This window comes from Ambystoma mexicanum, chromosome 9 (assembly GCF_040938575.1).
Source record: "Ambystoma mexicanum isolate Mex_15411 chromosome 9, UKY_AmexF1_1, whole genome shotgun sequence".
NCBI lineage: Eukaryota > Metazoa > Chordata > Amphibia > Caudata > Ambystomatidae > Ambystoma > Ambystoma mexicanum.
Genome location: NC_090931.1, coordinates 137713487 through 137857665, shown reverse-complemented (window position 1 = coordinate 137857665; position 144179 = coordinate 137713487). Strand labels below are relative to the sequence as shown.

The 144179-nt window shown below is 44.7% G+C and overlaps 1 protein-coding gene across 1 annotated transcript; it reads left to right on the top strand.

Annotated features, from left to right (window-relative positions):
- Positions 1-24852: 24852 nt before the first annotated feature.
- LOC138487760 (uncharacterized) lies at positions 24853-81879 on the top strand. Its single transcript, XM_069614312.1, has 11 exons — positions 24853-25307; positions 33637-33758; positions 44490-44526; positions 46655-46698; positions 46851-47380; positions 50512-50617; positions 50929-51075; positions 62469-62529; positions 71957-72123; positions 77679-77799; positions 80245-81879. Exons 1-10 carry the CDS (start codon positions 25064-25066, stop codon positions 77796-77798), a joined length of 1578 nt encoding a protein of 525 aa, XP_069470413.1. The 5' UTR covers positions 24853-25063; the 3' UTR covers position 77799; positions 80245-81879.
- The last annotated feature ends 62300 nt before the right edge of the window (positions 81880-144179 follow it).

Sequence of the window (144179 nt, the reverse complement as noted above, 5' to 3'; positions counted from 1 at the left end):
TATCAAACAACCAATCCCTTCTTCTCGAAGATTTCCTTATGGCGGAGATTTATCGATGACATTTTGATAATATGGGATGGTACGGTGAGTTCTTTTCTGGAATTTTTTGAATGGATCAACCAACTGAATCGATATTTAAAGTTTACTTGTACACAGAGCTCAGAGAAAATTGACTTCTTAGATATAACGATCTGGGTTGACAAAACACAGAATAAACTACAAGTTAAACCTTTTCATAAGTTAACAGACAAGAATGCCCTGTTAAGTTTCAATAGTTTTCACCCAAAACATACACGAGAGAATCTGCCATTTGGACAATTCATTCGGCTGAAAAGAAACAGCACGCTGAATTCGACGTTCCATGTAGAAGCTGAACAATTGAAATTCAAACTGTTGAATAGAGATTACCCCAAAAAAATTGTTAAAAGAGCATACAAAAGATCCACTAATAACCATCGGGAGGCTCTATTAGAGTATCGTCCCAAAAATCAGAATAGAAATGATATTGTGTTTGTGAGTACTTATAATGAAAAAACAAATGAAGTCATCAAGATTATCAAAAAGAATTGGCACGTACTTACAGGTGGAGAAAGTCCATTGGAGAGCCCACTATGCGCGTACAAGAGAGCACCTAATTTGAAGGAATTAATAACTAGAAATGATATTTCTCAAAGACCTAAAGAACAACTGAGCATCACACAAGCATGGGGTCTACCGACATTAGTAGGGCATGCCCCCTGTGGTAAATGTGTCAACTGCAAATTTACCAGCAGAACAAAAGAGGTGGATTTGGGACTCCCACAATTGTGGAATCAAACGACATTCACCAATTGTAACTCAACACATGTGATATATGCAGTATGGTGCCCATGCCAAAAGATTTATATTGGCATGACTGAACGTAAAGTGACCACACGCATAGGAGAACACAGGAGTTGCATTCGCAACCACAACACAGTAGCCCCAATGGTAAATCATTTTATTATTCTGAACCATGATGCAGATGAATTGAAATGGACAGTCTTGTGGAAACTAAATAGAACAAGCAACCCTGATGCAGATATAAGGAAATTGCAGCATAAGGAACAATGGTTGATTGTTCTCACAGATTCAGTCACTAAAGGACTCAATGAATTTGAGAGTTGGAAACATTGATTGTTCCTCCTTGACCAAGTCAACATTGCGATACTTAGATAAGTCAGTATGCGGAGTGACAACAACCTTAGATAACAACATATACGGTACTTGGTTTGTGTCTTGCATTCTGAGGTACTCACACCCATTTACACACCCACAATGATGTGGTATATATACATACTAGTCAACAAGCCGGAAACACACCTTATAAAAATGTATGTGTGTGAAGAATCCGGACAGGGAGAAACCCAGAAGCCTACATTAGCTAAGCTAGAGTCAAGTGCCAGTCAAGGAACAAGTGGATTAGCTAGCGGCGCACGAGACAATGTCCCATAACTGTTAGCGTTGCGGTCAATACTCGGAATATTAGGCACGAAGGCTCGAATATACAACGCCTATACTTACCGACCATGAATTAGTTGGTAGTTTAGGCCGCCCGTGTTAGTATTGATTGTATTGACGTTCGGGACTGGTCACATAGGTGTAGAGGCTGTGGAGCGTCAAAGGCAAAAAAAAGTTGCACACGTGACACACGAGACGTGGAAAACGACGTGGTACGAGATGGCCTGCAAGACACGTGATACGGAGAGTACTCATGTGACTCTAGCTAACAAGGTTAAAGCGATGTGCCGGGAATAATAGAGTTAGCTACGTTGTAGCAGGACAGCGAGAGGATTGCCACAAGCTACAGATAACGTAAGTCTACTTCATACCATCTAGGTAGGAGTGGGACAAATAGAAACAGCAAGTGTGTGACTGAGGCGTAAAATAGATATAGATTGGTCTGACTCTCCACCTGTGAACTTTTCTCTTTAATTTTAGGGACTCTCTTTTTGAGCGTAACACAGGACGATAAAAACAGAACGTTATAGTGTCTATGCCGAAGTGAGCTCGAGGGAGTCTGACCCCGAATGCAGAAGCAAGGAAGCCAGCTTCGTGAACTAAGGAAATAGTTACAAATAAGAGCGGTGCCGCACTGACATCAGTTTTTTGCGAACTCCTTGTCAGTATACAGTATACAGACATCAGGTAATGACATTGCCCAGCGTTTAGCATATGGGTGTTGGTGGTAGCACACTTTACTATGGACCCCACAGAGTAAGTTAAGAGTGATGCTGCTACAGTTGTTGACATATAATCTTTGGTCAGTGAAGAGAGGTAACAGTAGGTAACTCAGACTAAGGTTACTGTACACGGTTGAGATGGACTAATAGTGTTGACCTGGGTATCCTCTGAGATGGTACTAGAGACATTATGAATAAACCATGGTCGATATGTTGACTGTTTTGGTAAGAGTGTGCAACTTTCACTCTGGATATACACCGATCGAGTGCCCTGTTTTTTGTGTTTTTCAGAAATTGAGTAGTCCCGCATAATTGCTTGGACTCTCCCCTTGAATATACCGGTGTCGAGTGACTCTGTGAAAGCACAACACGGTAAGCCTTAGTATAGTGAACTTAGACACTGACTAAGTTGATCAACAACAAAGAATGTTTCTCATTATTGACTGTTGATTTTTGGTTTATATTCCCCTTTATTTGTTTTGTGTGTCTCCAGGTTAAGAAAGAAATATTGTAAAATAAGCTATAGCTTGAGAGCATCCTTTATAGCGAAGGGTTGGGCAGGATTGAACCAACCATAAAAAGAAGTGAGAAGGTTGAAGGGTACAGATGGTCCCCCTGACGAAGTTCTTTAACATTGTGGTGAACAGGATTGTTGAACGAAACATGTTGGGCAATTATGGTATTGTGATTTTGTGACGATACAATACAAAAAGTATAAATTTATTTGGTCTTCACCCCCGGGTAGCACTAGTTGGGGTAGAATTGTATAGAACCAATGCTAGATGTTATCGGTGGTCTCCTTTACTTATAAGGAACCAGATAGCTACCGACCATTGTGTGTCTAGAGGCAGAGTGTTCTCCTTCAAAATATTATACAACACTTAGCTTTGTATAGGTAGGATGTCACAGAATTAAGCACAACACAGGTTGCTTTATTTATGGGTATGGTTCTTATGAGACATGTTTGTAATAGGATTTTTAGGAATTATTGTATTTTTAGAAAAGGTGTTTTATAAAATGTTATAAAGATATGTGATGTTGATTTAATAAAATAGTGATATATAAATAATGTGTCAACTTAGTATCTGTTAGCTATAAAGCACGAGGTATCTCTGGCCTAGGGGACACCTTAAGGGGTAACCAAAGACGTGAGGTGATCTTTTGTTGTATGAGTGTCCTTCATTGTTGTGTGAGGAGCCTGGTCACCACGTCGTTAATTTGGCTCCACGTCTCTATATGGTTTTTGTATGTCCAATCCCAAGATGCCATGCGGCCAAATGCAGCCTTACGTGCGGGACGTGCTCGGCCAGAAGGGATTGCATCTGCCACAGATTCATTCAATCAGCACAGGTGGAGGCCATACAGGCCGACAGCACATATATAGCAGACCCAAACCCCTCCCACAACCACTCCCACTCCAAAATGCTACCGGCAGGACTAGCGATGTTGGGCCTGGGGCACCAGATAGCACTGCAAGTGCTACAACTACAAGAAGACGACGAACAACAACAGGTACAACAACCGGGCGCACAGGGGAGACGGAGGAGAAGGAGGAGGAGGAGGGCAAGGCAGGGTCAGCAAGGCCCACAAGCACTGCCACTACCACCACGCAGGCGGCCCGCAATCCCACGCCTCCGAGCTGATCCGTTCAACCTCACTGCTGAGCAGATCCACACCCTCTACCGTTTGGACCGGGACACCATAATCGCCATTGTGGACATGACACATGCTGACCTCGTGAGCATGATAGATAGCCCAACCGCCATCCCACCCCTACTGAAGGTGGTGTCTGTACTCCACTTCCTGGCCACAGGCACCTACCAGCACACAGTGGGACAGTTGCATGGCATTTCACAGCCACTGTTCTCACGGACACTCTCCCAAGTGCACGATGCCCTCCTGAAGCACGCCGACGACCACATCACACTACCACGCACGTACCAGGAGATTACCAACGCAAAGGTGGGATTCCATGCACTTGGCGGCATCCCGGGTTGCATTGGTGCCATCGACTGCACCCATGTTGAATTGGTTGTCCCACATGCCATGGAGGTCCAGTACCGCAACCGGAAACAATTTCATTCAATCAATGTGCAAATGGTGTGTGACTCCAACAAGATCTTTACGCATTGTTGTGCCAGATTTCCAGGATCTACCCATGATTCTATGGTCCTGAGGAACACAAGAATACCACGCTACATGGAGCGACACGCAGGGCACAGATCCTGGCTACTCGGTGAGTCTCATTCCATGCATGACATCGTGGCCCATTTGATGCGTCAATGACCTTGCAGGAGGGGGGGGGGGCTACTTAGCACTATCATTCCACTGACACCCTTTATTCGTCCCATACAGGTGATGCCGGGTATCCACTGAAGAGATGGCTCCTTACACCAATCCGGAACCCACAGAACCAGCATGAGGAGGACTACAACCATGCCCACTCACGTAGCCGTGTGGTCATTGAACAGGCATTCGGCCTACTGAAGGCTCGTTTCCGCAGCCTCAGCAGGTCTGGCGGGGCACTCATGTACAGCCATGAGAGGGTTTCTAAGATGGTCATGGCATGTGTCATGCTGCACAACATGTGCATACGTAGGAATGTGCCCATGCCCCCTGACGCTGTACTGCATGCACCTGAAGATGATGATGATGAGGGTGGGGATGTGGAGGCACCCCAGGGAGTCCATGAGGCACAGGATGCACGTGCAATCCGACAGAGCATCATAGATGCATGCTTCTAGCAACCACGCATGGTGCCTATTACACGGAAAGGGGACCTGTGGCACTGTGTGTGTGTAGTACAGGCACATAGTGGACTGTACGCCTATGAAGGCCTCGTACGCAAATATCAATGTCCACACATGTCATTGGATGATAATGAAGTGCTGTATTGTTAATGTGATTTGATTCATACACCCTATGGACCCGCCACCCAGTGAAGCCCAACACACCCCCTCCACCCTACTTCCTCCCCCCCCAACACCAGTGTCCAGATATGCATGCTGCCCGTGGGTAGACGCTATTGCAAGCCCCCTCTACGGGTATCAGGGGCACCCCTGCCCGTGGAGCGCAGGTTCCTGCCAGATCTGCGTTGGGGGCTGCCCTGGACGGAACTTGCCACGGATGACGTCTCTGCCTGCTCGCGTCCATGCATGTCTCTGAGGGTTTGTGAGAGCTCCGAGAGCACACGGCGCACAGCAGCAAGTTCAGCACAAACGTCTTTGGACGTCGCATGCAGTTCCCCCCTCAGGCTCTCGGTGCTTTTCTCCATTTGTGCTCTCAGGCTCTCGGTGCTTCTCTCCATTTGTGCTCTCAGGCTCTCGGTGCTTCTCTCCATTTCTCCCCTGAGGCTCTCACTACTTTTCTCTATTTGTGCCCTGAGTGTCTCGGTGGATGTTTCCATGGCTGCCCTGGAACCCCCGCATTCATTTGCATGGTCCTTGAGTAGCGTGGACGCTTCCTGCTGTTGCTCGATCAGCAGGTCGAGGGACTGTTGCCTCTGCTGGGCCATGGACATTTGCGGTGGTGTGACAGGGGGGCTGCTCAACACATGTTGCCTTGGCACAGGACTTGTGGGGGTTGGCCAGTCGTCGTCTTCAGGGTGCCCCTGCGTGGTTTCGTCATGGTGTAGGGGATGGAACATGCAGGGGGATTGGGAAAGGTCATGGATGGTACCTACGTCGCCAGCACTGTTTTCCGTGTCGGAGCATGCTGGCATGACAGCTGTGTCACCTATGGTGCTGCTACCACCAGAGGCAGTGCCATCAGATACGTTCTTTGGGGGGACCTGTGGTGCTGGGGTTGTGGACTTGCTGGCTGCTGGGGTGCCTGTTGCAGTCCCCTCCAGTGTGCTGGCACTTGATTCCTGCTGCTGCCGTGTCTTGATCCTTGCACCTGAGGTGGAGGCTCTTGGGACGTTGGTCCTGGCCCTCTTTGCAGGCGTGCTGGTAGGGGTGTCCTGCAGCTCGTCGTTGGTATCGGACCCTGTGGTGGAGTAAAGAGGGGCGAGCGTTAGTTATGGGTCTGTCGGATTTGGAATGGCAACGTATCAAATGCATTGGGGTGGTACATGAGGCTGATATGGGACTGGGCCTTGGAGGTGGTCTCATTTTCGTGTGGATTGAGGATGCATTCATTTGGCTGCCTGCAGTTAGGGGGTGCATGCTGCACATGTAGGGGTTGTTTATGGCATCTTGATTAATTTGTTTATTCATTCTGACTTTTAGAGGGCGCTGTCAGGGCAAAGTATGTATTGCACTATGGGGTCACATGGTACTGCACATGTTCGTGGTTTGTGGATTTCGCATTGTTTCTCTTGGCAAACCTACCTGATTCTCCGGATGTCGGCACTCCTTTCTCCATCCCTCCGACTCCCTCTATGCTCTCCATTCCTATGGTGGAGGCGCAGATCTCCTCCCAGGGGGTCAACTTGATGGGCGACTCTGATCCCCCCCCGGTAGCTGTGGCGATGTTCCTGTTCGCAGAAAGTATGCTGCGTACGCGGATCCGCAGGTCGTCCCACCGCTTGCGACATTGCTGTGGCGTGCGGGGTGTTGTCCCCACCGCACTTACGCGCTGTGCCACAAGGGCCCATATGGCCTTCTTGTTGGCAAGGGCCGTCCTGGTCATTTGACTGGAGAAGACGACGGCGGCATTTTCCTGCAGGGTCTCGGTCAGCACGGTCAGTTCCTCTCGGGAGAAGTGGACCTGCCGCTTGCGATCACACGCTTTCTTGGCTACCTTTCCCATATTTATTTTTTTAACTGGGGTTGCTAACGGGTTGGGATGTGTGTCAGGGTCGGATTTTTAATGGTTGTGTTGGGATTCGGATTTTATAGTTGTGCGGCGTGCTGTTTCCCGTTCCGGCCACATGCTTTTACTTCCGTTTCCGTATATTTACGGTGCCCGTAATTTGCGGTGCCCGCTCATTACGGTGCCCGCTCATTACGGTGACCGCTAAGATGGGTGGCGGTATTGCACCTGGTGCAGCGTACGGCGGCGGTAAGGGCCGTTTTGGGGTCATTTCCGCCATCGCAGCCTTTCGGATTCCGCCATGGCGTAATGCTCGTGCCCGATGGGTCGTAATTAGCCGCACTTTGCTCCTTCGTGCAATGGCGGAAACGCTATTTACGCTGTTGCGGTCCGGTCAGTCAATTTCCGCAAGGGTCGTAATGAGGGCCATTGTGGCTTTCCCTATCATGTATGGGACTCAAACGATAGAATAATGTCATTCATGGGAAAAATGTTCTTGGGATAACTTCGAAATGTAATGCAAACATGCTCTGTGACAATAGGTACACCTGTATAAAATTGAGGAATTCTAAGTGGAATTTTTCCCACCGAAAAGCGTGAAAGATGATTAGAAGGATGAAACAATGCCGTACAGATCTGGGAGTTGGACTGCCATGCTCTGTATGAAGTATGTAATTTGTCTCTGTGATTTGCAAGAGTGCCACAACTGTAAAAATGTGCAATTTAGGTCAGAACTGATTTTTGGCAAATGTCACTGTGGCATGGCTCTGTACCTCAAAAAAGCACACCCCATAAAATGGAGTTCCCTCTTTCAGTCCAATCTGCTTCTAGGAAGCAGGGAACATACATAGGCTTACCTATCCAGTTGTCCAGCTTAGGCCTGCCCCAACAATAAATCCTGTGATGTCACCCACCTTATAAAGGGGGGGAAGCTCACAGAGACAAAGGACACACACTCTTCTGAATTATCTAACTCCTGCGTATCCAGACATTTCATATTCATCCTGCAGATTCCAGATCCACTGCCAAGAAAGAGCATAGCTGACCCTATCCAGGCCGAACCACCCTTCAGAACTAAACCTTATACCAAAATCCCACTAACTCAGGGAAAAAGGGGGGAAAGCTGTGGTACCCTTTTGGTGAGTTCCCTTGGTGCCGTGACCAGATCCCTTGAGTCCAGAAACCCTGTTGGCTGTCCCAAATCCCAAACTCCTGCGCTGATTGTGAGTATCTCCCTATCCCATATCAACACATAGCCTACCCTATCTTGATATCTTTTCTTGGTTCCACCCTGTAAGTAATCCCATCCATACACTGATACCTTGTTTAAGATAGTCTGAATCCTCTGTGTATCCTGTTTCTTAGTTTCATGTGTTGGCACCATTATCGCCCATCCCTTTAGTCCATTGCATAAATCCTTAGTCATATTGGAAGTAAATTAATTAATTTCCACCTAAAGAGACAGACAGCGTGAAGGGGTTAAGCAGCCGCTTAACCTGTTTCATGGGCAATGTTATTTTCTTGATAATCTAGTTACAAGTTACAAAGATATAGTTCTAGTAGCACTTCTCCTTTCCTGTTAAACCGATTTTCTCTGTCAACTACTTTTAATTTCAAAATCGAATTTCCTTTCACCTTGAAAATCTCATCCAGTTATTCAGCTAGTGTCCCTCTTTCACTTTCCTATTATCCCTGTGATGTGCATCTATCACCCAGCCTAAAAAAACGCATTCTGATTCTGACTATTTCACCCGTTTTTTTTTTCCAAACCGTTTTGGCATTTAAAACTGTAAAAAGACGACAATGCAACTTTCCAATGTGTGATTTTGGCTGCTCTGTGTTCTTACTCTGAAGTTGGTTTTGAACTGTTTGCCCGTTGTTGATACCTTGCCTGGTAGTTGCTAGTGTACTTACATCTCTGATACTGTTAGAACTCATATTTATCTCATTTATTCAATCTTACATGTAAATTAATTTTTACCAGTTCTGGGTGTTATTCATGCAATAGCAAAGGTTTTCAAAGGAAGGTCAGATTTTAATTCTGTTTGCTGTCTAGTATCCCTGTCTCCTTGCTGGTCCTTTCTATCCACTCAAAATTTGATTAATTGGGGTTTAAGGTAGAATTGCAGGGGGAAATCTTAACTCGGGTGCTATCTACCCGAACAGTAAAATTGCTCCTATTCATTTGTGCTTTGGATATGTTTGAGTAGAAGGTCAACCAAGTGTATTTCATCAGTTTACTTGTAATTATCACCCCATTGGTGATTGCTGCCCAATAATAAAATTGTGTGATTTTCTTTGAATTTAAAATAAATAAATATTGTATTCCCACCATACCGGCCTGGTTCATGATCCATTGTGACCTGGGGTATTTGTAAAATGGGGTGTGAGATGGGTTGGGTGCCAGCTCAGTCCGAATTCTAGGAAATAAAGAACAAGTATTCCAATTGAGTGCTACATGCTAGGCTAACGGCAAGAGTACTGGTCCGGTGTGTGCCGCCCGATTAGAATCCTTAACACATGTAACACAGGCTGAGAACTGGAGTTTGAGCACGCTATCCGAGGAATCTGATTGGCTGCGTCCCCAACACAGGGTGCTAATAAAACGTAGATATATACATTTCAAATTGCTAATTGCCAAACATTGCATACTACCAAAATGGACACATAATATTCTACCTGTGATTGAAATGTGGCAGAACAATTTCCTGTGGGCCAACAATATGGAGGAACTATATATATCACGTTGCTGTCACATTACTCTCATCCCAAGGACATAGGGTCGGATTGGAGTAGTCAATTACAATCTTCCACCCCCACGATGCAACAGGCTGATGTTGATTCAATATAAAGACACACCCGTTTAAACGATTACAGCATTCATACAAATTCACTCTACCACATGTCCTTTTTAATTTCTATGTTGCATAGTATAGAACTCGTTTATTGTGTTATTGACTGTATATTTTGATGTACCAATGAGTGCTAAAAAAAAAAAAAAATGTTAAAAAAATAGACTGTTTGTAATCCAAATTTACTTTGTGGCTAGAAATTGCTAGTAATTAAAAGACACATTTTTTATAACTTAGGCTATCGTCCTGTTAATTAAAATTCTCAATTCTGTATTTCTTTGGAGAATTACCTACTTCAATCTGATGTGTGATCCTAATTTTTCTCCTGTTGTAAATTGCAGTTTAATTTAATTTTACCGATTATGATTTCATGTGCAGCGCTTTGGCTTAAAGAGCTATATACATTGCAAATAAAGTGCAATACGAAAAAAATAAGTACATCAGACAGCACTATTACAGGGGTCCTCTTTTTGCAAGGTGCTGCTAAATGGCAATGGCCTGACCACATCACCTGAGCAATGCAGGTGGGATAATGCGTCAGTCACGTGCACATTTGCTGCTGACTTTTTGTTGTTGAGAACACTAGTCCTTTTTTAGATAGTAATATACAATGGCATGTGACTTATCTGGAGCCCGGAATACATATATCGTAATGTTTTTTATTTATTTTTATTTATTTGTTTTAATAAGATTTTTACAAAATTGAAGAACATAAACAATGGTCATTTGATATCCCTTGTGACTTAAGACATTTCTACTTAGTCCTTGTTGGCCTCTCGTGGCTCTTTGTGAGTTTGCAGTTTCAATGGAAGCAAGGTGGAGTTAATGTGTTGAAGAATTGTATATGTTGCGAGTAACCATGAGGTTTTGTCCCCCTCAATCAGTCTTGCCCAACAGGTCTCTTCATTCCTCAAAGAAAAAGTGGAGAAAATGTGCCGAAGGTGGCAAACTCTTATCCGACGTGTACTTGGACATGAGAGAAGCAGATGCCGAATAGATTCTTTTTCACCACTTGAATCACAGAATCGACAAGTGCTACTCACAGATTGGTCTCTGATAGCTAAGATTAGTTGGAAGAAGGTTGGGTCTTGCTCTCAGCAAGAGGACCCAAGCCTGTTTAGATGGAAAATTCTTGATGATTGGTTGGAGTTCATTTAGCTTCCTTGGATTGTTAAGAAGGTGGGACGTTAATTTGTTGTGAGCAGCCGCTTCTCCAGTCCTTATCCAGACCATTTCCTTGAGTCGCCGCAGAACTTTCACTGGGTTCTTGCACAGTTCCTCTTCGCAACTTCCTATTGAGAGGAGCGTGTCCTTATTCGTCTTATTCCAGCATGTGAGCATTTTACAACTGGGGCCCATGCTTTCTTGCTTCATCAAATTGAAGATTGATGAAGGCTTTGCCATCCTGCACTTCCTAAAAAGCATCAGTTTGTTACATCTCACTGTGCCTAAGAGAGATAGCAGGCTGGGTTCCTTACGTATACACACTACAGAGGAAGAGTTTGATAGTCCAAGTACAGTTCTCCAAAAAGGGGCCTCGAGTATCGGCCAAAGTGACGTAGGAATGTTAGGCATTACATCCGGTCCATAAGTCAAAGTTGGAACCACCTTAATTTTGTAAAAATGCAATACCGGAATCATCGAGAAGTAATCCATAGGGTATGTACCAACTGCACACTAAGGAGATATAATAAATCGTTTTGCCTTAAAATGGAAATAGGGAAAGCCAACTCAACTTCACCTGGATTACAGTAACAATGTAAGCATCCAGTCAACAAATATATACTTTGGGAAATTTCAGTGGAAGCAGGGAAACAGAGAGCATCACTGAGTAACCTGGAAGGCATTGGATGGGGGAGTAAAGGTGAGTGCCAATGGTTGTTAGAGCAATGGTGACTCGCTTGGGTGGAGCTGGGGTGCAGGGCAAAGGGTGGAGCACTGGGAGCAAGCCTTTTTGAAGTGTTTGCATTTTTGTTCTGCAGCAGGATGCACATAATGCATTTAGGCACATTGTGCTACTGATTCATGGAATTTTTATCGCCGTGCAAAGTTATTTTGCACTGCCAACAAACACCCTGATTCACAGAGTGGTGCAAAGTGACCTTGCACTGCCAACAAACACCCTGATTCACAGAGCGTTGCAAAGTATATTTTTGCAGTGCAAAGTCACCTTGCATTGAAAAAGTACTCTTAGCATCTCGCTAAATGGGTCTAATTCACGGTGCAAAGAGTGCTTTTGCAGTGCAAAGCGACCTTTTTTTTTTTTTGTAATGCAAGCTCATGGTGTCATGATCACTGCTTCCAAGGAGCCAGGATCAGCCCAACGTCCTTGGAAGCAGGCCCCTAACCCTGATCCTAGGCACCAGCCGGTCCCCACAGGGACCTTTTGGACCTTGTCCTGGCGCCGGTGGCACCAGGCTCATCAGAAGCCTCGGTCCCGGCACTGGAACCGCCGGGCTCATCATTGGTGTGAAGATGCTTGGGTGGACTTACCTGCGGCAGACCATGCTGCTGACTTGCCAGACTCTTAAAAGTCCTCGGTGAACTGGGACTACTTTTCTTACCTGGGTGGGGCAGCACCACTCCACTGGAACTCTTCTGGAAGCAGGAACTCTTTTCTTACCTAGGCGGGGCCGTGGAAGGAGATGCCTCATCACTCCAAGGCTATTTAAACCACACCCGATTGATGAAACGTGCTTCGCGTTATTCTGCATCTGCACGCCGTGCATTCCGGATTCTTCACGCTGCATCTGCACAAAGATAAACAGCATTATTCTACTTACCGGCACGCTGTGCATTCCGGATTCTTCACGCTGCATCTTCACCTGCATAGACAACAGCACTCACCGGCACGTGGCGGATTCCGGATTTCTTCTTTCTGCATCGTCGCCTGCAAAGACAGAGAAAGAGACAGTAAGAGCGCTTGCCATACTTACTCAATTCCAGGCGCTTCACTGCCACGCATAAAAGACTATAAAGACTAAAGGTGTCCAGAAACTTACCGGTCGTGCAGACAACGACGGTACTCATCCTCTGAAGTCAAGAGGCTAACGTTTCACCAGTGAAGGAACTGGCAACGGCACCCTGCACTAGACGCAGATGGAGAGCCCAGCATTCACCTATCCAAGGTGAGCAAGTTGACCTGGGAGGGGGGTTCAACAGACAAGCTGGGAGGAGAGAGATAGGGACATTCAACAACCCAGACCTTTAATCCCCATATTATTTCACCTGCAGAAACCTCACCCTTCGAGTTCGACACACAGTGCGAAGAGGTTCGACCCCAGAAGCCAACCGAATCCTGCACATCACGTTTCGTGTTACGGACACCTTCCTGCCAAGACCCGCGCCTCCGTGGGAATCAGGTGAGCGTTACAGAACGCGAAGCCCACCACTAAACTCCTACCCAGGCGCAATGGAAACTTCAGATACCGATCAACTAGCCCAGTTGCTTGGGGAATTAAGAGCAGAAGTACATGCAGCTCGCCAGGAAACGAGCTCTCTAAGAAGAGAACTGATAATTTCTAAGGAGCGAACAGAGGACCTTGCTAGGCAGTTGTTACAAACTCAGGCAGGACAGACACCTTTGCCCGTTCCAGGAGGGAGTTATCCTTCTGCATCAGCTTCAAATCCAGTGCAAATCAATCTGCCCGGTAATGTGCCCTTGGCTCCGCCCGAACGCTTTGCTGGTGATCCAAAGAAATTCGCAGTGTTCATCAACCAGTGCCGCCTGCATTTTTTATGTCGACCAGCTGCATTCCCAACGGACCAGGCCAAGGTAGCTTTCGTGCTTTCTTATCTCAGTGGCAGTGCTGCAGATTGGTCGATCCCTTTAGTCACCCAGGGTGATCCGGTTTTACACGATTTTCAAGCCTTCCAGTCCAGCATGGAGAAACTGTTCGCAAGACATGCACAAGGGCAGGCCTTGGACAATGAACTTCTCTCATTACGACAGGGTAACCAAGACCTCTTGGCTTATATAGCCTCTTTCAATAGACTCATTGTGGAAACACAATGGCCCGAGGACAAGAGAATAACGCTTTTCTACAGAGGCCTGCGTGGAGAGCTCAAGGATGTGCTAGCGCAGGTTGTGAATCCTCCACAAGAATGTTCAGACTATATTGACTTAGTTGTCCAACTAGACCATAGACTACAGAACAGGAAGGCAGATCGTTCCAGATTTGATACCCGAGTGTTTTCCAAACCACAGACCTCGAATAAGGGAGCTGACACTGTGGAACCCATGCAAATAGGGGGCATGAGAGGACCTTTAACCCAGAAAGAGCGGGAAAGAAGAAGGCAGCTGCAATTATGCCTCTATTGCGGTAATTCAGGACACTTTCTTCGGGACTGTCCCGTGAAACCAGCTAAGAAGACTGTAGGAGCCGCTGATACCTGTACCACAAGTTCTGAGCAGGGAAACGACCTCGCCCGACAAGAGTAGAGGTCCTCTTGCCGAGCGTTAAGATCTGTCCCGTGACCTCGCATTTCGTGATACCCATGGTCCTCATTAGTCCTGAACGTCCGGATCGTTTGCATGCAATTGAAGCTTACATTGACAGCGGAGCAATCGGTAACTATGTGGACCGTGAAATGGTATCAAGGATGAATCTACCCCTTGTCCCTAAGGCAGTAAAAGACGTCATCACTACTGTGGATGGCACGGAGATAGCCTCCGGACCAGTAACGCATGCCACCCAAGAAGTGACGCTGTTGAGTCATAATGGACACCGGGAGAGAATAGTGTTCGATGTAATCAAGGCCCCTCAGTTCCAGATCATTCTGGGAATCCCTTGGTTAGAGAAGCACAACCCTCAGATTGATTGGCGAGCAAAGATGGTTCAGTTTCCAGAGTGTTCTACCACTTGTTATCCTCGACCTGATGTTTCACTGGCGACGATCTCTTCTGAGGAGATTCTCAAATTGCCTCCCGAATACCAGGAGTTCCAAGACGTCTTCCAGAAGGATCAAGCTAACACCCTACCTCCTCATAGGTCTTACGACTGTCAAATAGATCTGATACCTGGAACAACTCCTCCTTGCAGCAGGATCTATGCCCTCACCGAGCCAGAGAACCTTCACCTCAGACAGTACCTGGACCAATACCTAGCTAATGGGTTTATCCGTCCTTCAAAATCTCCAGCTTCATCGGCTTTGTTCTTCGTTCCGAAAAAGGAAGGAGACCTTAGGACTTGCATAGATTACCGCGCCCTGAATCAGATCACTGTTAAAAACAGATACCCGTTACCTTTGATCCCTGAACTCCTGGACCAAGTCAAAGATGCCTGTATATACACCAAGCTGGATCTCAGAGGAGCCTACCACTTGGTACGGATCAAAGAGGGCGATGAATGGAAAACGGCCTTCCGCACCAAGTACGGGCTATTCGAATATCAAGTGATGACCTTTGGACTGTGTAATGCTCCTGCTGCTTTCCAATATTTTATGAACGATGACCTCAGAGAACTCATTGACGTATGTGTAGTTGTCTACATTGACGACATCCTCGTCTATTCATCATCTGAAGAAGAACATCAGAGACATGTTAAAAAGGTTCTCGAGAGATTGCGTCAACATAGTCTTTTTGCTAAGTTTGAGAAATGCGTCTTCAACGCAATGGAAGTCGAGTTCCTGGGATTCATACTGTCACCTAACGGAGTCCATATGGATTCAAAGAAAGTTGATGCAATTATCAAGTGGCCATCACCAACCTCTGTAAAAGGAGTTCAAAGCATGTTAGGATTCGCTAACTTTTACCGCAGATTCATTCCTGAATTTTCCCGAATAGTCCAGCCCATCACCGCTCTGTTGAAAAAGAACAAACGTTTTGAGTGGTCTTCTGAAGCGGAACAAGCTTTTCAAGATCTAAAAGCTAAATTCATTTCTGCACCTGTTTTAAAACACCCTCGCCCAGAACTACCTTACATCATGGAAACGGATGCTTCTAGTCTTGCTATGGGAGCAGTGTTATCACAAAGAGATTCGGTCACAAACCAACTACATCCGGTTGCTTTTTGGTCCCGCAAGTTTTCGCCTCCTGAGATCAACTATTCAATTACAGACAAGGAACTTTTGGCCATCAGATCGGCCTTTAAAGCCTGGCGGCATTATCTTCTAGGAGCCAGACACACAGTCACCATAATGACTGACCACCGCAATTTACAATACCTAAAGACAGCCAAAGCTCAGTCTTCCAGACAACTTCGTTGGGCTCTGTTTCTAGCAGAATTTGACTTTCTAATTACTTATCGACCAGGCAGTAAGAACGGAAAAGCGGATGCCCTCTCCCGGATGGGAGTAGATGAACATTTGATCAATCCAGATCCAATACCCATAATCCCAGAACAAAGGATTTTGGGTTTGGTCAGCACTCAATCTTTTGAAGACATCAAGACCACGGTGAAATCGCTCCTAACTCCGACCGATTTGCAGGACTGGCAATTAAAGGGAAAAGATTTCTCAGTAGATCAAGACCTACCATATTTCCGAGGACGATTGCACTTGCCCTGTGAGAAACTACAAAAACAAGTAATCTCCGGTTATCATGATTCTCTAATGGAGGGGCACCCTGGCATTACCAAAACCATGGAAAAGATCAAAAGACATTTCTGGTGGCCATCGTGGAAAAGGGATATTAGAGACTTTGTAATCTCCTGCGGTGTGTGTGCCCAGAATAAAAGTCAAAAGCAAAGACCAGCCGGCCTATTACAGCCACTTGACATCCCTCCCTGTCCATGGCATACCCTGTCCATGGATTTTATCACGGACTTACCTCCATGCTTGGGATATACTACCATCTTAGTAGTCGTGGATCTATTCTCGAAAATGGCTCACTTCATACCCTTGAAGGGTCTGCCTTCAGCCTCAGTATTGGCCCGGGAATTCTTGGCAAACATTGTTCGCTTACACGGTTTTCCTTCGGTTTTAGTCTCCGATAGGGGAAGTCAATTCATCTCCCACTTCTGGCGCAGTTGCTGTCGTCTAGCCCAAGTTGATGTAAGACTTTCGACCAGTCACCATCCCCAAACTGACGGACAAACCGAAAGGACAAACCAGACACTAGAACAATATCTACGCTGCATGCTCCAACAAACAGAAAACCCCTGGAAGGACATTCTTTGGATCGCTGAATACGCGTACAACAATTCGACTCATTCTGGAACCGGGAAGACTCCCTTTTTCTTGTTATATGGACACCATCCTAGAACCTCCAACCTGGATCCTCCCCAAGAAATTGAAGCACCTGCTGTGGATCACTTGCATTCGGAGATCACCTGTGCTTTTAAGGAAGCCACTGCCCATCTGCAAAGAGCTAAAGCTCAATTCAAAAAGGCAGCCGATCGGCACCGTAAAGAGGCCCCTCACTACGCTGTAGGAGATCAAGTCTGGTTATCCACTAAGCACCTGCCTTTAAAAGGACCCCGCACTTTCATCCCGAGATACCTTGGGCCCTACCTCATATCAGCCATAATTAATCCGGTGGCTGCCAAATTGGAATTACCTACGCATATGAAAATACATCCAGTATTCCATGTCTCCTTATTAAAACCAGTACAACCAGAAACCCGATTGACTGAACTCCCGGAACCCGTTTTGGTAGACGGAGAACTCGAATTTGAAGTGAAGAACATCCTTGACTCCAAAATTTCCAGGTCTAAATTATACTATCTGGTTGATTGGAAAGGATACGGTCCCCTGGAAAGGTCTTGGGAACCCTCAGAACACGTCCACGCACCTCGTCTGGTCAAGAGATTCCATCTGAATCACCCCGACAAGCCAAAGCCCCCGGAGAAGACACACTTAGGAGGGGCCTTGAGGGGGGATACTGTCATGATCACTGCTTCCAAGGAGCCAGGATCAGCCCAACGTCCTTGGAAGCAGGCCCCTAACCCTGATCCTAGGCACCAGCCGGTCCCCACAGGGACCTTTTTTGACCTTGTCCTGGCGCCGGTGGCACCAGGCTCATCAGAAGCCTCGGTCCCGGCACTGGAAGCGCCGGGCTCATCATTGGTGTGAAGATGCTTGGGTGGACTTACCTGCGGCAGACCATGCTGCTGACTTGCCAGACTCTTAAAAGTCCTCGGTGAACTGGGACTACTTTTCTTACCTGGGTGGGGCAGCACCACTCCACTGGAACTCTTCTGGAAGCAGGAACTCTTTTCTTACCTAGGCGGGGCCGTGGAAGGAGACTCCTCATCACTCCAAGGCTATTTAAACCACACCCGATTGATGAAACGTGCTTCGCGTTATTCTGCATCTGCAGCAGAACGCTCACCGAGTCTGCTCCAGCTTTTCTTCTTTAGATCCTGAACCTGCAAGAATTATACTCACCATTCCGGTACCCGAGCAACATCAGCACCTGCAAAAGATCAGAAACAACAGGTTAGCAGAACGAACTTTCACACACAGTGTTTGCTTACCTGATCCATCGGCAGCGGCCGTGTCTCACGCTGCACCTTCGCCTGCAAAGACAAACAGCACTATTTTACTTACCGGCACGCCGTGCATTCCGGATTCTTCACGCTGCATCTGCACAAAGACAAACAGCATTATTTTACTTACTGGCACGCCGTGCATTCCGGATTCTTCACGCTGCATCTGCACAAAGATAAACAGCATTATTCTACTTACTGGCACGCTGTGCATTCCGGATTCTTCACGCTGCATCTTCACCTGCATAGACAACAGCACACACCGGCACGTGGCGGATTCCGGATTTCTTCTTTCTGCATCGACGCCTGCAAAGACAAAGAAAGAGACAGTAAGAGCGCTTGCCATACTTACTCAATTCCAGGCGCTTCACTGCCACGCATAAAAGACTATAAAGACTAAAGGTGTCCAGAAACTTACCGGTCGTGCAGACAACGACGGTACTCATCCTCTGAAGTCAAGAGGCTAACGTTTCACCAGTGAAGGAAATGGCAACGGCACCCTGCACTAGACGCAGATGGAGAGCCCAGCATTCACCTATCCAAGGTGAGCAAGTTGACCTGGGAGGGGGGTTCAACAGACAAGCTGGGAGGAGAGAGATAGGGACATTCAACAACCCAGACCTTTAATCCCCATATTATTTCACCTGCAGAAACCTCACCCTTCGAGTTCGACACACAGTGCGGAGAGGTTCGACCCCAGAAGCCAACCGAATCCTGCACATCACGTTTCGTGTTACGGACACCTTCCTGCCAAGACCCGCGCCTCCGTGGGAATCAGGTGAGCTTTACACATGGGCTGTGGCCAGCACCATGTGGCTCTTTACTTCTGGAATGGCTGGCTTTCTTGTTAAGGCCCCTTAAAAAAAAGAAGAAAAGGAGTGCCACAAGTCTAAGACTTTCAGCACTGACCCTAAATAAGAAAGAATAGGAATACCAAATAATGTGTCTTTCTGGAAATCTATACACTAATTGCTAGACTCATTAATGGTGTATTTCAGGAACACTACAGGGGGTGAGTCACTGATTTAGTCTGTTCTTAAACGCCTCAAATCAGCCTTTCATCCTTCTGAGGTCGATAAATGAGTACCAACACAGGTTGGGTGATATTGGGTGCATATTTTTTCTATACAAAGCGCTTAAGCGTAAGTGCTATGTAATAACACATCATTATCAGTTGGTCACGGACGTCTGCTTGCATTCACAATAATTTGGTAATATGGGCCTACACACACTCATCTTAACGATTCATATGGCGATCCATTCTTGTATGAAATGTACATCACATTATAGTGATATCGTAAGCATATTTTTTGTAGTGTACAATGCTATGTGATAGCACTTCCTGTTTTGTCAACGGGTGAAATGTTGCGTTCCATCGCTTCCCGCGATATCACTTCGGGATGGGGTCAAATAACATCACTTCTTGTGATGTCACCAGGGGTCAAGGGTCATGTGATGTCACTTCCACCACCCCTGGCATTTTGGTGAAATGACGTCCCTGCTTACACCGACCCACTTGCATGCAAGCATGCATAGATACATCCATCCAAACAAATATATAGGGCCTCATTACAACTCCGGCGGTAGCTGTGCCGGCAAAACCGGCACAGCTACTGCTGGAATTGCATTTTTTACCGGCACCCGCAAATGGGCAAGAACCGGGTCATGCCGAGTTCGGCAGCGGAACCGGTAATTGCCAATTTGCGTGGTGCCGGCAATAAGGGACTCCCCATCCCCATTCTGCCCCATAGGGCTGAATGGGAATGGGATGTCGGATGCACCAGCCAGAATGATGCCGGTGCATCCAACGTGCTGGGCTCGCGGGTGCCCCTTTGCCCGGCAGGTCAGACCTGGCAGGCTGACAGGCACCCGCGAGCAGAGCTCGTAGTATGGCGGTCCAGGAACTACGGTACTAGCATGCTTACTGGTACCGTAGTTCCCAGACCGACATGCTTATAATGAGGCCCATAGACTCTTACCTGTGATCTGCAACACCACCAAGCCCCGGAAATGCTCGCCCTGCATCTCCTGTCAATCAAGTACAGGCTGGCACAAAGTACACTGATTATTCACAAATGAGATTTGTCGGAGTGCGAATTTCTACGCTTTTCTGGCCTGTCACCAGTGCACACAAGGTTTTTGCTATAGAGTCCCAGGTTCTGTTTTAATAGAAGGAGTCAGAGAGTGTGTAGAGGAGGACGTACCCATGTCAATGGGCTGATTACAACACACAGCTACAGATTAACATGTAGATTTCGATAATGATAAGTAATTTTGTCAACAGTTGTATGTTTATGATGAGAACCTAAAGTCACATCTTTATTTACTAAAAACAGGGGGCAGCCATGTTGTGCCACAGTCCAGCAGCTGTCACTGTACCATTGACTTTGAAGGCTTTTGCAACCGGAGGCTCTCAGATGGTACATATCGATCTGCAGGCTGGTCTAATTGATCAGTTAATTGGAAATTTGATGGCACTCCAGGTGACAACACGGTCAAATAAGCGATTCGACGAATTTGAACTTGCCTCATGACTTCACCCTTTGCCATAAAATAAAGAAAGAGGTGGGAAAAACATGACTTTCTCAAATGTATGTGGGCTAGCATTATCCTACCAGTCCAGGGCTAGCACCTACCAGTCCAGGGCTAGCATAATCCTATCCGCCCAGGGTTAGGATTATCCTACCAGTCCAGGGCTAGCATAATCCTATCAGTCCAGGGCTAGCATTATCCTACCAGTCCAGGGCTAGCATAATCCTATCAGTCGTCCAGGGTTAGGATTATCCTACCAGTCCAATGCTAGCATTATCCTACCAGTCCAGGGCTAGCATAATCCTACCAGTCCAGGGCTAGCATTATCCTACCAGTCCAGGGCTAGCATAATCCTATCAGTCCAGGGCTAGCATTATCCTACCAGTCCATGGCTAGCATTATCCTACCAGTCCAGGGCTAGCATTATCCTACCAGTCCAGGGCTAGCATAATCCTACCAGTCCAGGGTTAGCATTGTCCTACCAGTCCAGTGCTAGCATTATCCTACCAGTCCAGGGCTAGCATAGTCCTATCAGCCCAGGGCTAGCATTGTCCTACCAGTCCAGGGTTAGCATAATCCTATCAGTCCAGGGCTAGCATTGTCCTACCAGTCCAGGGCTAGCATTATCCTACCAGTCCAGGGTTAGCATTATCCTACCAGTCCAGGGCTAGCATAATCCTACCAGTCCAGGGCTAGCATTATCCTACAAGTCCAGGGCTAGCATTATCCTACCAGTCCAGGGCTAGCATAATTCTATCAGTTCAGGGCTAGCGTTATCCTACCAATCAAGGGCTAGCGTAATCCTATCAGTCCAGGGCTAGCGTTATCCTAACAGTCCAGGGCTAGCATTATCCTACCAGTCCAGGGCTAGCATTATCCTACTGGTCGAGGGCTAGCATTATCCTACCAGTCCAGGGCTAGCATTATCCTACCGGTCCAGGGCTAGCATTATCCTACCAGTCCAGGGCTAGCATTATCCTACCAGTCCAGGGCTAGCATAATCCTATCAGTCCAGGTCTAGCATTGTCCTATCAGTCCAGGGCTAGCATTATCCTACCAGTCCAGGGCTAGCATTATCCTACCAGTCCAGGGGTAGCATAATTCTATCAGTCCAGGGCTAGCATTATCCTACCAGTCAAGGGCTAGTGTAATCCTATCAGTCCAGGGCTAGCGTTATCCTAACAGTCCAGGGCTAGCATTATCCTACCAGTCCAGGGCTAGCATTATCCTACCAGTCGAGGGCTAGCATTATCCTACCAGTCCAGGGCTAGCATTATCCTACCAGTCCAGGACTAGCGTTATCCTAACAGTCCAGGACTAGCATTATCCTACCAGTCCAGGGCTAGCATTATCCTACCAGTCGAGGGCTAGCATTATCCTACCAGTCCAGGGCTAGCATTATCCTACCAGTCCAGGACTAGCATTATCCTAACAGTCCAGGACTAGCATTATCCTAACAGTCCAGGACTAGCATTATCCTAACAGTCCAGGGCTAGCATTATCTTACCAGCCCACGATGCTCTCTGTCACAAATGTTCATGTTTATTACAAGGCAGTAACGGGTCTCAAATATGTAATTTGGGAGCCTTATTACAAGACCGTCGGTTGTGGTAAAACACCTGTGGCCTGATTGTAAGGTTAGCAGTAGTCTTAAAACATCCAATTTTTTAGCATACAAGATGTTTCACCACTTTGCCTGACTGCAAGTTTCAGAGCTGAAGCTCACGTTTTATGCTGGCTTTTGTGTGGAGGCAATTACTGCCACACCGCAAGCAGTAATCTAAAATCCGCACAGAGGGGCTCATTACAAGTAGCACTGTTTCCGCTCATGACACTTTTGCAGCACCACCAAAGTATAATTTTTGGCAGAATTGCAGCACAGTAAATCCACTGATTTCTGGAGGAAAAGTGGCAGAGTCACCGTAATTTTGTTGCTGGGAGTAAATCCCACACTTTACACCAAAAATCATTATATTTCCCACACGATATTTCTGCCGGCAGTAAATTCACCCAAAATGTGAATGGAGTCCTATGGAGTCCTAAAATGGGGAATTACCAACACTTGAAATCCCCTGGAACTCCACAGGACCAAGGGGCGGTAACAGTAATTGAGTTTGGAGGTATTTCAGCAGATTTACCACCAGAGAACTGACAACATTTAATGAGGCCCATAGTCTTTTAGGACTCCAAGATGGTGTATAACCTGCAATGTATGCAACACATGAAATCATGCAGGCGCTTCAAGTCTTGCATGCTTACCACATGCGAAAAAGGTACTATTGTTGGCAATATTCCTAGTGGAAATACCACTAAACCTGTAATCAGGCCTGCAATATTTAAGAATACTGTGTTTATCCACTCTACTAAATCACGTGTTTCACAACTCTTTTATGCCGCCTGCTTTGCGGGAGAAAATGTCCTATGCACAAAAACATTGCCACGTGCGGTATTTACATCATGCCTCATGTCCCAATAGAGTCCAATTGATTTCCAAATGTGGAATAACAGAAGGGACGCATGACAGTAAATTATAATGACCCTTCTGGTTACCACATGCTAACTGGATGCTGTAAAAAATAAATGGGTTTGGCAGTACTACCGCATGCAGATTGAGTGGTTAAGCATGAGGAGTTGGTGGGAAGGGGTCATGGGATAATAAAGAAGCGAGTGGATTCGGGTTCATGGAAACTCTGTAGTCGGAATGTATAGGAGTTCTGCTCTGCGAATTCCTGCTGCTGTGTGAGCAATTAGCCAAAGGAGTTATTGCATAATGTTAGCGCTCTGTATTAAAGAAAAAAATATTGTCATGTTATTCCCACCTCACTGGGCGGTAGCCGTGCCGGTAAATACGGGAGTCATTAATTTTCCGGCGCCCAGGAATGGGCCATTATCGGGGCATTACAGCCCTGGCTGACCCGGTAATTGCCCATTCCCGGGCGCCGGAAAATATTAGTCCCCATTTCCATTTGAGTCCCATTGGACTCAATGGGAATGGGGAGGTCGGATGCACCGGCAGCATTTGTGAAGGGTGCCGGTGCATATAACATGGTCTGTGAGCGGGTGCCGTTCCGCCCGTCAGGTCAGACCTGGCGAGCGAAAAAGGCACGCGCTCGCCGACCTCGTAGTTTGCCGGTCCGTTGCCAACAGTGCCGGTAGTTTACCAGCACCGGCAAAATTGTAATGAGGCCCACTGTGTACAATCTGTGTTGGATGATGGATTGTGCGGATTAGCTCACTGCAGTAGTCCCCTTCCATCACAATATGTTATCTTCCCTGCTTAGTCCAAATAAAGCTTTTGGATAGGAAGCAAAATGGTGCCATTTCTTAAGGACAGCAGACTTCATTACAGGTTGGGTGGTATTTTGGTGGTCAAAATGCCGAAATACCACCAAACGGATTTGCGGCTACAGACACTTGGGGCCTCATTACACGGAAGGCGGTAATGGTTAACGGCCACCGTTAATGGTAACGGTGGCCGTTAACCATTACCGCCTTACTATGAGGTCCCTTAGCGGGTTTGTGCTTTAACGCCTGCTTTTTGCAGGCGTTAAAAACCAACCCGCTAAGGGACCTCGGAGCTAATTATGGCACCGCAAAATTGCGGTGCGGTAATTAGCGCCTTCCCCATTCCCATAGAGCCCTATGAGGCAGAAATGGGAATGGGGAAGGGCAATGGCGGAAGGGGGATTTACCGCCCCTCCAACCTTGGAATGGGGCGGTAAATCCCCTTTCCGCCAAGGCGGTGCCGGTATTTTACCGGCATGAGCCATGACGCTAATAGCGCCATGACTCACCGCCTTCCGTGTAATGAGGCCCTTGGTCAGGCAGAATTACCGCCTGATTGCAAGGGGTGATAGGCGTTGCTAGATCCAGATGTGTTCTCACCTCTGCAGGTCAGGCTCTCTGAAAACGGAATGCTCTGCTGTAGTCGCCCTGTCAGCCAGGGTGGCTTTGCAATGACAGGTATGCGTTGTTTTGACGCTTCAGTTCCTAGGAAAAGGGAGGGGTGCCAGAGGGCGGGGTAAAGTTCACGAGCTTCCTATTTATACAGGCCAGAGCTAATTTACTACACATAGGCTGGGGAGACCGCACGCGACAGCTCGGCTGATATACAGCAGGAGGTACCTCGGAAACGAGGCCCCAAGCAGGACCATTCTTGGTGTCTGTGGTGTGACTTAGGACAAAGTACGAAGAACACTGATACACTAGCCCAGGGATTTCGTGGCACTGCCGTCCTCTGCCCCCTCCTCCGCTGACTGTGAGTGGCCACTGGACTTGTACATGCAAGACGGGAATGCTCCCTAACCGCAGCGCGCACCCCGATTCTTGGCGCCATCAACCGCTTGGAGAAGGAGCACAGTACGGTGGTTGTGCTAGGGGGAATGGATCACCTCTGCCCGGTGACCCTGCAAGCCCCCAAGGCGGCACCCACCAGAGCCCCTCTTCACCGGGGTCTGGGCTGACGGAGCAGAGAAGCATGGGCATCGAGAGTGGCACGATCTCACCCACCACCTGCCCGCAGAAGCCCACCACCGCAGGTGAGGACAGAATCAACGATTACTTACGTTTTCATATTGTTTCAATGCTCAAACATTTACATTGGAGACAATAGGTAAACAACATGTAACTATGGGCCTCATCACGAGTTACCCTTAAATCCGGCGGTCGCGCTATTGCCACCGGATTTAAGGGTCTGCCAAATCAGGGCTTCGGCGGATATCTCCTCAGCTTTGAGCTGGGGGGAAATCTGCCTAAAATTCGCGCTATTAGCGCCGGCGGCAAATCCGCCGGCGATAAGAGTGCGAAAATTCCTCATTGAGCCCAATGGGGAATGGGGCATTCCCGAATGGACTCAGTGGGGAATGGGGAATTCCATTACCACCAAACCCGTGATCCGGCGCTAATAGCGCCGGGGGGTTTGGCGGTAGGGCTAGTACCACCGGCGGTAATACCACCGGCGTTACCGCCCAACTCGGCCCTATGTCTACACGTGCAGGGCTTCAATAGCATGAACCCAGCTAGGAAGCAAAGGGACTCTGTACAAGGAAAGGGGGAGATGCAGGGAATCGGAGAGTGGTGGTGGAGGGGGTGGAAGGCTGGAGGGAGTTCTGTCAGAGTCACTAATAGAAATGAGTGCCTGTGGGTGAGATGTGGCCATGCCAGTGTGCCAATCCAGAGTCCGCTATCATCCTACATTCATACCCCTTCTGAGGCACATGGCCTCAAGGTGTCAAAGGTCCCGTCACTGGGTATCAGGTAATGTTATCCCCACCAAAAATATTGCTGTATAATATGGTCGTCGGTAACGGCCACAGGCGACATCTTTCGTTGGGATAATATTAGGGTTTTTTTGGAGAGGGGGTGTCCCCCGCCCCTTTTAAAATAAAACAGGGGTTGCGGTGGTGTCCCCCGCAGGTTCCATGCCTTAATATCGCTGCAAAAATATGGCAATATTTTTGTATGGCGATATTTTTGCGGGGATATTAACACCCGGAGCCCGTCACTGCTAGATAGCGTTAACCGCTAACAGTGAACTTCTGAAAGGGCAGAGTAGGAAGGGAGGGGGTGTATGGGAACACGGTCATTAGCTCAATCTATATAATCGTATCCTGTGGTTTCACCGAGGGAAATCATTTTTAAGTAATTTACTTTGAAAGGGTTACTTGGAAAACACATTCAAAATGTATGGAGTTATGGATTTAGGGGTAAAAAGGGGTGGGGGCGTGGGCAGGGGTAGTAGAGAAGGGGAAGGGGATTATGGGGGACACCCACAAATCTAGGAATCACTTGGAAGCCATTGCTGTCTGTGAAATGACATGAGACCATTATAATGTGGACATTCAATGTTTAATAGTGGTATATTTGCTAAATACATGCAAGATTACTGCTGTGATGCTGCCTTAAAGCTGAGGGTAAACCCTCCAGATTCTTAAGGTATGTTATTCCCGATTCAAGAGTCCCATAGAACACCATTGGGGTTTGGAGCAATTACCACCAGTGGTAATTTCGATGGTGGCAATTCCTCCATCAATTTCTGGCATTAAAGTGCAGGATGTACCTCCAGACAAGCTATGGAAGATTTTCGGTCCACTTTGCTTCAATGGTCAGAATGTGGTGATGTGTTGCAAGTGATGGCCATTTCGTTACTGCCACTTTTTTTCCTGCACCGCTAAACCGGCAATGAGGCTAATGGGGTGGCACTTCAACACCAGGTGAAAGGAAGCTATTTAGAGCACCTTCCAGAACTATTTACAGCTGCATTGAGTCATTTTTCCAGGATATCGGCCTTGACATAGGGGAGACTAAGGTGGGAATGCTGCCATTTGTCTCATTTGTTAGTGACGGAAGATCTTTGGCCCATGTCTGTTACAATGGCACAAAAAATATGTTGCAAGCTGAGGTGTGCTATTAAACTCCTTGCAATACACAAATGATCATCTGATGATAGTGCGGTAGTGCAACTGGGCCTCATTTCGATGTGAGTAAATCAGTCCATCCGTGCACTCATTGGATGGGAAACTCCTCATTGACATGGCATGCAAATGAGGAACTATGAGGTCCATGTCACAATACAAGGAGTCCCAAGTACTGAGGGTGGAAAAGGAAGTCTCTTGTCCTTGGTGTCCCGCCTCCTTGCCTGCCTCGCTTCTTGGTACCACAAGAGTTGGAAGTGGCTGTAATTGTGCCCCCCAGAAGCTGGTAAAAGTATTCAAGCACGCGCTGCTCTCTGGCCTCTTCTGAAGACCTTCATTGCCAGTCTGTGAATTGACGAATCCTCCATGCAGACCCACGCTGCGGCAAAGGCACTGGTGCACGCGGCCCTGTGCCCCCACCGAGTATCCTTTGCACTGCATGCATCAGCACGCAAGCAGATCCAGGTAAAGGAGAGAAAGGGGTTAAATGATGCTGAATCCACTGGTATAGAGAGGAGTTTGGAAGAGGGTCTTGGGGTGTGCTGGGCTCCAAGATCAACCTGTCTGCAGGGCAGTTGGATGGCTCGACACTTTAACCGACTAACCACAATCTGTGCGGGTCTGCATTTAGATCCCATGCACCATGGATGAGGATGGCCACACCTCTGCAACCCAGAGGGCGTGGACGTCCATGGCTTACCCAGTGAAGCAATTCAAGCACAGCGCCAACCATTTCTGGGACTCGTATTTAGGAATATATTTGTCGCCAGCAGCTACTGAGTGGCCCAGGTGACAATTCTGCAGTGTTTCCCTGTGGGCAGATGTTTATAAAGACAGCCTTAACTACTGCCACTCTTAATGATAAGATGCTCTCCATGCGGAGCCATGTGTTGCATGGTCCTTAGATATTCTCTGCTCCTATTGTTGTTCCTTTGGACCTCCAAAGAACAATGCACAGGCATACACTATGATTAAAGGAAAAGAAAGGCTCTTATCTTTGAGGTTGGTCCACTTGGAGACGCCTCTAGGTGTGTTCCTTGTCTTGTGTGTGTCTGGTGTCCTAATAGCTCAGTTAGTATCCTGCTTGTCGCGTCTCAATGAAGTAAGCGGTGGAAAGCCAAAATACGCTCTAATTGGAACAGAAAACAAATGTTCATAGAGACCTGTGCCAAGTAATTTTCATCACCAAATTTTAATAACAAGTAACGTTGTGCCCGTCTGATGACACAAGTTTCGGCAGTTTGCCTTTATTAAATCAGGGCATATTTTTCTCATATTTTACTTGGCACACGTCTCTATGAACATTTGTTTTCTGATACAATATTATTAGACACTTGCTCTAACACCAGCATGACTGGCAAGACAGGCAGCGACTATAAGATCTGTTAAGTCTTCCCAACAGGTCCGTGGGGGCATTATGACCTTGGCGGTAGCCGTGCCGGAGTCATGAATTTACTGGCACCTGGCAATGGGGACTTACCGGGGCATTACAGCTCCAGCAGACCCGGTAAATCCCCATTGCCGGGTGCCGGTAATTATTACTCCCCATTCCAATTTGACTCAATGGGAATGGGGAGGCCGGATGCACCGGCACCATTCATAAATGGTGCCGGTGCATCCGTCGAGGTCTGCTTGTGGGTGCCGGTCTGCCTGCCAAGTCAGACCTTGCGGGCGGAAAGGCACCCGCTCGCAAAACTCGTAGTTTGCCGGTCTGGTAGCAACGGTGCAGGTAGCTTACTGGCACTGTTGTTACTGGACCGGCAAACTTGTAATAAGGCCTTGTGTCTCTGAAAAACAGGCGTAGCCGGTTTTATGACCCAAGTCACCAAAATGGGAAACATTGTTCCCATCACTCCCAGGAAATGCGCGCTGGATGTTATTGATATTTTGGAATTCTACATCTTGTCTAGTTAAGGCTGGCAGAGGCTGGGGCGCCAAAGCAAGCCTTGAAACTGGTGATATCGCACCCAGCAAAGGACAGACAGGTCCATGACTGCTGCAAGTAGACTTGCAAAGTGAACAGAATATGTTGAAAAGTGTTCTTTTCCAGCATCTGGATTTTCAACCAATGTCTCAGTGGATATCCTTTCCTTCTGCTCCTCCCACCGACAGATCATGAAGGGAAGCAAGCTGGTTAAGTTATTAACATCCACTAAACCACCAAGCTGCACGTAGAGAAGTAGAAAGACGGGTTGTCCCTCTGCAGAGGTCGAGTATACTCATCCTATTTGCATAGACCTGCATAATAGCCCATCAGTTAAGGGGTTAATGTGTTTAACATATCTAAGAGCAGGGATCTGTAACATGCAGCGCTCCAGCTATTCTCCACCAAACTCCCGTGACCCCAAACCTTTGATTCTGCTTTAAATTGGCCTCAGACCTCAAAATAAGATGACCCCTAACAGTTTCACTCATCCCCCAGTGGACAAAGCAAGCTGTCTACTAAAGCATCAAGCAGCAAGGTATTCCTTGAAAGCATGTGGCACACATATTCTCTACATCTCTGGCACAATTGATATCTTCTCCCTCCATGTTTCAGCTCAGACACAATTCCAGTGATGGAAAAATGTAATTAAAGGGCAAACATGACTATGGATTCTTCTTCCATTGATACTAAGATACCCACGCGATACTGCATGGCTTTAAAGCAGTTAGAGATGTTCCATGAACAACAGCCAGCTATCAATGCGTCCTGGGAGGATAGCTCAGCGGCAACGTGCTTGCCTTGGAAACAAGACCACAAGAAGCAACACAGGTTTGATCCCCGGTCCGTACTTAGAAACTTCTGGGTATTACGCGCGTTACAAATGCGCAACGAAGGCATATTCATGCATCAGCACCTCGATGCCCCTGGGCTGTGTGAGCGCTTTAAAAAAATAATACATTTCCAGAATCACATACCCAAATGGCTGTTTGTAAATTGAGCCCTATGTGCCTCATGACGAGTTTGGTGGTATTCTGGTGGTAATCTGGTGGTAAATCAGTCAAAATACTGCCAAATGGAACTATCGTTGCCACCATTTGGTTCAGTGGATTTACAGCAGGATTGCAAGTGACAGTAGGGTAGTGTGAGTCCATGGGGATTTCAGCGGAATTACAGCTGGTGGTAATTGCGGCCATTTTGCAGTTTTTTGGCAGGAAGGTGGTGGATTTACCTTCAGCATTTTGCTTGAGGAAAATGCTACACCATACCACCATATCTATATCAAGGCAGTATGGTAATCCTGCAGTAATACAGTGGTAATAGACTTACCGCCACAGGACCCCTTTTTTTACTGCACCGTCATTCTCTTTAAGAGGCTCCATATCTTTTTTTGCATTGACCAACATGCAGAAACCTACTCAGTGTAAATTCCCTTTGGCTATCTTATGTGTGAGCCATGGGTTGACACCTATAGTATCAAATACTCCCATAGAGCTTTATTTTAAATTAAAGTATTCCTTTTGTATAACAAACAACACACAGCAGGATATGACTCAAATTTCCTTGAGAAAATATTGTTATTTGATAGATTAAAACATCTCTATCACCATAGCTTTGTTTTGGAGTTAAAAAATAATGTGTCTACGAATCTATAACAATCAGGAGGGCCTGATCACGACTTTGGCAGTAACGCCGGCGGTATTACCGTCGGCGGTATTAGCCCTACCGCCGAACTCCCCGGCGCTAATAGCGCCGGATCACGAGTTCGGCGGTAATGTAATTCATCATTCCCCATTGAGCCCATTCGGGAATGACCCATTCCCCATTGGGCTTAATGGGGACAATGTGCACTCTTACCATCGGCGGATTTCCCGCCGGCGGTAATAGCGTGAATTTTCAGTGGATTTCCCTCCAGCCAAGAGCTGGGGTGAAATCCGCCGAAGTCCTGATTTGGCGGACCCTTAGATCCGGCGGTAATAGCGCGACCACCGGATTCAAGAGTTACTGTTAATGTTTTATTTGTTTTGATATACAGTCGTGCTTCCGCACCACCGATAATCCCAAAGTAATGCATTGGAGGACAGCTAAGAAAAGATGGCATATGAGGATGGACAAAATGTTTGTAGGTATTGTTTGATTATTTACCCACCCATTCAATGGCCATAGCCATGCTAAAATCCCTATGGCCATCCTACCCACTTTCTGCCCCTTCCCGCCCAAAACACATCCATCCTTCAGGGATCTCTTTGAGCTGACTTTTTCAAGCCTTAAAATCAAACTTTGCACTCGAATTGCCGGACAGGTTTTTTTTTCACAGCACTCTTCTGAGAACTAATTGTTTAGTTGGTACTGCAATTGCCTCCCATGTGCAATTAATATGTTTTAAATAGGTCTGCCTTAAGCCACTTAATCCGTATGAGTGTCCTTCACTGAAGTCCTGTTAAAAAAAGCATTAGCAAAGCCAACAGTTTTAGCTTGCGTACATATATTAGGTGTTTGCGGGGGACTGCTATCATAGTTACATCGAGTTACATGCACCATTTTCAAGCCGCTACCATTAACGGCCATTTGCTACAATTACTGCAATGCCTGGCAAATACCATTCCCACATCTACACAGAAACCAAAACTGTTGGCATTGCCAATGCTTGTTAATCAATACCTATGTGAACTCCACTTGACCATCATACCGTCAGATTCAGGAATATATATCATGCTCTAATAAAACAAAGCATAGCCAGAGTACTCACATTGCATAGCACAGTGCTTCAGTTGATTCTGTATATGGGAAATGTTTGACTAAGTTTGAACTGTGGGGGAGGGGGACATGCACTTTCTTCCAAGCTAGCAACCAATAACATGTGTTATCCTAATGCATTGATCTTCTTTTCAGGAGTCCAGTTAGTTTTGCTTGCTTTTTCCCAAAAATAATATGACAACCACCAGATTGACCATTCTAAGTGGCTGGTTGCTTGGGGAAATGTACTATATTGACCACCACTTGTTCCTGGATGATGAGAAGTGACTGTCAGTCAGCGTGAATTTGACTGCTCTGCAACGCCTGTTGATAAAGATTGCATTCACTTGTTTCCCAGCATTGTCTCTTAAGAGGCACGCTATATGATGTTATGTATCACTGGGGATCGCTTCATAATCACTTGAATCTGAAATGTTTCTTCCGTAGTGGAAACTCTGGGAGCTGTGTGATTCTCTCTGGATCTGGGGTATGCAACCTTTGGTTCTCCTGTTGTTTTAGATAATGACTCCCATAATACCAAAGACTATGCTGGAGCGACCTGATGGGTGTCGCAGTCCAACACATCTGAGGAGCCCATGCACGAAGACCCTTGACCTACCATGGCAGCGGTTGAGAGCAAGTTCTCGCTTTGAGCAAAAACCGATGAAGGTGTGGTGGTGTAGAAGCAATTCTTCCAGTCATCTAAACAATATATGCTGCCCCAAATCGGGTATTCACAAACATAAAGAGGGTTTCGCAAATAGCCAGGGCCATCCGTGATACGTCTTGTGGTGAGATCATCACTGCGTCCAGCTGTCCTAGCTCTGAATTGGTGGGATATTCCATATCATGTTCATCCTTGATAACTTCATCCAGCTGTCCTAACTCGGAATCAGTGGGATCTTCTATATCATGAACATCCATGATAGGTCTAATGGGGTGATCATCACTGCGTCCAGCAGTCCTAGAACTGAATCGGTGGGATCTTCTATATCATGGGCATCCATGAATGGTCTAATGGTGAGATCATCACTGCGTCCAGCTGTCCTGGCTCTGAATCGGTGGGATCTTCTATATTATGGACATCCATGATAGGTCGAATGGTGAGATCATCACTGCATCTAGCTTTCCTCGCTCTGAATCGGTGGGATCTTCCATATTATGTTCATCCTTGATCATTGCGTCCAGCAGTCCTAGGTCTGAATTGGTGGGATCTTCTAAATCATGGACATCCATGATAGGTCTAATGGGGTGATCATCACTGTGTTCAGCTATCCTAGCTCTGAATTGGTGGGATCTTCTAAATCATGGACATCCATGATAGGTCTAATGGGGTGATCATCACTGTGTTCAGCTGTTCTGGATGTGAATCGGTGGGATCTTCCATATCATGCACATCCATGATAGATCTAATGGGGAGATCATCACTGCGTCCAGCTGTCCTAGCTCTGAATCGTGGGATCTTCTAAATCATGGACATCCATGATAGGTCTAGGGGTGATCATCACTTGTTCAGCGGTTCTAGATCTGAATCGGTGAGATCTTCCCTATCATGGATGTCCATGATAGGTCTAATGGTCAGATCATAACTATGTCCAGCTGTCCTGGCTCTGAATTGGTGGGATCTTCAATATTATGGACATCCATGATAGATCTAATGGGGAGATCATCACTGCGACCAGCTGTCCTAGCTCTGAATCGGTGGGATCTTCCATATCCTTCCTCGAACCAACCAATGTTTGAACTTGCAAACAACTACACTTATAATGCAACTGTTGATCTCATGTTTTCCAGATCCGAAAAGTTGCACCGGCACGTCCCACAAGACATACGTTGGTGTGAGGGTGAGAATGCCTGTGAAAGAAATCCTCAGGAAAATCCGTACAGCGAACACCAAAGTGACCAGTGACCCGGAAGTAAGTATGGCATTCTTCTCAAAGAAAGCAACGATTTTGCTTGTGCTTTGTGTGTCTTATTGTCTAAGGCCGTGGGACAGGTCACACGTTTATATTCTTGCTATATTCCAAGGATCTGTGTTTAATGTATGTGTCAGGCATTTAGGCCCCCTAGCATAGCCTAAATGCAATATCTGTTTGAGTCGGATATAATGAGCACTGCTGCACTGGTTAACAGAATACTATGATCCAACACAGGGGTAGTACTCATTGGCAATCTCAATGGTAAAGTGCTTGTATAGGCCAGAAGTCTAGTTTGTCTATCTGAAAATCATGTTACTTTGTCTAACTTCAAAGGAGACACAAGAATTTCCAAAGTGTTCACCTGAAATCTATTGAATATTTAAGACCACATTAGAACACCTCATATTTATGTTGTTTAACTTTTGGATCGAGACTGAAGAAAAAAAAAGACAAGTTAGGTGGGCCACACGATGCTGCAAAGGAATGACAGCATTGCTGTAGACGCCGCAGTGACCAGAAGCAAGGCAATGAATGCGTGATGGAAGAAAGTGGCACCAATATTCTTGGCCAATACAGTTGGACATTAGGTGAAGATGCTTACTAGAGATCCCATGTACATGTCTGGGTATTAAACACTATAGGACTTCCTACTTAATCGGGCAAAAGTGTGATTCTGTCTGTGGGTCTCAGCCATGGTGGTTGACTGCCACCTAAAGAAATCTCGATTTGAGTCTCTGACCGACCGCTGGTGATCGTGCCATGCCCTTATGCTTAACACTATTGGATCCATCAATCAAAAAGCATCAGGCACAGAGGCAAACTTGCAGGTCCATCGGTTGCAAGAGATGGGGAGACCCGGCGGTCCATGATCCAAAAGGAAGCAACCTCGAGTGGCTTCTGCGTTGCCTTGCGCTGCTCTTGGATCTTCTCCAGTAACACAGTATTAAATTGAGCCCGTGAGTAACATGTTTTCCAGCGCTTCGTTGCCTCAGGGTTGTCTGTGCGCTTTTTAAATGAAATAAATAAGAAATAAATTAATAAATCAACAGACCCTCCATTGCAGAAGTGAAGTGTGGGGGAACCTCCATGACCTGCCATTCCCTCTAACTGAATTCACATGCAAAAGAAGGCGACGAGGAAGATTTCCTGGATGTTTGCAAAACACAGTCATCCACTTGGCGATGCATGTGTGAAAGCATAGTACATGCTCTGCGCACGCCTGGAGCCTTTAAACCCCTTCTGAAACCATCAGTGCTGCATCAAAGCAGCAGAGGGTTACAGTCAAGGAAGAATGGAGAGGTCAACCCTACTGACAGCACAGTTGGTTAAGTCAAGCAGACAATGAACACATGTGGTCCAAGTAGTGTGTGGGGTAAGGGGTTGGCGTCTCACACGTCCTTGGGTGCAGTTAGTCCGATCCTTTTCTTCTCGAATGTTCACACAGCCGCCAGTCCCAGACTCAATGGCATTGTTTGCGCTGCCACATACTTGCAATGCTTGCCACTGAACCTGCCACACTTTGCATAGATGCACAGATAGGCAAAGCGGAGAAGGTCTGCCGAACACGCCAGCTCTGGCAATAAAGGGACAGTGACTACACTAACCACATGCAGGAGCCCCCGGCACCTGAGGGCAACCCATGGTAGAAACAGAGGCTGGAACAATGCTATCTTCTTGCCTGTACACGATATGCTTCTCAGTGATGGATTTGGGTGATACGCCTTCACAGTGAAACCTGTGTGTGTGTGTGTGTATCTATGTGTGTGCATGTGCAAAACCAGGAAGCTCAACATAGTGGGCCTCATTATAAGTGTCCTGGTCTGGCAACTACGGTACCGGTAAGCTTCCCGGTACTGTAGTTCCCAGACCGGCAAACTATGAGTTGTGCTGGCGGGCAGAAAGGCACCCGCGAGCACAGCATGTCAGATGCACCGGCACCATTATAAACAGGGCCAGTGCATCCGACCTTCCCATTCCCATTTAGCCTTATGGGACCGAATGGGAATGGGGAGCATTTTTTTTCCGGCGCCCGCAAATGGGCAATTACCGGGTCCGGAATACCCTGGTAATTGCCCATTCATGGGCGCTGGAAATTTTCAGAAGTTTGGCGGCAGCCTGCCGGTTTTACCGCCAAGGCTACTGCCAAACTTATAATGAGGGCCAGCATCTTTCACAGGCCCTAAAGATGTGCTGGACAAGCCAAGTCATTTTGAACCGCTACTACGCAATTCCACGCAAACACTTGCACCAAGCAGCCAGTGCAAAAAGCAAAGACTGCCAAAATAACTTTTTCTCCTATACGTCTGTGCACATGTAGGTGTGAAATTGCACATGTCTGGTGCAATTCATGCGCTGTATCACCAGTGCCTTGAATTGGTTACGTTTTTTTTTTATTTTTTTTATTTATAGTGAATTAGCCATACATTTATCATACATAATTAATAAAACAATATAATGGCTTTTAACACTTAACAGCAAGGAATATTTTTTACAAACAAGAAAACTCAGTTAAACCAAGACATTGCAGAAAAATTCATAAAACAAAAAGAAATATAAAATAAATAAACCTCAGTACAGACCTACAACAAAATTAAAAACAGAGAAAACCGGTTAAAACACAATGCATCAATGTAAACCAACATATCCTCAAAACATTGGTTAAGTTTGCAGTATGCACTAAATGGGAAGTTCACTTGCTTTCTCCTTATGCTTGTTACCAATCGCCCAGACGAGAAGGGGGACACTATCGTCTCGGGAGGCCAGCTCAGGGGCAAAGCGTTCGCCTTGAAAGCAAGACGGCGCAGAGCAACACAAGTTTTAGATACTATAAGTAACCAATTATAGTTGAATGCTAGAGTGTTATATCAATCAATAACGCTCGTTTAATAGACAACTATCGACTTAACTACCCCACCACCCCCAAAATCTTCGGCTAGGCTGCCCTCAGCTCCTGAAGGATCGTTTCTATAATGACGAAACATTCGCACTCTTACAGCTGGCAATAATTCAAATTTAAAATTCAGCTCAGAGTTCAAATTCAATCGGCAAAGACGGCTTGTTTGTGTTTTCATTTATTTATTTACTGTAAACTTTAAAGCATATTCATTTCCAGAGCTTAGTAACATCGCTCAATTCCAACAAAGAATATTTTCAATACAGTTGCATTTCAAGCACACTGGCCAGGTGTTGTATGCATTGAGTAACGTATCCATGTACCCCTTGTGGTAGCCACCCATTTACAAAGGAAGCCATCTCAGGGATGCCACCCCCAAAGGAATCCCAACTCTTTGCAAGGTCCACTCAATTAAAAGGCCCCCATGGTTTCTATTAGAAACTCACAGTAGTTTGAAAAGAGTAAAACAGGGGGAAGTTTGCAAAAATAAGCGGTTAGGTGGAAAGGCAAAAAAGGAGAGGAATGTAAGGGAAAACAAGGGACAAAAAAAGGGCGAGAAGTGAAAGGGAGGGAGGAGTCGGTAGGGGGAGAGGGTAAAGGAGCCAATAAAGAAGGGCAGCAAGTAACTGAAAAAATCAGTAAAAAATAAACTTCAACATTTAGTGAGTTGGCTTGCAAGTAAAAGGCAGAAAAGGCCATTTTGATGAGTTGGCTTGCACTAACATGGATGAAATGAGGTGGGAATTAAGTGAGTTGAAATGAAATGGCTGAGATTAATATTAGGAACTGGGAATGACACGCGGACACAGAGGATTCACAGGAATTGCTATCGTCTTTTATTCAAAGTAAAAGGGGTTGGCAAATGCATCACTGTCCCTGCTCCAGGAGGTATTTCCCTACCTCAACTAAAAACGAAGTGCCCGATTCCTGGACTATTTGCCCGGTTCAAATTGAATTTACACTGCTGAAAAGTGACTTTGCACTGCCGACCCAAACCCTGATTCATGGAACCATGCAAAATGTATTTTTGCAGTGCAACGTCAGGGCAAAGTCAGCGCAAAGTCATTTTTGCAGTTGAAAATGACTTTGCCCTGACTTTTCACGGCAAAAATACACTTTCCACGGTTCCATGAATCAGGGTTTGTGTCGGCAGTGCAAAGTCAACTTTCAGCAGTGCAAATTCACTTTGAACCGGGCAAATATTTCATGAATCGGGCCCTAAGGGTCTGTCCGGTGTCAAGATGTCCAAAGCAAATTGTCCTGTGTCTGAAATCCTATCCTATCCCTATTCTAAAAGTAACTGTAAGCTACTAGAGCTGTTAGTTCGGCCTTGAAAATGCACAAATGTACCAAGTTCCAAATGAAAAGGATAACTCCAACAAAAGTTTCCAAATGGATAGTGGTTACAGTTCCAGGGAATGACTCCTGTCCCAAGGTTTCTCTCCTCCATAAACAATAGTTCAACAGGAATAACCAATTTCTTAATAGCCTCAGAGGACAACTACCTCCATAGGTATTTGCAATTCACTCCACAGACTTGGTTTTGTCTGGTGTACTCTCCGACCAGGACTTTCGTTGACAGTTCATACAATTCACAATCTGATGGGCATGAGTCTTCCTTACGATTTTCCTTACACATTTGCCTTTACCTGGTGTACTCTCCTGACAGAACTTTCTCATATAACACAACTCTACATGGATGTGGGTCCCAGACTCGCACGGTTTCCAAGGCCATGCCTTTTTGATGCATTCAACTTCCAAAAAGTCAGAAACCCTTCTTGCAACAGTCTCTCTCTTCTAGGGTGTCTTGCCGTCCCAAATGGCCTTTCAGCTCTTCCCAGTGTGTGACAATCCTCCTGGATAGCCCCAGCATCCCACTTTCCCCAGCTGGGCTCATTGGTTGTGTTTGGCTGCTTCATTCTTCCTCGTGTCGTACCATGAATGCTGCAGTTCGCCAGTCGATTGGGAGAATGCTCGACCTCTTCTCCACTTTCCATCTAGTCACCAGGCTTGATGGGCAGTCTCTTCCTCTCAGCCCTGCCAGGGCAGAGCACCTACTCTTCTGTACCTTCCCCTATGGGATGCCGACAACACCTTAGCATCGGGAAGCAGTCCACCTGCTCCTCCCCCTTCAATGCATGTCGCCTGCAACCAGGCTCTCCTCAAGCTTCTTGTGACGGGACCTGCTTGCTGGTGTCATGTATCTCTCTCCTGCATCAGTTGTCAGGGATTGAAATGCCCCAGCATTGCATGCCTTCTTCCAACAACTGAAACGTGGTGTGGGCTTCCGTGCTCAAGTGATCTTCAAAGCTCTATTCTTCCTCCTCATCCCAGTATTTGCAAAGGATTCATATACATAGGATTGAGAGTCAGTTCTTTAAAATCTATTTTCAGGATACTGTAGAATGCCATCACAAGTCTTGTAGGTTGTTGGGGGGTGTTAACATATTCAAAGCATGGAGGGGGTATCCTTAAAAGGAAACGGGTGAAACCATGTCTCATCTGATGATGCCTGTTTCCCCCTTGGGGGCCGCCTCCACCCATGTGGTCCTCCCTCATATAGCCGCCCTCGGGGTGAGGATCAGGTAGCCGCTGCTGTCTCCTGGCCACATGGGAAGAGGCTACTTCCGGTAAAGGAGTGATGACATCATCAGAGTCATCACATTAGACTTGTTTGAGGTGAGTTGGCTTGCAATAAAATGGCTGTGATGAGTTAGGAGGAGTTGAGTCATCTTGCAAAGATGTGCCTATGATGAGTTGGGAGCAGGAGAGTAGGCTTGCAGTGAGATGGGTATAATGAGTTGGAAGCTGGTGAGTAGTCTTGCAATAACATGGCAATGATGAGCTGGAGCAGGTGATTAGGATTGCACAGAGATAGCTCTGATGTGTTGGGGACAGGAGGAGGGGCAGGACAGAAGGCTTGCAATAAGATGGCTGAGACGATTTAGGAGGAGGTGAGTAGGCTACATTTCGGTGGCTATGATGAGTTGAGAGCGGGAGAGTAGGCTTGCAGTGAGATGGGAATTATGAGCTGTGAGCAGGAGAGTATGCTTGTAATGGGATGGCTCTGATGAGTTGGGAGCAGGACAGAAGGCGTGTAATGAGATGATGCGATTAGTAGGACTGAACTGAGTAGGCTTGCAGGGACGTCATTTGGAGGTCACCAGGTGTCACACATGTGATCCCTGTGGTCGTCTTTGCTATCCATGTGGTCTCTCTTGCTACCCCTACAATATACATATACATATTCTTTTTATTAATTGCAAGCTCATATGATGTGTCCATTGCCATGTGGCTCTTTGTTTCTGGAGTGGTTGGCTGTCTTGTTCAAGCCTATTAAAAAAAGAAAAAAAGGGGTTTCCACAAGTGTAACACTTTGAGCAGTGACACTAAATAAGAAAGAATAGGAACAACAAATAATGTCTTTCTGGAATTCTATACAATATTTGCTAGACTCACTAAAGGTTTATTTCAGGCACACTTCAAGGGGTGAGTAATTGATTTAGTTTGCTCTTAAACAACTCAAATTTACAATTCAGACAAAAATGTCTGAAAAACATTTAGAGTAGAGTAAGCATCCATTTAGGACTATGCATTTTGCTTTTTTTGCAAGTTGCAGTTATAGCATATTTTTTCGGCTGCTGTCTCTGGTACGATCATCACAAACCATCCCATCTCAGTGTCCTCACTCGGTCACTTGACAAAATCCTTGTGCCTAAAAGCATGTGTACAGTGTAGAAATGTTTGACCATAGCACATCAAGTGCCCTTCATTTCATTGTTCCATAATCAAGGCTTTGTTGTAAAGTGTCTATCTTTCCTATCTCCCTGGCATGTTGTTCAGGATATTTGTTTGCATGTATGAGGTAACCAGTGCCCAGAGTCATGTGAGGGCACTGCTTTCCCTGCGCTAGTCTAAATTCTTTATTACACAGTTATGAATCCTCCCAACGGTATATATGTTGCCAACCTTTGAAGCCTGAAAAGTAGATCCACGCAGGCTTGGTATATGGTCAACTTTGCACCAGACCTGCAGGTGAACTGGCTAAGTCTCAGTTACCTGTTTAATGGTAACAACTGCAGAGTGCAATTTGCTTTCTAACTTTGAGAACATTTAGACATGTAATTGTTACCTTTACTATAAACAGTAAGATATAGCTGGAAATGTAGCTCAGTGTGTTTAGTGCTTGCTGCTGCGATATGTGTGTGATCTACAGGTTGCAGGTTCAAATCCCAGCAAGGCCAACTCAGCCTTTCATCCTTCTAAGGTTTATAAATGAGTTCCAACACAGGTTGGCTGTTTTGTATGTATATTTGTTTGATATAAAGCACTTAAGCGTAAGTGCTTCATAATAACACATCATTATCATTTGGCCTTGGACGTCTCCTTGCATTCACAGTAAGTTGGTAATATGGGCCTATACACACTGATATTAACGATACATGTGTTGATCCATTCTTGTATGAAATGTACATCACATTACAGTGATATCGTAACCATATTTTTCACTTTACTTAGGAGCAATGCTATGTGATGCAACTTCCTGTTTTGTCAAGGGGTGAAAGGTCATGTTTCATCACTTCCGGTGATGTTACTTCAGTGTGGGGTTAAATGACATCCCTACCTGTGATGTCATAAGATGTCAAGGGTCATGTGGTGTAACTTCCGCTACCGCTGGCATTTTGATGAAATGACCTTGCCTTGACAAGTCATCTATACTTTCTGAGTCCTCATATGTGTATCAACTATTCAGTGCGAAATAGGATATTGCCTTCCTAACACCAGTGCATATATTTTCTTGTTTTTCAAGGTGATTTTATTTGGATTATTTAGACCTTCTGATATAATGTGTGTTCAACCAGGGAATGTCCTGTGTGCAGGCAAATTCATCATCAAAAGCTGTTGAATATGGTGGGCCTGCTCCTTTATCTTGCCAATGCAGATTCAAAAAAGCACTTATCAGCTTAACATTAAAATGCCACCTACCTGGGATGATATGACACGCAGGATTTGATAAGGTCAGTTGGACACTGTCATACCATCCTCAATAAAGCTGGAAGAGCAACCTTGAGGCCTGGGGCAGTGGAGAATGATAGGGCCGCGATTAGGGGGCAACGCTGGACCCTGCAGCCATGCCATGATGCCAGTGGAAGAGTACCTGCTCCAGCCATGCCATCACATCAGTGGAAGAGAACCTACTCCAGCAATGACATCACGCCGGTGGAAGAGTACCTACTCCAGCCATGACGTCACACCTCTGGAACAGCATCCTTCAGCCATGACATCACGCCAGTGGAAGATTGCCAACTTCAGCCATGACATGATGCCAGTGGAAGAGTGCATACTCCAGCCATGACACCAGTCCAGTGGAAGAGTACTTATGCCTGCCATGACATCACACCAGTGGAAGAGCATCTACTCCAGCCATGACATCATGCCAGTGGAAAAGTAAATACTCCAGCCATGACATCACACCAGTGGAAGAGTGCATACTCCAGCCATGACATCACGCCTTTGGAAGAGTACCTACTCCAGCCATGACATTGCTCCAGTGGAAAAGTACCTACTCCAGCCATGACATCACACCAGTGGAAGAGTACCTACTCCAGCCATGATATTACTCCAGTGGAAGAGTATCTACTCCAGCCATGACATCATGCCAGTGGAAGAGTACCTACTTCAGCCATGGCTTCAGGCCAGTGGAAGAGTACCTACTACAGCCATAACATCATGCCTTTGGAAGAGTACCTACTCCAGCCATGACATCACGCCAGTGGAAGATTGCCTGCTTCAGCCATGACATGATGCCAGTGAAAGAGTACCTACTCCAGCCATGATATTACTCCAGTGGAAGAGTACCTACTCCAGCCATGACATCACACCAGTGGAAGAGTACCTACTACAGCCATAACATCATGCCTTTGGAAGAGTACCTACTCCAGCCATGACATCACGCCAGTGGAAGATTGCCTACTTCAGCCATGACATGATGCCAGTGAAAGAGTACCTACTCCAGCCATGATATTACTCCAGTGGAAGAGTACCTACTCCAGCCACGACATCATAGCAGTGGAAGAGTACCTACTCCAACCATGATATTAGTCCAGTGGAAGAGTACCTACTCCAGCCATGACATCACGCCAGTGGAAGAGTACCTACTCCAGCCATGACAACACGCCAGTGGAAGAGTACCTACTCCAGCCATGACATCACACCTCTGGAACTGCATCCTTCAGCCATGACATCACGCCAGTGGAAGATTGTCTACTTCAGCCATGACATCACACCAGTGAAAGAGTACCTACTCCAGCCATGGCTTCACGCCAGTGGAAGAGTACCTATTCCAGCCATGACATCACGCCAGTGGAAAAGTACATACTCCAGCCATGACATCACACCAGTGGAAGAGTACCTACTCCAGCCACGACAACATGCCAGTGGAAGAGTACCTATTCCAGCCATGACATCACACCAGTGGAAGAGTACCTACTACAGCCATGACATCACACCTCTGGAACTGCATCCTTCAGCCATGACATCACGCCAGTGGAAGATTGTCTACTTCAGCCATGACATCACACCAGTGGAAGAGTACCTACTCCAGCCATGGCTTCACGCCAGTGGAAGAGTACCTATTCCAGCCATGACATCACGCCAGTGGAAAAGTACCTACTCCAGCCATGGCTTCACGCCAGTGGAAGAGTACCTATTCCAGCCATGACATCACGCCAGTGGAAAAGTACATACTCCGGCCATGACATCACACCAGTGGAAGAGTACCTACTCCAGCCATGACAACACGCCAGTGGAAGAGTACCTACTCCAGCCATGACAACACGCCAGTGGAAGAGTACCTATTCCAGCCATGACATCACGCCAGTGGAAAAGTACATACTCCAGCCATAACATCACACCAGTGGAAGAGTACCTACTCCAGCCATGACAACACGCCAGTGGAAGAGTACCTATTCCAGCCATGACATCATGCCAGTGGAAAAGTACATACTCCATCCATGACAACACACCAGTGGAAGAGTACCTATTCCAGCCATGGCTTCACTCCATTGCTGGAGTAGGCACATGAAGAGTACCTACTCCAGCATGACATCATGCCAGGAGAAAAGAACCTACTCCAGCCATGATATCGTGCCAGTGGAAGCTGCAATTTGGATGGATGAGTGGTCGGAGAAGAAGGTCGCTATAGCAACCTCCACAGGTCTGCAAGAAAGACACATTTCAGCATCCTCTTCTACGTCTTTAGGCTTGCCCAATATGACTGGTCATTTACACAAGACCCTGGTTTCTATTGGGAATATATATTTGTGTGTAATGGTTAATCGGGAAAGGCTTCATGGAACACTGTGGTCTCCAAAGGCTTTCTGGCCTTGAGAAGGCGTTCTTCGGATATTAGCTACGGTTTTAGATTCTTATTGTGTTTACGGTCAATGCTACCCAGGGACAGGCTGCAGTAGTAGCATTACACAAAAGACTATGGCACTCTGCACAGGGCTAGAATTTGCAAAGTCCATGTACGCCCCATTGTGGTCATTTGTTTGGGGTGAGGATCTAGAGGATCACATTTGGAAGTCGCCATTACATTTGAGGACGTGGAGCACGCATCACGTCTGAAGCGCTGTACTCTGTAACACAATTCAAACCCACATTCAGAAGTAGCCGTCCCTCGAAAATCGAGACAAGTTGCATTAAGGACTTCACCAGAATTGGGGAATTAAGACCCAGGGGCGAGCTCAGCTTTCGCTGCCATGTTTAAATGTATCAATGTTGCTTGCCTGAAATGACAGACTATTTATGTTCCCTTTCTATCTTTTTTTTAGGAATCTGTTTCTCAGGTGAAAACCAGAAGATTCACAAGTAGGTGACGACATTAGCTATAGATTGTCTACTTTTAACTAATGCAGTGGCGTTGGAACAGCCACAACCACGAATGATGATGTAACCCTGCTACCTTCATGTGAGCGCATATATGATAGACTTTGTAAACAAGCATCTGATGTATATAATTCTCTTCGGATGTTTGTGCATTGTGTACTGAGCATGCAAACACCCATCCTTACCCCGAGACCCAGCTACAATTCTAGAAGGTGAAAGGAAACATCTCCAGAACTCCCTTCAACCCCAATGGGCAGACAGATGTTGCAGCAATTCTATCATCACACCCAAGACCTGGGGCTGTCCCAATGAGTATGTTTGCTTAATGGTTCCAAACACTTAATGTTAGGGTGCGAGTTGGGAAAAATAAAATGAGCACCAAGCTCAACATGCAGTACACAGTTGACTTAGTGATGAAAGCATACAGCCCATTTACCACTGATGTACTTGTCAAATATAAAATTCCCTGGTTATTTCATTGTTTTAAGCATTGTCTTTGATTTAATGCAATGCAGCCAGGAATACACATTGGTGCTGTTTGTCCCCTACCCCTTTCTCTCAGGGTATTTTGAATTGTAAAACTGGAGTGCAAAAAACTGTTCATCTTGGAATGATAACTTTATGTCATTAGATCATTTATATGGTTATTGTAACTTTTGATATTGTGCTTTGTCCAGTAAGACACATTTAACATTCTTCACAATACTGCTATCTATACTAGAAGTGAGCATCAGAAATAAACATTGTAACATTTTAAAAGTGCCAGTACACTCATCCTGAGTATATCGGTGCTGTAAAAAGTGCAGTATGAATTGGTAATTCAGTTACTGGCGTGTTACTGCTGCATTACTATACCGCCATACTATGGGTTTGGTGGTAAGGTGGAGGATTTTTCTCCAGCAAGATGCTGTAGGTAAATCTGCCATCTCCTAACCATAAAATAATGACAAAACCACCAGCCTTAATTTCACCAAAATTCCCACAGAATCCCATAGACTCAAAAAATTGGGACTCACATCCTACCACCACTTGTAAATCTGCGTGATGAAATGCCGGTAACAGTGATTCAGTTTGGTGGTATTTTGGCACCGCCAAACTCGTAAAGAGTTTGTAATGATTTCATGTTCTTAATAACTGCTGTTGCAAACATGCATAGGTCCCCCACCCTGAAGATATGTGTTTCTTTCTCTACTCCTGCAGCTGTCAGCAATGGCTCACAGTGGCTCTAGCAATCAGGCTCCGATGTCAATATCATGCAAATGGAAAGAGACGGAGACATAGGGCTTCATTACGAGTCTGGCGGTAACCAGGTGGTAAAACCACCTGGTTACCGCCGGACTTGTATTACCATTCTGCCTCCATGACTCCCAGAATTACCGGGGCATTACAACCCCGGTGTCCCGGGAATTCCGGAGGCGGACTGGTGTTAATCCCCATTCCCCTTGAGTCCCATAGGACTCAATGTGGATGGGGATCATGGAAACACCTACACCATCTCGTGATGGTGCCGGTGTTTCCGCGTCCGGCCGCAGGCGGGCGGTGTTAAACCCGCCAGGTCAGACCTGGCGGGAACATCACCTCCCGCCTGCAGGAGTTGGGATCGGGCGGTCCGGAATTAACAGTGGCGGCAGGTTTACCACCACCGTTGTTTCCATACCGGGCGAGTTATAATGAGGCCCACAGAGTGGGACAGAGAGAGAAAGAGACAGAAAGACAGAGAGAGGCAGTGAAAGGCAGATAAAAAGTCCAGAGAGAGAGAGAGAGAGAGAGAGAGAGAGGGAGGGAGAGAGAGAGAGAGAGAGAGAGAGAGAGAGAGAAACAGGGAGATACAAAACGTAAACTTAGAGAGCGAACAAGGTAGAGAACAAGAGAGAGAGAGAGAGATCAGAATACTATGCGCTGGGTACAGCAAGTGGATGACACGTCAGAAGGGAATCTCTGAGCTATGTTCCTAGGCAGTCATACTCCAGACCTAGTGTAACTTCAAGTAGCCAAAATTCGGCTTTGTATATTTAAATAATTGCTTTTCTAGGCTTAGAGTAAAAATATGCTAACATTACCAGATTGTGAACATTACTTACTTAATCAAATGTCATTTCCCTTTATTTAGAAAAAGGAAGAGTGCATCCTTATTCTACAAGACGTCAGAGGCAGGTAATTATCACATGTAGATATTGCTTGTATTCATGTTTTCTGGATTTTCAATACAAATCTCTATGATTTGTCGCGTGATTTTCCATTTTGTTTCCAATTCTACAGTTGTGCCTTAGGCAGACGAATTCAATAAATATTTTTTGTAATTTTAGACCAAAGACGAAGATGGAGGCGGACCCGAAAAGAACATTGACGACGAGTTTGAGGTTCTCTATGAAATCCTGCAGAAGGACATGAACCGGGATCTTCGGGGCACAGATACGGATGCCCCCAACACTGTCTGGAGGAGTGAAAACAGGGATACGCTCACGCACTTGCTGGATCCGATCGGGCAAACGGCTGATTCTAACCTTGGCGACTGTCGCCTTTCCCCCGGACTCCCAGACGGTCCGACACCAGACCTTTCAAGGGTCCAAGTAGAAAGTCCTAGTAGCTTTACCATCAAGGATGCCTTTTCTGACTTCTACGGTCCTGACGCCCAGGACAATCTTTCCCATATTGGGCACCATCATTCTTCGTCTCAGCTTTCTAGTGGGTTTCCGGATCCCGTGCAGAGCATTCCACCATCAGAGCAAGATAAATCCACCTTCTCCTTCTTCCAGTTCCAGATCCTACAGGAGGAGCTGCGGCTCCAAGCCCTGCCACTGGAAGTACTGTTTGCTCTGGATGAAAGAGGCAAAGGGTATGACAAAGATTAGCTTTCCTCCTTCGTCTCTTCAGTCCAGGCATCTTTTCACCATTGGCACATCAGACCCCTGTGCTTCAATGTCATTGATTAGTGAACAATATAAGGGCAGCAAGGCCCCAGATCAGTACCTCTCAACCAAATCCTCTTCCATTCTCACAGATTTAAGGAGGGCTGATTAAACTCCAGGCGAGGGATCCAGAATAATCTCTATGCAAAAGATGCATTATTTAACATTAGGGACTCATTACAAATATGGCATTGTGGTTAAAAAACTGCTGTAATGTGACAGTACTTAGTTACCACCACATTACTGCACCACCAAACTACAAGTTTGTTGTTAAGGTGGAGAATGTACCTACAGTCTCACACTCCTGCACTGCCCACCTGGCAACCCCCGCACTTGGGGATTGTTTCTGTATCCCTGCAGTCCCCCTACCAGAAACTTGACACCTGATGTCTGTACTTACCCTTGCTCTTGCCACTTGCTGGCCTTTACCTTACTAATTGCTATTTATCTATTCCCATGTACTGCACTATCCCTCCCACCCATCCCATGCACATGCACGATCTGAATGACATCTGGCCAAGTAGGATCGTTGTCTGTCCTCCCTTTGTTCCCCATCTCTTGCCTCGTTGCGCCTTGAAACACTTGTGTATAGGCGCGTTATAAATGCCATATCATATCATATCCTAGAGCAAAAAGCTGGAGACGAATCCTCCAACTTAACGCCAATAATCGGCAAAATCATCAGAATTAACACTGGTGGGTTTACCGCGGGCAGTATTTCCACAAAATCCCCATGGAGGTATATGGACTTTGAAAATGGGGATTAACACTGCCATAGCACCTCTTGTCATCCTGTATGACGAAGTGGAAGTAACAGTAATCAAGTTCAACAGTAATTCACTGTATTTACTGCTAAATTATAACCAATGAGGGCTTTAGTCTATAGGGTACAAAATATAAATTTTCCAAAAGCTGGAAATGCCAGCATTAAGGTACAAATCTCAGTCCAAAGGCAAAATTAAAAGTTTACATAAGTTGGTTCTGCCAAGTTAAGTTTTGAAAATGTTCTTGCACCAATCAAAAGAGGGATGGCGACCATGTGGTACAGTGAATAACTTTTCAAGTAACTAAGGGGGTGATTCTGAGGTGCGTGTAAACGTGTGAAAGTTTTCTTCCATGAAGGATGGACACTTTTCTTACAAACACCATATTCTGATACAGGATAAAAGTAGTGCAGGGACATGAAATCTTGGTGTTTGCATGTGCCTGATTTACAGCTTCACAGCAGCCCTAGCAACCGCCAGGAATGCAGGGCAGCCTCATGAAGGAGATTCTCCCCTCGGCAGCACTGGTTTAGCAGGACAAAAAAGGAGTTAAAATAACACACCTCTGAGATGCCGTTAAACTCCATGGAACACATTCCCTTTATAAATATAGTATGTCTTAGACTGCAGCACCACTTTTGTAGTTTAATTAAAGTTTAAGAAAACATTCTTAAATTTAAAAAGTGTCAGTCTTCTAAGAAATGCTTGCAATGCCACTGGAGAACATGTTTTCCGCACAAGTGATTTATGCAGCTCCTGTTGCTGGAAAGCACATTTCCCCTCAATACTTGCAGCCACTTCAGAGGGGTGGGGCTGGAAACTGGAGGGGAGAATGTCGTATTTCCACACTCTTTTTATCACAAACTTCGAATCAGCCCTTCTATTTATTGTGGATGTTCGTTGTGTGCCGTAATTGTTTCACCTACTTCTAAGTGTTTATCTAGGAAAAACTATTACAGCGTGAGCGAGTAGAGTGGACAGCCACTGAAGGAGGAGCAGATAGCGCCACACGTAGCTTGCGCACCTGTGATGAGGAGCCACGTTGCACATCATGCGTGTGATTATGGCCAACGCCGACTCAAGGACACATCCTTAGGAGGATGAGAAATGAAACATAAATGTGGGCAATAATTACACAAAAAAATAATACCAGTGTCCAAGCGCTATGAAGCCATTTTCCCAATGGTTGCGGTGGTATTTAAAACACCAGAATCGTTACAGCATTATCAAGTCATACCGGGAGTCATGTCATGGAAAGACATGTCTTTAGTTGGGTATAAGGGACAATAATGCACAGAATGGCCGCCGCTGCAGGTCTGTAATGATATTACAGCATTCCATCCAATGGGGGTAGAATGTTGTGTTTTAAACAATGAAAGATAAGAACTAACATTGGAATGTTGAGACAGAAGACTTCTACCCCCCATTATTGAGCTTACCTTGATTTTTCTGCTATGGAATTGCCAAGATTCAATTGTTCTAATTAAGCAAACAATAGTGAAGTGGGGGGATTTACTTGCCGATAATGACCCTCGGGCCAACTTTTGCTTAACGCCTTGGACTGTTACCAGACAATGAATCCCACATTGAGGTACATATAGTTATTAGCGTCGCAGATATGTGTGATTTTTCGAAAGGGGATTTGTCTGCATGTGTCTCACAATTACCAAATTCCCTTAAAAAATCTCCTAAGGCAAATGGCCGCCATACCCATAGAACTGGTGTCCCTTTTCTATGTCCATGGGAGTGAAGATAGTAGGCCAGCAGGGAACGTGGTAAGTGGGACGCCTGGTAGATGGGTGTAGCGGGTTTGGGGTGAGGAAAGGTGAGTGGTGGGACCTTCGTGTGCAGTGCGGCGATCGAGCACGATGGTGGGTGGGGGGTGAGGACCTGCTGGCCCGCATGGAAGTGCGCTTTCACTATAACAAAGCATGCATTCCTGGCAACCTAACTGCTTGGCGGCTCTCCTCTGGGTGCTAATAGTATTAAGGTCAAAGGAAAGGGAAAGGTCAAATGCACACGGAAATAGCATCGAACTACTGGCAAAATACTCCAGAGGTGGGAGAACGATGACGGAAAAGGGAGGCGGCCGAGTTAACAGGAGATGCTCAGTAAGAGGCAATTAAAGTGTGGTCAGAGTCTTGACCTGTTGTGTTAACTCATCCATGCCAATGCAGGCCACTTAACCTTCAAGAAAACATTTCAGTCTCCAGCATCTTTCTGAAGGGAACCTGTGATATTTCACTTTTTTAATGCAAACGTTATTTTAAAAAAAAACGCTTGTGTTCTTGCAGATTGATTCACAATGCTGTCATTCATGGGAGACGAGCATTGGTCTACGCGCTTGCCAAACAGCTAGCAGCATTGAACAATATTGATATCAAGGATGCCACGAGCCAGGTGCGCTCCCCTCGCTTATTTATTTATTTATTTATGTATGTACTTATTGCGCTTACTCATTTTTGTATTCTCCCTCACCCACACCGCATTTGTTAATGTTCCCTCTGTGCTTTGTGTGTTAATGCAAAGATGAGTGAGTCAAAATACTAACAATACAACTAAAACCTGAAAAGCTCAAGTACAGTCCATGAAGATAAGGATGGCTATTGCTTTAACACCACCTCCTCCTTGCCACTCCTGTTTTCTGTGTCCTTGTCCAGATTGTGAAGAGATTTAAATGTTTATTTATTTATTTATTTATTTATTGCTAGACCGCCCTACATATGGCTGCAGGTCAGAACCAACACCTGATGGTTAGAGATTTGATTTCCCTCGGAGCCAATGTGAACGAGAGAGACCATTGTGGGAAGACGCCACTACACATATGTGCAGAGAACGGCTACTGGAATGTTCTAGAGGTGAGTAGAAATCACTGGTCGAAGTGAGTGGGAACGGTCAGGAGCGGTGTTCCACTGCTTTTATGTTTTACTGCTAACAGTTGCACTGCTTTCTGCAACCATCGTTAACATTCTGCATCTGTTCTTTATGAAACTAAAGCACACTTTTCCACTGTACTGCCTGATATCCGTTACAGCTAAACTGAAATCTACTTCAACTCAATTGGCTATGAACCAGCATGGATACAACCCTTCAAAAATGTGTTGCACGTTGCTCCCTTCCTTCCTATTCTGTCCCCCGCCGGAGTCACAGTTCCGCTACTTTTTAGGTACACTTCTATTGCTAGTAGCAATGTTTTCTACCTGGGTACTAACCATTTTCTGAAGACGATATGTTTAATATGCTAGTGCACTGGTGACTGGGCAGGTGCACGCACATACGCACGCACACACCCTCATTGAAGACCTTATCACAACACAAGGGGAAAAAGGCAGGAACAAACAGCAGCGTGTATCTCGGACATGGCTTCCTGTGAAGCCAGGAGGCCCCTCCTACAGGCAGAGTCCACATAGAGAAAGAGACAGGGACACTGATAAATAGAGACTGACACAAAGAGAGACACTGACGCAGACATCATGTGAAACAGACTGGCACAGGCAGAACATGGAAACACAGGCACACCGAGAAACAGATGGACAGAGACTTGACACTGATGGACAATGATACTGACAGAGAGGGATTGACTGGGAGAAACAGACAGAGACTGGCAATGAGAGAGAGAGAGAGAGAGACAAGAGAGAGAGAGAGAGAAATGGATGGAAGCTGACAGAGACTAACAATGACCGAGAATAACACAGAGGGGAAATGACAGAGATTACAACTAACTCATGGACAGAGACTGACACAGACAGGCACTGATACTATCACAGAGAGACTAACAGTGGTAGAGACTGAAACTGTCAAGAGGTGACTGGCTGACATTTTGACAGAGACTTACACTGACAGAAACTGGCCTTGGCAGAGATAGACAGGGAGAGACTGGGCCTCATTACGAGGTTGGAGGTAGCCTTGCCGGTAAAACCGGCAAGGCTACCTCCAAACTCGCAACCGGGTCCGGCACCCGTGAATGGGCAATTAACATGGTATTCCAGCCCCACCGGACCCGGTACTTGCCCTTTCATGGGTGCTGGAACCGGTACATCCCCATTCCAATTTGAGCCCCATAGGGCTCAATGGGAATGGGGACGTCGGATGCACCAGCATCGTTCACAACGGTGCTGGTGCATCTGACTTGCTGTACTTGCGGGTGCCGCTCTGCCTACCAGGTCAGACCTGGCGGGATGACAGGCACCCACGAGCACAGCTCGTAGTATGGCTGTACGGTAGCAACGGTGCTGGTAGAACTACCGGCACCGTTGTTACCTTACTGCCATACTTATAATGAGGCCCACTGACTCAGATGGAAAATGACAGATTATGATATGATATGATATGATATTGTATTTCTATCGCGCTCATACACAAGTGTTTCAGAGCGCGACAAGGCAAGGGAGGGGAACAGGGGAGAACAAAACAGCGATCTTACTAGGCCCAGTGACATTGAGAACGCGCAAGTGCATGGGAGAGGGAGAGGGGAAGAGTGCATGGAAGGGGGAGAAGTGGAAAGTGCGAAGCAGAGGAGAAACAGATAAATAACAATAAATAAATAATAAAGGCAACAAACAGTGGTAATGCAGCCAGCAATTTGCAAGTGCTAGGTTTAAGGCAGCAGACATGGTAGGTCTGATAAGTGCAGGAAGAAAAAGGGGGGTCTGTATGGGTACATATACAGACCCCAGTGCAAGGGGTGGCTCGGAGGCAGTGCGGGAGGGTGGCAGGATGAGCAGGTACCTGGGCCCAAAAGACAGAGGGTGGCCAGGTGCACGGCGCCAAGAGAGAACAGATCAGCAGGGGAGAGGGGGAGTGAAGGCAGAAGAAAAGAGGAAGGTCTTGAGGTGCTTCTGGAACCGGAGATGGTTCTCCTCAAGTTTTAGAGTGGCAGGGAGGCTGTTCCAGAGGGAGGCCCCTACCGAAGACAGAGATCTACCCCCAGCTTGTTTCTTAGAAAAACGACTGACCCTGAGTGAGTTGGAGGTAGAGGAGCGAAGAGCTCGAGAGGGGAGGTATTTGCGGAGGGATAGCTGAAGGTATTACTATGGATACTAGGAGAGACTGGCACTTACACTGAGAAAGCATAACATAGACCAAGACTACCATTGACCGGCATTGACTGATCCCAGCAGGGACTGACTGAAACCGGCCAAGACTGCCACTGGCAACGGGAGACTGTAACTGGCACACTGACTGAGATTGGCATTCTCAATATCTGACACTGTCAAAGAGGGACTAACCAGCACTGCATGTGACATTGAGAAACAGATACGGATACACTGATACTGACAGTTACCAACAGAGAGAGATGGACAGGGACAGCCACTCATCTACACTGACAGAAACAGTCATCAACAGAGTCTGACAATGACAGAGACAAAATGACACTGAAGGAAACGGGGACTGTCACTAATGGAAACTGAGAGAGACTGGCACTAAACGAATGAGAGTAAGACGGGTACAGATAGACTAACACTGCGATAGGCTGACAGAGAGAGATTAACAGAGACTGGTCCGAAAAGCCAGAGAGAAACAGAGACTGATGATAGCAGACTCTTAGACAAAAGACTGACATTGACCAAGACTGACAGTGACAAAGACTGACACTCCGAGAGAGTGAGAGAGACTCATATTGAGAATAAATGACACTAACCAAGACCACCTCTGGCAGTCACTGACTGAAACTATGTAAGACTGCCGCTGACAGAGAGAGACTGAAATAGACTGGCATTGACAAAGTGATAGAGACTGACACGGTCAGAGACTGACAGTTTCAGAGGAAGACTGATTGCAGTGATAGAGACTGAGAGACTTACGCTAGCAGATATTGACTCTGACTGACTGACACTGAGGTAGACTGACACTGAAAGACTGAGATAGACGGATACAGATAGACTGAAACGGACACAGACTGACACTGACAGAGAGAGAGTGACACTGCTGGAGGCTGACAGATACTTCCACTGGGAGTGACTGTGGCTGAATCTGCCACTGAGAGAGGCTTCGACTGATGTACATGGACACTGACACAAAATGACAGATAAAATGACACTGATAGAAACTGGCGTTGACAAACGTTGACAAAGACTGACAGAGTGACACTGACAGAGAGAGTAGAAGAGTGAGAGTGAAAGAGCACACAGGGACATAAATTGGTGTATTATATGTAGGGTAGAGTTAGTAGTGTGACAATGCACAATATTTACAAAATATTGTCATGGCAAACAGTAGTTTCCCAAAAGACGAGTCAGCCTACATGCATTATGGTACAACTGGAAAGAGGCTAAAAACCTCCATACTTCTCTCCCAAATTGGCAAATATACTGGACCTCATTACGAGTTTCGAGGTAGCCATGCCATCATTACTGGCATGGCTACCTCCAAACTCGTGTCCGGGTCCTGAAAAAAGGGAATTACTGGGCCATTATGACTTTTGGGGACCCAATACGTCCCCATTCCCATTTGAGCCCCAATAGGGCTCAATGGAAATGGGGAGGATGTTAAATACGGACCCGTTAATGACGGGTCTGTTGTTAGCATCCTGGTCTGCTCGCGGGTGCCGGTATGCACGTCTGGCAAGACCAGACGAGCATACCGCCACCCGAGAGCAAACTCGTAATGTGGCGGCCCTGTATGAATGGTGCCGGTACCTTACCGGCACCGTTCATACCGTGGCCGCCAGGGTCATAATGAGGCCCACTATCTTTACAATCAAAGGTGCTCCGTAACATGCTGGTGTAAGAGGAAGCATGATCGAGTCATTGCAGTACGGGTCTGCTACACCGGCAATGGTTGCAAGCTTTGTTAGGTCTTCACACAATTACACAAAGCTACCAAAGCATATCTACAACAAGTCTCCATATCCTTCCACTCCAAAAACTGGACAACAGCTCACTCCTTATTCTCATAGATCAGAAGCCTGTGATTGGAGGCGTGATGACTTGGTCAATGATTGACAATCCTCAAGCTGTCAATTCACAACGTCTGGTTACAATATTCCAAAGTTTTGCACCACTAGCAGCGAGCTTCACTTTGACTGTTTCCTGGGAAGTGAGAAGCAGGTCTGGACCAACCATAGCTTGCTGTTAAATGGGTCGCTTCGTGTTTTCTACTGACAGTTGGGGGCTGGTTGGCAGAGGGTTAATTCACCTGACTTCCTGAATCTTGATTGCAATGTCAGTGGGGTTTCATTGGTCAACCCACCGGAGGGCAGCAGGGTGGCTACGGAATTCAGTAAGAGGGGAGGACAGATATTGAGTGACAGGTGACAGGATAACTAACAGTACAAAGTTTGTCAGAGGGAGGGGGTCACGACATCCTGTGAGAGTTACGTTGGCGAATGGAGCCATGGAATAGCAGTTGGTTCTGGTAAGAAGTCTCCAGGAGAAAAGTATTTGGCATTCTAAAACTCCTTGGGCTCCCCACTTCAGGGGGGGAGAGAAACCCAACATACAGTGCATTACCTGAGTTGTATGTCACCATGCTGTCAACTAAGCGTTTTGATACAAGGGCTTTGTAGCCAATGTAAAGTCCCAGATGAGTTTGTAAGCTGACGGTGAAGACTCAAGAAAGTCACTCTCAAGGCTCAAGTCGAGGGTACACGCAGTTGGACAGAGTCTACCAACTTTTTTTTCAGAGGGTGGACTCAGTCCCCTTAGCAAAAATTAATCATTGTCTTCTTTGAATTTATGAATTAACACCAATCTCAGGGCTTGAACCAGGTCTAAAGGTTCACAGGGTGGACACTTAACCACTGCACTATTTAACCTGGTGAAAAATAAGAAACAACTGAAGGTGATATGTCACATTTCCGAACTGCATGTTCCAGGAAAAACATTGGTATTGGATCTTGGAGTTTAAGACATGGACACCTTTAAACGTTTTCAAAAACAATATTGACAGAAAATATCCTCTTTTGGTCTTGTGTGTGTGTGTTGATTTTAAGAAACCCACATGCCATTCGTCCCATGCAAATTTGGGTGGTTATGCAAAGCCAATTCAATGAATCGTGCATATTTCACCTTGGTATTCTAATTTCTGCGACATCGCATCCAATAATGTTTGGTTAAGAGTCCCCCCACTTCTTTTTTTAGTACTTGGCCCCTGGTCACTCTGTAGAGCACCTTTAAGAGAGAGAAATAATATTACTGAGAGCTACTCAGCTTCAGCACAAGAAAGTTCATACAGGGTGTGGGTTTTGAAAGATCACCAAAATATCCCTTAATGGTTGTTATTTGGGAGGGTGAGTGTTGACAAGCTCTCCATAAATACCCAGACAGTCATCAGCTTTCTGTTTGTCAGTTAAGGGCACCATTGTTCTATAGCCAAAACCCCCGGCATCATTTATTTATTAATTTATCTTGGTTGCCAGGTTACTCCTGAGTTGTGTATGAAGGTGAAACCGCCCGAATCATTTCTCAAATGTTGAATTAAGGTACCCTAAGGTGCCAGCAACATTTATTCATCATTAGTTGTTCAGGTGAGTATTGTCCGAGTTGTAGCGGAGTGCCTACCCAAGTGACCAGGTGGTGTTTCTATATAGCTCTGATGAAGTAATTTCCTCAGACGTGGTGCCAGTAGCCCAGCACTGGTATGAACATAGATGCAGGTGTCTGACCCCCTTCTTACTGAGGGGACAGGTCAGCGCCTGGTAATGGAAGAAGATCTGAAGAAAATGGGACAAGGTGTTGCTGGCCTCATCACTGGTATTCCCGTTAGTGCTGTTTGTTTTAGAGTGTGCTTTGATAGTTATCTTCCAGAGCCAATGCTTGTGGGTTTTCCCAAATTTAGGATCTGGCTGGCTGGAGATCTTGGGATAAAAAGCTTATGCAAATTAAGGAATATGAAAGCTCTATTAAATTTGAAGCTAAACTTCTGTGTAGCTGGGATATATTTGATGTATTTATGACTTGTATACTTATTAAAATTACCACTGACATGAAGATTTATGGAGGTCTGTCCTCTCTGTGAAGCTGTATTTTCAGCTCACAGATGGCACTATGTCGAACAACCCCCAGCTAAAAAATCCTGCCATGAAACCTTCCTACAGCGATGCCTCGCCTTCTAACTGAAATTGTCTACTGAGGTCATCAGCAGTGGAGTTATCTAATCCAGACTTTGCTGAAGGTCCATATTCATTCCCTACAGGGATATTGATCAACACAAAAGCTTTGTATTCTCTCCCTACATAGCCATTAACCACCTAAAAGACCTGTAGTCTGGTCCGAACCATGAAATGGGACCAAGAAATATAGGTCACTTAGTCTGCAGACAACAAATACCTCTTTCTGAGAAGTGGCCCATTGTCTCTCTCTGTTTTAGTCACTCTTCAGTTAATGAAGGCATTGCTTGGGTTTGTGATCTGTTCAATTTATGGTGTCATTTTTGCTTTTAGTATTTCGGCTTTGTATATTTGTATCCGTCTTTGGTATGTGATTTGTGTTCTGTTGATTGTAGTTTTGTCTCCATTCTTCTTCCACTTTCCTGTTAGTTTTCTACAGCGCTCTGAGGGGGGGTGTGAACCATCTTGCCATTGCTTTCTTTAGTGAGGGGGTGAATGTTGTTTCTGGTGCAATATCATTTAGTGTCTCTGTTTGACATTTTCTATACAGTACCTGTTTGGTAACATATTTGTAGGCAAAGCAGAGGATAGCAGAAGGGCAACGCGCTGGTCTTTGAAGCAAGACCATGCAGCGCAACAGAGGTTCGAATCCTGGATCTGCGCTTAGAAACTGAACTCGGGTACCGTATTAGGCACGTTACAAAAAACAATTAAAACCATTAAATGGTGCACTCCTTTCAAACTTAAAAGAGAGTTTTGCAGATAAGGACAAATGAGGTTTTGGCGCACTGACAAAGAGTAGGATGGTTGATGGGCAGCAATTGGGAGCAGTGTGTGAACACCCTGCCTAAAATGTCCACCTAAATTGGGTATGATGAGGGTTGGTTTGCTCCCAAAGATTGCGCACACAGCCAGAAATTAGAGTGCTCAATTAAGCGTAATTTAATGCAATTCAAGAGCAGCCGACACGTGTTTCAAGCATCAAGCTCTTCTTCCAAGGCTGCATGGTTTCTAACAATATTTTGTACATTTTTGACAATCATATATTGGGGTGACCAATGGTTGCACATCCGCCAGACCCAAAAACATAGAGCAAACATAGAGGTGGCATGTTAAGTAGGCATCACAACATTTCCCAACAAAGTTTGCCAATTTAGTTTGCATTCCAAAATATGGTGACATGTCATGGCAGTGATAAAATAAGCATAAAAGGATATACAGCCAATTGATCATTGATGTTCATCGAAACGTCGAATCAGTGCCAGGTATAAAGAAAGAAAGGACAAAAATATATTTACAATAAGATCAGAGATGGGAACGGTCCCGCGAGTACAAAACTTGTATACTTATTAAAATTACCACTGACATGAAGATTTATGGAGGTCTGTCCTCTCTGTGAAGCTGTATTTTCAGCTCACAGATGGCACTATGTCGAACATCCCCCAGCTAAAAAATCCTGCCATGAAACCTTCCTACAGCGATGCCTCGCCTTCTAACTGAAATTGTCTACTGAGGTCATCAGCAGTGGAGTTATCTAATCCAGACTTTGCTGAAGGTCCATATTCATTCCCTACAGGGATATTGATCAACACAAAAGCTTTGTATTCTCTCCCTACATAGCCATTAACCACCTAAAAGACCTGTAGTCTGGTCCGAACCATGAAATGGGACCAAGAAATATAGGTCACTTAGTCTGCAGACAACAAATACCTCTTTCTGAGAAGTGGCCCATTGTCTCTCTCTGTTTTAGTCACTCTTCAGTTAATGAAGGCATTGCTTGGGTTTGTGATCTGTTCAATTTATGGTGTCATTTTTGCTTTTAGTATTTCGGCTTTGTATATTTGTATCCGTCTTTGGTATGTGATTTGTGTTCTGTTGATTGTAGTTTTGTCTCCATTCTTCTTCCACTTTCCTGTTAGTTTTCTTCAGCGCTCTGAGGTGGGGTGTGAACCATCTTGCCATTGCTTTCTTTAGTGAGGGGGTGAATGTTGTTTCTGGTGCAATATCATTTAGTGTCTCTGTTTGACATTTTCTATACAGTACCTGTTTGGTAACATATTTGTAGGCAAAGCAGAGGATAGCAGAAGGGCAACGCGCTGGTCTTTGAAGCAAGACCATGCAGCGCAACAGAGGTTCGAATCCTGGATCTGCGCTTAGAAACTGAACTCGGGTACCGTATTAGGCACGTTACAAAAAACAATGAAAACCATTAAATGGTGCACTCCTTTCAAACTTAAAAGAGAGTTTTGCAGATAAGGACAAATGAGGTTTTGGCGCACTGACAAAGAGTAGGATGGTTGATGGGCAGCAATTGGGAGCAGTGTGTGAACACCCTGCCTAAAATGTCCACCTAAATTGGATATGATGAGGGTTGGTTTGCTCCCAAAGATTGCGCACACAGCCAGAAATTAGAGTGCTCAATTAAGCGTAATTTAATGCAATTCAAGAGCAGCCGACACGTGTTTCAAGCATCAAGCTCTTCTTCCAAGGCTGCATGGTTTCTAACAATATTTTGTACATTTTTGACAATCATATATTGGGGTGACCAATGGTTGCACATCCGCCAGACCCAAAAACATAGAGCAAACATAGAGGTGGCATGTTAAGTAGGCATCACAACATTTCCCAACAAAGTTTGCCAATTTAGTTTGCATTCCAAAATATGGTGACATGTCATGGCAGTGATAAAATAAGCATAAAAGGATATACAGCCAATTGATCATTGATGTTCATCGAAACGTCGAATCAGTGCCAGGTATAAAGAAAGAAAGGACAAAAATATATTTACAATAAGATCAGAGATGGGAACGGTCCCGCGAGTACAAAACTCGTAACACCCATGTCCATGTGCTCACAAAGATTAAAGAAGTAGTTTTACCTGAGGAGGCTTGGCACTAGTTCGGATACAACAAAAAGGAAAGATTTTTGATCCTTTTAGATGGAATAAATATTTGAAAAAGCCCTCATAAGCGGCTTACAAAGAGTTGCCCAATTGTATTGCTTGTCCAAATTGCGGCAAGTGGCAGAAAGTTTCTTGCATCTACTCTTACCTGTACATGTGAGAGAGAAATATCCAATCAAATTACGATTGCGGCTCCACTGCAAGCGGAAAAATTGCTAAGTTAGCCGCATTGCATAAATTAGAATTTGTGTCATTCATGAGCAAACATTTTTTTTATAAAAAACTCAATTGACATACTTATATGATCGCATATGCGTGTTCAAACTGGAGTTGTCAGGCGGACATACGCGATGTAATTGCAGAGATTGAGGCAGGCACGTGACGCCCGGTAGAGGGGGAGACAGGAGAGGAAGGATCTAATTAGTGAAAGTAATTAGCTCTCACGATTGCGAGACAGTCACCTGTGCATACCCCCAGGACAGAGTGTCCGTAGGGGTCGACGCAAAAGACCTGCACTTACCGGCGTTTCCGCCCGTACTGGTGGACTGGAGCCTCGCAGGTAATGGCTAAGCTCGTATTTACAATGGTGCAGGCGCCGTGTGGGCAGCTAGAACTCTCACGCTAACTCACGGCGGCCATGTTGGGTATGAAACCGAGGCATATTCTATGCAAAGGAATGTGCGAATGATATAGAATTAAGGGGATGGAACCAAAAATAAAAGAACAAAGCAGTGCTCACACAAATCGTAACCGGTGTGAGCACTGCTTACTGAAGTAAGCAATACTGAAGTAAGCTTAATTAAGAATATACTGCGCAGTTGAATTAAGCCTGATTTATATGTTAACAATATAGTTGGATACCAGCTCGTTGAGTCCTGTAAAGCCTGGTCATTGCCAACAATAGTAAAAAATGAATAACTACCTATTGGTTGGAGATCAATTAGGAGGAATGAAGCATAATTATAAGGCCCTCTCCATAGTCCTGTTACTAGAATGCATAATGTGCAAGAAAAATTAGGCTATTACAGGTCCACAGCAGGGGGTAATGTTTAATACAGCATAGTTGGTGGTCCCTGTGTCCCCCAGTTCTCAATGACACATGCATGCAGTTCAATTAGAATTAAGTCTAGACTAGTCGAGCCATGGGACAAAAGCAGTTACCAGTGTTGACTACACAAGACGGTTCCCATCATCATATATGTATTGACATGTATGGAGCCCCATACTGCTCTGGTGCAATAAATACGCACAGACTTCAGAGAAACACAGATAGTTCATGATCGCTGTTAAGGCCATTGGATAGAGTTCGATATTGACAGATTAACCGTGCTTCCAATTGTCTCAGTTTGAGGGTGAGATTACCTCCACCCCTAAAATTAGACAAAACTCCACTCATATGAACAGATTGAAATTTATCACAAGGTACAACACAGATAGCTCTGATTTGTATAAAATTGTTCGACGCCATTGGCATTTATTACAGTTAGATCATGAGATTTCAACATGGTTTGACACATTTCCAAATTTCATTTACAGTAAAGCAAGTAATCTCAAAAACATTCTGTCGCCTTCGTTTATGTCCAACCAGCAATCTGCCACAATTTGGCTTAGTCAGAGATCCAACCAAGGCTTCCACAAATGTGGAAGGTGCTCAATGTGCTGTTACGCATTTGAGACTTCACATATTGATTTTGGTAAACTTGGTATGTTCAAAGTGAAGTCTTTGCACTGCCGACACAAAACCCGATTCATGGAACTGTGCAAAGTTTATTTTTGCAGTGTAATGTCAGGACAAAATCATTTTGTACTGCAAAAATGGCTTTGTACTGACTTTCCACGGCAAAAATACACTTTGCACAGTTCCATGAACCAGGGTTTGTGCCAGCAGTATAAAGTCACTTTTTAGCAGTATAAAGTCACTTTTTAGCAGTACAAAGTCCGTTTTTAGCAGTGCAAAGTCACCTTTTAGCAGTGCAAAGTCACTTTGAACCGTGCAAAAAATTCCATGAAGCATGGATGTATATATGAAGTCTAACAATGTTGGTGTATTCAGCTCATTTGAGCTCAGCAAACCCTCCAATAATACAATAATACAGAGTGAACTCTGGATTTGTCGAGCAATGTTGATTTCTTGAAATAGTTTTACCCATAATGAGCATGCTTAAAATGACCAGACTCTGCTATCGAGAAGTGCGTTGCATAGAGGATGACATTTTGCAGTGTCTCAACATGACATACTACCAACAGTTGGATCCACTTGACATAGAAAAGGCTGCTAATACTTATTCTCTTTTTTCCAGATTTTTAAAAAGACTAAAGACGAAGGACTCACTGTTCAAGTGGACATGGTTGACAATAATGGTGAGTGTAAATACGACATTAAGCTTTAAGCACATAACATATAGATTGATTTTCAAAACATACCGGAGCTCACCCTCTTTCGCCTACTGGAATCTAGTTAAGTCAGGTGACAAAAACAGAAACAGATCTCTCCTAGAACTCGATCTAGAGGCGTTCGCAATGCTTCGGCAAGTGTCTGCATCAATCCATGAAACAAATACCACAACCAAGATATAGAGTTTCAAACTTAATACTGTGATCAACCGGGAGAAACACCTAACAGCTGCTTTAACGTCATGCATGCCGTTATTAACTATCGCTGGAATCCTCCCACCATAAGGGGGGTTAACCATGGGTTCGTTCTCATTAATATACCAATTTACATCAAGCAATACCCCTCCCTTTTTCATGTTGTCTATCATCATACAGTAGCTTGTCTGGACCAGATCTAGCGCTGCCTACTCTAAACTCCAGATTTTGGGAAAAATCATCCCATTTATAGAAGCTAAATTGCATAGGATCCTGGTGCCCACCGCCATGATGGGCACCTTGGAATTTTGTAATGCTACTTTATTTGCACTGCCAAAAACTGCCCGGTGTTGCTACCTATGTTTTCTCAGACTTTGGCTGTCCTTCATAAGCTAACTGGCTCCCTATTTGCAGTTATATTAACTTTAAAGTCCTATGCTTGTTCCATCTGGCTTTTCATGGATGTGGAGCTTCTGCCACAAAATTGAAAGATATCTTCCTTCTCGAGTCCTTTCGGTCAGTGAATGTATACCTGTTTCAAGTCCTGTGGTTCCGCAAATCTACTATGGGTGGCAGAGCTTTCTCTACAGCCACCCCTGTCCTGTGGAACTCTCTTCCTTTGTCCATTTGGACTATTGCAGATCATTTTTCCTTTCGAAAAGCAGTGAAAACCTTTCCGTTTATTTCTTAGGGGTGGGGAGGGCAGGGTTGTCTGTCTCTGCTCTTCTTGTTACCTTTGGTCGCACTCTCGTTTTGAGAGCCCCCAGCTCCAGGATACCTTTTTGGTCACAATCCCGCTATAACATAACATTTGTAGCTCCCACCTATACTTGCTAAAAATCCCAAATTATACAAGAAAAACACTCTTGGTCATTCAGTACATTCCAAACACTAAACAGTCCAAAGAGGAGGACAGACATTGTTGAGGTTGGTTGGAATCAACAGGAAAGAAGAAGCATACTTTCACATTGTGAAAATGACCTGCATTTGTCATTTATCAGGTTTTAGGTTATTTGAAACACAATCACAAGTGTGGCGGCACTCTGGCAAGTAACATTTTTTTATATATAAAGAAAGTTCAATTCATATCCCAGGCATGGTTGTTGTACAAAAATAGTCCTTTATTAACACTTCAGTGTGGACAAAGAGGGCAGCAGCAAAAACACAGGAACGACGTTTCACCCTGCACAGGCTTCATCTGGTGTACAAGTGACAGAAAGAGGACTGCACATTTATACAGAACATTTGACTTTTTAGTCCATCATCTCTGTTTTTAAATCATGGCCACTAGCATGCTGAGAGATTGACCCTTTATGTACACCTGCCGCCATGTTGGAATGAGCTCAGATACATCAATATCAGTATTTTGGCATTGTAAGTATAATTATAATACACAAGGTTTAATAATAAAATATTTCAGCTATTGTAGATTGCTGTAAGCAATACTTATTCGGCATAAAAGGAATACCCGAAATATAAAAGCACTTCATGATAAATTATTGTTCACTTAATATTTAAATATGTAAAATACACGATTTAAATATACTCTCTAATATGTTTGAGATATTTCTATAAAACACTTTACATTAGCATTTCACATTGGCTCACAGGCATGCTCCCTGATGGGTGATCTGCAAGTAAAGTGCAATGTGCAATGTGCAGGTATCATTTGAATCTGCTAGAGTATAAATATACTCTCTAACATTTTTAAGATATTTCTTCATAACATTAGGTACTTTGTGCATTTAAGTTGGCATTTCTTATTAGCTTATTAGCCCACAGACAAAGTCCCTAATGGATGCTGTATCAGTAACGTGCACTGTGCAGATATTGTTTTGAACTTGCATATTACTTAAAACATATATATATATATATATATATATATATATATATATATATATATATATATAAAAATATATATATATATATATATATATATATATATATTGCAAGAATAGTGCAGGGAAATATAGGCAGTAAAGAACCCTCACGGGCGCCTATGTCCCTATGTCTGCAAAAAGATGCTGGCAGTAAACCCTTGTGGTCGCCAGAATCTTATATGTTAGTAGAAATTGCAAATTAACTATGAATTCTAACGGGGGAGACTTACCAAGTGTATGATATTCATGTCACTATATGCAAAAAAAGGAGACTTTGGAGAGTCTTATAAGCAAAATGAACACTGAAAAATGTGACTAAATACTTAAGGCAGTTTTATATGATATCCTGCTACAATTCACTGGCAGTAAACCCTTGCGGGTGCCAGTGCCTTATTTGCCAATTTAACGTGCTAAGCAAACACATTTAATTGTAATTGTCCCAAGTGAGCTAAATGTATGTTGCAAAAATATTAATCTGACAGATCCTAAATCATGGAACCTATCATATTGAAAGGTGTTGATCAACAAATGATTCTATGCTCCAGTGCTTGTAATTTTAAAGTGCAACGAGCTTTGTAAACTATTTACAACCTTGTTATGAGTGCAAATTATCTGTTTAAAGTACAATGTGCTTGTTTGACCTCCTGACAAGCTGATGTTAACATCGCTCAATTTGATATGTGTAGCATGCAAATATTCTACCAGGTCATCTTATATTCTAAATGTTTGTGCACTTGATCAAGTGCTCAAAAAAAGTGCTGACGGAGTGCAAAAGCAAAAAAAAAAAAATATCAAGGATTAGTCAAGAAAACACCTACAAATATATATTACTAAAATGTGCTGTTAAAATAACCCAGTTTGTCAATACTAGAAATTGTTCCCGAGATTTCTCCAAATACATCTGTTTGTCTTTAAAGCCTTATAGCATTGAGTTAAGACATCTTAGCTTCCCACAAAAACATAGAGATCTTCGTCTCGATTGTGACCTCAGGGAAACTTTGTGTTGAAGTCCACTATGGATCTGGATCTCCGTTTGTCTAAGTTTCCAAAGTCTGTCCCCACCTCTTGGATGTACTGTCACTGTGTCAATAACAACATATTTGAAAGAGCTGATGTTACCCTAATGTACATATTCAAAGTGTTTAGTAAGGGGATAGTCATCATATAAAGGAGACAGAAAATACATTCCCCACTCAACAGTGATCTTTACATATCGTGTGATGCTGAAAAACCCTATTTATACCAATAGTCTTGAAAAAATAGACCTAGTACATTTGTTTTTTTATAATATCAAAAATAGTTTATTTTCTTTTATAAAACTAACTCTAAAAGAGTGTTTTCAGTAAAAAGGACCCCACAACACAACATACAGTGGATACATTTACAATACAAATTACTAGTTTCACTCACATCCATTCCTGTAACATGACAATACAATACATCAACATATAAAATTTATATAATGATTTAAACATTTCCAATCACTGAGTGTTATTAACTCAGAATAAACAGTCCCGACATGTTTCAGTTCCTCTTGGCACCAAATGCATGAACCTTCTTCAGGGGAAGACACTTTTAATTTTTTCTCCACCATGTAATCCAGGGCCCCAAATGTACTCTTTAAACCGTACTCCTCACAAGTAGGATTGCTGCAGTGTAGGTGTGCCTCAGTGCACCCAAATGCCCTCCGACCTCTTTCAATAAGTCTGATCCTGTTCTATAAATGGTTCTTTGGTAACCATGAACCTGATTCCAGCTATTACGCCATGCCACTACTCCTGCGTGGTTGAAGAGATTGTTTACATATTCTTCGTGCTGTTAAATTGTCCACAAAATTGTAACCATGCAATTCCATGTTTGCAAGTTGTAAGGAATCTGTGTCAGGAATAACTCGATGGAAGGTGAGGGAGGCGGCTGCCTTGGCGGCTGCTTGACGCTCCCTGAGGCTCCAGGTGTCGGTGACGAGGAGGTGCGAATTTCTAAGGGCGGTCCCGACTTCCTACCTCCAAGCAGAAGCTAGCCGACAGTGAGTAAAACACATCAGCAGACGCGCCCCGCGTGTGTCTACTGAGACGCCGGTCACATTCGACCACTGAGCCAACGTAGCCTCGCCAGTGCCACGCAGGAGTAGTGGCATGGCGTAATAGCTGGAATCAGGTTCATGGTTACCAAAGAACCATTTATAGAACAGGATCAAACTTATTGAAAGAGGTCGGAGGGCATTTGGGTGCACTGAGGCACACCTACACTGCAGCAATCCTACTTGTGAGGAGTACGGTTTAAAGAGTACTTTTGGGGCCCTGGATTACATGGTGGAGAAAAAATTAAAAGTGTCTTCCCCTGAAGAAGGTTCATGCATTTGGTGCCAAGAGGAACTGAAACATGTCGGGACTGTTTATTCTGAGTTAATAACACTCAGTGATTGGAAATGTTTAAATCATTATATAAATTTTATATGTTGATGTATTGTATTGTCATGTTACAGGAATGGATGTGAGTGAAACTAGTAATTTGTATTGTAAATGTATCCACTGTATGTTGTGTTGTGGGGTCCTTTTTACTGAAAACACTGTTTTAGAGTTAGTTTTATAAAAGAAAATAAACTATTTTTGATATTATAAAAAAACAAATGTACTAGGTCTATTTTTTCAAGACTATTGGTATAAATAGGGTTTTTCAGCATCACACGATATGTAAAGATCACTGTTGAGTGGGGAATGTATTTTCTGTCTCCTTTATATGATGATTATGTTGGTTATCCCCTAACCGTGTGAGAGAGGGAATGTTAAAACAAGGGGAACGGTAGACCTTTGTATAGATAGATAGTAAGGGGATAGGACATGTTCTGGTTATTGATTGCTTGCAGGTGCTACAAGATACGTAGCCTTGCTTCTATTTTTGTACTTCCAATGTACCACAAATTACATGCACATGTAATAACATAAATTGCAAACTGTGTGAAGCATTTAAGTTCTTTTTTTATTATGACTTCAATCTTGGTGCAAGGATGAATATACTTCAGAGTCTTTGTTCCAAAACGACATACTTTACACTTAGCACATGTAGAAAAACTGGGTATCCATTTAGTTAACCAATTAGTTGCTGTTTGTGTATTCATGAGTTGAAACATACTGAGTGACAATCGTGTCTGTATAGAAGGAGGCTTTCTGTAAGTAACTGTAGCATTTGATGGCAAATGATGACTGATATCCTTGTCTCTTTTGCGCAAGTGCCAGTATTTATTCAAGCTTTGCTTTGTTTCTTTTGCTCCTGAATTATAAGTAGTGATAAATGTAATAGAGTTGTCTTCTTTCTCTTGTGTATATTTCATTTGAAAATGTTCTGTTACAAGTATCATTTCCCTGGTTTTGTTACTGCTACGGTCATATGCTTTACTTAAGGTACGCTTGCGATATCCTCTTGCTAGGAATCCTGTAGCTGTTCTTTTGGCGTTGCTTTCCAAAACTGATTTTTCACTACAATTTCTCTTGATTGGCAGGAACTCGCCATATGGGATACTGTTCTTGAGACAGGTGGGATGTGCACTGGTTGCATGTAAGAGGGTGTTAGTACTAGTGTCTTTTCGATGCAATTTCATAGTTATGATGCCATTTATTATTTTCACTTTGATGTCCAGATAGACCACTTCTGACCGATGATGATGTGTCTATGTACCTTTGCCACAGAACAACCTTATCAGTTTATCTCTTTTGATCTTCATTTGAGAATAGGTCTTCTTCCCACATGCCCAAATACAAGTTGGCGAAAGTTGCGGCTACTGCAGTGCCCATGGCGGTTCCGCAAATTTGATTGTAAAAAACCTGGTCAAACATAATTGTATTATGGGCCAGGATAAAAGAGAGCATATCCAGCAGCATTTGCACGTGTGCCCGATAACTGAGGGATCTAGTCGACAAAAACCTTTTAACTACTGCAAGACCCTGGGAGTGTGAGATGCAAGTATATAAGGAGACCACATCTAATATTACTAAAAGAAAACTGTGAAGCCAAGGGATGTGGGAAATCTGATGGAGAAACTCTGTAGTATCCTTTGTATATGATGGTAGTGTTTCCACAAAAGGGAACAAAAAAGTAATTTTCAAGTGAAAATGGTGTTAAAACACTTCTTTCTGTACCCAACATATCTTCCCATAAAACCAAAATGTAATCTGTCAATGCAAAAAGCCTGCGTCTGCATGCATGCACCCCTAAATCCGATGTGCAAACTCACCTCCTGGTAACCTAAACTAATACGAACAGCTGTCTTGTGTAGTCATGTACAGTCTTGCCGGGAAGCATTTCGGCTTGAAACCGACGTTAACATTTATTTATATGCCAAAGGTTGCAAAAAATAACCTGTCCATCCACCTTTCAGTGGTCTGGCCATTACTTGCTCAATGAGTGCTGTAATACAAGGAGCACATTGTGAGTAAATCAAACATTCACTTCCAAGCTAATTAAAACAAAGAAACTCAGCTTAAATGCAAATTAATTCAATTCGTCTTAGTATTCTGCTGGTGCTGCCTCAAAAGACCGGAAATCCGCTTCAATGCATTTACAAACGTGATTGGAAGGGATATGTAAGAGCCCAGAGGTCATTTAAGTTCCTGTCCTTTTACAGATCTAAGGAAAAAAAACAAAAAAACAATGAGCCTTGCTACGAGTACTGCAGTGTGGTAAAAGGGTGGCAGTAATTTCTTTACACCGCCTTACTAAGAGTTTGGCGGTAAGGTGGAAGATTTACCTCCAGCAAAAAACTCTAGGTAAATCTTCCACTTTACCTTCAGATATTGTGAGATTAACACCAAATGATTACCGCTTTTGGTAAATCCTCAAAAAATCCCCATGGAATCTTATGGACTCCAAAGGTGGGAACTAAAACTACCTGAACGTCACTTGTAATCCATTGGTAAGTCCACGGGACCGAGTAGCAATAAGAGTTAACACATCTTGATTTACTGAAAAATGACCATCCAACTCTAAATGAGGCCAAAAAGATAAATGGACCGTGTGCAGCTTTATTCCGGGTGAACGGACACATGGTTTGGAGTTGAAGGGCACAGAGACCCTAGGGGCCTAATTCAGAGAAGTGTTTTATAATGGCAAACCCCCATTGGAAGACGCTCTGTGAATCAGGGCCTAGGTGTTCTTGGCACCTCTGGGCGTTTTGATGGGATTCCCTGGTATGTTGCCACACGTTGATGCGCGTCTGAGAGGCTGGCACACCTCCAGATGTTGCCTCTTTGTTTGCATTGGAAATGACCAGGAAGATCCAGTGGGGATCATGCGCAATGAAAGTTTTTATTTTTGTACATGGCGGGCAGCATTACTGATCACTGCCGTGGTGGTGGGGGGGGGCACATGTGCACACGGAAGCAAACCTATTGCAATTTTCACAAGTTTTCAAACCCAGAGCCTGCCCGGAATCCTGTGTCAATAGCAGCCTACGCTACAAAACTATCAAAATCAACCGAAGTAGGCCACTAAGAAAGCCTGTTTATGATTTTGCACTGCAAAAATACACTTTGCATCGCTCTGTGAATCAGGGTGTTTGTTGGCAGTCCAAAGTCACTTTGCACCAGTGCAGAATCACGTTGCACCGTGCAAAAAATTCCATGAATCAGGCCCTGAGCCTGCAATGCTAACACAGGAAAACCGCAGTATGCTTCCCAGATAAATCCACAAGCTATAATTTTGACAAAGTCGCAGAAACAACCTTTGTGACTAAACAAGACACTGGGGGTCGTATTCCTCTATTCATGTCTCTCTGCTCAGTTTGTTTAATGGGTGAGGCTATTGTACAGTGTTTTTGTATGACCTATTTTCAAAATGGCCTCTGCATGCTAAATCTGCAATTTTCTATTTCAAAATGGCCTCTGCTGGCTGTCATGGCAATTCTTGATAGAGCACAATAAGAGCTCCCATTTTCCAAGAGATAAAACAATTCTCCTTAAGGGAGTCACACGAGGGGAGTTTCAATAACGGAAGAGATCCTTACACAGTTTGACAGGAATTCCCAGCAAACCACGCCTTGGCGCCAATCTTGCCCTTAATAAAAGCAGCTTAATGGCCCGGCAGTAAAGTTAGCGTGGTTAATCTTTAATAGCCCAGTGTTTTCGTCGTAGTATTTCAGGTTTACTAGCATAATTAATGGCTGTTGTCATGCCAACAAGAACGACAACACTGTAATACGCAAGGTGTTGTATAGACACAATGTCAACAGTATAGAGCAATAATAACCTTGAAATAAATCTCTGCCTCCACCTCTGCCTTGCACTTCCCCCACCCCTTTCCCCTGGCACTTTGTGCTGTCGCACTTGCACGATCCAATGACACAAGGCCTAGTTGGATCTAGGATCGGTTGTCTTGTCTTCCTTCTGTCTCCCCTCCCTTTTCTTGTGGCACTTAGAAACACTTGTGTACAGGCACAATATGAATGCCATATCATATATCATATCCCATGCAAGCATGCATTATGCGCACACACACAATATGAAGTTTTTGTTTTATCACACATCTCTAACCAGTTCCTCCAGCCAATGACACATCCCTGAAGAAGGCCTTTGCCACTCTGCAGGATGGCCTACCTCATGCAGAAGGCTGAAACATGTCTGGGGTTGCCTGCGGTATCATGCAGAAGGGATGTGACCAAACAGTTTGGGCTGCACTGCCCATTTCCGGGTAGGGCCAAGCCTGATTTGCATATGGTCTTTGCAGGTGATACTGAATAATGATCGTCTGGAGGGTTGCTGAGCTATCAGCTGTTTTTATTTTGCTGCCATGTGCACTGTCATGAAGTAGGAAGCAGGGGGAGGTGGCCATCACACATCTCCCTAAATCCTGGCTTCTGCTTAGCCCTGAGTGCCAAGATTTAGATGATCCTCGCAGGCCATTAATGCAGAGAAGTACAGAAGCACTACATGCTGAACTGGCCTACAGCCCCCCACTCGCCGGCCAGCATGCTCAATGGGCCCGGCAATGGCAACGGGGAGGCAAAACACCCCTACCCTTCCCAGCGTTAGCTGGGGTACGATCACACAGGGACAGGAGATTTACAGCATAGATCGGGCTGGCCCAGAAGCGCTCTGCCATTAAAGGAGTGCTCAATGTTCACTGGGCCTGCCCTGCAGGATTCTCCATCATGGCTGGAAGTCCAGTGCCTGTTTGCCCATCATGGAAAGGTCTGCACTGGTCACATCTCAACGAGATATGCGCTCGCCCCACTGCTTCGCGCACCCTAATATTTAAGGGGTCTATTGTTAGTGTAGCGCGTCATGTTCTTTGGAGAGAAACATCCTGTGTTGATCATTTTTCCGCAGGTTTGACCGCCTTACAGTGCGCTATTCAAGCACAAAACAAAGTAAGGAAAGAACTTCAGAGGAATGACCTGACCATGGAGGCGCACGAGTTTCTGCTTCACAGAAAGGACCAGCTATGCCAAGCAGTCAGCTGTTTACAGAGCATGGGAGCTGATCCTCTCGCACAGGTAAGGAAAATGTGTCAACAAATATTTGATACGATATATTGTGTCACTGTAATCACAATATATTTAAGGTTTCAAGACACATTACATAGAAAAGTAAAAGAATATGTCCAACTCCCGGACTTGGAAACTTGGCGGGTTTTCATGCGATCCCTCATTAATATTCATGAGGAAAAATGCGCATACATTTATAATCACTGGGCCGCTTTACACGTTAGGTGGCCGCGTAATGAACGGTGCCGGTATGGGACCGGCACCGTTCATTACGGGCCGCCATATTATGGGTCTGCTCGCGGGTGGAGGTAAACACGCCTGGTCCACCCGCGAGCAACCAGGATGCTAACAACAGGCCCGTCATTAACAGGCCCTTTGTTAGCATCCTCCCCATTCCCATGGACCCTATGGAGGCTAAAATGGGAATGGGGATGTACTGCGTCCGGGTCCCGCGAAAGGGAATTACCGGGCCCTCCAAGGTTGGAATGGCCCGGTAAGTCCCCTTTTGCGGGACCCGGACCACGAGTTTGGAGGTAGTCATGCCGCTAAAAATGGCATGGCTACCTCCAAAGTCGTAATGAGGCCCATTGTATGTAAATGTATCTGGTGAATATTAATGAGAGGTATCATCTAAATCTGACATGGAGCCAGCCCCCGAGGCCTGGGGTTGGACAACCCTGCGTTAAGACCTTGTTGATGCAACTATGCAAAACGTCAGCTTGGTTAAACAGACATAGCTCGCTTTCCGTTCAATGCTTGTATGACCCACTGCTAATGATTACATATGCACACCTACATCCAAAAGCTACACCAGATTGTACAAGCCCCTTGCCAGGGGTGGACTACCCAATAGGAAACTCTGGAGGTTTCCCACTAGGCCTCTGCACTCTGGGACTCTCTTGTGTGGTCACCTATTTTATTTCCGCATTTTCTCGTAGGAAAAGGGTGGGGCTTGCTGACAATGTGTAACTTGGGCCCACTTTGAATATTATTTCCAAGGCCGCTTTTGGTTTCCAGTCCACCTTTGCCCCTTGCACCACACTATCTGTCCATATAATTTCTATCCTATTCCTGCTTCCCTTACCTTCTCACCCGTTTGCTAATTAGACTATGCCACTACCTGAACAAGCCGTTCACCATAAAGCCACTATGATGTTGATGGGACAATAACATAACAAACACACACATGCATACACAAACACATACTTTGTGTCCCTGCAATCACAGCACCAACAACACTCTCTATTTAGACAAGCGCATTACGAGAAAGGACCTCATTTTGAGTTTGGTGGTGTGGTCAAAAACAGTGGTACTGCTGCATTACTGCACCGCTGAACTATGGGTTTGGAGGTGAAGTGGAGGAAAAACCTGCAGCAAAATGCAGGAGGTAATTTTGCCACCTTACTGTCAGAAAACATACATTTATGGGGAATTACCGCCAGTGGTAACTAAGTCAAAAATCTCCATGGAGTCCTTTGGACGCCAATAAATAGGAACAAGCACTGCCTATCACCACTGGTGATCTGGCATGAATTCCTCTGGATCAAATGGCGGTAATGGTAAATACACTTTGCGGTATCTGGGTGGATTTTTGGTTGAGATGTCACCAAACTTGCAATGAGGCCCTTTATCACTGTGCCCTCACTATTATTTGGTGGCAACTGAAAAAAAAAAAAAAACAGTAACAGTATAACTACCATTTTTGCAGTCTGTGTGTTTCTGATCTTTTGAACCCACCATAAGAGGATACCACCACCATATGCTTGGGGGGTATCTGGCTGATTACAAATTACCACCGGTGTAAACAGTAATTCTGTTTGGTGGTATTACTGCAAGGGACAGCACCAAACACTTTAGCTTTAGACTCAGATAGACTTGAAATGAATTGCTTCTTGCATCTGTTCTGGCAGCTCAAACGTGCTGCAATCAGGTTACACAGTCTTCAGAGATCAAATATTTGACACAGGGTGATTGTTTTTGCTATTTTTCTTCTATTTAGCAAACACATACATGGAATGCTTACAGGACAATTGTTTAGAACATGTGCACATTAAACACAGTTCATTTCCTTCAAAAAAGCATACAAGTCCAATCTCAGTCATCTCCCGTCCTTCAAAAAGATCTCAAGAACAGATATAGGGCCCGATTCATGGAATATTTGCCAGGTTCAAAATTAATTTGCACTGCTGTAAAGTGACTTTGCACTGCTGAACAGTGACTATGCACTGCCAATGCAAACCCTGATTCATGGAACCATGAAAAGTGTATTTCTGCAGTGCAAAGTCCTGGCAAAATTAGCGCCTAGTCATTTTTGCAGTAAAAAATGACTTTGCCCATCAAAAATACACTTTGCACGGCTCCATAAATCAGGATTTGTGTCGGCAGTGTAAAGTCACTTTTCAGCAGTGCAAATTCACTTTGAACCGGGCAATTATTCCATGAATCGGGCCCAAAGAGTGCACACACTCCTAAATTATTCCTGCACAGGTAGCACCAATAAAATAAGCAAGCATTACAAACACGCACACATTAGCCTAAATCCACACTTTCACGTCATATCTTTAAAGTGACAATCAGCCGTGCAATTGTACCATTATTTCACTGCATCCCGGAATGAGGAAAAACCAAAGCTTGTCCCCGAGCCGTCTTATAACACTACACGCGCAGTGATCAGCTGCCCCTGGCGCTCAAAAACTCAACTTCCGAGCCCCGTTTGCCTTTGTTTTCACATTTAAGCATGTTAGGTTGTGTTAGGCATAGTGGTGCATGGGTAAAGGGGGCGGCTTTGAACGCTGCCAGGTTCCTTCACTGGTGCAAATGGTGGGTGATTGCAAAGAGGAGGGATGCATAATGCTGAATGCTGGATATCACATGATGCATTTTCCTACGTTGTGATTCGTTGATCCTTAATAGTAACTTGGAGGATTAACCCTAACTCGTAAAATGCACTATTGTTTTGTGGATGCTTCAAAGTGCACTTTTTAGCGCAAGGGTCTGCAACCTTTGGTTGTTTATATGTTTTGGACCACAAATCCCATCAGCCCTAGCCATCGTATTGAATATTCAGAGAATATGGGAGTCATAGTCAAAAACATCTGGAGAACTGCAAATCAAATCGTAGAACCCTGTTAAAGGGAATGCTTCGTGAATCCGAAATATGCACAGTGCTTGCACAAAACACACTCACGAGTGTTTTTTTTTTTTCTTTTAAAGAAAACGTTTTTGTTTTTCCAACCAAGTACACAAACAGGAATGAAACATTCAATGTTGTCAGAAAGGCAATGACATTTCATCTTTATAAACACACACACAACACACCACACACCACACACAGACACCATGCAACTATTATTCCTTTCGTCCAAGCTGAACGCAATAAGATAGTGTTCACATTTCTGCAATGAGCTTAGACATCAATTTTAGCTATATGTATTTAAACGTGTACACCAACCAATCACGCTCTACACATTTGAATAAATAAATAAATAAAACACGTTCCAGGCATGTGTAAAAAAACACGGACACGCTTATTCAGACATGCACACCCGGTAAATACACACAAAAACACAAACATTCAGAACATTCCATATTTCGAGATGCAGAGAAATGTGCGAATTCAGAAAGTTGAACATTCTGTTTTTCCTGGCAAGCAGGTTTCCAAAACGATCAGGAAGGTATACAGTGTTTACATCGAATCTTTTATGGTGAATGACATTTATTTCGAAACCTTTATAACGATAACTTTTATAGTGAATGCATTTAGGATGGGGGTAAAGGGTTAAATATTTTTTGGGAAATGGTCTTGATGGGTTTTTAGGGTTGGGAAACAGGGGTTTGGAGGGGGATCCCCCAAAAAACAAAACCAAAACAAAACCAAAATCTAAAAAATGCATTCACTATAAAAGTTTTCAAGATAAAAGATTCGATATATGGGCATTTGTTATAAATTACTTCGATATACAGACGTGTAACCAGTTAGGCAATTCACAAAAAAAAATGCTATCAGGACCACAGAGGTGTTAATATAATATAAAATACAAATAGAGCCGCACACACCCCCATAAATTGTCCATGCACAGTCAGCGGCACAACCCTGTGAGCGCATACAACAAGCAACAATCTAAAGAAACACTGCCCGTCAGATTCCCAAAGTTTCTTTTGGTGCGAGTGATAGGATACAGCAGAAATGGAGCAGCCTCGTCCACAAAGTGCCTCTGAACGTGCTCACCTCAGCTGCGCCCATTCTGATGCCCTTTCCTCACCCCTTTGCCCATTAGCGCAAATCCGGGTGCATTTCTGACATTTCAAAGTGTATCCTGAATTCACAAACGCGATGCGCTTTTAAGTGCGGCTAAAAGAGGCACATTCCCCTGCACCCGGTCATTGCTGAGTGGCTTGGGAGGGTTTAAGCCCTCCCACTTTGAGGCGGAAGCAATCTTTCTGCTGTGTCGCCCAGCTCAGGGCTCTAAGAACAAACGGTGTGATGGCAAGAGTGTGAGACATCACAAGTTGGTGAGCAGTGTCATTACCGTGACTGCAGCAGCAAAGGTAAGGTGGCCGAGGACAAAACCCTGCCAGGGAATATCAATAGACCCCCTCTGATGAAGCTAAAGGCTTACCTGCTGGGCTCAGCTTTTAGATGACTCAGAGCCTCTTTGCGAAACTAAATGGCCTCTGAATAGGAGCGAGGAATGCACCTAATGGGTCAGAGGAAGGTGAAATAGCTATTCAGCCACGTAGACTCACAGGAAGGGTGGGGTGGGTCAACAGGGCAATGGCTGTAATGGAAAACTCACTACCCGTTTCAAAACTGCCATCCAGCCACCCCAACATTTTGAGGCTGGCCCGCCTCTTATGCCACAGTTGCATTTCCACCCCCAAAAGGTGATGGACTTTTTTTTTTGTGTCCTCACGTATCACAGAGACAAACCCTTTAAATGCCTTTCTCTGTGAAATGTTCTCCCAGCAGCCACGTAGTATTAGTCACAAAGTAAAACTTAACTCTCACTATAACACTAATTCACAAAACTCCCTGTAAAGATTTGGCAGGACACATCATATTTGAGATTTCACATGTAAGGTCGGCATCCCTTCCACACTTTCTTTCTTTTGGAAGCACAAAAACATTTCTCTTCTCACTGATAATTCTGCATGAAACACTAGCAAATACGTTGAAATGTGTGAAGAAGTAGTGTGAGATAAGGCTTAAGGTTTCCTCTCAAAGACTGGACTAAATCAGGCAATTCCCCTTCAGCAAAGACTTGATTCCAGCATGAATTGCTTTGCCATGTGACTCAGGAGGACAGCTCAGGGGCAACGTGCTAGCCTTGGAGGCAAGACGACATGGAGCACCACCGATTCGATCCCCGGGTCCATGCTTAGAAATCTCTGGGTATTAAGGGCGTTATTAATAACCTATCATATCATGGACCAATAATACATGCTTAGTGACGCCTGCTATGCTCTGTTCTGCATTAGCCACTGCAGGGTGGCATTTTGGAAGCATATGATGAGATCATGCCAGGGCACTCACACTATGTTTATTTCTCACCCTTCTTTAATAGGATTGCTCATTCCTCCCTCTGCTGCCTCTACTGGATGGGGTAACCTGCCCGCTCTACCCTTTTGGTGAAACCGACTACTTACCTCCATGTTACCCAAGCTTCTATCGCTACACTGCATAAGGTAGGTGCACCCATTAAGAAGGTGAGCAGCGAATTCCCTTGTGTCCCATCTGGCACCCCAAATATTTCTTAGAGCATCCCCCATTCTCCTAACAATGTTGGAATAATGCTTTGGACATCCTCCTTTCCCCCAAAGGGAAAGATTCTAACTCACCGTTCTCCTGTATGGGAAATGTAATCTCTTCCTCTTGTGGCCAGTCCCAAAACAAACCTAAAATAGTCAACAAAAACCCCACTGTTCTTTATAAGTCTTCTATCCTGCGGAAATCCATGTTCAACCATTGGGACTAGAGTTTGATCAACAATAGTTTCAATGTTTTTAAATACACCAAATCCTTCATGTTGGTACCCTGAGATCTTTGGAACAAGGGACAGCGCATGGGGCAGAGACAAGGAGAAGGAATTCTGTGCGCAGTTCTGATGCTGTCCTAGATCAGCACGACTCATTAGCCACCTATTCTGTAGACTCTGTGAGCAGAAAAGTGTAAACAAAAACTCACCTTTAAGGAATAGGAGGCATCACCTTGAGACCATCTGAGATCCATACCCAGGGGTAGACCCAGGATCACAGTGAGTTGATGGCTTTCTTTCCTCTGTCTTTTGAGTAGTGGGTAGGGAAGTCAGTGGTAGCCTGCCAGCTAAAGAAATCAGCCACACCCTGCACACTAACTCTGGGCTCATTAACAGGACCTTAAAATGTAATGGATTAGAGATAGAGAAGTTTGGACTTTTATTTGTTAATAGGATCTTACAGTTGCCTGAAACTCCTACGACACTGGGAAGATTTAGTGGAGAACGCCTGTGCAATACAAGCTGAGTGAGGACTATTCGTTGAATGGAATCCATGCTTGAACAGTGCTGTTCCGCATGCTGACAGCACTCCTTATGTCAGCATAGAACATATTGCAGTGGCAAGCAAGTGGTGCCCTGGTGCAGTGCCTGCATTTCCAAAAGGGCATCATACAGCCAACGTTTGAGGGCGACAATGTCAGAATGCGCACACACACACATCTTGATAGAGACGCTTAGACCCCCTGCCCAAGATAGTGGGACCTGCTGCACACATTGAGAGTGTGCTGGATAACACTGCTGATCTCAAGGCCTGCCTGTCTACTCTGCAGTGCTAAGATCTGTTCCCCTACATTGTGAAGCTTTGCAGATCATGTGTCATTGCCACACTGAGCGCATGCAAATCCACCCCGTGCCGTCCTATGTTATATATGGTCAAGGAGCAGACCATCAGTTCACCATCATCCGCCTGGGTGTACCAAAAATAAAGACATGTTAAAGTCCAGACACTTGAAAGAAACCAAACATGACACCTGAGTGGCCTCGTGGTGACAGGCTCGGGGCACCAATGAAAGTTAGCAGTGTATAAATAGCCAAGCTTGCCAGCTTTACTGGGCGGAAGATGTTTCTCAGTAGGAGGCAAATGGTGCCCCCTCCTTGAAAGAAAATAAGCTGTAGACACAATGCAAGACTCTGTGGTCCATTTGTTATGAACTGACATGAGAGGAATACTTGGCATAACCATTTAGCATTAAACTCAGATAAGCATCACTTACAGAGGTGGGGAACGACTATATGACAATCTTCAAACTCTATGCATAAACCCAAGGTGCAACTTTGGCCGGTTGGCCAAGTTTCCCTGTCTCTCTAGTAAATCTGCAGCATGTAACGCAGCACACAGCTTGGAGGGCAACAAGTGAACCAGGAAGCATTTAGTGTATTTCCAGCATCTCTTTGCCAAAGTCCAAACCCTAGAGAGGTCATTTTAAGCAGAATGGAGGTCTGTTTATTTGTATTTATTTGTATGTATTGTTTTATATAGCACTTTAATCCAAAGTGGGCATTCTGCAAATACATCAGTGTTCACTTTTAATAAGTAATAGCTATCCCTGAGGCATTCTGAAATGCTAATATTTCATATACCTACAATTCTGTACATCAGATCTATAACTGATTTTTACCAAATTTTGTATTTGTTAATGGAGAAATCCGATTCAATAAAGTATTCATTCATTCATGCATCCATTCATTCATAATGTTACCATACTGCCTTTGTCAACATTCAGAAATCGTGGTAAATTTAAAAAAGGTATATCATAAACGTATATCCCACATATACTTGATTTATGAGATTAAAAGATGACCGCGATGGAGTGGCCCATACACCTAAAAAATGTCCATCTTAAAATACACTCATCACAGGATTTATTTTGCGGCATGTTCATTGCCTCTTCTACTAATAAAAATAAATATGGCAGTCATAGCTGAGGAAAAACGCTTCTGAAAAAGCCTGTTTTATTTTCCAATAGCGTTGTGTCTTCCGTATTGTTCACTAGTTCATTGTATTCTCATGAAGGAATAACATAGGTTGTAATCACTTAGACTGCTGATGACTTTAGTACTAACCCTACTCCATTGATGTCTTGCTCTATTCCAGGGAGAAGCTACGGATCCAAGGTGTTGTTAGTCACCATTTGGAGAAATGTCGGCTCGATGTCTGCAAGGAAACTTGCCAAAGTCGATGGTCAGATTGGTTTCCATTGAATGGATCCGGAGCCAAGACCTCTTTATGACCAACAGGCTTTGGCCCCGAATCAGAAATGTAATAGTGACTTAAACTGTGAAAAAACTGTCAATTTACACTGTGGTGATGGGGAGCTAGTCTGCCAGACTAACAAGCTAGCTGTGTGTAAGACGCTCTCAATTTCATAAAAGTGTTGCACCTTCATGAAGATTGATTAGGTGCACCATAAGGGATTGATCAAGAAGAGTCACTTGACAACATTTCGTTCAGTAAGATTTATCGGGAAATCGTGAGGTGTTGTAATGCCAATTGCGCAGTTCAGTGCATTAGAATGTGCCAATGTTTTCCGCATTGGCAAAGCTGTAATTCATGAAACCGGAGTTTTCAATATGCCAAAACCTTCTTGGGAAGACCCACCTATTGGCGAACCAACATTTTTCTAACAATATGAAACTACATTGATTAAAAACATCTAAATTTACGAAGATTTAAATTGATTTGGAAAAGGTATGATTTGCCATCTCCTCCTGAAAGAAGAAATGGACCGCTTTCTTTCAGTTCTCAAAGTATGAGCATATCTTCCTTGTTGTTTTTGGAATTACATGCATACCCAACCATCACAAAAGTAGTGCAGGAAATTGGCAGCAAATATAATAAAAATGTCAGCTGATGCTCTGAACCTCTCTCCCCCAACCTCGGTAGCATTCAATGCAATGATGGATTATAACTAACTATGATATTCAAGGGCTTGGGCGCTCTCTGACAATCCTTGAGGAATGAACCAAGCATCGAACAATCTCAGATGCCTTTAAGCAGCCTTTATGATCCCGAACAAAAGGAATTATACCCAGCCCATAATGTGTTTAATACATAAAGCAATCATTTTGACTGTTCCCTCTAATGCAAACATTTATTCAAAATGACTGCATGTGGCATAACAACTCACCCAACCCCATTTGAAAAATGTTGGTCCAGGAATGGCAGAAAACTCTGGTTTTAAATGAGCTGGTTTCTGTGAAACTTCACTTGTTTGCTATAATAATTAAGCACATTTGTAAATAATCATGCTACAGAATATCAGTTGATGCAACTCTTTCTTGTTATTTTCATTCTTGTGTTTTTTTTTTGTGTGTGTGTATGATAAACCTCTATCTTTTGACTGGCTGCCCTTTTGAGCTCTGAGAGCTTCATTCCCCGGGAGCCAGAAGGCATATCCGGAAGGATATGTTGTGGTAATAAATGAAGGATGAGTTCTGAAAAGGTCAAGTCTAATCCGCAATTCTCCAATGTGCTTCTCCTAAACATGGGCATCAGCTGAACTGTAGATAGGCACGTGGGTACCAAGGAGTAGCTACTACTAACCCTGCGTGGGTACGAATTAGCTACTTGGCTGGCTTTCTAACTCCAGTGATTTTCAAAATCTAACTATTGACCTGTTCAAAGTGTCTGTAGCTTTAGAATTTACAAACTTTATTGGTTGTGTATTTATGGTTACATGTATCAATGTTCAGTAACTTTGAGTTTCTAATAAAGATTGTTAAAAAAAGCCATGCAATAGCAAATCAACCTGGTTCAAAGATCGTTTGTTTTTACCTCCTGTGATGCCCGTAAAGGGTCAACTAATTCTGCGTCCGGTACGTCGATGAATTTAATGGCCCTAATTCGAAAACCTCCTTAAGCATGTAGTACATCATTACAATCGATTTATACTCCAGTATTGTTAATTTTCATAACAGTATTGGCATTAATACCTGGCACTGACGAAACTATATAGGGATGATATGCTATGATATGATATAGCATTTATAACGCGCCTATACACAAGTGTTTCAAGGCGCGACGAGGCAAGGGAGGGGAAACAGGGAAGACAGAGACAATGATCCTACTAGGCCAGGTGATATTCAGATCAGCATCTGGGATGTCAGCCCAGATCATATTAAAGCGGTGCCACCACAATGTTTGAGGCAACAGCTGAAGCTTAGACCAATACAATTGTTTGCCAAAGGTAATGAGAGCTTTGTACCGTCATATTATGCAGACAGAATGCAGAGGAAGAAGGGACTGTTTATAAGTGTCGTAAATGTGAACAAATAAATTGCTTTATTTGTACAGACCTCATATGCACAGTAAGGGTCAAAGTTGGGCTACCCAGAAATACAAAATGGTGGAGGAGACACAACAGCAATCAAATGAAGATATAAAGCTGGTCAAATTGCGAGTCTTCGAACTTTGAGTAAATATTCTCTGGAATAGACATAACAGAGAGGCTCTGTTGATGTCAGCTCACATGCACTCACATGTGAAGCTGTTCAAGATTAATCAGCATATTTCTGTTTCCTCTAAAGAAGACATAGCATACTGTTGTGAAAACATATATTGAAAGTAACACATTTCACTTCCAAAAGCTTTTTGTCTACATGGAGATGAAGAAAACTGTACAGCGAGGAAGAAATGACTTCTGTAGTAAAATTACCTAGACTCAGAGGACCAGATTTTCAAGTGATTAGATGCAATAGCGCATTTCATTACTTGCAAAACAAACATGGTATCCTCTTCATGAAGGGCGCCAGAATGTCCGCATCCTAGATGCACACCTTCAGATGGCCTGTCACACGCCTTTTGCACATTTGCAAAGGTAATCAGGGGTTTCGGGGCATGTGAATATGCACCCCAAGTTCAGAAACGAGATATGCTTTAAAATCAGCAGGAATCAAGCAGATTCTCATGCTCTTGCTTGGAACAGGTGAAGTGGGGGATGCACAATGCATGGAGCCCCGACCCCTCTGTATGGTAGGCCCAAAAATCTGTCTACCAAAAAATCTATTCAATGAGCAATAAACGTGAAGGAGTTGAAAAAAAAACACAAAAGATGTATTACATGCAGCCTCAGACGGGAATACTACAAGCATCATTCAAATTGGCATCATTAAATGGCGTTTTTTTTTTATAGGAGTGAGTGACATCATAGCTTTGACAATGTTTCAAAATTCATGTACATTTTCATTCACTAATTGGCTGCCATTTACAATCCCCTACACATTGCTATACGTTACCTCGCCCTTTGGCCTATCCTACCTTCATGACCAAATTAATAACCGCCTTCTAATAATGATCTAATAATCAGGTTAGCCAGGTTTCTTGGTACTCATTGGCTGCTGTACACAAATACATTTTTCTTTTTTTATTTGTTTATAAGTGTTTTGATTCAAACCTAAATGTATAAACCCTGCACTATATACAAAAAAGAATAAGACAAATCAAATACGAAATACAAGAAAAACATCCTCATACATAAAAAGCTATATCAACTAAAAATAAGTATCCCAAAACAACATCCCACAAAATCAACTGAAAGCACTAATTCACAAAGTATTCCATTGCAAAGTGAACTTGCTGTTCATTAATATCCTTGTTGTCCCATTTGTTTCAGTATCTGAGCAAGGAAACAACACAAGGACAGGATCAAAGTCTGCCCTTGGCCACCCATTAAGCTGGACCACATGCATTAATTTACAATTTCCGTCCCCATATCTTTTCCTTTCATGTTGCAATGCCGGGCAGTCTACTACTAGATGTATGATGGATTCCTTAGCATCCTCGTTTTTACAAAATCTGCAGATCTGATTGATCACACCCGGCCCCCACTTACTCGTCCTTTCCTAAGTAAGGATTTGATTTAACCTAAATCGTAGGTAAATTGACCTTAGTTTAGGGCAAGGAAAGATTAGAATATACTTTTGGTGAGAAATGTATTGTATTCATTATACAAACTACATGTTCCCTTCTGATCTGAGGAGGCCACCCAGTCCTGTCTGTACAGCTTGTTCTTTACTATGGCCAGACTGTAGGAGAGCTCTTCCTTCAATGACCCTATCAAGGAAAGTGTTTCGTACATTTTTGTGATGGTAGCCCTAGATTGTCTAGTCTGGGCCTCACCCAAACTCTGACAGAGAGACATAGGAGGTGGATTTAGCAATGTTGCATACTCCGCCATTTTTTTCTACTAGCACCCATTGAAATCAACCCAAACTTCTGCCTTATCACTGAGTTCAGGATTGAGTTAGACAACCTCAATGTTTTCTTCAAAAGTGTTCCCTGGATGGAATTAAGAAAGTCCCCCAACTCAAAAAGGGAGAGATCCAACCCGTAAAGTAGTGTGGCCTCCACACTGGAGATATATTATTGAAGCAGAGGCTTAATTGAGAAATGACATAATTGGGAGTAAACCCTCTTCATTTTTGCCAGCAAGGGCAGACACTTCCCCCTAATGAAAAGTTTCCAACTCTCCCTGGAATACGTGATGGTAACATGATAGTCTAGGTATCTGATGGATTCCACCCTTTCAAAAGGATTACCTCCTACTCTCCACATCATGGCTTTGGGACGTCTCTTGGTAGAAAAAAACAATTACCTTTGACTTTTGGCCATTAACCCTAAGATTGTTCTGGGCTGCATGTTCAAAGAATAGGTTCAATTTCGTCTGAAGACCCAACAGTGTCAAGTCAAAAAGGACGAAATCATCAGCAAATATAATGCAGCCCAGTGACACTGAGCCCAACTTGGCAGGATTTGTAGTGCCCCCTCTCCCAGACACAACCTAAATCAGCGAGATATATTATTATTATTATTATTTGGAACTTGTTAAGCGCAACGGTCGCCCAACAGCATCTTGGCGCTATAGGAGAGACAGATGTCCAAAGATAGAGAGAGGCCAACAAGAGGAGAACCGATTTAAAAAAGAAAGGTTTTCACAGCTTTCCTAAAAGCCAGATGACTGACCAACTTCTTTATAGGAGATGGTAGCTCGTTCCAAGCAGTGGCCGTGACTATAGAGAAGGAACAGCCACCTATCCTGGCACGATTAGAGGATGGCACAACAAGCAGATCTGCCAACGCCAAGCGAAGCTGGTGACTAGGAAGATAGCGCACAAATTTAGAGATTAGAAACTCTGGACCAACATTGTGAATGGAACGATGGACAATACACATGGCCTTAAATTGGATGCGCTGACATACTGGAGGCCAGTGCAGAGAGCACAGCACAGGGGAAATATGTGCCCGATAAGGGGAGCCGGTGGCTGTCCTAGCCGCCAGATTTTGTAGGCGCTGTAATCTCTGAATAAGACCTTGCGGTTGGGCGAGATATAAAGAATTACAGTAATCCAGCCGAGAAAGTATAATGGCAGCTACAACCGGGGGACGAAGGTGTTCTGAGATGAGGGGCAAACATTTTTTTAGAACTTTCAACTGAAGGTGGCCAGTTTTGTATACCATGGCAACCTGACTCTCCATAGAAAGAGAGGCAATCAGCATGACTCCTAAATTCTTAACCTTCCCGGTGGGAATGAGAAGGTTGCCTAAAGATGTAGGCCAGAAAGAGGACACCCAAAGTGATGGATTGGGGGGGGCACCCTACCACAAGAAGCTCCGTCTTATTGCCATTCAGTTTGAGCCACTTTTGGTTCATCCAGTTCCCAACAGCAGTCAGGCACATGTTGCCATCTCAGCCTGATCTAGGTCTAAATGGATCAAGATGGATCAAGATCTGAGTGTCGTCAGCATACGAATAGCACCTGACGCCGAAGGACTGGATGAGACCAACTAAAGCCCAGATGTAGATGTTAAAGGGAATCGGCAACAAGGAGGAGCCCTGTAGCACACCACAACTAAGAAGACAAGGAGTGGATAGAAAAGGTGGCATAGAGAGAGTCTGGGTGCGATCCGCCAGGAACGAGGTGAACCAGACTATTACTTGACCAGATATACCCATCTGGGCAAGGCGGGACAACAGGATGGGGTGATCGACCGTGTCGAAGGCCGCTGATAGATCAAGTAAAATCAGGGTGCCCACCCCACCTGAGTCCACCAGCCTGGCCATATCGTTCTGGACATAGGTCAGAACACAATCTCTGCCTCTACCAGGTCTAAAGCCAGCTTAAACAGGACTAAGAAGTGAAAAAGATTTGAAATAGGAAGAGAGTAAAATAGAGATCAAAGATTCCAATAGTTTAGCAAGGAAAGGAAGGAGTGAAATAGGACAGAAATTAGTAAGGACTGTAGCGTCAAGGGTGGGTTTCTTTAGCAGAGGGATCACTCTGGCCGCCTTCAATTCTGGGGGGATAATCCCCGACTGAAAGGAGTTGTTAATGGCAGTAGTGATTTCCCCTAAAAGAGCAGGAGAGATAGTTTTCATAATAACCACCGGAATAGCGTCAAAGGGGGAAGAGGATTTGTTCTTATGAATGGCTGCAAGGACTGTTTCTTCAGGAAAAGACGGAAAAAGAGACCAAGTGGGCAGTTCCAGTGGGGATGATTTTAAATTAGGTACGATATTATAACCATCTGAAATATTTTTTGAAATATTATGGCGGATGTCATTAATTTTAGTACTAAAAAAGTCAGATAGATCATCGCACAATTTTTGAGTAGGTCTAACACTGTAGGTGAGATTATCAGAAGAAGACAGGGCCTTAACAGCAGTGAACAGCGCCTTCGGTTTACACAGAGTGATTTCAATTTTTTTGGAGACATAAGCTGCCTTAGCTGTTTTAATCATACTAGAGTAAGATGACAATTGCTGTAAATATGGCCTTAAAATGGGATCATAAAATGTGCGACAAGCGCATTCAGACTGTCTAAGTTTAAGCCTCTCTGCCTTCAGAGATTCGGAGAATCATGGTTCTGACATAGGTTGAACAGGGGGGTGGGGGGTGCACCACGCACCCCTGCCACAAACCCACGTGCGTAGCAATTGGGTCTGTCATGGCTCCCTCCCCGTTCAACCTCACCCTAACAGTTGTGTTGGTGTGAAGCAAAGCCAGCAACTGCACTAGCATTACTGGGAGGTTCATACCAAGAGGTTTCTTCCAAAGCCTAGCGCTGCTTACTGTGTCAAAGGCTCTGGACATGTCTATTGATGCCATGTAGACAGTCCCTACCTTTTGTTTTTTGACAGATGCTAAGAGGTGCGACGTAACAAAAGCATTTAAAGATGTTCCCTTGCCAGTGCGAATCCCTATTTGATACTGTGAGTACAAACCTTGTGCTGTTATTTGTCCCTTCAACTCCCTTAGAAGGAGGGCTCTGAAAATCATGCTGGACGAATCCAGCAAGGCTATTGGTCTAATGTTTATGGGTTCCCTCCTGTCCCCTTGATTGTAAATTGGGATAATAGTGGATTCTCTCCATGTTTCGGGAACTGTCAGAGTTTGACTCACATAATTGAACAGGTCTCGCAAAGGACCAGCTCAGAGATTTGTATTAGTTTAAATTAATACAGGCGGTGTGTTATCAGGACCCGGCGTCTTTGATGGTTTAGCCCTACCGATTACCCATAAGATGTCATCAGTCTACCACTAGAGAGCCAGAGAGTCGGCTCCAAATATCTTAATTGGTTTTGGCCCTCCTCGCCGGGTGGACTGGCATACTTGTTGGTAATGTAGCCTTCCCACTCCTGTGCAGTGATGTTACACTCCAGACAGTTCTGTGCACCTTTGGTGACTCCCCCCATTGTTTTCCAGAAGTTTACATTATCCATCTAGATAAGGGTGATGACTACCTCTTGGTTCTGTTCGACTAGTTTTTCCCAGCCTATGCGTTAAGTGTGAATTTGTATTGGCCCATTATCCTTCTCTTAGCTGCCATATACACAGATCTATCGGCTGCTGTTTTGAGGGAGTTTCTAATGGCCTCCCTCTTTGCCTGTTTCGCTAGCTTTAACTTTAGGTCAAAGGGATGGTTATGAGGTTTCCCTTCACTAATTTGACCCCTATTGGTAACACACCTGATGCATTCCAGTAGGGTATGTGTATAATTATTAGCGGTTAACCTCCGACCCTTCAGCTCCAGTTTCTGCTATTCTTTTTCCCATGTGGCAGGAAAAATCCAGTATGCTCTAGCATTCCCCTTCACAACCCACCCCCCTCTTTCTGGGGAAATGAAAGCTGTTTCATGCTGAGTACAACAAGCTGTTTGGGGGAGATGTATAGCCAGGCTAATCAGGAAATAATCACTCCCTCGAGAGTCCCCCTTTTCTATTGGGTCACACAAATAGCCCAGGTCTTCTGAAACCAAAAACCTTTCAATCCATGATCCCCCTCCCTAGTCCACGTATGGAAGTCTCTCACCTCCTGTTCCCCTGGTAAACATACCCGGAAGTCCCTCACCTCAAAATATTGTTTCCATACTGCACCCTGTCGTGCGGATTGAGTAGGCACATTCACAGCATTAGCCAACCTTCCTATGTGGTGTGATGTTACACATATGGCATTCAAATCCCCTCCCAAACAATATAGTCTTTAACGCCCCTCCCAGGCAAGTCTGTAAACTAGAGATGTAACTCCTGCTGTAGATCTACAATTTTAGTGTTGGACTGGTTGTAGTAAAGGTTGACGATTAGCAGGTTGGTTTTTACACCGGGCAAGTAAAGTTTGATGGCCATAAAGTCCTTAGAGTTCACCTTTATCTCATGATGTGATCAATCGCTGTTTAGGTCTACCGCGATTGCCAAAATGCATGAGGGTCTACCTTGCGGTCCCCTGATAGCCAGTTTGTTGTAGGTGTAGAACCCTTCTAGTTCAAAAGCAGTTGTCACCATGGTCTCCTTTAGCATTAACACCCCTGCCCTTTTTAACTGGAAGAAGATAATCCCTCCAGTTTATGGTAGCCACAAATGCACCAGGATGTCAACGTCAGTGCCCCTCCCTCAAAGGCTCAGCTTTTTTGCCTTAACTTTTTTGAACATTTCAAGCACAGACTCCAGCCAAGTCCATTTTTCTAGATCCATCTTTTCCAATGTCTCTGAGTTGTTACTCATTCTATTTTCAAGGGGGCGGTTGAGTCTGTGCAGGAGCTAGGAAAAGCCTCAATTCCCTCCGATGTGTTTAATTGGCCTAGTTGATAGCCAATGGAGTTTAGTTTTTCCCATTGTTCCAAGCAATTTGTCCAATAGGATTGGAGGCGTAATAACAGACAGATCTTTCAGCACCCTTCTTAGGAAATCCTATCCTCAGTATGTCCTCCGATATCAAGGCCCTCAGTTGTAGAATTGCCTGAAAACTCTTTATTATTTGGCCTCTCTTTATGTTCATAGGGCTGCAGATGAGTGAGTTGATATTCCAGCTCATTGTCGTACCATGGAACGTGTCTGTATCAGCTTTCTGTGGTTCAGTGTCCACCAGCTCTTCCATTAGTCCCTAAATAGATTCCACCCTTGGTGTCAGAGCCATAGGCAGACAATCAGGAGGAGGTGCCTGTCCTTCTGGAAAAACACGTTGACTGTTTCTTTAGATGGAACGACCAAATTGGGGGTCTCCGGCTTGTTCATAAATGCTGTTATTTTGGGTTTGCCCTCCCCCCTTTTGTTGCCTATGCCAGTTCATTTTTGATTTAGCTGCAGTGCCGTAGAATCTGAGAGCTCGCCTGTCAAGGAATGGATGAACTGTCTAGAGTTGCTCCTCTTGTTTCCATTTGGTGCAGGCATATGTTTGGTCTTTTTTTCTTTAAGCGGTTTTCCTTTCTTTTTTTGTCTACTTACTCTTACCCAGCCCTCTCTGTCTGACTCTTCTTCTGGCGAGTCATCAATGACATGTGTTTCGGGCACTGAGCAAGTGTTACATTCTCTAAGACTTATTTCAACAAATGGCTAGGGGCTCTCTGGTGTAACCACAAGTGGCGTTAGGGGTTGTTGATGGTTTTCCTCAGCCGTCCTCCTCTCCACCTGCGCCTCCTCTGATTGTTGATTCTCATTGTTAGTTGGTTCCAAGTCCCCCCTCCTACTCTGTTGTTGTGCTGCCCCTGTGATACCTTACAAAGGCACACATTTTCCTGATTATTCACAAGTAGTTTGTTTAAGCCTTGATCCAGAGAGTTTAACTTTGTAGCGTTGGCTTGAACAAGCTCTTTCACATTGTCGTAGAGCCTTGATAAGGATTCCAGCACCAAATGAAGTGCTAAAATTAAAGTAGGACCCAATGTTTCCATTTGCGGCAAGACGTTAGAGTCTCTCCTTAGTGTTATTTTTTTTTGGAGTGTAGTAATTGTCGTGTTGGAAAGCGGTCTGGATTACACCGGGTTCTCGTAGGTCCCGATGCTCTCTTAGTGAGCCGTTTAGTGGCTAAGAGCATAGTTACAGCCTCTTCTGTTTCTTTGATTACCTGTTTCAGTGGAAAAAACAGTTTTCCCTGAAGTTCGATGAGAACGTGCTCTTATTCCCTCCATGTCCTTACAAAGTTTCTCAAATGACGAATCGAACATGGACTCCTGGTCCTTAGTTGGGAGGCACTGATCCTAGATGTGCTTACCCGAGTCGCCCTATTCGGTGGTGTTATTCCCGGTAGGGGCTCCAGTTGAGAGTCAGGATGATACCTTTACTCAATTCTCACGTTCCCCTCTTGTGCGATGTTAGATGGTGCAAAAGTTACTCGATTTAATGAAGACATGGCTCCTTTGTCCATGGGGGAACAGAGCTTTGAAGTTGGATGAGGCCCCGTTGCCTGTCCGGCCTCTGCACTGTCCTTGGGTCCCTCCACTGAGGACAGATTCCTCTATAATGGCCTCGGAGTACAGATTAGGCGTAGCATCTGCCCCACAAAAGACATCCACGACTGGGGCCATTTCTTCATGTGTTGTGACTTTAACCCCCCTTTATTCTGTAGGTATCAGCTTCACTCTGGTTAAGTCATTCCCCTCAGGGCCAAGTTAGGGACTAAGCTGATTTCTGTATTTAATTTTGCCAAACTCGGATTAGAGCCTGTATTTGGATCCGGAGTGTGCATGTCGCATAATGTTTCCAGCTCTTGATGGGCTTGTAGGGCAATGCGCCCTTTCTCTGTAATTTTTAGCTTCCCGTTGCGCAATTTAGACATTGTAGATGCCTTATGTCCATACAAAACCTCCATTTAAACAACATTGTATTTATGACTGTGGCAGCCGCAGTCAAAAATAGAACGTGGTTGTATTTGTAAATACTGCAGCATTTAAAATACAACAACGTTGTATTTCTGACTGCGGCGGCTTTTGCTTTGATTCTCCTGGGCTCCCCCAGGAGACTCAAAGTGAAAGCTGCCGCAGTTAGAAATACAACATGGTTGTATTCATGTATGCTGCAGTTTTCTTTCTATGTTTCTCGGGCTCTGGGCAACGTAGAAAGAATACCGCAGCATATTTAAATACAACAACATTGTATTTAGGTTTGCTGTGGTCTCAGCTTTGAGTCTCCTGGGTTCTCCCGACCCGGGGGAGCCCAGGAGACTCAAAGCTGAAGCCACAGCAAATATAAATACAAGTTATAAATGCTGCAGTTTTCATTCTACTTTGCCCAGAACCCGAGAAACGTAGAAAGAAAACCACAGCATACTTAAATACAACCACATTGTATTTCTGACCGCAGCATTTATTTTCCAGTGCTTTTAAAAAAGAAATTTAAAGCACTTACCAGCAGCAGGTTTTGTTGATCTCTGCTCTGCGGCAATAATGAAGCAAAAGCCACCCACTGGTAGCTTTTGTGTATTACAGCTGTCTTTTGCTTCATTAGTGCCGCAAGAGCAGAAATTAACACAAGCACAGGAGGCTCATCCATTTCACAAAATTGATGCCTCCTAGTTCTTTAAATCTCTGACTTTGAGCCTCGTTTGCTCAAAAGTTTACATAGCAACTTTCTTAAAGATTATTTTTTATATATATTTTTGATGATGGCCCATCTTTTGAGCCAATAACATTTTTGATGGCACTACCCCTTTAACGACAGGTCCTTGAGTCTCCCGAACGCCACACAACAGATCTCACTTTTTCCTCAACGCAGTTCTTCCTTTATACGCTTTAATACGGTATGCAGGGTCCGGGCTGCCAGGCTGCTGCCAGGCTACTGCATCACTCGTAGCACCATGCTCCACGCTTCGCGAGAGCGATTTCGAACAAACAGCAGCTCCTCCTTCGTTATGCCGACACTGTAAACAGACCCTCTGTCAAGCATACATTTTGAAACATCTGAATCGTTTCCCCATTGGCTATCCCACCCTCGAGTGTTTCATTTTGGGGATCATCCTTCTTCTTAAACCAATCATTGTATGAGGTGCAGACAGTGTGGCAACAGAAATGAATACCCCATCCCTTTCTAGTGAGACCGCAATATTGGCTCCCTCTGAATGTTCTCAGCCTCGTGACTGTAGAAAATGACAGTTAATATTGCGACTTCCCTTTGAAAACATGTTTCATCTTCTGGAACATATCCTTCTGTTCTCATCATGGGAACACACAATCTCCTAGGAGAATACTTCCATGTCATTATTCCAGGCCAAAGGGCGTTTCTTGAATAGGCATATGTACTGTGTGTGACCATGAACGTGGCGTCTTGGTTTTATGAACATGGTAACTTAAGGGGCATTTTGCAAACTTTACTTGACATGTAAGAACATTGCTTTGTTATCATTTCTCCTGTGTTGAGCTTGGGAACCTGCTGCGCTCTGCGCTTCTGACCAATCTCTGCGCTGCTTTTTGGCTCTCCCTTCGAGGGTTCTGACCTTGCTTCCTGCATCGCCTGCAACAAGCAGAAATGAAGTGTATTTCATCACGAAAATCCAAACGCTTTCTTGAGGCCTAGTTTTCTATCACAAACGCTGCTTCTTACAATGCTAATCATTCTGAAATGACGCAACTTCCCTTAATAACTACCAGCTTGTCAATTCGTAATTACATATATATTCCCCACTATTTCCTATGCTATTGTCTATTCTGCTTCTATACACATCTTTCTCATCTGCTGGGAGTGTCTTTCGACTTTAGGTCTATACTAGTTCTACTAGGCTTTTTCATTCTAATCACTTCCGCCATGTTCCTATGCGCTTTGCATCCTTGTTATGTTGGATGCTCTGGGTCTCTGCTTCATGTTCCTTTATTGCAAGCGCTCAGAAATACATCTGACTATTTTTAATATTCTCATGGGTCCTAAATATCATTACAATGGTGAAGTGACTGACATTCTGTGTTTCTGATATTAAATGTTACAGGGATTTTCTTAACTTGTACTTCCTCTCGCATTTGGGGTGATGGACTTGCATCCATACGCTATCTTGCATTGTTTCTGAAAAGGAACAGCAGCGTCATGAACCGCTGCTGTCCCACTTGCACACCTATCCCTCCAACAGAGATAGAATTTGTTTTTAAACCTTTGTTGTTTTTTGACACATAGGGCCTCATTACGACTCTGGCGGAGTGGGTTTACGCCAGCGGTATTCGCGGCGGACCCTTCCGCCCTACTACGAGTTCCCGTAGCGCCATGGAACCGTTTTCCGCCTGGTTTTTCCGGGCGGAGAAATCCATGGCGCTACGGGACCTTGTTGTTAATTACGCCACCGTATTTTACGGTGGCGTAATTAACGCCTTCCCCACTCCCATTATACCCTATGGGGCGAAAATGGGAATGGGGAAGGGTAAAATGGGGAATGGGGATCTACCGCCCCGCCAAGGTCGGAATGGGGCGGTAAATCCGCCAACCCCCATGGCGGTATCGGCAGCTTTCCGCCGTGCTCCATGGTGCATATTGCACCACGATCTCCGCCAGGGTCGTAATGAGGGCCATAGTCCTGATAGACCTCTCGGACGGGCAGTCTCTGCTATGCCCCCAACACTAGTGTATGTAAGTGGGCTGACCAGCACGGTCTTTGTGCTGCTTCACAGCCCCCTAAAAAAGGGGCAGGTCACCTTTGTGACCTGTGTATTTCTTGAAGGTGCGCAAATAAAGAAAGTGCGTCCTTTTCAATTATGGAATCTACCCCTTCGAATATTTTACTGTTTCTGGGATGATTAGTAGTTTTTATTGACATGGTCATATGTGGCCTTTGCACTTCTATATATGGGGAAATGGGCCTTTCACTGCGCAGTTAAAGGATACTGCAAGGGACGGAGAGGTTTTGTAACAAATTATAAGGTCTCAGAACTCTGGGGTTACTGCCAATACCCTTTTTTTTAAAACTTATTTGGAATACCTGGTTTCTTTCTCCAGCTGAAGCAGTAGATCTTCCATTTGTCATTTAAGTATTGATTGATTTATTTAGCAGTTTGATAAACATGAAAAAGTGCAACAAACCGCTTCAGGTCTTGAGGCGGGTGTCACTGAGTAGTTGGGGGAAAGACATCTCAAAGGAAGTCACATCACAATGCAACAATGCATATTCCTAGAAAGTTGTGACAGTGGGTAGAGGGAGAGAGTTATAAAAGCAGCAGGAGCAGTTGAATTGGAATAAGTCTGTAATAACAAGGTAAAATACGAACCACGATATAGCACACAGTGGCCATATACTGGACAGGTCAATCTTTGATCTGCTCCTCAGGCAAATGTGTGTAATGTTGAGGTTACTGTTCCATCCACAGCACCTGAGCTGGGGGAGGATCCACAAAGAGAGGCGGAAAAACATTGCATTCATTGTCATGTGCCGAGGGTGCGTGTGGTCTGAGTTGTGTCCATCATCCACAAGCCCTACCTTTGAGCAAAGGCCAGGGTCCGTAGGCAAAGTGTAAGCTTTCTTTAGAAGCTCCAGAGCACCTTTTCTGATGTTGGATCTCAGGGAAGTTGGTTTCAGTTGTTGGAGCCAAAGAGATCCTGTGTTCGACCGCTGCGGCAGTTCCTCTTGAATTTAGGGATGGAAATGAAGACGTGAGAAGGTGCAGATTTAAGGTTTAAGTCCAGGGTGAGTTTTTTGCTGCTCGTGTGGAGGTAGCTAGGGTCTGTGCTCGCTAGACTTTTATGGGGAAAGTAGAGGGTCTTCCAAAGGAACCTTTGCTCACTGGCAGTCAACAATGAGTCTCATATAAAGAGTAATTGTTCCCCTGGTTAAAGATGGATTACACTTTTATTGAACCTGGGCTCGGTAGAATTGCCGTAGTCAAGTGTCGAGAACACCAAGGCCAGTTTCACCTCAGTTTTTTTAGGCATTTCATACTATGGAGCCGGATTTCCATATGATGCACGAGTCACGCTTTATTGTATTTTCATTGAAAAAAAGATCCATCGAACATTGAAACCATTGAAGCAAATGCATTGAAAATAATTGCATCGAAATGCTATCTTTTTTCATTAAAATGATATATCCATCGAAACTTGTCCATCAAATATAGGAATGGGGAAGTTTCGAGCGATATGTACTTTTCAAAGTAAAAGATAGCATTTCGATGCATTTATTTTCCACGTTAAAACGTTACATGGAGCTGTCCAGTGCTGACATTTCAGTGCTGACTTTTTGATGTTTATTGTATATTGAAGGGAGTGTTCTCCCCCAATGCCCCAATGCCCCAACCCCCACCCCCCTTAACCCTAACTCAACCCTAACCCTAACTCCAACCCTAACTCTAACCCTAAACCTAACTCTAACCCTAAACCAACCCTAACCCTAAATCTAACCCTTAATCTAACCCTTAATCTAACCCTAAATCTAACCCTTAATCTAACCCTAAATCTAACCCTAGCCCTAACCGTAACCCAACCCCAACCTTAAATCTAACCCTCACCCTAGCCCTAATTATCCATCAAAATAATCCATCAAAATATATTAAATGAATATGCTTTTCGATGGAAAAACAATTCAATGAATACATGTTCGATGGAAAGTCCAGAGACCACGAGTCACAACTTCTTCCCACATAACAATCACCTTAGGAGGTCTGAATTGGCCGCATGTACCTATAGGTGAACGGCTCACACCACAAAGACATGTCATGTTGTGCCATTGCAAGACTCCTTCTTGTCCTATTTACAAAATCTGTCTGGTCGATTCTTCTGAGCGTCATTTTAAATTCTGTGAAGTGCATAAATAAGGCATAAAGCACAGCGTTAGCCTTACTTTCGTCTTCCAGTGTAGAAGGGGAATGACGCAAAGTGCATCTCCGCCGTGCGTTCTTCCTCTGCCTTGGATGGACACCAGGGGCCAGATTACAGAAACTTTGCACTGGTGGAAGTGCAGAAAGTGCACGGTATTAGCACTAGGGCAAAGTTTGCCCTATTTTTGAAAACACTGGGACACATTAGCAAACTATCACACCATGACAAGTGCAGCTTGGGATGGTGTAAGCACAATGGCAAAAAAATTACCTTAGTACAATTAAAGAGACATTTTCAATGAGTTTTTTCACCAGAACACAGTTTGCCTTAGTGCTAATACCATTTCGTATTAGCACTAGGGCAAACTTTGCCCTGGCGCTTATACCATGCCAAACTGCACTTGTCATGGTGCAATAGTTTTCTAATATGTCCCATTGTTTTTAAAAAATAGGGCAAACTTGTCGCGGTGTTAATACCGTTTGACTCTGCACTTGCACCGGTGAAAGGTTTCTGTAATCTGGCCCCAGGTTTTATAGTTCGTCATGCTGTCGTAAACCCAATAGACTCCCATGGAACCCGCTCTGCATGTGCACATATTGAGCAGGCAGAATCCATGGCACTCCATTAGAAAACACTTCCTGCCAAACATGTCCCGGGAGGATACCTCAGCAGCAATGTGCTCTCCTTAGAAGCAAGACGACACGAAGCAACACAGGTTCGATCCCTGGGTCCGTGCTTAGAAACCTTTGGGTATTTAAGCGCGTTATAAAAACCCAACTAAGACAACAAAAAAAAAACAATTACACAACTAAAAAAATAAAAAAATTCCTGTAACAGCACCTCGAGGCACGCGGGCTGTGTGTGTGCTTTAAAAATGCAAATAAATAAATAATCAGGAGGGGCGTTAATTTGCTTACAATAAACAGTGCATGAACGGCAGAGTAACAGCTTAACAATTACACTATGTTTTGCAAATGTTGCATGGAGTGGTCCCAAATGAAATATAATTTCTAATGCTGGTGGCCCTCTGCATGCATTTTGCATTTTATTTCAAATGACCCTCTCCGCCCCAATGTAAGGATGATTTGAAGATGAGGGGGTCTTGCTTTGATGGATGGTCTATCCTTTAAAACGGTTGCCATTCTTCGCGCTCGTTTGGAAGCCATCCTCTGGTTTGGTCAACGTTAAAAGCCCCATGTCCCCTCTCGTGCCCACTAAGCCACAGCTGATCCTTACCCCTTTCCTTTGGCAATTTCCCACTTCCGCTCTTTACCTGTTGCCACCCCAGCCCTTCCCCAAATCCCTCTGACACTCTCTGGCACCGCTCGTGGGCATTCAGTATCTGCCTTGGCATGTTCTTCTATCTTTCGTTTTTATAGGGGGGGGTGTGCCCCCCGCAGTGCCACAGTAAAGAGTGCCACTTTGTTTCTTTGTCCGGCGCATGGCATAACATTGCTTGTTTCTCCTATTGTTTGTTATGTTAAAGAAAGCATGACAAAATATATTATAAATAAGCATACTATTACAACTATAATGTATCCAAAAAAAAAAAAAGTGGTGTGAATGGGATGACAGCTGGCATATGTCCTTACTCTATGGTTCTGCCAAGGTTGAGAACATTCATTTTTGCTGAAAGTAAGCTTGGTTACTCATCTTCGCACCCATGGGTGCTATACTCTCAGAGTGTGTTTATGCACCAAATCATTGCCTCTGTAACTAGAAGTCTCCCCTGCACTGCCTCCAGTCCTTCCACGCACCTTGAGGCTGTATCTGTAACCCCACAGCCCCCTTACCTCCTTGCACTTAGCCAGAGCCGTGCTGCCCTGGCTGCACTTACTCAGAGCAATGGTGCCCTGATTGCACTTCCCCCTTCCCTCTCCCTAGCACTTCCCTTCTCTGCCTTCCCTCTGCACTTTGCGTTGTCGCACTTTCACGATCTGAATGACACAAGAACGAGTAATACCATGTGTCTTGTCCTCCCTCTGTCTTCCCTCCATTGTCTTGTCACGCCTAGAAACACTTGTGTACAGGCGAGTTATACATGACATATCATATCATTGTGCCCACATGAGGGGTGGGCATCTTTCAGGTATCAATCAATGCACTTTCTATGTCTCCAAGAGAGAAAACTAGACTGTAAACTAAGCCACATTGCAGAATGTTGTGCACACTGCGCACTGAGGTCCGATTCTGAACTCCATATAAGTCAGGAAGAGTGTCATTTCATGGTGGACCAACACTTTTCATATTTGTCCCATATTGGGGCCTGATTTTGAGGTGCATGCAAAAATAGAAAGGTCTTCTTTCATGAAGGCACCATATGCTGTGAAAGTAATAATGCGGTGGCATGGCATCAAAGCCTCGACTTTGGCATGTAAACCAACAAAAAATGGTGGGAACCTCCAAAATCCGACACCACGAGGTAAAGCAATACATATGAAACAGGTAGTGGTGCCAGAAACAAGAGAGCAACTGAAGGACAAGGCAAAGGGTGTTACATCAAATCATTGTTTTCTTTTATTATAAATTGTGATAAAAAATCATCTTAAACATCTTTAATTAATTCATTTTTATAAAAAACATCCTATATAGCAGACATTCATACATTCATTCAACTAATGCAACTCTAAAAATAATACATTTGAATTTTTTTGTATGGAAATGTGAGGCAAATGCAACAACAGTTCCATTATTTAGATAAAAGTTATACTTTCAAAAAAGACAATTAATGTTATCAAAAAAGCATTCGGTTAAACAAATACAATTTCTATATAAAGGGAATGTAAAAAACCCTTCCAGTATTTTAATAATAGTGGTTCACTACAGACAAAAAATATCATGTGCCTGGTTTACGGCCCGATAATATCCCTGGCAACCGCCAGTAAGCAGTGCAAGGGAATTGTCCTTGCAAAATCTGGGTTTTGGATGTAAACAAAAAAGGAGTTAAATTATGTCACCTGTGGTGTGTTGTTAACATCTGTTACCCAAGTGTTTCCTTTAATAGCTAGTGCCCTCCTCGCCTACTGCCACTGATGGCGATGGCAATTTTCTGATTTTTGGAAAGCTCAAGGAGAGTTTCGTAAATCAGGAATGTGGCAGATTTTTGAAGACTGCACGTAGTGACCCTAGTGAAAACACTACCCCCAGAATGATACATTTTATGAACTTTTGCAGCTGGTAAGCACGACAGCTACCTCCAACCAAATCAGAATGGTGCTTTCCAATGTACATTTTAGCACAGCTCTGAATCAGGCCCTCTGTGTAGGGTTACAATGGAGCAAATAAGAAAAGTATCCTTACATCAAACAGCGGAACTTTTCTTATTTTAAATGGAGCTCAGAATCGGGTTCAGAGGGCCCGATTCACAGGTTCCTGAACACATAGAAATGTGCTGTTCCAAGCACGAAGAACAGTTTTCTCAAAAGCAGTATATACTGATAAAGAAAGAATGTGGTGTTCTGATATGAAAATGTCGGCTTTTGCGTGTGCCGGATTTATGGCCTAACAGTGGCCCTGGTGACATCAGGAATGCCAGCCAGGCACTGGAAGGGCATTCTCCTCGTTCAGCCCTAGTTTTGCATGTCAAAAAATGGAGTTAATGCACTTCCCGATAACATCTGCTGCACAAGTTTTCCTTTCATAATTAAGACTGGAACACCACTTTTCTAATTTACTGAAAGCTTAGAGGGACTTTCCTTAATCAGAAAAGTATCTTTTTTTTTTTTCTTTTAAAATGCGAGCAGTGATGTTTCTGCACCCGCTGGCCCAAAGCCGGACAGCTCCCCTCCAAACCTTGCCCTCAACTCGGAATGGTGGGGCAGGAAACTGGAAGGGCGACAGTCTACACGACCTTTCTCACAAGCTTAGAATCAGGCCCCATGTGATATGACCCTGGTGAGAATCAGGCCCGGTGTGATATGATCCTAGTAACGGAAGGAACTTTGTTTTGCCCTTCGGCTTACATTGCATCGAAGGGCGAGGTACACATATGTATGCAGACATTCTTGTTTTTCCATTCGGATTCATTTTCACTTTCATATTTAGATTCCCTTCATGTTCTCAGAGGAGACAAGGAGCCGAGGAATGGCAGGGTGTGAAGACGTCCTCATTCTAACCTCGAGCTTCATAGAAAGGTTTCTGCAGCTTGTTCAGGTTTGTTTCTTTCAGAATCAGCGTTCATAGCCAGTGTGAACAGGCCATGGTGGAAGAAGCATAAGTGAACGTCCTGTGTTGCATATACGGCTGCTTACAATACTTCACAGCACCAAGGTTAATAAACATTTGTAACCACTAAGGCAAACTGAGCTTGGAAGAGTGATTCCTGGGCTTGGACATGTTATCTACAGTGTGAGTACAGAAGTCGCCAGTCATGCATGTGACTGCCAGCTGTCCAGATAGGGCTGATCTGCGACCAGCCCTCTGGGTGCAGTCATGACTGTGGGAGGAAGGTGCTGCTGAACATTTTACAGGCCCTGTCCACCGTGGATGCGAATGACTGCCTTTAATTGCTTTGCCTCTACTGGGGCAGCCCATGGCCGGATAGGGAAAGAGGAGGGTGGCCATTACATGCAGCGAGGCACCCCTAAATCATCAGTGGGCCAGCTGGCGAATGCCTGGCCTGCTTAATGGCCAGTCTGCCCCTGCTTCGAACACAAAGAAAATGGACATCGTAGGCAGTCACAATGCAAGCTTCACTCACATAAGAAACACCAGAGCTAGCAAGCTTTGCAGACATACTCACACACACGAAGTGTAAAGCACAGACATATGCCTCGCAAGCCACCTCTGCTGGACCATTGACAAAGAACCAGCCAATCAGAGCAATGTTGATAATGCACAATACAGAACAAGGAGTGCCAAAGAAAACGGTGCTAGTATTGCCACAATAAGGACGCTCACAGAAGCAATGGCATTGCCCCTTTCAAAACTGCAACCCTGTAGAGAGGCAATTGTCCTGATGTAAGTAACACAGTCCAGCTGAGAAATGCACATTGGGCTTCATTACGAGTATGGTGGTAAGGCAACAACGGCACCGATATCGCTACCGGCACCGTTGGTACCGTACCACCATACTATGAGTTCTGCTCACGGGTGCCCTTGCAGTGACCAGGTCTTACTGTGTGGCCGTACTGGCACCCGCGAGCAGAGCTTGATGGTAGCAACGGTACCGTTAATAACATTTTGCACCATGGCGATATACCATGCTGCCAAGCAATTCATGTTTAGTTCGTACAGCTTTGCTCAACTCAACGGGTGGTGTTTTGGACTTCAGGCTGAAAATCAACATGCACATGGAATAGATTCAAATCCCAATTTAAAAAAACTTGGCTCTATTTAAAAAGTCTATGTTGTTGTATTTGTTTTAGAAGTGACTTGTATATCGCATCTTCTACAGGGATCCCAATTGCCAGCGATCATTTGCTGAGGGAGGCCCACTCTTTACAGCACTGGCATCCCCCTCATAAGGAGACAAGGACTGGCATCCCCCTCACAAGGAGACAAGGACTGGCATCCCCCTCATAAGGAGACAAGGACAGGCTTAGATTCATGACCTTGCACAATGAGCTTGTGAAAATGATGGATAAGGCTATTAGTTCTTGAAGGAATGTACTACTCACACTACATCTTGTGTGTTGGTTTTGATTACAAGTGAGGTGTAGGGAGCAGTGGAAACCCGGATGCCAGTTTGCAATGATAATTTGCAGAAGTGCCCATCACCTCTTCAAAAGGCATGCCTTAAGGAAAAGAGAGAAGCTTAATAAAGAAAAGGCCTGTTGTTCAGTTGGGGGACTGGGGAGTGGGTTGGCGCAATCACAATGCCATGCTGAAAAACGTGCTTCAAAGGCTTGACCTGCTTATTGGGAGAAAATAGCTCAGGTTTTAGGTATCAGTGCTTGCTACCCTTTGCAACATTTCTATGTCATTTACTTATGCAAGTGCCAGGCAGATATCAGCAGAAACCCCCTGATCCCAATTTGCAATGTAGAGATACACACATGTAATAAAAAGCGGAACGGACAGTAATTACCCCATTTCTCAAACTTGAATTCTTAAAGGGTAGTGCACCATCAAAGGACTTGCTCAAAGGCCCAAAGAAAATATCATTGGGACAACACAACTATTGAAGGACACATGACACCCATAACAGTCATGTCAAGAGAAAAAAAGCAAGGTTTCAAGTAGGGCTGTACCGAATAGCATATTTAGTATTCGGCCGAATACCAAATAGTTTGTCAACTATTCGGCTATATGAAGCCGAATAGTTGCTTTATTTAATAAATCACGTTCCAAACTTTAAAAAACACACTTATTAAAAAAACAAATAAAGCACCATTGTAAATGCATTCTATACTTTTTTTTCTCTTTGTTGTATTTAATGTAGCATCTTTATTTAAAGTATAAAAGCCAGACATAAAGCAGATTTAACCAAAATGAAGGGACCAAATGTACAGAAGATGGTTGCATATTCAGTGGCAGTTAAACTAAGAAGCTTAACAAATGCAAAAGGACTGCCTCTGTGAATCAGATGCATTGCATTCTCTATCCAGTTGTAAAATTGATGCGGTCGAGTTTCGAAACTTCTTTGCAGCTCACAAAGAAATGTATTAAATGGTTCATGTCGGCTCATGCAGGACACAAGTCAATAGGAAATTTGAAATGCATGAACTCCATCTCACAACTATTCACCCCGACCCAAACAAATGCTGCTCACTTTTCACTTATCCTAGCCATTCTTTCTCGCAATACACAAACATATGAAACTTATAATTTCCTGATAAAACATCAGATAATGTTAAACTCAGGACTCAAGTACTTAAAAAAAAGGGGGGACTATGACATACGCAATCGGAAGTGACATGACAGGAACTGAAAGTATCTATGCACATTTCTGTCAGTTTTTTTTTTTTTTTCAACTGGAAAAGTGCACATTTCATGTGAACATTAGCCAAAAGAAAAGATGTTCCTGTATTGTTGCAGTCTAAGCATAAATGATGAGCACCTTTTTTGTCTAAGAATCTTTACCAAAACATGCCCTAAAGAGCAGATTACAATATAAGATATTTTCCAGCTGTGTGATAGCAATTTTGTCTGGTCTAATTCTATTCCGTTTTGCAAACTCAAGTCTATATGTGCCGTTCTGAGTTCACATTGCATTATATTCAGATGAGAATGTCAAAGTATTCGGCAAGAGCCGAATAGCAAGAAACTATTCGGCTGCAGCCAAATAGCTTTTTTTCAGCCGGAATCAGCTGAATACTTACTCAAAGCCGAAGTTCGATACACCCCTAGTTTTAACAATCAACTTTTAGCTTTGTTAGAAGAACCTTGAAGTCGCAACTTGTCGAATGAAGGTTCAAGTCCCCCTAGGGCCTGGGCGCTTGCACTCTGAAGTTTAGCTACACACTTTTCAAAAATACATTTCAAGGTTTAGTCCTAAATTATTTTTACTATTCACAACATTTTTTGTATATTTCTCTTTGTTGTCGGAGATTTGTAGATCGTAGTACAAGCCTTGATCACAACTGTGCTCATGATTTGAAGCTGGACCGTCACTGATTATCATTTTAGAAGTCATGACATTAGGGAAAAGGCAAAGCACACTTTAAGATAGTTGTAGATAGCAAGAGAACCCCTGCTCCCATTTGATACCGATAGTTTCCGGGTAGAGTTTCACTCATTACACGCTTATTTATTTGTTTATTTGAGTTTTTAGTAGGGCACTACATGCCTGAAGGCCTCAAAGCACTTTAGCCGAAAAACATCTGATTTCTAGAATGAGACCTGTTTCTCAGTCAGCAGACCCTTGCACTTCCACCTGGGGGATTCAAGCATCAAGTAAATCAGCAAAGCTTGCAACAGGGGGTTGTGCTCCTCCCAGCAAAAACATGGCTCCAATTTTGAGTTCATAATGCCTAGCACTTATCTCACAATTTATTTGCATTCATCTATCTATCTAGATTGTTTCTTGTATAGAGCCATTCATCCATAGGCCTCAAGGCGCCCACATAGACAAAGACAGGGACATACAACATAAATCAGTGGGAAACTAGTATTCTAAGATAGAGTTGGAGCTAAATGGCTAAACTGTCCCTCCATCGAACATCCCTTCATTGTTATGACAACTGCCTGTTGGATGGCAGCAGAAATCCTAATCCCAATCGTCAGTGATAGTTTATTGATGGTGTGCACTCGTTTCACCTTTTACATCATTCATGCCTTGCAAAAAAAGGCAAGGTGTTCTGCAGGCATACTAATTAGCTCAGTGGGCTCATCACTGGAGTGCACAGCTTGGTGGGCCGAGGCTACACATTAGTCTGAAATATGACATGCTGTAGAGCTTCGCACTGGACAGAAATAAAATACATCTTAAGTTCTTAATGCCCTGAAATATGTACAATAGTTGTTTCATCCCATTTGTATGACTTTTGATTTTTAGATAGTATCAGAAACCGTGAGTTAATTTGGCATTGATAGTCTGCAGCTGGAGCTTCGCTCAATATCTTGGGAAACTATGTCATAGAAAAAAAAACAGATTTTCTCAAGATAGATATATGCGGTTATATTTGATTTTATCAACCACAACTACAGAGTGGTAGATTTCATCATGGGCAAAACTCTAAAAAGCACTGACTTTTTCAAAATTTGTTTTAATTTTGGGGGGGTCAGCCCAATCCAGCTGATTTTCTACCATTATAACCACCTCAAACCCATCCCGACCCATTTTAACCCCTTACCCCATTTCCCTTTATATATTTATTTAATCTTTTCCGTTGTTTTTGGGTGTTACTGTCCGCTCTGTTATGTACCACTCTGTAATGTTTGCAATACAATGACTGGATACCATATTTACTTAGGGTGCAGTCGTGCATTGAACTGTGTTGGTGCAAGTCCACGAACATTCAGAAATTCCTGCATCCAATGTGGAGTCTCTGTGATGAAGTCCCCTGTCTGATTATGGAAACCTCTAATGGGGTGACCTCAAACCGGAGAGGATGAGAGAGCCATAGAGGGAGGAATGGGTGGTCATTATTACTCATCCAGATCCATATGGCAGAGGATAGTCAGAGGGCGTTCCCTAATAATGCTGGCCATGTGTGCCCGCTAACAGGCACCCTGGCTAAGGAAAAATCAAAAGCTCGGCCCTTTCCATCAAACCTTGGGGCGTAAAATAAATCAACATTCCCTTTGCTGGCAGAGCCCGTTCATCGACATTATCCCAAAAGTGCCAGGCTATTATGCAAGTCTATGCAAAAAGGACAAGCATACTCGTCCTTGGTACTTAAGTGGTTAAGGTGGGACTATTCGGAGTGGACCCCGGATAATATAGAACACCAAGCAAGACGGGTTCCAAGCCTGTGCTGGAAATACACAGCCATTGCATGTTTTTGGGGAATTCATTTGCAACCTCTCTGGCATGCTCACGTAGATCGCTGATGTTCACCAAGGACTCCAGCATTGCTGGAGAAAGTTAACGGGAGACCAAGAACTCTAGGGACACTGCTGGCAACACCCCTTCTAGGAAGACAGCAAGAATCTAGAGAGTAGAAGAAACAAAGCCAAGTGCCCCCTGCTTAGCATTCCCAGCTAAGGCAGTCACTGAAACTTCACTGCACAGGCCCCATGGCTCCATGAAGATACTGTCAAAAGCCATAGTAGAATCCAAGATGGCAGACCCGTTACTTAAAGGTGTATCCTATCATCACCCTAATCACTTTATGAGATCAGGTGAACGTGTTACCCAGCACCAATCCCAGCCCTTTACCAGTTTGCCAGCACAGGTGCAAACCCTCATGGAGTGCCCGCCCACGTAGAAGGGTGAAAGGGGTAACCTGAGCTCTCTGAAAGGCTGGATGTATTGCAAAGGTCCTACCAGAAGGTCTTTGGAGATGGAGATAAGGAGCCTAGAAGGTGTGAAGAGCCTGGAGAGGAGGAGGAGTTTTGAGAGTGGAAGAGATGGGAGAATAGTGGGGTAGAAGGTTATGGAAGGATGTTTTTTGGAGAAGAAAAAGCAACACGAGAAGGAAGTGGAAGTTGAGTTTAAGGGGAAAAGAATCCAACATCAGAAAGAAGTGGGAGGAAGGTTTATGGGGGGAAAAAAACAATGTCAGAAAGAGGGAGAAGAGTGTTTGTGGAAGAAGTGATCACTGACAATTAGAAGAAGGAGGAAGGCAGGGCTAAGGAGGTGAAACATCAACCATAGAAGGCAGCGGAAGGAAGAATTGAGATGGATGCTTGTGAAATTCAGAAGATGGGTTGCAAGAAGAAAAGGGAGGCGGTTGACCATAGTGAGACAGATGTGGCAACAAAAGGAAAGTTAGGAAGTTGTAATCATTTGAAGTAGATTGGTAAACAGCAGGAGGGGTGGCAAGAAAGGGTAAGGAGTAAGGGGTTGAACCAAAGAAAAATGGTGCAATTTAAGACAAGAGGTAAGCTAGTAGGGACCAGGAGGATGTTGACGAGGTTCAGCATGTGCACATGGTGAGAGATACTGAGAAGGGGCAAGGAGGTTAGATGGTCCCAAGAGAGATGTTACAGGGAAGTTCAGGACCATAAGGGATTGGATTCATGGTGGGGTACAAGCATGTGGCACAGTGATGTGAAACCTTAACCATAATATTATGCCATCATTACTATTCAAAACTGAGAGACGCATTTCACAAAAAAGTGCTAAGCCTTAAATTAATAATATATGTGACTAAATGAGTAGGTAGGGATCAAAATAACACCATTAAGAAAAAATGCATGTTGTTTTCTATTTGGCATCTTTAGCCCCATGAAGATGTGACAACATTGTACATTAGTCCATTAGGAGCCCAAGAAGTAATAATACAACACGATTTAGAACCCCAAAAAGAAGGTGAAGGCACATAAGAGTGCACATGAGAGTGCTTGGAGACTGTCCCTGGATGGTAGTGGTGCTCGGTATAAATCAACATAACATACGGTTATTAGATGATCACTAGAGTTTATAAAGAATGGCAAATACTCATTGTAGAGAAGCAAACAGGATTGGCCCTTGAAAAAGGAGAGAATCCGAAACGCATTGAGAACACAGTATTTGCACAATCCGACAAGCAGAATACATTGTTTTTGATCAATGAAAATTTAATAATTGTTTAAAAAAGTGTTTATTTTTTATTTTTTATTATTGATGTAGAATTACTTGAAATTTGATTTGATAGATATTAATGGAGATTTTACAATGTGCAATTGATAGATTGGAAATTGCAATGTGTAAAAATAACACTGTTTTGATGTATTATTATTAAACATCTATGTTGAATTTGTATAGAGTGTTGTAAAATAATAATTGAAGAGGATACCCTGGTTTGGAGTGCTGGGGACTAACAACAAGTGTTCTCGTTGTTAATATTATTGACTACAGTGATGGGGAGGGCCCGGGCTAGCATAGAGACGCCTCTAGGAGAAAGGTTTCTTCGGGTCACAGTTATCAGGCAGCCTTTCTTAAATCTCTATGAAAGCTGCAAATAGTTCACATTTCTCACCACTACCTAATGCTCCTGGGAATGACTGACCAGCTCTGCCTGAAGCTTGAGGGCAAAACTCCACCTCCTACAAGACAGTGGGCCTCATTACGACTTTGGAGGTAGCCATGGCGCTATTGGTGCCATGGCTGTCTCCAAAACTGTGTCCGAGTTTCCTGAATGGGGAAATACCGGGCCATGCCGAGTATGGAGGGCCCGGTATTTCCCCATTCACGGAACCCGGATCATCCCCATTCCCATTCGAGCCCCCATAGGGCTCAATGGGAATGGGGAGGGAGCTAACAACGGGCCCATTACAAGAGGGCCGTTGTTAGCTCCCTGGTTCCCTCGCAGGACCCGCTATGGACGCCTGGATAAACCAGACGTCCACATCAGGTCCCGCGAGAGAACCTCGTAATAGTGCGGAATGCGTTTAATGGCACCGGCACCATTACCGGCGCCGTTAAACGCATTCCGCACAACTTGTAATGAGGCGCACGAGAAAGCCTGAATCCTGAATGAGTGGTTATGAGAAAGGAAGGTGTGAAAAACCTTTAGCCCAAGAAACAAGTGGAGATAACAGAGCTGGAGGAAAGGACTAGAGGAAAGAAGGAGGGTACTGGAAGCCTGACACTCAACTTAAGTCTATACACATTCTTAGTTAACAAAGACTGGTCTCCCCAGCCTGAATTTAGTGACACGTTGGTCAATGTTGAGATAGAGTCTTTAATAAATTGGCTATTATGAATCCATCATTTTGTCTCGAATATTGTGTACCCATTGCTGAATATTTCATTAAAACTTTAAGTATTCTGAAAGTTCATCTTGATCTCATTTCTGACAACTTATGGCAATCCAAAAATAAAAATCTTTGTGAATCAAGCCCTGTGTAAACATATATTTATTAGGCAGGTTTGCATTTCATTATCAGGTTCAGTTGAGGTTTCAACGCAAAAGGAGAAGGGTTATTTCACTGAAGGGAGTTCTCTGTGAGGCAAAAATGCCACCACACGATCACATGACCCTAGTTGATGATTGATGGAATATCAGTCTAATATAAACGATGGCCCAAGGGAACGCCTTTACTAATACGCGGACTCCTTTGAACCTTTACCCATCCTTTCTTCTGAGAAAGAGATACGAGCATGTCATTTAGCATTTCTTGAATTCCGAAGCGGATATGGGTAAAAAAACTAAGATCACGCAACATAATAATATTTGCATATGTCTCTCAAGGGATTTTTTTTTTAAAGGCATGTGTTGAGAAAATGGTATGTGCTGCTTAGGTTTTCATCAGATTAGGTTCTCCAAAACCTGCTTGACATGTTTGTGGCTTTTTGCAACTTGATATCTTTTGACCAGAGAGGACAGTCGAGGCACACAACCACCACACCTGCTCTATCCTTGTATAGGTCTATGTTCCAGAGCCACCTTTATTTTGTCTGTACTATTGAACTCCTTTGACCCTTTGAATATATTTGTATATTTATCTCCCCGACCAGAAGTTCGGTCAAGGCCTCATTTTTATTTCATAAAAGAAGAGTTCTGTATAAGGTTAATCCTGAGACCCCCTAACACATTATAGTACATGCTGTTTAGCTCTGTGTCTTCTTTACTTAGCTGCAGACACCCGTCTTAATCCAACGACCACATACTTTATAACAGGAGTTCTTCTGGATGCTTACAACTATGAGTCTGTTCTCAGAGAACTTTTGTATCAAGCCAGTGCAGGTGTAGGCAGTCTCTGATCCATCGACACTAGATATCTACCCGTTTGCAGATTGATCAGCTGGCATTGGTGAGTATCCAGAGCCGGACACCACAGTCCATCCTAAGACCCCACACCTTAATGAAATAGTAGTGAGATATCCCAAACCGGATGAAAGTGATGGAGTGCTCCAAAAGCATCAGGACGGGGCTTGGCATATGGCGTAAGGGGCGTGGCCTAATGGTAATTGTTAAGTATTATTTGGGCACACAAGCAAGTGAGGAGACGTTTGCATATGTTAATTCTGCAAGGTGAATTGGCCCTTCCCAGTTTCAGGCAATGCTGAACATATTGTTCTAAAGTTGATATTTAGTAGTCAAATCGATCATTTAGGACGGTTTAAACATACGGAATTTTCCCAGGAAAGCAGCCTGAGAAAGGAAGGTAACATAATTCCCGCAGGATCACGCAATGTTTGTTATGTGGCAAGCTAGGATTGGAATCCGGGCATCCGGGTTCTAAATTGCACACTTCCAATATAACAGCTCTGTGGCCAAAAGAGGCGAGCATTGGCAGATCCAACAGTTTGGGATTTTGTGTAGGCATGAGATAGGCATTTGCTAGGCTCTGCCGTAATGCTACCAACTGCAATAAGATGGCAACAGCTCGAAAAATGGTGTGGGTGCATGGCCCTTTCATGTTAATGGTGATACACAAGCCAAAACCTTTGGCTTTTCGATTTCTTGTTTTTAACAGGACTTAAGTGCAAGGAACAGATTTGAGGAGACATAGGGCCCAGTCAGAGTGTGGCAACAATGTGGCCATAATGAAATGACCGCCACTTTTCCCACTACACCACTACACCAAAGTCCAAGTTTGGCCTTGGACTGAAAGATGTACCTCTATCATAATGCTGGGGGTAAACCCTCCACCTTAATGCCCAGAAATCGGCATAGTTACCGCCATTGTTAAATCTGCAAAAAAATCCCCATGGAGTCCAAAAAAGGGAATTTACTCCACCTACCACCACTTGTAATCCTGCGGTAAACCTGCCGGACCAAGTGCAGGTAATGGTAATTGTCTTTGGCGGTAGCCCACCATAATTTTAATAATTCTACTGAACTACCACCAAACCTGAAATGGTTTCCATAGATTGGTATCAATCAAGTAGTTGGAGGTAATTGGTCAATTGGATAAGAAGTTTTTATAACACCAAGTCCTTATTTACAGTGAAAATTAAGCCGTTATCCCCTAAAAGACTGCTGAGTACTTGTTAGGGAGAATTCTCCAGAAAGGTTAATTTCCCTTACCTACTGAGTCCCTCAGCAGCTTTGCTGTATTTCTAGGATTTTTTTTCTTTTTACCTGGTAAGAGTGTGAGCCTTTTTTCCCACTCTTACATGCATTTTGCTGTGTGTTTAACATTTTTTGTGTTCATAGACTGTAGAGCCTCACCTACTCCATAGGTATCACCTTTTTACTGTGTGTCATACAGCCCCTTTAGTGAAGTGACACAGGGTTGTCTTTTTAAGACTTCTCACTTTAAAGTCCATTTTCTGGGACTGACTACTGTCTCCCAGAACTCACAGACCCAGTACAAACTATCTTCCACGGAGTACTGGAAAGGGTTAATAGTTATCCGTTGTTGTCTGTTTCTCATGGAACATTATTTTGTTTCCCTTCCTTTAAGATTTGGCTGGTGGCTGTGGTTTCTACCATATTTATCCTACCGCGGTCTATGAAAATAGCCTTGGTACTGTTTTAGGCTATGTTAGTAACCTCGATGTTTAATCCGCTGGACTCCATTTACTTTTATTTGGTTCTGGCTGGGTTTATTCGCCATTTCTTTTTGTAAAGGTCTTTCTCGTGTTTTACTCTGCGCGCCAAACCAGGTTTGGTTCCTTTGTTTGCCATCCTTTGGCGGGCTTCTGCACAGAAGGTGCCTGAGAGTCTAGGTAGACAGGATGTGAGGGAGGGGTTTTAGGAGACCCAAGTTGCACTCTTGTTTCATTGGCTAGGTGACTGTCCTGCCAGGACAGCCACCCTGCTGTGTGATTGACAGCCAGGCTGTGTGAATGGGAGAAAACTGCATAAAGAGCAGGTGACTGGGACTTGGAAGGCAGAGTCGCCACTGGATCGAGAGAACCGAAGAGAAGCTGAAGGAAGAGGACTGCTGCAACTACTGAACCTCCCGGGAAGCTCTGTTTCAGGTCTGAATCTCCTAAACTTCTATGACAGAGAAGATCTGCAAGGAATCTTCTTCACTTGAGCTGGTGGGACCAACCAGTTTGCCAAACACCAAGCACGGCCACCATCCCCTGGATGAATGTTCTGTGCACCGCTGCAGTGAACCGGATAGCCAGGCAGACCAGACCCTGTTTAGGTTTTAAGGAGCAAACCTTTTATTTGTTGCTTTGCTCTGCTGCTGGTTTCTTCCCTGGGCAGTGCAGGACCCTCCAGTCTTCCTCCTTCGTGTCGGTCTGACAGTCACTTCAGGAACCGTGAGCCTGCAGGACCTGCCAGGAACTTCTGCCTCAGCTACAGCATTCTTCTTCTTCTAAGGTACTGTTCAAACCCAGTTGTTCGTTCCGTAGACCGCGGTGAAAGTATTGTAAATCTTTGACCAAACCGAAGGCTTGTACTTCTCTACTCTTTTAATTAACTTTTTTTCCGACCAACTTCGTTACAAACTCTTGGCAAAGACTTAACTGCAAACTACTCTGAACTGTGTGATCCTCTGCAAAGACTCAGAACCATTAGCATTGGCCAAGGCCTATTGATTTGCATCATCCTTGTAGCAAGCCTTTTCTAGATTGCCCTGCCTACTAACTTGTTGGTGCTGCTTAATTTTGTATAACCTTGTCTTTCCCTCCCTGTTTAAATTGCTGGAGCGTCATTTGGCTCACACTTCATTTTGAGCTTAACTTGTCAAGAATTGATTGGGTGTTGTGTAGTATATTAAGAATGTGATTTATCTGCTGCTTTACTTAGTGAACTGTTTTTATAAATGATTGTGTAAATAAATGTATATTCTTTTACGCAGAAACCTTGAGTCAGTGTTTGTTTCAGCCATAGCAATTGTTGTCCTTTGTGTAACTTCTGATACTGCTCACTTTACTCTTGAGATAAGTCTGGCTGCTCAGCCATCGCCACCACTTTACTGTGTAGTACAGACTTGTACCAAAGGTGAATTTGTACTTACACTTGTAGTCTTAATTGTGTGTGGTGTTCCCAAAGAGTACTGCATATGATTCTGCCTAACAGTAGTAACACTAGCAAGTGCTATAACATGCAAATCTTGATGTCATTGTGTGATGGCTCTAGCAGACAGAGATTTGAGGAGGGTGCATTTTGGGTAGTTGCTACGATTTGCCTTAGGGATTAGCATGGCCATGGGAGGTCAATGGTTCCATAAATTAAACAGACAACACCCACAGGCTCTGTGTCCCTCCTCACATCCCACCTCTCTCCTAGAATGCAATTGTTTCATCCTGTAGGTGCGCTAAATCTCAGAATAATTTCCAGGAAAGGCTGTGGCGATGTTCTCATCGCCACAGCCTTTTCTGGCAATTATCTCACAGGAGCGCTTGGTTTGCAGGTACTTCCTGTCACTGAAAAACAATAAACAATGCTTGTGCCAAATGGCTGACTTCAATAGCTCAGCCAAACTCGGTTGAACCGTTCTACTTGCTCGCCATACTGTATGGAATAGTTGCTAGCCTGATTGTTCTTCAGCAGGCTAGAAGCGGGCATCTATGGGTAGGCAAAAAGAGCAGGCAGGGACTTGGAAAGGGAAGCTTTGGCTTTCTCTCCCTGGACTGGAACCATGCAGTGAAATGCAACCTAATCTTCAATCTCTCTTGGCAAAAGCTGGTAGGCATTGGCAGAATTTGTGTGTTTTTCCCAAAACCACAGAAACGGATTTTGTAAAGAAATATTTTCATTAATTACATTTTGTCAGACTACTATTCACTCAGCATGTGCAAAAGGAGCATACATTAATCGGGATGTCATCACCGTAGTTATGCTGCGGTCACGTCAGAGGTGTTGGGACGCAGTTCCGGAATGTAAGGAGCAACGTCATACCGAACACTAAGGGAACGATTCACAAAGAAGTTACTATGAGAAACAATGAGTTACAACTGATGTATTCAATAAGTTACTGTGAGTGACTGTGACTTACTGCTGATTTAGTCAAGAGTAAGCCAGAGTAACTCATACACAGTATGTTCTTTGTCATTCACCCCTATGAGAGGTAGCAATACTTTCAATTCAATGTGACCTCATTGAGGGAAATGTAACAGCTCACTCCGTAACAGGACTTCCACAATTATTATTGTAAGCACTTTCAGTGACACAGGAGACATCACTGCAATGGTCTTGCACACCAGTTGTCATTCCTACTCCCTGGGGCAAAACATAATAATTGTTTTAACAATAATTCCTGTTATTTGAAAAAAATCTCAAGATATTGACAGGTGCCCCCCCCCCACTGTTCTCAAATAGAAACAAAAAATTCACAGTACTTTATGAACGCAGTCTTCCAGCTTCTGTCTTTATCTGAACAATTAATAATGCAATCATATTGTCATACTTATTCAAATCAAACACCCACCTGTCTACCAAGATGTGTTAGAATTTGTTGCAAGGTGTTGTTTTGCACTGGGAAAGCCTCAGGGTAATGTGTAGCGTAATCTACTATAACTAGGATGTACTTATTCCCAAGTCTTGATGCGGGTAATGGTCCCACTGTACCCATCCCTCTTCAGGAGAAGGGGACGTCTATGGTTGGTAAAGGTTGTAAAGGAGTGGGAGGAGGCTTATGTGGAGCTGTCGTTTGACACAAGTAGCACGTCATGACAACATTGTTTATGTCAGAATATATCCATGGTCAAAAGAATCGTCTCACTGCTTGTCCCTGGGGTTATGCTGTTGCCAAATGTTGGCAGGTGAGGTGGGCTTAGGCGATTACTAACACTACCCTGTGGTGAATTCTGGGGATTGCTATTTGGGATTGAGCAATTTCCTCGCTGGTGGTGTCTCCCCTACATAGTAAGCCTTGTCTCAAAAACATGAATTGTCCATCTTTCTTTCTGCCCTCCTCTTTAGAGACGACTCTGAGCAAAACTTCGGCCAACACTGCGTCATTGCATTGGGTGAATGCCAAATCTGGTATTATTTCAGTTTCTCCCTCCTCATTACTTGGTTTGGGTAATCCTAGGTTTGGGTCTTGGTCTTGCTTGGCCTCCTCAAAACATGTGGTCCTTCTCTCGGTGGAGTTTAACTCTGGTACTTCTAAGAATTAGGGGAATAGTGCACTCTCTCAAATTCCCTGATCAATCTTCTCCCTGGTTTTTACATGATAAGCATGTTTACCAGCCATTACATCTAGCTGATGCTTCCAAACAAGCTCAGATTTGCAAACCAACCGGATGTATGTCCCTTTGGGGGCTGCCAAGATTAGATCAGTGGGAATCAGTTGTCTCTCTGCAGGTTCTTTAGTTATATCCAGACTGCTGGAGAGGTTGGACCCTATAGATTTTGTAGCAGTGACAGATGGGTAGAGGCTCGGTTGCATACATTAGTGAATTTAAGGGTTCCTAAATTGTGTCAACTAACTCGTATCCCACTCTGACACCATTTGTAAGGGTGCAGCAGGAGGAGACTGGCACACAGTTGGCATGCTTGTTGCCATACATGTTTATTATCAATGAAAATGAAAGGCAAAACCTAACTTTCCCTGACTCTAAGATGACTGTCCTTAGTTCAATAAAATTACTAAGTGCTTGGTCGGAATTTAAGTGTAAATCAATAGTCCACTGTCCTGTGTCAAAAAGCCTACTTCTGTCCCTTACACCTGCAACTAAACTAAAGAGGTAATGGATGTCCTTTGTCCAGAAGAATGACTCAGTTTTTCTGGACAGCAGATCACAGTTCCACTGATGAAGTGAGATCATTACCTGAGGGAATGACTCGCTTCGCCAGGTCTCAACTCCTTTCAGGTTGCAATGTCCACAGCTTTAAAGTTCTCAGTTCAACTCAAAGACTAAAGTTCCAGTGTAAACATCAACATTCCTTATTGCCAATAGTGGTTTCTTCACAATGGGGTTTTCTGGAGAACTCCTCCCTTCTTCAGGCATCTTGTAGACTCAACTACCAAAAAATAACTCTTAAAGTTTTCCTCCACATACAGACCACCAGCTGGAATGACTCTCTTCCACTGGACTTTCTCTTAACTTGGTTCCACACTCTCCCAGTGTCAGAGGGAATTACTCCCTTCCCCTGACTGTCCTCAGGCTTCTAAGTGCACGTCACAACAGCTGGGGGAATGTCCCCCTTCCCCTGGCATTCCTCAGGCTTCTAATTGCATGTCACAACAGTTGGGGGAATTTCCCCCTTCCCCTGGCCTTCCTCAGGCTTCTAAGTGCATGTCACAACAGTTGGGGGAATGTCTCTCTTCCCGTGGCATTTCTCGGCTTCGTATTGCACTTTACAACAGCTGGGGTAACGTCTCACTTCCCATAGCCTTTTTCATACACTCTGCTTGTTGTGGGTCCCAGACCCAGGTTTCTTTTTTGGTTCGTGCAGCCAGACCTTTTTCACTACCCTGCAAGTTACTGCCACGAGGAAAATGCAAATGGAGGATCGCCTCCTGTTCAGAGAGCAGTTCCCAGACCTGATTTGCTTCACTATATCTGGCTTTTGCTATAGCCGGTTCACTATGCTGCCAGGTATGGTAACCTTTCTTGTTTCTTCTCAACATTGTAGTTGGGTCCCAAACAATGGCTATGCAATGTCTCTTATTCCCCATTACGATCATGGTAGCTGCTGTACCCTCTGGTACAGGGGCTGCCAGGATCCCCTCTGGCAGTCTCAGGGTCTTCCATTGATTCTGACAGGTTCCTTCCTTCTTCTATCATGTTTGCGCTGTCCGTTGTGGCTCTGCAGTGTTTCTTCAGGGTCTGGCTTTCAAGGACCTTGTGATCCAATGGCGTCTCTCATCTTTCTTTAGTCTCTGGTCGGCCTGTGAGCATCAGACTGATAGGGATGCCCGGGCTCCTATACTCGCATCCCTGTCAGCAGCTCCTTCACCAGTGGGATGTCCTTGTGTGCGGTGCCTCAAGGGAGGGTCTGACACTCTCGTCAGTCCTTCTTCAATTTTTAAACATGTGCCTTGATATCTATTACACTCAGCCAGGTTCTGAGGAGGGTTCCTCATGGTTCTAGCTGCCTCATCTCAATACGTTTCATTGGGAATTTGATGAAGTAATCTCTGTTCTTACTCTTCACAGTAGTGGGTGCACTACTAACCCACCAAGCAAAGATGAGAGTGGGTAACATGGTAGTGGAAGGAAAGGAAGAGGGTGCAAAAGAAGTGGGTAGAGGGCTGGAATACTGTGTTTCCCTTGGATTGACATCTCTGTCAATAGAGGGGAGTCTCTGCCCATGAGATCTTCCAGCTGAGTACCTCCCCCAGGGGGGCTATCGGGTACCGCCTCACCTCCCTGACCTTATGGGAAGGGGCTGTCCCTCAGGGAGAAATGACTACATCCAAGGATTCATCATACAGGGCACTATGAATTTAGCATGGAGCTTACTGAACGGGTGGTCTGTTCATCAGAAGAGTCTTTCTGAGATGGAGTACCCACAACATTTTATTATTAATAAAATTCAAAAAGCCAGAAGACAATCCTTCACACTCCCACTCTGCTCCTATTGGGACAGACTGTCCCATACCTTTATTTGAGAAATGTCCCAATAAGCAAGTTCTCCAAAGAGGCCAATATGGGTTGGCAAATGCTGTCCACATCGTGGACTGCCTGGCCTGTAACTGACTTACCTCCAGTCCTATTGACCCAGAAGAGACATTCCCCTGTACATAGAGTAGAACAGTGCCTACATGTAGTATCCTCTACTACCAGATTCACGCTGTTCTGAATCCCCTCACGACCCGTTCCACCACCTGAAAGGCTATTAATAAATAGACTATACAACACATCACTGTTAGTTCACAGTAGCAGAATAAGGGTGTCACTGAAATGAGGACAGCTCATGGTAAATCAGTGCCTGTCCATCTAATGTCATGAGCAGTCCTGTGTGGAAAACTAGGGGTGGCACAAGTGATATTGACAGGTGCATGCCATGCACAGTCATAATGCTGTATCAGTGTACAGAAGGTGAGCGAACCATACATTTCATATAGATGGGTAAGTATTTAACAGGAGAATTACTTATTCTGGCCTGCCAATGCAGAACTGGTACAGTGTCAATAAACAGCAGTGAAAAATAAGGTGGCTGATTACATTCGTACCACCATCTGGTGTTTACTTAAGGGAAGAGTACTGACGATGGATCAGCAACGGAATGATCCCAGGTAGCCCAGTACATTCCTCAGTACAGTATCATGGATGTGAGTGTTCAGTGCTGTATGTCAGAGGGCTGCTTGCAGCCACTCTACTGTTGGGTTTTTCTCATGAAAAACCACAGTAAGCAATCCAGGCGAGCCGTCGCAGCACCATAAGGTGAAAGCAGTTTTATTGGTTCACACTTACAAGCTCCACACAGAATTGACATACTTACCAACATGTCCCATTCCAATCTGTGGGTGATCATCCAGTCCTGATTTTTTTCTTCACATTCTTGGACTTGTAGTTCCACTTTTCCCATTATAAAACTCGGACTACAAGTCCCAGAATGCAAAGTAAAAACAAGACTGCATAAACACCTGCAGATTGGAATGGGTCATGTTGGCAAGTATGTATTAATGCTATTTATATATTCGTATTTCATTGTGAAAAGTATTCCAGATGAAAAAACATGTCGGTGAACATATCTATTCTTGGACAGTGGATATGGCGTGGGTCATGTGTGACTAATGAATGGTCACGTGCATTCTGCTCTTGCTTAAGCCACTTGTTGTGAGATCATCCTATAATGTACACATGAGTGATGTTTGTGTGATGTTTGTGCACATCGCCCTTTTTCTTTCCATGAAAGGCCATTTCCTTGACACATATTCCCACTAGTTTGACTCCAAATTGTCATGAGATGCAGCCAATTTAAAGACATCAGGATGCTGCCCTTGCAAAGTCAAGCAGGTCACAGAGGTTGCTTTTTAGTAGACGAGGGAGAGGATGATTAATGTCCACTTAAAGCACTGTGCTCTAAACTGCCTACTGAAGACTCTACATAATATGTTATTCATTATCTTATACATTGGGAAACATGTGAGAGATTTGAAATGTACATTTCAGCACTGCAGTTTGCTAGCCCTCGTGAAAGGCAGAGAGTTAGGAAGGTACAGTACCACCACGAGGATCCTGATGGGCCCAAGGCGTTTTCATCAGAGCCACGTCTGTCAAATGACCATTGGAAGCACCATTGTCACATGGCCCGTTGTCCCGCAGGAAACATCTTTGTAAAGTTCCTCTGCCCATAACATGTTATACCATCCAGTAGCTCAGGCTTGTTTTGGATTTTATGATCATGTTTGAAGCCAGACTTGCTCTGTGCCAGACCATCTCGGCCAAGTTCAGGACCAGCAACTGCTTTGTGGCACTGACTCAATATATTTATATCTATAATTATCGAGGGATTTTTGGATGTGCTGTGCATAAAATGTTTCAAAGTCAGCAAAAGCCCACCCCAGAAAAAGCTCTCCTTGAGAAGTCCATTCACTTTTCACAGATGACTGTGGGTCCTGGACTATGCTTGGAGATTCCCCCAGACATTGAAGCCCACCCCAGAAAATGTTCTCCTTGAGAAGGTCATTCATTTTTCACAGATGACTGTGGGTTCTGGACTATGCTTGGAGAGTCCACCAGACGTTGAAGCCCACCCCAGAAAATGTTCTCCTTGAGAAGGTCATTCACTTTTCACAGATTACTGTGGGTCCTGGACTATGCTTGGAGATTCAAACCAGACATTGAATCCCACCCCAGAAAATGTTCTCCTTGAGAAGGTCATTCACTTTTCACAGATGACTGTGGGTTCTGGACTATGCTTGGAGATTCAAACCAGACATTGAATCCCACCCCAGAAAATGTTCTCCTTGAGAAGGTCATTCACTTTTCACAGATGACTGTGGGTTCTGGACTATGCTTGGAGATTCCCCCAGACATGGACTTCCTCTGAATATTTCAGCTTTGCCTTATTTGACATCTGTCCTCTCTGCTGAAGCTCGATTCTGTTGAAATGTTCAAGTGTGAAAGGTGCTTCATATGAGAAACGCATGTCTGTGAAGTCCTCACCTCTCTTGATCCAGTATTTTGAATATACTACCATTTCTCATTTTTCACATCACAGATCATAGATGAGAACCATAGGACATCCCAAAAGCCGACAATCACTATACGCTGTGTCAACACTGCACATCATCAACACACTGAAATTAAACTTCCTTTGCCCCATGTTACAAATCCCCCTCAGTCCACCTGGACACTTGGAAGGGCTGTGACACATATATGCTGTTTGTCATGATCCAATAGAATGTTTCTCAATGGGTCACCTCTTATACATTATGATGTAAATCTGACTTATTTCGCAGTGTGCCATTACCAACCGACACCTTCCATTTGTGACTTTAAATCCATGTACTGAAGGTGGGAAAGATCTCAGCTGCAACACATTTCTTTCACCATCTTGTGAAAGAAGCACATCATTGAGCTCACTCCGGCACCTAAGTGTAGAGAAAAGCAAAGTGTGAAAGAATTAATGTGTATAAACAAACTCATTTGATTTATCTTTGACTGGATAGCTTATCCACCCCCTATAGATAACCCTACAGCCCTGGCTCATCTTGATGCTTGGGTATCCCCTTCTGTGGGTGTACTTTTCGCCTGGATAGTAATAGACAGCAGCCCATAGGAGAGAAATGCTGTAGGTGAAGAGTCACGGTTGGAGTTCTTTAATGGTATAGCCAGTGTTGAAAGCTCCTTCAACAAGTAATCATCTCTGTTAGGTTCATATTAGTCATCGTTCAGTAGATAAAATTGGAGAATATTTCAAGTTTATGTCCTCACACAATGCAATGAAAAAAGAAAGAATATGGCCATCAGAAAGATGCATTATATTACCCATGGTATATAAGCAAGGGGTCACGGGTTCGTCTGAAGTCTGAAGTTTGATTGTTTCACTGGGAACAAGTTTGATAATAGTAATTGTGGCTGGGTGACACAACAATCAAAAACTTCGGTTTACAGGAGTCACCCATCTGAAAGTTACAAATACCCACCTTGTAGGAGGCCCGATACCATAAAACCTCAATGATGCAGGGGAGGGGGGGGTTATCAGTAGGCTGTGCCAGCCGTGTATCAACTGCATGTGATAAACACATCACCACAAGGCCGCCCAACACTGAAGGAAAATATCACTTAATATTGACTGATCAGACACAGCATGGGGGCTTGCCTTATGAAAGAAACACAGTGTTTGCTGCTGCTGCCTCTGCACTCAGGTAGTCTTTCTTTTACCTTCATCACCAGCTGACTTTGGAAAACTCTTATATCCATAGCCACACACGCGGAGCGTGTAGCGGAGTGTGGAGTAGAGTGTGTAGCGTGGAGCGTGCATTGGGTTATCCTCTGTGCTATGGATCTCTTGGTCGGTATGGATCCTCCACAGTATTTGACCACGGGGACCCGAACTTGAAGAGTTCTTTGTGCTGTCTACTGCCTGCGGTTCTTGTGATACCTGTTTTACCTGTGCTACATCTACCGAGGTTCTGACTGACTCTCTAACGGCTGTCTGCAATTGACAACTGTTTGCTTCTGCTGCTGATATCTATCTGTAGGGGTGTGCGTGTGTGGATTTGGGGGGGGCATCTGCCTCCTGCTATCTGTTGACCACACGCTGCTACTATGGGGACACTCAGCGCCACTTCAGCCGCGGCTGCTGCTACCTCTTCTCTTACTCTGCCATCAACTGCCAAAGCCCGTCCTTGCCCAGATGATTTTGGGGGCTCAGGGCTCTTAATTGTTGGTGACATGAAAGGAGTGGCTCGTGGACTTACAGCTGTGACTATATCTGTGGGGGGGCCTGAGTTACTATGCAGTGCACTGGGTTTTCCATTTTTCTTGGATGAGCTTATTGCTTCCAATCACATTTCTACGAACATGCTCACAAATACTTTGGCTCCAGTTACGGAGCTTGTCCTTTGGCCCCAGCCACCTGAGTGCATAACCAAATCCTGCCAGTGGAAGATATATCGCTTTGGAGGTAATAAAAGGAAAAAAAAACAGTCAAATCTTCAATCTGCCTGACATCCCCTCACAAAATTAGAGATTATTATCCTAAACTCACGGTTTCAATTGGTTCATCTGCTCCATCTGCAGCTACAAATTCTACTATGACTCTAGTATTATTATCCCCTACTCCCTGTGAACTAGCCAATCAGTGGGAGGCAGAGTTATCTGCATCTATTCCATGTCTGTGCTCCAAGCTCATAAAGTCTGTATCATCTGTTTTGGGGGCTGGTAACATAATTCTGGAACTGCCCCCCACTTCCCTCAATCCCACTCCCAGATTTTTTTCCGCAGCCCTGTTTCCAGCGAGGGGACAAGGGGACATAACAGTGGTGGATCTTGCTCCAGCTGTTGCAGCAAGGGATCAAACCACTTCTTCCGCTGTCTCTCTGGGTGAATTTAGCAGATCTGCTGGTTCTGCTACTATCACCAATACTATGGATGCGTGTATGCACAGCAAGGTGGTGGTCTCTGAGGTTGTCCATCCTTTTATCACCCTAATGGGTATACATGTGTCTTTTCCACCAGAAGACACTTTGAATGACTCTGCTAAATCTGCTGAGATGCAGGGGGACACACACATACTTGATCCGCTTACTAACCCCCACACCGCATCTACCCCCTCACAGTTGTGTAGTTGTAGTCGGAGCAGTTGTGATTTGGCATCAATGTTCACCGCCTTGGAAAACGTACTGTCCACTCTTCTTGCACGGTCGGACACAACTCTGTCCCATCTCGAGTCTCAGGATATTGCAATGTCCGCCCATGCTGCTGCTCTTAAATCATTGGACCACACTGTCTCAGCACTCACTGCCCTAGTAAAAACCCTCTACAAACAGCATGATCGTGGGAATTTGACCGCAACCCAATCTGTCAAACCTGGATCTTCTGATCGGGTTGGTGCACCAATATTTCAACCTGTGGCGCCCAAGGAGTCCAGTGACGCCGCAAACAATAGTAAATCTAACAAAGGCCAAGCTCGGACAAAAAGCAAAGTTGTCTGCCAAGCAATGAAATATACTAACAAAAACCCTACTATTTCGAAGCGCTGCCTCATGCAGGACACAAGTTGTACTATTGGCAGGTTTATTAGCGAGCCACTCTTGCCTCTCTTGCCTTCTGTGGACAATGGCTCTATTGATACCAACTTCTCCAGGATCTTAAGTCTAAACACTGCATTGTCTAATGTGGATCATATTTTATGTACTGCAAAACATCTGGATAGGAATAACTGCGCTGTTCAGACCTCCTTTTCTATCTCAGAACCTAATTTGCCTCTAAGTGACCCCTCTGTGGTGCCTGTTAATACTAATAAGGCAGCCCATTAGCCTCTGCCTATTCCTCCTTTTGCTGGTACCAAGAAAGGGGGAAGGGTTTTCAATATCTCAAACGATTACTTGAATCAGACTCAGATTCTAGAGCTCTTCCATTCCATTATTCTGCTCCGCTGAATCTGTAGCAACGATATCAGGGCTGTCCTTCAATGTGAGGGTGCAGGCTACGTCTAGTCCTTTATATATCAATGGACTTGATGGTTGATTATGTGTCGATCATTCACAGTTGTTTTTTTGGCTATGAATGTACTTCCATGCACTGTAATATTCATCCTTTGTTAACGCATGGGGGCGGCTCGGTGGTTGGGCCCAAACCGTTAACCAGTAAACATATTAACGAAACAGGGCCTTTTCTCCCAATTAATGCTCCAGCTGTTTCATCAAAACCTCCCCTGATCCTCTTAATCTCCCAAAGGGCTGTGGGACCTCTAACACAAATATAGGGGTAGCAGCCATTGGCACCACTGATGAATATACTCACTGGGAGTGGCTTGCAGGGATGGTGCTGCAGAGAAATCTGAGGCATCGCTAACCACTCCTCGATTTTCATCAGCTGGAACACTAGAGGGAATAGGCATCTGTTTGAGGATGAGGGGTTGTTTGGGAATGTGGACTGCTTTAGTGTCTTAGCCCTGCATGAAACCTGGATGATTGACCCTTTGTTACTTGATGGATAGGCAATAGAGCACAAGTTAGCAGTGAAAGGGACCCTGGGTAGACCGAAGGGTGGCTTAATTCTTGGGGCTAGAAAACCTCTGTGTTTGACAGAGATCCATTGTGACTCACCGAATATTTTGATTGGCAGACTTTCTGAGATTAATTTGCCTGGAGCAGAGGGCATCTTGCTTATCAATATATATGACCCTCCCTATGCCGCACCGCACAGCCCAATGAAAGATCTAGTGGGGTGGCTTGATTCTGAGACCAATGTTATGACTACTATTATGGTCTGGGGTTTTAACTCTAGAATTCCTAGTAATCAAGACTCGGAAATTGGGCAGATGGTAAAGAATGGCAGTGGTCGTAGGTGTGAGTCTACACTTGACCACAGTTGCTCTAGGGGCTTGAGTTTTGCTCCCCTACTCACAGGGATATGATGGTCCAGCGTCGTTGAGTATGCCTTTTTGGCCAATGATGCAGCTATAGTTATAGACATGGGTATTGAACCAGGCCCAGAGAGGTATCACTTACCTGTTATCTTATTTCTGGACTTGGCGTCTCCCAGCCATAAAGACCTCAACACAGGGTCTGTAAGTATTAATCAAGCTATGACGAGTGAGCTGGAATCCCACCCGAATTCAGGCTGCACTGGCAACTTCACGATGGGTTTTACAGGATATTCCTGTCATCAATCAAAGGGCAGATGTGAAAATGGGCTTGAAGACTATCAAACAATTTGAGGGCCTTACTGCCCAGGTTTTGGTAAGCATCCCAATGGCTAATAAGGGGAACAATCGGAGGGCCGCTGGGACCTTTCACTCGAATCGACAACCCTATGACAAAATTATCAACAATAAAAAAAGGACTGCTTGTAAAGAGCTGTGGTTATTGTCAAATGTAGTGATGGATCCTGTGGCCTATGCAAAGGAGGGGGATTGAGATCTCCTATTCTAAGTGGTTTAGATCACAAAATCTCGAAAATAATGCCAAAAGTGGTGTGATCTGGTGTTGACTGTTACCAATAAAGAAACCAAATAATTCTGGCAGATTGTCAATGGCCAAGGTCCTCTCAAGTTAGATCTTAATGGTGTCCCTAAATCCGACTGGATTGTTTACATTACATCGATTTTGGGTCATTCACAGCTGAGAATGTTGTTTGTCCCCAGAGAAATAGGGGATTGGCATTATGTGAAAATTTTGCAGGAGGTTGCCAGACTAATTGCCACCAGTTGATCCCCTCGAGCTCCAGTGCCGGATGGGCTCTCTTTTAATCATTAAGGCAGACATATCCCTTTGGGATGGGGTCCTCCACCATCTGTTTAGCTTCATCTCTATCAACCAGGTTTTCCCCTGCTCTTGGCATGATAGCATCTTGGTTCCAGTGTACAAGAAGGGTTCCCAAACTGATCTGCGCAATTACCTCCTGTTGGCCATGTTCGATGTTTCGTCCAAGGTCTTACAGTGGATCTTGTTGGATGAGTTGACCTCTGGGGCAGAGAATAATAACATCATTCCCTCAAACCAGACTGGTTTCAGAAAGGGCTGCTCAACATCTGTTAACATAGTGGCACTCTCGGCTATTGTAGAACAGGTACAGATGATCCGCAGGTGACCTATATACGCTATGTTTGTCGATTATAGTGCTGCCTTTGACAAAGAGGAACGTGCCAGGCTGTGGGGGAAGCTAGATGGTTGGGAGATTCCTCCTGGCCTATTAAAGATGATTATGCTCTTGCATGCTAAGACCTGTGTCAAAATAAGGTTGGAGGGAGATAGGGAACATCAGCTTGGATTTCAACAGAGGTAGGTTTGAAGCAGGGTTGTCGCCTGGCTCTGATCCTCTTCAACCTATATCTTTCTGACATGGGATTAACTCTGGTGGACCCAAAGTGCCTTCCTCCAAAGCTGGGTGATTTAGTGGTTCTATGGATGGGCTATGCAGATGACATTCTCATCTTGGACCTGACGCCAACTGGACTTCAAACCTCTTTGAATAACCTTGGTTCCTACTCTGCTTTGAACTCCCTGAAGGTGAATATCGATAAAACCAAGATCATGGTTTTTGAAACCCATCATAGCCATGCAGCCAGAGTGGGTTGGAACATAAAGGGGTTTACTATTGAGGTAGTGAGCCAGTATGTCTTTCTGGGTATTATCCTTGAAGCAGGTCCAGTAGGTATAACTCACCTGAATGGTCTTAAATTGCGGACGGGCCATATTGTTGGAGCACTATTCTCTTTTGCACTCCGGGGTGGAAGCTACTCGGTGTGAACCTTGCTTAAACTATTCACCGCAAAGGTTGTGCCTATCCTCTGCTATGTAGCAGAGGTCTGGGGTTTGGGCATATTGGCGGAAATCACCAAGATTGAAATCAAGCTCCTACGGCGTCGCCTAAGATTACCATCTTCTGTTCCGGCAGAGATGATTGCCTTTGAATTTGATCTCACTTTATTATTATTATTATTATTATAAACATTTATAAAGGCAACTAAGGCCCATGGGCATCTAGGCGCTGGCGAGGGGGAAGCCTACTCAGAGTACTCAGGTGCCAAATGCTCTAGCAGAGAGGAAGGAACAGATTAAAAAGATGGGTCTTCAGGGCTCTCTTGAAAGGAAGGTAGTCGGTCAGAATTCTTAAGCCTAAAGGAAGGGCATTCCATAGGCTAGACACAAGGGCAGAAAAGGAACGACCACCCAGGCATTTCCGAAGAAACTATGGAATCCTAAGAAGCTGGTGAGAATCCGACCGTAAGTTTCTTGTAGGGCGATATCTTTCCAATTTGCTTTTCAGAAAGTGAGGACCCAAGTTGTGCAAGGCTCAATGGACCACACACAGAATCTTAAACTCGATACGAGCCGTCACCAGAAGCCAATGCAAACGATCTAGAAAAGCTAAAGAGGGAGTCAGCTGAGGCAATCGAAGCACCAGTCGGCTGCAGCATTCTACCAGACTTGCATCCGCTGGATATGGTACTTAGGTTGTCCCAGATAAATGCTGTTACATTAATCCAGCAAGTTGATTATAGTGGATTTTACCAGAGTTGACTGGTTTTCATGGGGAAACAAAGGAATAATTTTCCTTAAAGCCTTCAATTTTCCAAACCCAGCACTGCAGATGGCAGAGTTCTGAGCCTCTCATGACCCGTTCGGTAGGAGTTTAACTCCAAAACATTTCATCGAGGTGCAAGGGGAAGGACAGGGGCTGAGTGACTCTGGCCAGTACTGCTAATTCCAGAGGTGGTCCCTTTCCTAGGGTCCAACCACCAGGACCTCTGTTTTACTGCCATTTAGTTGCAGCCATTTGGCTGCCATCTAGTTTCCCACTTTCTCTAAACAGTCTTGCAGCTTCTCAGGAGGAGCAGCCTGTGAGAAGTCCAACCAAAATATAAACTGCGCATCGTCCCCATAGGAGTAAAAAAGAACTCCACATGCAGTGATAAAATCCGACAGGAACCGTACGTACAAATTAATGAGAAGGGGAGAAAGGGCTGATCCCTGACGGACTCCACAGAGTAACTCCACCCAGGAGGAGTGGCAAGTCTGAAAGGGGACCGTTTGACCCTGACCTGTCAAAAAAGAGTGAAACCATACCAAGATGGGACTAGTTAGGCCTGCTTGCTCAAGCCTCGACAATAAAATATCATGGTCCACAGTATCAAAAGCCTCAGAGATATCTAGGAGAATCAGAACTCCAGTCTCTCTGTGGTCCTGAAGCAGTGTGAGATCATCAAAAAAAGGAGATCATCACAGACTCTGTCCCCATCTTGGGGAAAAATCCTGATTGGAATGGATGCAGCAGTGATTCCCTTCCAGAAATGAAGAGAACTAGGGAGTAATCAATTCCCCCAACAACTTCATCATTGCAGGAAGCCTGCAGATGGGTCTGTAATTTGGTCTGGGGTGCAAATTAGCTTTCTTCAGGATCCAGGAGCTTATCCTGTTGAGTAGTGTGATGCTATACAGGAGACTCGCACATGCTGAAAACAACACCCTGATGCGGATCCTGTTTAATGCCATCACCATCAATGTTGTATTTAAGTAGTATTCAATCTTGCGAAAGATGCTGAGTCTGGTTGGTCAGTGGGCTGGTAGGGCTCGGGAGGATTTATTGATGCTTGGTGCTAATGAATTTAAGAATGCCATGAGGAGGAAAATAAGTCTCACTCCAACGTGAGACAATGATTGTCACCTTGGCAGCTAAATCTACAGCTGATGGCTTCTTTCCATATATTCTTGAAAGGGAGTGGACCCCCACGTACATTTGTACATTCCTCAAATTTAATGCAGTGAAAACACTTGAAATTGTAGGTCGGTGGGCTAAAATCCCCAGGGGGGATAGACGCTGTTAGTTTTGTGGTAATGATCAGATGCAGACAGTATGCATCTTCTGTCAAATTGTGATGCTCTTGCTGAGCTACGCATTAATGCCCTTAGGTCATCAGGGCTGGAACCTCTCCTTCCCTCGGTTGTTCTATGGGGCGTATTTAGGTCTGTCAGCCACGAGGGACTCATTGTTATCCTCATCAAACTGTGGAGAGAGAGGTATATGGCATAGTTGAAATGCTGGAAAATTGACTGTACTGATATGTTATTCTTTTAATGTTTCAACACTATGTTGCCTGTGAGATATGTTTTCTTCGCTAGGCATATTGTGTTTTATTATCTGATTAGATATAAAGTGTCAAAAGTTATGTATTTAACTGTATGATACAATAAAAAAGAAAAACAGCTGAACACTGGTGAATGTGGTTTGAACCCAGCTGGAGAATGATATTGACCCATAGATCAATTTTGTATTTTTTAAACTTGCTTACAGCAGTGCATTTTTATGCGCCCACACTAGCAAATGGAATACATGTAAAATAGAAAAATGTCGAGCATTGGAGAAAATCTTTGCACCCCGCTCTCTGAGATGATTCCTTTTCTTAATATTGTGTGTCTGATCCTCAAAACCAGCAATGCTCTGGTTGCAAGGGACTTGAAATCCTGTCCAAGCTAAACCAACAAAAAGGATACATTACCATGTGCCAGGCACCATCTTTGGGTCGGCAGACAATAGCTACACTTTTGGCTAGTAGATAATGCTACGTATATTATTGAGAGAGTGGAGTCCAGTTAGTTTCTGATCTGTGTGAAGTAGTGACTATGATGAACATACAAATAAATGTCCTGCAGATGGCTCTCCAAGATTTAGGATATTGCATTGTAGCAAAGGGCACATTCTGTGTTGGTCGGGATTAAACAGGTTGAAGACAGATACTCCACTACTTTAACCTTAGGAACAGGCCCGGTCTTCGTGTCAGGCAGCTCAGGCGGCTGCCTGACGTCAGTCAGCCTCTAGGGGGAGCTGTGGTGCCCTGAGTCCTGATTTTGACATCCGTGGTGGATCCGGCCATGTTATCTGTAGGAGCAGTGACAGCACTCTGCAGCCTTTGCCCTCCTCAGGTCAGCAGCAATAAAGCACAATAAAGCAATTAGCAACATTTGTTTGTTGCTTTTTGATGCCCCTGGCCTCGGTGGCGCTGGTGCCAGCCAGGCCCATGGGCACACGTGCAGCGTGCCCTCAGGCTATGTCCGTGCGCGCACTGAGGGCTAGCTGGCTGCCTGGCATTGTTGTCAGCTCCGGGCCCCATTCCGGCGAAAACAGGACAGGAGCGAGTGTGGATGCATGCTGCATCACTATACTAGTATCAGGTTGGGTAAGTGTGTGTGTACAGACAGTACACTGTACTGTGTTTGGGGGCTTGGGGCGACAGACTAATGCAACATTTTTTAGATGCAGGCAGGCTGCCTGCATCACAAAAGGTGTTGGCCCCACCGTGCATCCCCCATCCCATCCCGATCCCGCGATTCACCCCAGGCCACAGCTTCAATTGTGAGCACTGAGGAGTGGCAGTGAGTGGCAGGCAGCACGGAGCCATGAGACACGGCCCAGGTGGCGGGTGCTGTGTGGTCCGGAACAACATGCAGCATGCCTGAGAGTCTGACGGCCGTCAGCCGCAATCACATTCGCATATCACTTCAAAAGTAACACACTTGAAGTGATATGCGTGATTGCGGGCGGCCTTCACTCTCAGGCATGTTGTTCCATTAATGCAGCACCCGGGCCGTGTCTCGTGGCTTGGCCCGGGTGCTGCATAATGCCTGCATTAATGGAACAACAGAGTCTGACGACCGCAATCACGCATATCACTTCAAGTGTGTACACTTGAAGTGATACTGATATGCGTGATTGTGGCCGTCTCTCTCAGGCATGTTGTTCCATTAATGCAGCACCCGGGCCGTGTCTTGTGGCTTGGCCCGGGTGCTGCATAATGCCTGCATTAACGGAACAACAGAGTCTGACGGCCGCAATCACGCATATCACTTCAAGTGTGTACACTTGAAGTGATACTGATATGCGTGATTGCGGCCGTCTCTCTCAGGCATGTTGTTCCATTAATGCAGCACCCGGGCCGTGTCTCGTGGCTTGGCCCGGGTGCTGCATAATGCCTGCATTAACGGAACAACAGAGTCTGACGGCCGCAATCACGCATATCACTTCAAGTGTGTACACTTGAAGTGATACTGATATGTGTGATTGCGGCCGTCTCTCTCAGGCATGTTGTTCCATTAATGCAGCACCCGGGCCATGTCTCGTGGCTTGGCCCGGGTGCTGCATTAACGGAACAACAGTCTGACGGCCGCAATCATGCATATCACTTCAAGTGTGTACACTTGAAGTGATACTGAATGCGTGATTGCGGCCGTCAGACTCTCAGGACAGGCAGACTCAGTCTCATGCCTGAGAGTCTGATGGCCGCAATGACGCATATCACTTCTAGTGTGTACACTGTAGTACAGTAGTACAGTGTACACACTTGAAGTGATATGCGTGATTGCGGCCGTCAGACTCTGAATCTAACATTTGAACATCTTTCCATATTGTGCTGTTTGATGGGTTGTGTATTTTAGAATGTTTAAATTCTGCCAACATTGTATGTTTTGTATTTTCCTGTGATGTCATTGTTAAGGGAATTATTATTTTTGAAATTTCAAAAATCCTACATCTTTTTGGTGACAGAATGTTGGCAAGTATGTTAATGGAACAAACAAAATGCCTGAGAGAGACGGCCGCAATCACGCATATCACTTTAAGTGTGTAAACTTGTGGGATGTATTTACCCATGCATCCGAGCCATACCTCAAAACTGTGCAGTACTGACATGGAAAACATCATGATGGCCAGAGCTTCCCAGAAAATGCACAGGGAAATGCATGAAGAATAGGCTGCCATTCATTTTTGCCGATGTTATGGGCACAGAAGGAAACTGCCTAAAACCACCATTGGACTACCCACACAGTAGTCTGAAACCATTGGGAATGGCAATGCTGATTGCCAAATGCAACCTAGAATTGTTGGGAATTCATTTTCTTAAATCCCAAAAATGGGTGCAGTACCAGTACTCACCACTATCCAAAAGCCGGCAATTTAAACAACACCAGATTTTACTTTTTTTGTGTAAAAATGAATGAACCCAAAGCAGGCCAAAGAAAGACTTACTGAGAGGTGGATACAACGTAAAGTGATATTCTGAAGTGACTTGAAGGTTTATAACAAGACTGGCTGCGCTGTGGATTTCAGCAGTTTAAGTAAATTTGGACTGAAAGACACTAAAAAAAATCTAAATGTTTAAATTGACTGAGTGACCTACTTTTGAGTGTCACATAGGTTGCAATTGTTTAAATGTCATAGTTGTAAACTTAGAATCAGCCTTCTAGCTGCATATGTGAAAATGTTTAGTTTTATTTGAATGCAGAAACTGGGGAACAGAAATGACAGCTTAAAGAGATTCCAATTTGCCTGGCAACTACCCCCATCAGGAGTGAAACTTGAGTCACAGCTGTGTTCCCAGGCCTAGCTGCCCTTTTGCTGCTCACACTAAGGATATGCCATCTATCTGATAATTGAATTACCTGTGCTCTGCAGGAAAGTGAACAAAGCCCTGTCCTGGCTCAGGCAAAGGTTTTATTGGCAGGAGTCGTAAATGGTCGTAAAAAGTGGCTTCCTCCTGAGGAAAGGGGAGGGGCACTGCCTGTGAGAGCAAGCTGGCTTGGCAGAACTGGAAAAACCAGAAATTCAACCTTGTGCTGAGGGTAAACCACACCCCTTTGTAGCCAGAATATTGTTTAGAAAAAGATGAATAACTCATAGTACGGACATGTGAAAATTTTATAAATGACACCATAATTCTTGTGATTTTTCTGCCCACATTTTAAGAGGTTTTTAGAACCGGTGGCGTGTTCAGGGGGGTTTTAGCGGAAAAGTGGATATTACTCTAAATGTATGCATGTTAAAAATCTGAAACTTTATCAGTTAATGTCCATACTCCCTACGCACATGTATGTAAAGTTGGGTCAATGTCAGAAATTGAAAAATCAGTTAAAAAGTCAATTATCTGCCATTTCTGAATGCAAGCTCTTAGAAACAGCAGATTTGGACAGAGACATGGCTAAATTCAGCCACACCATGTATATGTAATTTCAAACAACTGTGTAACTCTGAAATATGTCTTTTATTATCAAATATAGAATGTGTGCAATCTGACAGAGGAGTGTCCTATCTGCAAGCCATAAAATGACATCCCTCTGACTCACAGTTCATTCCCCAATCAAATGATAAATGGAAGTTTGACCAATTAGAAGCTGAGAGAGAGGTAGGGTCAGTGATGCTAGAACACACCCACATTCCAAACACATAAAAGCAGACAGACAGGACAGATAGGGACCTTCAATTCCATCTGCAGCGGGACGCTCTGCCGGAAAAATCCATACTTTACCTCCATCAAACCTCCAGAGAGCCAAACTAGAGACTTCAATCTATCCAGAACTAGAGACCCAGACCAGAGAACCAGAGAGAAAGCAGTGCTGTACCCAGAGAGACCCAGACCAGCAGAGAGAGCTGACCCAGATCACTGTGAAGTGCAGAGGCCAGACCAGACCAGAGTCCAGTTTAAAACCCTGACCAGATCCGTGACGAGGCCCATTTAATTCAAGAATATAGTGTGAGTACATAGTAAAACTGTGTAGAACCCATCTCTTAGTTAAAATAATATAATTCAATCCATTTTTAACCTAAGTAGAACTGCAGCTTAGCAATTGTGTTATCCTGCCATCATTTTTAAAGCTGAAAAAGTGTGCGTTTAAAATTTCAAATCTGAAAAACGACCTTTATTCAATCGTTCATATCTCCGCAACCGTTTGTGCTAGAGACTTGCAGTAACTTTCATTTTGAAGCTGAGATCCTAGGCTTTCCTAGGACCCCAAAACGATAGAGATAGTCCTTGTGGTTCCTCTGTAATAGCGCTCGGCGCATCCGCGAATTTTACCGCGATTTGCAAATTTCTTCACATGTAAAAACTGCTGCTGCTTGCCTTCCATTTGCCAGAAATTCGTTTAACCTGCTAACTATCCCTGCCTCATTGCTAGTGTGAGCCTGGACTAATATTAACTAGATACCACTCACCCTGAACCTCTGAAAGGGAATTAAAAAGCATTTCCAGCATATTTCTCATCCATTGCTAGCACATATCAAAGCATTTGGGCCTGTGTTTTCAAAACTCCTATCTGTTTTCTTTAAGCTTGCTGGGGATTGAACTGAATTACATTGATTGCATTTCTGAGAACTGTGTGCTTTCCTCCCATTTCCTTGCATTGCATAAAGAGGGGGGGGGGGTGAATAGCCAGAGAAAAGCGATTACATTGTTTAGTTGAAATCATATTGAGTATTTTCTGTACTGCATTTCATTCCACCTTGCATCCATTGGAAACCATAAAAGTATTGTTGCTATCTTATCCATCCTATAACCACTCATCATTGATTATAAAGAAGTGTGCTAGTGCCAGATTCTCCGTTGTTAATCTTTATCATATCAGATTAAGGGTGATATTCAATTATTAATTTATTATAAAGTGGGATATATATACCTATTGTTTAAATTATCAAATAAACCTTTTAACTTGCAAAACAGAACTACTTCTTGGCTCAGTGGGGTCAGGGGGATTCCAAGAGAGGGGTGTGATATAGGGGTAGTCATCCAGAACGCATGAACTGGACATAAAGATATATCAATAAGGGTTTTCATTCAGTATTATAGACTAGGCGTTGACTTAGCTGTAGTGTTGAATTGAATCCTCTTACAAATTGGGGGCTCGAGCCGAGACGTTGGGTTAGATTTACCACTTGTGCAGCTTAATACAGTGTGCTAACTGACGGGATACATACATCCGGTCGGATCACCACGCTGCATTACGCTGTGAAGCATTCCTCAAAAGGGACACTCCAAGAAAAGTTCTGTTCTGCAAAAATAAAATACAAACTTCTGTAAGTCAGGACAGAGACCAATCTCTAGAATGACGACCTTAGTAGACATGAAAATAGCCAGAGAGCACCTCTTGCATAAGCTATTTGTGAGAGGTGAATGGACCGAACAGGGCCAGGATGTGTGGTTGCAGGCCATCACACAACAGGTCACTGAAACAGGGTCAGATATATATATAGATCAGGGTCCATTACATGTGGCCCTGAGTGAACTATATATGGCTCCTAAAGCCAAAGAGGAACACAATAAGATTGCCAGGATAGCAGCATACCTGTACCTATATATGGGAGACATGCAGGATAGATGTGCTGAAAGCCAAAATCTGGCAAATAGGCAACAGATGGCATTAGAGAAGGTCCAATCTGACCTGGTCTCTTCTGAGCAGAGGCTGCAGAGGAGCCAGGAGTCAGAAGATGATAGTAGGCAGCACATCATTAAAATAAAGAAGGATATGGATGTGCTGCAACAGGAAAAGGTAGAACAGGATACCAGATTTCTGGCCTTGCAGAAGGAATACCAAGAAGGTTTGGACTCCCTACTGCAAAACCAGAAAAAGCTGGAGCAACAACTGGACTTCAAAAGGGTATGTGCTGAGCAGGTAGTCACCCTGCAAGGCCACCTAGATAGAGTGAAGCAACAAACTAATTCTGAAAGACCTGGATACCCAGGCAGAGTTTGATCAGGAGCGCCAGAATGCTGGTGCCTTCCAAAGGCAAAGGGACGACCTGGCAGCACAGATGCAGGCTCTCAGTCAGGAAAGGGATACCTTAGGCCAGGAAGTCTGCCATTTAAAAAGAAAATTGGAAGAAAATCACCTGACCCACCAGGGACTGGGTGACCTCCAAAAAGAAAACCAGAACTTGTTAGAGCACACCAGGAGGGTGGAAGAGGCTCTGGCAAGAAAGGAGCAGGCCAATAGGGACCCAGCTCAGGAGGTAAACCTCCTGCAGCAAAGACTGGCCCAGTTCTCCAGGACCAACCAGGAAGCACAGAGGGAAAATGAGGCCCTCTGTCAACACAATGATAGGCTCCAACAACAGGTAGCGATGCAGGAGAGACTGATAGAGTCGAGTAAGGCCTTAACAGAGGAACTGAAAGCACAAATGCAGGCTCTTGCATTGCAACAGGGAGCAGGGGCGGATAGAGATGAGGTCCGCTGGGAAAGAGAGACTCCTGACCATAACCGCAGGAGCCCTAACACCAGGGGCCTTCATCTCCCCCAGTCCCTGGACTCTACCACCCCCATGTCCCCTGGCGCACATGAGCACAGGGCCGCAGGGATGGCAGATTACTATCCAGCTAAGAGTATGGGGCTCATAGGCCAGTACCACTCAGGAATGGAGGGGTGGGCATCCGGGTATGGGCACCCAAGTACAGTACAGTTCAATGGGGAACCCCAGGAGAGTAGGCCCATTAAGGGCATCCTGAAAACCTCTGCCCAGTTAGGTCAGTGGAGGGGGTACCCATCAAATCCTGGCAGCAAGGAGGAATCTGAAGACTCCTCTGAACTGCGCAGGACACAGGAGACCTCCCCACATTCTGCCAGCCATTCCCAGGCTCGCAGAATCCGGGAAAACCTGGAAGAACAGACGGGAACCTCTGGGAGCAGTGCCTCTGAGTCCGAGGAAGAATGGACAAGGGTTACCCGAACCAAAAAGGCCAATAAGGCAAAAAGGGCCTTGCTTAAGGACCCCTTAAAGCAGATTAAGGCGATCAGGAGCGTCATCACGCCTTACCATAAGAACGCTAAGTATTCTGTTTGGGAGCACTTAGAGTTGTTTGAACAAATGATGGAGACTTTCCATTTGAAGGACAGCCAAAGCTGCATTCAATATGTAAAGTGGACATTCTCCCCGGAATACTCCAGTTTCTTTGCGGGGCTGGAGGACCAAAATCATTTAAGATGGTCCACATATAAGGCGGCCATCCTGAAACATTTTTCTGTTCACAGAAATCCTCAAGAGGCTCGCAAGGCAGCCTACAATTTGCAATGTGGGGAGGATCAGGCCCCACAAGAATTTGTGCAGGAGTTAAAGCGTGCTTTTGCACAGACCACAAGAAGGGTGCGCACGGATAGCAGGGAATTTATTAATACGTTTTTCCATGCCTTGCCCAAATATATCATGACCCAGCTCGTGAGGGATTTTCACGAGAAAAGATCTTTAGACTGGGTCATTGAACAGGCTACCCGGATCTATGAGGTGCAGAAACCGATAGATAGCAAAAGTAATGCCCAGAAAAACCCCAAAGCCAACAGCACCCCTGCTGCTGCCAAGGTGGCAGAGGTAAAGGTCACCCCCGTTTTGGATTTGGAGATGGGGGGGCCTAAAAACCTACCTGCACCTAATAATGCTAGGCCCAGAAGGTCCTCGGGCCAGTCACAGACAGGGAGCCAGGGAGGCAGCCCCACAAATGGGGTCCCTCGCTCTCCTGATTATGTAAGTCCCCGTTACAAGGGAAATCGACCCATCCTGGGTTATGTGTGGACTCCTCCAGCCCAAGGGGGGGGATCCAGCCAAGCACCTAACCCAGGGAACTTCCCTCCAAACTTCCCACAGGAGGGCAGAAATTTACCAAACCCTGGGCAGAACTTTTTCCCCAGATATCCACCCGACTTTCAGCCCCAAAACCATCCATCCTTCTTTCCCCAATTCCCTGAGCCCAGACCACTGAATCTGGGAGAGGGGAGGCCAAGGGTGGAGGGGTACCCAAATCTTCCCAACCCGGGGTATTACCAGAGGAGGGACAGCTACCCTTCCCGGGATCAGCCCAGGGGAGAAAACAGGGCCCCGTATCAGCCTGAGCGGGTTTCCCAGTTAGAGCGCCAGGTTCAAAACATGGCGCGGGACCTGGGTCACATACTGAGGGCTCAGCAGAACCCTCAGATGGGCGTGCCGGCGCAGAACGCACCCAACTCTGGACCTGGTGCTCCAGAACAATGACGGGGGCAGCACCCCGATAACTCACCGGTTCCCAGGGAGGAGGCACAAAGGGAAGGGGGGTGTAAAGCCTTGGAGGAAGCTTCCTTCCTCACTTGTAAACAGCCCCTGGAAACCCAGGAACCGGAAACAAAATCTCTTGCCCCTGAAAGTCTGCCTCCCAAGGAGCAGAGGGGGGGTAGGAGAAACAAAAGACCCAAACAGACTCAGTTTGAGGAGGAGGTACAGATCTTCCAATTTGAGGGAGAGGGATCCTCAGAGGATCCTGAGAAAAGGATCTTCTCCTTCAGAGAGGGGGGAACTCCTCCCAAAGAAAAATGGGTCCCTAGGAATGCAAATCCAGACTGGGGAGATGTGGAGACTGAGCTACCGCCGCCCACCATCTCATCCCAGAACCAACAGCAAGAAAATCCCCTGGTTCAAACCCATCCTGGGGACTGCCTCCAAAAAGGGGGGGGCAGCCCAGAACCGGAACCAGGGGAACCCACAATGGCTCTGATCTCCAGTTGCAAACTTTTTCTTTCAGATTCCCAAGACTCTCCACAGAATTCTGCCCAAATCTCTTCGCTATCGATGTCCAAAACCAGAAAGTTAGCCCACCAGTTGTCCAAAAATGTACATTATCTGTGCCCCCTTGAGGAGAAGGAGGGAAGATATTATGCCCCGGTACAAGTACAGGGGCAGGGTACAATCTCGGCACTGGTGGACACTGGATCTCAAGCTACCCTTCTGTCCAGAAGGGCCTTTGACGAACTGAATGCAGGAAGGGGAGAGAATTACCAAATTCCTCTCACCTCTCTTCCTGGACAACTGCAGAACTTTGACGGGAAGGAAATTCCCGTTGAGGGGACCGCAGATTTGGACATAAAAATTGGGCGACATAAGTTGAAGCACCCGGTCATAGTCGTGACCCCAGAGGGCACCCCTTGTTTACTAGGGAATGACCTCCTGAGAAGGTTTTCACCCCTAATAGATTGCGTAAACAAGGTCCTCTGGACCCAGACTAGCCGACCAATAAAATTAAAACAGAGTGTCAACCATGTTAGTTTAAACGGCACCTGCCACATGGTTGAACAAAAATCTGACCAAGTAGAATTTCACTTCCAGAATAGCCAAATTCCAGACGTGACAGTAATAGCAGTAGGACAACAGACTGGTGATGGGGGGTCCTCTCTATTTCTGAAAATCAACCTTCCTTCCAGTCTAAAGTGGTACTCCACGCTGGAAGGAAACACTCTGAGATTCTATACCAATCCACAATCTGAAACTCCCACTCCTATAGTCCAGAAAGATGTGAAATCAGCTCAGAGCCTGGCTGATATTCAGCAAATTGGAGAGCAGTTGTTCATCCCTGTTCAGTTAAATGATGGGAAGGACTCTGTTCCCGCTCGAGTGTGTGTGAACAACGGTAAGAGCTTCATCAGCGAAGCCATGTTTCGCCAACTCCCAAAAGATCCAGCCATTCCCACCTTCAAACTGATAGACAAATGGGAAATGGACCTGGAAGCACCTAATTCCAAACATCTCCTGCCAAGCAGGTGTATGCTCAAAATCTCCATTGGCAACAAGAGCATAGTCCACAATTGTTGGGTCGTGCGAGACGTCCCTGCCGCCTTTTACTTAGGCAGTGACATTCTCAATCGCTTTGCCATTAGTTTGGACCTAATAAACTTCAAAGCTTGGTCCCGATTAGCGGATAATCCCATGGGCTTTGATGATCCAGAAAAAGCATTTAGGTCAGCTCAATTGCTACCTTATGCAGTTGAAATTCAGGTTAAAGAGGAAGTCACCATCCCAGAAAGGACACGACAATTCTCCCTGGAAGTGAGAGTCAAAAGGGGACAAGAGTTGAAAAACCCTGATGCTTACATACATCTAAATGCTTCTCTCCAACAGCAAGGGTTGGGGGTAAACCCAACTCCATTAGTCAACATAGAACATGACACCATTCCAATAGAGGTGGATAACAGCGACTTAAAGAGTATTACTCTAGCCGCAGGCACCATTATTGGAATGGCGGTTGATGACCGACATTTCTCCATTGAACTGTTAGGACCAATCCCCAAGGACTGTTTTGACAGTGACAGTGATGACAATACAACACCAGACAGGATCTTTACCCGGCATGGGGGGAACTTCCTGGTGTACACTTCCTGCCCCTATGGTAAGGAAGATGTGACTTGTGACTTCAGGAGGGATGAGGTGATTTTCCAGGTCCATGAGGGCTGCCTTTCCCACCTGAAGCCTCCAGTCCAAATCAGCACTCTGACCAGGGACTTCTCCACCCAGCTGGAGGAGGCCGCAGAGATAGCCAAACCAGAAGTCTTTCCAGGCTTCAGGCAGATGGTGGAAGAGAGAGTCAACCTAGCTGATGCCTGTGTGACTCTGGAACAAAAGCAAAAGTTGAAACAAGTTTTCTTGGATTTCCAAGATCTCTTTGCGGTAGACTCATATGACTGTGGTCGCACTGACATCCACACAACAACAATCCCCACGGACCCTGGCATGACTCCAGTGTTTGTGAAGCAATATCGCTTGCCTCTCGCATCAATGGAGTCCCTTACTGAAATAATTAAGAACCTTGAGTCCCGGGGGATAATCCGTCCAGTCCACAGCACCTTCAATAATCCGGTGCTGGGAATATTGAAGCCAAACGGCCAGTGGAGACTCTGCGCCGACCTCAGGGAGCTCAACAAACGGGTCCATACTTCCCGATGGCCTCTTCCCTACATTGACCAAGGGCTGGCCCAGATTCAGGGGTCACAGGTATTCACTGCAATAGACCTGACCAATGGATACTGGACCGTGCCTGTCAGTAGGGAGGACCAATACAAACTGGCTTTTACCTTTGGGGGCCAGCAGTACACATGGACCCGGACTCCTTTCGGATACCTCAACTCCGGCAATGAATTCAACATTTTTCTACACAAGGCCATGCCTGACTTGGGTGCAAGGGGTAACCTGGCTTATGTAGATGATGTCCTCATCAAAAGTTCATCTGTGGAGGAACACATAGCGGAGATCCGTTATGTTCTGACACAGTTGAGGGCTGCCGGAGCAAAACTTTCCTTTCAGAAAGCACAGTGGTGTAGAACCCGTGTTAATTTCTTGGGGCATGAGATTACTCCTCAGGGTCTCTGTCCCCAGGAAAAGAAAGTGGAAGCACTTCAGAAACTGAAAGACCCCACAACGCTGCGGGAACTAAGGAGCCTCCTTGGACTGACTAATTACAGCAGAAAGTTCATTGAGGGCTACGCAGAGATCACCAGACCCCTGATTCATCTCCTGAAGGGGGGGGTCAAGTGGGAATGGGGTCCAGAACAAGCCGAGGGAGTAAAACAACTCAAAAGAAGCCTCTCACAAGCGCCTTGCCTAGCTTACCCTGTCAGAAACAAGGAGTTCTTCCTGGAGACGGGGTTCTCTAATACGTGCTTGACGGCAGTATTATACCAAAAGCATGACAAGGTCAATAAAGTAATCTCCTATGCGAGCAAAACTTTATCCTCTGTGGAGGAAAAATTCAACGATTGTGAGAAGGCACTCCTGGCAACGGTGTGGGCATTGAAGAATTACCGCCCGTTTATCCAGGGGGAACACATCATAGTGGAGACTCCACACCAGCCTCTGCAATATCTCCAAAGTGACAGAATCCGGGCCGGAAATGTGAGTAATTCCCGAATTACTTCCTGGATTCTGTCAATGCAAGGCTTTCCTGTGGAGGTCAGATATGGCCAAAACAAGAAGAGTCCCCTCGCGCAAGGTCTGGCTGACTTGCATGATTGTGCCAGAGAAAACTGTCTCGAGGACGAAAGTCTAAAAATAAAGGACAACATGGAGGCATACCTTAATTCCCCCCACAAAGTCTTTGAAGAAGACAAGTGTGAGGGAATGCCCACTGTCTATGTGGATGGATGCTCTTACCATGTTGACAACGACGGGGAGAAAGAACTGGTGGCTGGCGTAGGTAATGCATGGGTGAATGAGTCCCCAGAACCCTCCGCTGGATACAAAATTGGTCCCCGAAGTAGTCAGGTGGCAGAATTGATGGCTGTGCATCAGGCCATCCTCACTGCTGTCCAGCATCAACTCCACGAACTGGTCGTAATCACAGATTCGGATTATGTACGGAACGGGTTCGTGGAGCACCTGGTTAATTGGAAAACCAGAGGCATGTTATGTGCTAACAACAAACCCTTGAAACATGGGAAGTTGATCCAAAACATTGATGATCTGGTCACATCGAATGGGATGACCATCTACTGGAAAAAGATCAAGGGTCATTCCAAAGTAGAGGGACCAGACAAAACTGGAAATGACTTAGCTGATCAGCTGGCCAAAACCGGGGCCATCCAAGGGGATCTAATTGAGATTGAGTCCCTGTTGGGGGAAATCCAGGTCACTGCTATCACTAGGTCCCAGACAAATGCTCACAACGACCTTTCAATTGCACAATGGAGTAAGGAGACCCCTGATGATGATTTGATTACTGCTCAGAAGGGGGATCCAGTTATTGGTAAATTTTACCAGCACCTTGAGGACCCTGAGAACTTTCCCCTGACGGATACCGATTACACTGGGAAAGAGGACCTAAGAGTGTTGATGAAATGTCCAAAAATGTTCCGAATCCAAGACGGTTTGCTGGTAAGGAAATCCAAAGCTGGCCACGATCAGTGGGTGGTTCCTACCTCATTCCGAAGCCTGATGTTAAGTCATGCCCATGATGCGGCCACTGCCGGTCATAGGGGGTTTCACACAACATTGGAAATCTTAAGAGAGGTTGCATACTGGCCACACATGGGGCAGGACCTCGACCAATACTTGAAGGGTTGTCTTGTGTGTGCACAATTTCAGCCATCATCCCTCACGCATCGTGCACCTCTCCAAAAGAGGGGGATGACACTGCCATGGTCAGATTTACAAATCGACTTTGTAGGCCCTGTGATTCGCTCGGCTAGGGGGAATAAGTACATGTTGACTGTGACATGCTTGTTTACCAAGTGGGTGGAATGTCTCCCAGCCCCAAACTGCAAGGCAGAAACGGCAGCTGCCTTGATGATCAACCACATCTTTTCCCGTTTTGGTCTACCTCAAAGGATTGAGTCAGACAGAGGTAGCCACTTCACCAGTGAAGTAATGACAAAGATGTGGGAGATACTGGGGGTCAAGAGAAAGCTGCATATTGCTTATAGACCAGCTTCTTCTGGGGCAGTAGAGAGATATAATCGGACAATTGTGAGCATATTAAAGAAGTTTGTGGCAGATTCTGGGCCAAGTTGGGATATCCGATTACCTCTGGTCCTAATGGCCATCAGATCTACCCCTTCATCTGCAACCAAAATGTCACCATTTGAGTTGATGACTGGACGCAAGATGGTGCTTCCCCAGCATTTGCTCTACAGGACCCAAGAGCAGACACTGATAAATGCCTCCACAACTCATGAGTATGTGGAGAATTTAAGGAAACACCTTCAACATGCTTTTGCTTATGCTCAGCAGAATCTAGAAAGATCAGCTGATAGCATGAAGACCCACTATGACCTGAAAACTTCCAGGAAGGAATATCAGGTGGGAGACCGGGTCTATCTATACAACTTCCAAAGGAACCAGGCCAAGCAGCGCAAATTTTTGCCTACATGGAAGGGACCCTTTGAGATCATCGACAAAATCTCCCCTGTGGCCTACAAAATCCACATCCCCAAAGGTCCTTTGGCAGTGGGGGAAGACAAGTGGGTCCACATAAACCAGTTGAAATGTTGCCATCCCAGGCACACTCTGCAACAACTGGAGGAATCCTCTGGAATCCTAGCGGGTACTGTCTCAGACTAATTCAGTTCCAACCATAAAACATACCACATCTAGTCTCTAAAATATTGTGATTTGCATGAAACTGTCTCTTAGTTATATTGTTTTTTTTTTCAAAATAAGAATGTAATGTTTTGTTATGATGAAATGCATATGCTGCCCCACTATCTCAACAGTGGTGGAAAAAGTCTATGAGTAGGTATTGCCGCTCTTCCTTTGTCGTCCTAGGAGAAAGAAAACCTGAAGACGGGCCAAGGAGGTCGATCCGGAGACCGGGAACGAAGATCCAATGGGCCCAGTGGACCGCCCAATACTCCCATCAGGACCGGCGAGGAGAACCGATCGATCCGACCGGATGGAGGAAAAGATGCTGAACTGTGCCATTTATCGGAAGAAGAGGAGAACTACATCCCAGATCTTGCGGGTCCCATTAGTGAAGGATCAGATGGCCACCGCAAGAAGGGGGGCTTGTGGGATGTATTTACCCATGCATCCGAGCCATACCTCAAAACTGTGCAGTACTGACATGGAAAACATCATGATGGCCAGAGCTTCCCAGAAAATGCACAGGGAAATGCATGAAGAATAGGCTGCCATTCATTTTTGCCGATGTTATGGGCACAGAAGGAAACTGCCTAAAACCACCATTGGACTACCCACACAGTAGTCTGAAACCATTGGGAATGGCAATGCTGATTGCCAAATGCAACCTAGAATTGTTGGGAATTCATTTTCTTAAATCCCAAAAATGGGTGCAGTACCAGTACTCACCACTATCCAAAAGCCGGCAATTTAAAACAACACCAGATTTTACTTTTTTTGTGTAAAAATGAATGAACCCAAAGCAGGCCAAAGAAAGACTTACTGAGAGGTGGATACAACGTAAAGTGATATTCTGAAGTGACTTGAAGGTTTATAACAAGACTGGCTGCGCTGTGGATTTCAGCAGTTTAAGTAAATTTGGACTGAAAGACACTAAAAAAAATCTAAATGTTTAAATTGACTGAGTGACCTACTTTTGAGTGTCACATAGGTTGCAATTGTTTAAATGTCATAGTTGTAAACTTAGAATCAGCCTTCTAGCTGCATATGTGAAAATGTTTAGTTTTATTTGAATGCAGAAACTGGGGAACAGAAATGACAGCTTAAAGAGATTCCAATTTGCCTGGCAACTACCCCCATCAGGAGTGAAACTTGAGTCACAGCTGTGTTCCCAGGCCTAGCTGCCCTTTTGCTGCTCACACTAAGGATATGCCATCTATCTGATAATTGAATTACCTGTGCTCTGCAGGAAAGTGAACAAAGCCCTGTCCTGGCTCAGGCAAAGGTTTTATTGGCAGGAGTCGTAAATGGTCGTAAAAAGTGGCTTCCTCCTGAGGAAAGGGGAGGGGCACTGCCTGTGAGAGCAAGCTGGCTTGGCAGAACTGGAAAAACCAGAAATTCAACCTTGTGCTGAGGGTAAACCACACCCCTTTGTAGCCAGAATATTGTTTAGAAAAAGATGAA

Coding starts and splice junctions, on each gene's coding strand:
- LOC138487760 (XM_069614312.1), top strand. CDS start 25,064: ATGCTCCCTAACCGCAGCGCGCACCCCGATTCTTGGCGCCATCAACCG. Junction 44,527..46,654: donor GAAAACCAGAAGATTCACAA/GTAGGTGACGAC, acceptor CCCTTTATTTAG/AAAAAGGAAGAGTGCATCCT. Junction 72,124..77,678: donor GAGCTGATCCTCTCGCACAG/GTAAGGAAAATG, acceptor CTTCTTTAATAG/GATTGCTCATTCCTCCCTCT.